We start from the raw sequence: 144179 nt of genomic DNA, 5'->3' as shown, positions 1-144179 counted from the left end.
CAGAACATCAGAATATAACAATAGGATCTTACCACTAGTGTGTATTAAATAAGAGTTAACTCTGTATTAAATAAGAGTTCACTCTAAGATGGGGGAGGAGATATATTACAACTCCTCACAATATAAATTGTAAAATTACTCCATATTCTTGCAAAATTTTATAACAATCTCATCAAATTTGGGTGGCCTGCCTTTCGTGGTATGGCTGATATGTAGACACAGTTGTATAGGTCAACGTAGGGATCAAAATGTCAACAGTCTTCTTGGCATCCCAGCCTCCCATGCTATTTTCACAGTGTGGGAATCCTTTCCATTATTCTCACTCTTTATCCACGTATGATGTTGTGGAAAGTTCAAAGAGCCATCAATTGTTACTCTAGGATAGAGGCTGCACTGCCGTTGCTTCTATTTAATGGGGCTTCTCTGTGTATCTGCTACATGGTCTTTTGATTTTGCCACTGCATTTACATGTGTTTTACTGTGGCAAGGAGTTTGATTTCACCAAGAGAAAACATATTGTAGTGGTTAAGGGCTGAACAGCTGGGATGCGAATCCCAAAAACTCCTGAATTTACTAAGTGTGTAATCTTGGGAAGCTCTTTGATTACTCTCTACCTTCATTTTATAACCTCCTAGGGGGTTAAAGAAGATTCATGGAGCTGATGTTTGTAAAGACTAGAATATTGGGCACCTGGGTGGCTCAGTTGGTTAAGCGACTGCCTTCGGCTCAGGTCATGATCCTGGAGTCCCGGGATCGAGTCCCGCATCGGGCTCCCTACTCGGCGGGGAGTCTGCTTTTCCCTCTCCCACTCCCCGTTTGTGTTCCCTCTCTCACTGTGTCTTTCTCTGTCAAATAAATAAATAAAATCTTTAAAAACAAAACAAAACAAAAGACTAGAATATTGACTGCCATAATAAGTTCTAGTTGAGGATTTGTGATTTTTATTTTGTGGTAAGACGTATAGAATGGAGAAGGTGGAAAGCATACTGGGAGAAGTGGCTATGAAGGTTGTACACGTCGCATCTTCCAGAAGGTCTCCCCATCATCGACCTCGTATGATGGTAAACTGGGAGTTGCCCATACATGACTCCTGGGTCCTATAGTCAGAGGACTTCATACTCAGAAGCTGCTTTCAAAAGTATTCTGGGTCGGGGCGCGTGGGTGGCTCAGTTGGTTGAGCGACTGCCTTCGGCTCAGGTCATGATCCTGGAGTCCCGGGATCGAGTCCCGCATCGGGCTCCCTGCTCGGCGGGGAGTCTGCTTCTCCCTCTGACCCTCCTTTCTCTCATGCTCTCTGTCTCTCATTCTCTCTCTCTCAAATAAATAAAATCTTAAAAAAAAAAAAGTATTCTGGGTCATTAATTACATATGGTCAGAAGGACAAAAATGGGGAAAAATTTTAAATGAGACTTGTAACAAAAATGATAAAAGAAAATACTTCTATTGTTGTGGAAAAACACAAGAGAGACTGTATAAATACAATCCATAGTGTTAGTTGTTCAAATCCCCCTATCCCCTGAGAATTAGAGAGAAAGGAAAAGAAAACCAAGTAGCTGTAATGTTGAAAGTTTTGTGGGAAAGGCATCAGTGTTTACCAATAGTTCATGTCCTTCTGAAACTCTGTACATGATTTACGTAAAAGATAGAGCATAAATTGCAGTTAGGTGAATTCAGATTGCACTAGGAATTTCTGCCAAGCAAAACAGTAAGGAAATGCCGTAACTCCTCAATGTCCTGGCTTCATTCCATTTGAATATATTGGAAAAGCAACAGATAGCTTTCACTCTTAGAAGATGACCACTTGGACATAAGTTGCCTTAATTGTTTAGAGTAGCAGTAGCTTTCATGAACTTGAATGTTCCATTTGAATTTTAGTTTAAATTACTGAAATTAGCAAATCTTAAATGTATTAAAATTTTTACTACTATTACTATAATGTTGGCAAAGTAACTGTGTTTCTTTCTCTTTTGGATACTACGAGTCACCATCCTATAAACAGGTTTTAATTAATCCCTTAGTGGCTTCTCTTTACCCTGGATTTCCTCCATCCTACTGGCCCCAAAGAAGAGCCTGAAATAAGGGCTTGTATGCAGGTAATTTTTGTTGGCTTGTGATTGGGGAAAGTGAAAGGAGAGAAGGAGTTAAAGCCAAGCCAGGAGACATTCTTGATACTGCTGTGAGCAACTGGGCTTGGGTCCTGATGGGTATGTCTGAGATGCTCTTTAGAATGTGCCTTGGACTTGTCCTCTCAGGGAATTATCCACGATATTGCCCACTGCAGTTAGGGAACATTAACCCACGGATGGACACCTGTTTCCATTTATCAAAGATGCCCCCCACCCCCCGCCCCGGGGCATTAGCTCTCCCATAAACCCAGGTTACTTAAGGGCAAAGGTGCAAGGCATGCATTGCAGCTGAGAGGAAGTCCTGCCAAGTTACAGGGGTGCAAAACTGTTGGCTGCGGCAGTGACTGGAGGAAAAGGTGACCCATGTGGGTTGGGGCTAGACACAAGAAGTGTCTAAGACAGCCCACTCTACAGGGAGGAAGCAGTAACACTATCATGATGCCTGAGTCGTTTCATTTCAATCTCCTGCTGATCAGATGTGCTTCCTACATATGGTGAGTGAAACCCCAGCCATGCTGTTCACACCACTTTCATACTTGAGAGGTTCTTCTTTAAAAGGATGGAAGATTCACATGTATGGACTCTTCCATTACCAGATAACTTAATGAATGTTGTTATATTGTTTTTTTTTACAATCGTACAGAAATTCCTCTGGGCTAGTTTTTGTTTACCCTTGTCTTAAAAAGTAGGAAACTGAGAGTCAATGAATTTCAGTAACTTCTTCAAAGTTCCTTTGTCACATTGCCCTGCAATGGTAGTATATACCCCCCCTTTTATTGTTGTTGTTGTCACACTAAAATCACCCCCTACACAGCAGTGTTTCAGAAAAAAGGTTATGTTACAATACCTCCTACAGAAGAAAAATACCATGGACTATAATAAAGGTATTGTAATGCTCTTGAGCGGCTCTCTGATTCTTATTCCCCTTGCCTTGGGCAATAGCTTGTCTTGTGCTTCAGCTTCACCCATCTATTCCTAACTACAGAGAAATATCCTAATCTTTTAGACTTAAACATTATAAGTCCACTTACTTTAATTCTCTTAAATATCTAGTCTCTTAATGATTTTTTATTGACTATCACTAGCTATAAGAAAAGAAAGCCTTTTCAAATATTCATCACAGAAAATATAACTTACAGAGCAACGTTTCAGGGGAAAGCCTGAATTTTTATGATTCTATGAAAGCCTGAAGATGAAATATAGTATATTGAATTATTTTTCGGCCAAATGTTTTCTCTCGTACGCTTCTCTATACAACTTTTTAGAAAAGGTGTATTCTCTATTTTTTCAGCTGAATATTTTATTTAAACCTTAAGTTAAGAGGAATATATACTTTCTTGTATATTGTAAAAAAAAATTGTATTGTATATTTTAAAAATTTCTTGTCATTGTAAAAATGGTTTATTACCTTACTTTTATTAAAAACAAAGGGCAATTATATTTTTAATTAATTATCTTATGTCCCCATGTTTGTTTTTTTTTAAGATTTTATTTATTTATTTGACAGAGAGAGACACAGCAAGAGAGGGAACACAAGCAGGGGGAGTGGGAGAGGGAGAAGCAGGCTTCCTGCTGAGTAGGGAGCTTGATGCAGGGCTCAATCCCAGGACCCCAAGATTATGACCTGACCCGAAGGCAGACACTTAACAACTGAGCCACCCAGGTGCCCCTCTTATGTCCCCATGTTTTCATGAACTCATTGCTTTTTTGGCTGTTTAGGTTACTTAAGAAGTCTAAAAAATTATATTTTAGTTTTTTTCTAAACAGGAAAAACAATACAAAACAAAAAAAATGGAAGCATTGCTGAAGACCAAAACAGAACAGTCTGTGAGAGTACATACCTGACAACCCAGCCTGTAAGAGATTATTTTAATAATTTTACCTCTTTATGTCTTTTTTTTTAAAGATTTTATTTATTTATTTGACAGAGAGGCACAGTGAGAGAGGGAACACAAGCAGGGGGAGTGGGCGAGGGAGAAACAGGCTTCCCCGTGGAGCAGGGAGCCTGATGCGGGGCTTGATCCCAGGACCGACCTGAGCTGAAGGCAGACACTTAACGACTGAGCCACCCAGGTGCCCTTTCTCTTTATGTCTTTTGTAATGAGGATTTCAGGTTGTCACACTCTCTGCTTATTTTAATTCTATGACTTGGTGCTGTATTTTGTCAAAAGACACTACATACATCACAGAAGTATGGCAGTGACTTGGACACCAAAATAATTAACATATAATTTCGCTGAAATAGGATTATACTGAGAATGCTATTTCTTGTTCTGCCAAGATTTTCTTCTTTTTAGCTCACTGGTATCTTGGGTTCTCTGAAATCAGAGCCCAAGGCATGAATTTGGGTGCCACTATTTTATTAGAGAGTGCAATCAAAGGGGAGTGAAGGTGAGGGGAAAGGACAGAAAGGCAAGGAAGGAGAGCAAAGGAGGATACGCTACCAGCTGTCCACTGCTTGGATTAGGGACAAATGTCGATCTATCAGAACTATTGGCAAAGAAATTATAGGGTGTTCTGTCTCTCAGGACAGTCTGTGGGGGGATGGGGATATTCCAGACTAAGTGTGTTCCTCCCAGGTTCATATGTCGAAACTGTACTCCCCAATGTGTTGGTATTAGGAGGTGGGGCCTTTAGGAGGTAATTAGATGAGGAATTAAGATTAGATGAGTTCATGGCGGGGGAGGGTCCCCATGATGGGATTAGTGCCCTTGGAAGAGTCAGGAGAGAGCTCTCTTCCCTCTCCAAGATCTGCCATGTGAGAAGTCAGCAATCTGCAACTAGGAAGAGAGGTCTCACCAGAACTCAACCACACTGGCATCCTGATGTTGGACTTCCAGCCTCCAGAACTGTGAAAAATATATTTCTGTTGTTTACAAGCCATCCAGTTTATGGTAATTCCGTTATGGCAGCCCAAATGGGAAAAGAGAGGGAGGAGGATATGGTCTGTGGGTTTCCACGTCCGATTGGTCAGATGTGCCTTCTAGGTGTTCCTTCTCTAGCAATTCTGGCAGAAGGAGGAAGGGGGAAATGTTCAGTGTCCATGGGGTAAGGTGCCATAGGGCTGCAGCCTAGTCAAGTTATTAGTCAATCACTGTGGCAAGGGCTGGACAATCACCCTCAGAGTTGGGCTCCACTGCAGAAGCTTAGAAGAAACAAGTGAGTAGAAGGCAGAGGAATCTGAGTGGGTCCAAGTTGTGCCCCAAAAGACCTCTGACTGGTCAGTAAATCATTTTACATGGCACTGTCTTATCTAAAACATACCAAATCCATTTGTTTAGTTTAGTGAAGTGTCCATTTCATGTAAGTCTAGTGATTATGCCTGAACTATAAATGACCCTAAATCTTTGTTGTTTTAAAAAAAAATTCACCCCTAAAAACAAATAAATAATTTAACCGCATCCCCCCCAAAATGTAACTTCACTCAAAGTCAACACATTGAAACTTTACCTACATGCCTTGTATACTTTGTAGACACAGTCTTTTGGAAAAGTCAGAAAGCAGTTTAAAGCATCTATAAAGATTAGTGAGTTAGAAATGAGTCTTGTTTTCTTAATGAATGTGACTGCCTGAAATGTAAAGTGTTAGGGATCTCAAATAACATTATTTAAAAGGCAAACAAACAAACAAAATCTTTGCGACAGATATCTGGGACAAATTTTGTTATTTGTAATACATAAAGAATTTCAATCAAAGTGGAAAAATGACTTAATGAAAAGAAAAGTAGATGAAGGCTATTAAGCACATCTAATAATACTAATAACTAACATTTATTGATCATTTAGTAAGTGTCCATTCATGTTCTAAGTATTTTATGTGTATTAAAGCTTTCGATCATCTCAACCCCATGATGTAGATACAATATTTTCTTCTCCCCCCATTAGGGGGGGAAAAGCAAAAACAAAAACACAAACCTCAGATGCAAAGAGACTAATAATTTGCTCAAAGTCACAGAATAAGTTGCTAGCAGAGCAGGGATTTGAATCTAGGACATCTGGCTCTCAAGTCGAAGTCTATAATCAATATGCTACACTGCCTATCTGCAATTTACCTTGTGGCAATTTACAAAAGAAGACACTAGGGATTGATAATTACCAAAAAGTGTTTTACCTTTATAAATGAGATAAAACAAGACAATGCTATTTCATTTTTATCAAACTGACATTTTTTTCATTACAGGGGCACATTATAATATATGTAATATATATGCAATTATATGTAATTAGATATGTAATAAAATATATATGTAAGATCCTTTAAAATAGTCATATTCTATCCACTATTTACTTTTATTAAATATGAATACAAAAATCATCAGAGATCAGGACAGACATTTATGTACCATAGTGATTTTCACAGCTTTATGGAAATATTTTGTAAACAACTTAAATGTCCAGAAACAGGAAAATGGTTAGATATGCTTTAAGAGAGCAAATTATGTCATCATTAAAAGCTAAGCTTTCAAAGAAAAGCTTAAGCAAGCTTGGCAAACTTAAGTAAATATAATATTAATTGAAACAAAATTGTATGCATAATATAAACCCCACTTAATTAAAAATGTGTATATGCTATTTGAATATTAATCCTTAGGACATTCTTTTACAGATTTTATTTTGTACTTTTGTATTATTTTTATTTTAAAATTATAGACATTACCAAACTGTTTAACTTAAAATATGTTATTGACCTAGTCTTTAGAAAATCTAATATTTTAAAAACAAACACAGAAAGGAAGTATTTAAATAATAAAATAAATAATATCCAGAGAAGCATAATCCAAAGGCTGATGTTACAATGGTATCTGATAACAAATTACTTTCTCTGTGGTAACTTTAAATAAATGGGCAGTTTAAAATATAGCTCACCAGAATGTGTACATGTAGATGAATATTGCTCTCTTTAGAGTGGCTCCTGGGAAAGAGTATACAATTAGTCCACCGCTATTGCATTTTTGTTTTAAAGATGAATTTTCTACAAAATTCCTTTGTTATAATGTGATCTCCTCAGTGAGGGCAAACTACTGTATCGGTCGGCCTATTCTCAAAGTACCTGGGGTAGGGTTAGACATTACTTATTAGCAATCATAATTGTAATTGTAATATACTTGTAATCATAATTCCAGTATTAGCATTAGTAATGGTAATACTACTACTATTAATAATAGCTATTGTAATATCAACAGTAATAGTAATATAAGTAAACATAGCAACAGTTCTAGGCTTTGACAGTATATTATGAAGATAAATGTCTCCTGACTTCCTTTCAAACATCCTGATTAGACATATTTAATACCAAGAAAAGTCCTCAGACTGACCGTATCTCAGAAAACCATTTTACGCCAGAACAAAGGAATATTGAGGGTAATTTGAAGGGTGGAAGCAGGGGCGTTAGCCTGTCCTTTGCTTCTATCACCCCTCACCCTCCTACCCGCTGATAATTTCCACATCAATTACATTCTGTTTTGTTTGGGTTTTCCCTGCCTTTTCCTCTTACTTTGGAGCAAACATATCTAGGTTCACATTCTGCTGCTGGTAATTATGATCTGCATGGCAATGGCCAATTTACTGATCATCCTGAGCGAGGGTTTCTCTTCTGCAAAATGGGCACGTCATGTTGACTACATGTTGTGAGGACTGCATGGATTAAATATAGAAGATGAGATACACACACATTCTGATTCATTTTTTCCTACTCTCTCCCTGCAACACTCCCACAAAGTCATTACTTTTAGAATGAAATCTATGCTCTGAACTCCAGGCTCATCTCTGTCCACTCCCTCCCTCCCTGATTCTCATAATCTATTCATAGAAAACCTTGCTCTTCCTCTCACTCATCACACCTCTTTATCCCTCTTTACCTCTGAAAATAGTCTTCCTTCTGCTTTCTGCTTCTCGAATTATTCCTCAATGTCATTTAAGATTCAGTTTAAGGGTAAATACATTTCTTCCTCTAGGTAGTAATGACCTTTCACCCAGTCCTGGACATTTCTCTTTCCTACCTGCTTATGTTGCTATACGCTCCTCATTATAGATACATATCACTTTGGGCATTGCAACTATTAATTCATGTTGTCTGACTCCTCTCACCAGAATGCATCTTCTTATTGGTGTCTCTGATAGAACAAAGTACTTGACAGACAGTAGACATTCAATCAATACTTGCTGACTGAATGAACAAGTAAATCTAGCTTAAGTTCAATGTGGAGTTTAATTAAATCCAAAGGGGGGATTGTCAACAAAAGGAAGATTAAAGAATATTTCTTTAAAAATCTCACTTCTGTGTTTGTATTATTGAGTGGACCCTCCTATTCATTATGCCACTAGGTCATCTGTCAATGCAGCATGAAAGTATTTTGCTGTTGTGTTGTCCTTGAACAGTCCACACTGGATTATCAATTGGGAAATAATTCCATGCACGAGAAAATGCTATGTTCCAGGCTCATCATTTACATTTTGCTTGCAGAAGCACAGCTGATCCAATATTAGGTTTGTTGAACACAATTGTGACATATTTGAATAATGCTAAACTAAGAGAAGTGTTCATTTCCATAGATAGTGTTCTGTGCTTATAATTGCTGATGACTTTTCAGAATCACAGGCAAACAGTCTCACAATTTATAGTTAGGAATGAAAGGAAAGCTGTCTATATTTAACCAAAATATTTAACCTACATGTCCAGTTACATGTTAATAGCCTTTCACAATGAATCACCTGAGTCTAATGCTTCTAAGTGATTGTTCTTCTTTTAAACTTTTTATTTATTTATTTATTTTATTCCCCAGTCCAGGTGCTGGCTTTGCTCACCTGAACTGTGGTAGAAATTTTCTGACTTGTCTCCATGTCCTTGATATCTTCTGTCTTTTCCAACCCTTCTCCACCTCTCCCCAAATATGCATCCATCCCCCATAGAATTTTTGTTTTGGCTCATTATGTTATATCCTACCTTCATCGGGTCACAAAGCCTATGATAATTTTTTTTTTTTTTACTCATCCTCTTCAATTTTTTTTTTTTTCTTATTCATCCTCTTCAATCCAAATTCAATAGAGTGGACAATCCCTTCCAAAATCCAAGCCCCAGCTTTACAGCTGCATTTCTGCTCATTCCTCTCATGTGACTCTCCCTCAGTCTCTGGATCTTTCCCAATTTCATCAGTGCTTTGTAATTTTGTTTATATTGTTCTGTTTCCTTTCTTTCTTTCTTTCTTTCTTTCTTTCTTTCTTTCTTTCTTTCTTTCTTTCTTTCTTTCTTTCTTTCTTTCCTTCTTTCTCTTTCTTTCTTTCTTCCTTCCTTTCTTCCTTCCTTCCTTTCTTTCTTCCTTCCTTTCTTTCTTTCTTTCTTTCTTTCTTTCTTTCTTTCTTTCTTTCTTTCTTTCTTTCTTTCTTTCTTTCTTTCTTTAAGATCTTACCCATTTTTTTGACAGAGAAAGACACAACGAGAATGGGAACACAAGCAGGGGCAGTGGGAGAGGGAGAAGCAGGCTTCCCGCTGAGCAGGGAGCCCTATGCTGGGCTTGATCCCAGGATCCTGGGATCATGACCTGAGCCAAAGGCAGATGCTTAATAACTGAGCCACCCAGACACCCCCTTTTTTTTCTTGATCTCAAGATTATGCTCTTGCTTCAGATTCTAATTCAAATGCAACTTTGTCTATAAGATGTTTTGATTTTCATCAAGTGGGATTAATTATTCCTTGTGTGTGTTTCTATTGTTTGAATCTCTGTTACATAATCTGTACATTATTTTGTATCTTCCACCAATCCAGGATTGTAAATTCTTGAAAAATAGGTTCCAGTTAGTGTTCATTTAAGTTCTCTAAAATGAAATTGATGTGAGTGTATTATGTGTGTATATATTATGTATATATGTTTTCAATAAATAAATATTTACTGGTTGGATAGAATTCTCTTCCCAAATGCTCAGAACACTATGTGTGCATCCCATCCTTCTGAAGTAACAAAAGTCTTCAAACTGGGGGTGTGGCATAACCTACTTCCAATATACTGGGACTTACTTTGTTCAAGTCCAACTCTAAAGGCATTTCTCAGTCTTTCTTTCATGACCTGTCCTGAAGCCTCTTCTCTCAAGTTTTACTCTTCTTTGTAAAACAATTTGATAAAATACTGTAAGTATTACATTCTGGATGCTGCTCTGAGGTGATATATCTGGTAGTATCTTTAACAGAGAGGATACTGGAAAACACCAAACACTCAGAAAAAAGAAAAAGAAGAGAAAATGGGATCACATGACATTTTTTCAGGCATTGTTCTGGGCATGTGGAAGAAGTCATTTAGACCAATAAGATTCAAATCACTCTTACTTTTTTTTTTTAAAGATTTTATTTATTTATTTGAGAGAGAGAGCACATGAGAGGGGGGAGGGTCAGAGGGAGAAGCAGACTCCCTGCCGAGCAGGGAGCCCGATGAGGGACTCGATCCAGGGACTCCGGGATCATGACCTGAGCCGAAGGCAGTCACTTAACCAACTGAGCCACCCAGGCGCCCCTCAAATCACTCTTACTTTTAATGTTCCCTTTCCTAACCTGTGGCTACTGGTTCTTTTTTTTTTTTTTTTTTTTTAGATTTTATTTAGTTATTTAAGAGAGAGACAGAGATAGCAACAGAGATAGTGAGAGAGAGCAGGAGTGGGGAGGAGAGGGAGAAGCAGGCTCCCCCACTGAGCAGAGAGCCTGCCGCAGGGCTTGGTCCCAGGACCCTGGGATCATAACCCAAGCCAGAGGCAGATGCTTAACCAACTGAGCCACCCAGTCGCCCCAACTACTGGTTTTTTAAAAAGGGTTTCCTGAAGGCATAACTACATAGATATTCATAGAGATAGAGCAAACTTTTAACATGTTTGAAAGTTGTAGAAACTGGGCTAGAATCCAGCTTTCCCTTAGTGTCATTATTCAAATATGGTTGGTAAATCTCAATACCAAGATGGGAAAGGTGGACAAATTTTCATCCTTGGAAAACTCAAGGTACATTTAGACTCTAAAAAACAATGTTATACCCAGAATATTAATATCAGAACACTATGTCAATATTAAGATCAATATGCCAATTTGTTTCAATGCACTCAAGAACTGTTTAACATGAGGGTAAAAAATTGGATAAAAGCACATCTAGTTGATGTAATAATTTGTTTTCTCAATCTATATGGTGCAAGAACCCTAGTTTCTCCCAATCAGTATTCACTGAAGAATTGTGTTGATGGAACCAAGGGATTTTAAGCAGTTGGGAGACCTCTGAAGAAATAAATAAATTTGATGAAAACACAGGTTTTTAAATATTTTTATGTTGTAAATTGTTCGTTTTAAAAGAACTGAACTCAATGTCTTTATAGAATCATAAGTGAACTTTGCTCTTTTGATTAATTTTTTTCTTTGTTTTTTAGTAAGAGAGAGAGTGCAAGCACATGAAAACAAGAGGGTGGGGCAGAAAGAGAGGGAGAGAGAGAAGCTTAAGTAGGCTCCATGCTCAGTGTGGAGCCCAACATGAGGCTAGATCTCACGACCCTGAGATCATGACCTGAGCTGAAATCAAGAGTCGGACGCTTAACTGACTGAGCCACCCAGGCACCCCTCTTTTGATTAAATTTTATTAAAATACTAGTGGAGGGGCGCCTGGGTGGCTCAGTTGGTTAAGCGACTGCCTTCGGCTCAGGTCATGATCCTGGAGTCCCGGGATCAAGTCCCGCATCGGGCTCCCTGCTCGGCAGGGAGTCTGCTTCTCCCTCTCCCACTCCCCGTTTGTGTTCCCTCTCTTGCTGTCTTTCTCTGTCAAATAAATAAATAAAATCTTAAAAAAAAATAAATAAATAAAAAATAAAATAAAATACTAGTGGATGCTAAAATATACTAATCCTGAAAGAAGATTGGATGGGAGAAAAATAATCAAATAAGCTACCAAGTCTACAGCTGCCAAGACAAGATGTTATTTATTATTCAATATAGTTGAAAATCCACCATCGTATCTATTTGGATGTTTCCTTCATTCATCCACCTCATTAAAGTAACTATCCTATAAATGACTGCTTTTTCTTATTTCTAATCTATTTTCATTTGTGTTGTTAATGTTTGGCTTCAGAATTGTTTGAATGTTTATACATGCTCATATGTGTGTTTAGGAAAGATGCATTTACTATTATCTTGGATATTTTCACTAGCTCTCTTTTAATCATATTGACTTATACAGTTTTATTTAAGAATATTTAAGCCTTTACACTGTTTTCTGAGAAATAAATAATTTATTTTTTTCTGATCTTGTGATTATTATTAATAACAAAAACCTAGGAAAATCAGTTATTTATACTTCAAAGATCCCTAAAGTTATCACATTTATTTTGTTTTACAAAACAAAAGAAAGCAAGTAAGCAAAACCTGGTTTAAATGAGTCGTTTCAGCATAAATGCTTCTTGACTCAGCTAAATAAAGTTTCTTTTAGCATCCCAAGTGATTCGTCCATTGTAAACCTCTAATTCTTTACAGAGGCTACAATGGATGGACAGTAAGGGCAGGCCATAATTTACAGAGTCTAGTAATGTGTTAGAGTCCTTAAATGACCGGTACTAGATTTTAGGTTTCTTCAACCAGAGTCACACAAAGTCAGGCTTTAACAGGCTGTTTAAAGTTTTCTTCCATATTAACCATCAAGAGTACAAGCCACTGCAATACTTAATGACCAGACCATTCTAAGGAAAGGAATAATATAGTCAATTCTAGTTGGTTAATAAATGAAAGTTTTTAATTCTGGGAATTTAATAATAAAATTTGCCAATAATATTTTGATTTTTTAACATACTGATTTCCATAACAATTGAAGAAAGTGTTCATTAATTAATTAGAGAAATTCTTCCATCAAGATATTTTATGGAAAGGTCTATGTGTAAATATTTGGTACAAAGAGTAAGTTTAAGTCTTTTTAAAATGACTCTACTCTCAAATAATTTTGTTTTCAAAGGTCACATCTCTTGAGTAATGACTAATTTTCTCCTGGTGATTAGTAATCACAATTATGTGCAATGGTGGTTCTTGGTGACTTTTTCTCCCACTGAATGAAACAACATATTTCAAAATTGGGACTCTGGGACATTTGGTTCTTCTAAATCACATTTTTTTTCCTCCAGTAAATAAAGTGGCCAATTTATGGGCTCATATATTGTTATATTTCCACATAGGGTTATATAAATTATTTTATAAGAAGAAATTGATAAAATGTTGAAAAATATCATTTGTTTATCAGTGTTTTCTTCAAATGTCTAAGTTTATTATAACTTGAAAAATTATTTTTCAATAATTTTGGCTATGTAAATATTAGAATGGAAATTACATTTTCATTTAATCCTTTGGACATCTGTATAAAACATCTGGACATTTGAGTCAATTTTTTTTTCTTGATCCAGCTTTGATCCAGCTGTTTAGTGTAATAAAGATATCATCTGTCAAGCACATCAAGTCTGCATTCTTATCACTTTCTGCACATCTGTTACTGACATGACGTTAGCCAACTTCTACGTAGGCAGAAGCCAGTTTCTGGGCCTGTTTTGAAATCTTGAGTTAGTTTGTAGTTAAGAAAGAGGTGCTAAACAAAACTTACTGAACAAGTAAATAATAATACGATTATAATGGATTGTTTTCCTGTGACGGCCCAGGCTATACGAAGTGTGATGTTGGTCATGTATTGTGTGCTGTTATCTCAGCTTTGTGAGCCATTAGCTCTTTAATACTGGAAAAGTCACCTAACTTTTTTTGGGGTCTTAGTTCCCAAATTTACAAAATGTAAGGGTAACACAATTCATTGTTTTTAAAATTGTGTTAAAAATAACATGAAATCTACCCTCTTAACAAATTTTAAGGATGCAGGATGCAGTATTGTTAACTATCAGCACGACGTATAGTGTCTTTAACTACAAACACAACTGTAAACACAGCGGAGCTCTAAAACGTTTTCATCTTGCGTAACTGAAACTTTATACGCATTGAAAAGCAACACTCTATTTCCCTCAGTTCATTTTTAAAGTCTCCTCTACATCTGAATTTCATTTCTGACAATTTCACATAAATGTTTAAACCAACATTATAATCCATAATGTTTACTTAGTAAATATACATATCATATATATATATATATGATACTGTTCAAAACAAATTAAGGAGCATAACCTTTCAGAGCTAGAGATTTCTTAAATTTCCAACAGCTGATTTTTATTTGAGCAAACATGGGGAAATGTGCAAATACAGGCAGAGATGTACAGTTATACCAATCAGGGGATGATGCCATTTCTAAAACTATAATGCATACAGCTTGCAGAGCTTGGGTGTCTGAACATTTTGCTTACAAAAATATTTTTTACTTAGAAGATTGGGGATGGAGATGATCATCCCATTCTTATTTAGTCTTGGTGGATAAAGCATGAGATTAGAATTTTAGGAAGGAAATTATAACATCAGATTTTTCTATATATGTAAGTAATTGCACTAAAGTGCACCTATAAAGATGTGAATAAATCAAGATAAAGAACTTATGATGAAGGTGAGGAACACCTTCAGGTACTCATTATTATTGTGGTAATAACTGGAGGAAAACTACACACACACACACACACACACACACACACACACCCTCAATTGGAACACAGCTGAGCATTCATTTTCTGCTTCTATAACCTTCCATAGCTTTCCTCTGCTATCTTGGGCTTCTTTGTGATGACTTTTGAGCAAAGCAGAATAGGCAAGAATAGTTGAAGTGAGAGACGGTATGGTGTAATGATTAGAACCATGTAGCCTGGTGCCCAGTAGTCAAGATTTCATTCTGACCTGTCCATTGTCTAGTGCTTAAAACAATACTCAGCTCCCAGTAAGTGATCCATAAATGTCTACTTTTTAGGATGGTGTTAGACACACACAGTAGAATGGAACAAATATTAGGAGAGAAAGGAAAAAGTATTTTGTTATAATGGGTACTGATCAAGAGAGAAAAGTCTACTGGCATGGCAGTCTTTGAATAATATGTGTTATCCACATGCTTTATAAATATGGGAGCTGAGGTACAGAAAATTTACATAATTTTCTATTATTAAATAGATATCTTAAATATCTAGCCTTACTTTTTATTAAAGGAGACTAATATAATAAAGGCTTGGGCTTTAAAACATGTTAAGGAAGGAAAATAGTTGGAACAACAAGGATGATAGGGAAGTTGGGGGAAAGGTCTACTTTGAAGTTTGAGGCTGTATCTTACTGCTCTACCGCATGAAAGGGGGTTGAATGCACAGAATTCTGGTCAAATAGGTTTCAATCCCTGGGGGAAAAAAAGATGGTAAATTAATGCAAGTTTTCAATACAATCCACATATTGCAAATAGGAGTTAGACAGCTGCTTGGATCTGAGCAGAGAAACCAAGGGAGGTGTTCAGTTCTTTAAGTATAGCTATGGTGGGGTTCATAAAGGGAAAGTACTACAACAGGGCTTCAGAATAGAGAACAATATCATCATCTAGTTCTATACATTGTTTTGAATCAAATGCTATTATATGGAGTTCTACTAATTCAAGAGGGGGAATGAGAGTTCTTAAGTATTTTCTATCTCAAAACCGCATTGTATATTGTATATTGCAGGCCCTTTCAGGGGAGATACTTGGGCAAACTGAAGAAGGATAACAGATGGTTATTCTTGTCCATCCAAGAGCTAACTAATTGGTGTCATTGTAGACTTTTTCTTGACCTGAGCGACCCTTCCTGTTCCCTCTCCCTACCGTAATCCAAACTTACCTCAACTTTTTCTTTTTTCTGTACCATTTCATTCAACAATCCTTTCCTAGTGATTGTTAAATTACAAAGAACAGGGGCACCTGGGTGGCTCAGTCGTTAAGCGTCTGCCTTCAGCTCAGGTCATGATCCCAGGGTCCTGGGATCGAGCCCCGCATCGGGCTCCCTGCTTGGTGGAGAGCCTGCTTCTCCCTCTCCCACTCTCCCTGCTTGTGTTCCCTCTCTTGCTGTCTCTCTCTCTGTCAAATAAATAAAATCTTTAAAAAAAAATTACAAAGAACAGAAATGCTCAAGAAGAGGGAGGTTCATTCTAGGCTGTTTCATACAATCTAAGTGGAGAAAGTATCGTCAGGTCTCATGAGAGATAGTACTGAGAATTTAAAAGCCATCACAATCAGAGGTAGCTCTATTAGTCAGCTTGGGCTCCAATGACAAATTACCATTGACTGGGTGGCTTAAATAAAGAAACATTTTATCCCTTACAGTTCTGGAGGCTAAGGAGTGTAAGATTGTCACCAGCAGATTCAGCATCTGGTGAGAGCTTTCTTCCTGGTTCATAGCTGGCTTTTTGCTGTGTCTTCACATGGTGGAAGGGGCAAGGGAGCTCTCTGGGGCTCCTTTTATAAGGGCACTAATGTCATTCACCGCATCCTCATGACCTAATCACCTCCAAAGGGCCCACTTCCAGATAACACCACAATGAAGTTTGGGGGGATATAAACATTTGGTCCATAGCAGCAGCCTCTCTATCTTTAACTTGGAGTCCATTTAGTCCCTTGTTGCTGCTTTCCTATAGCTTGGCATCATCTCATAATGCTGTCTTTGAGTCAGATTTTGAATCCATCTATGGATGAGTTAGCATGACTGAACTAAAAAGATGCTACTCTTCCCTGAATCTATATAAGCTTCCAGATTTACCACTCACAAATAGCACTAGAGGCTCTCTATTCAAAGTTGATGTGCTCAGTTAGACCACAAGCCTACCCCAGTGTCTTTAACCATTATAAAGATTGATCTCATAGTACGTGTGGTGGTAAGAATGAAGCCCTCAGGGTCAGGGGACAACTTGAACAGTTGAAGTCTAGCTTGAGTAGGAACCCTAAAAGAAATCTACCATATATTATCTCATCTATCTGCTGACCATCACTGAGATACTCAGTGGGCCAGGTACTGACTATTGGGTTCTCAAAGTGTTTTTGATTGAGTTCTATTTATTCTTGTACTCCTGGCACATCTCATAGTGTTTTTCCCATAGTAGATCCTCAAAATATAATGTTGACCTAATTTTCCATGGTGAGTCATTAAAGCAATTATAACACTCAGTGAGTTGTTTAGATGGAAAAGAACTTCCATATGATTTAAGGGGTCAATCTGTAGGTAGAGAAGCTGAAGATTATTTATAATATCACATTTGATGTAGCTTAGCCCAGACATCATGAATTTTCACTTAATCATCAGCACAAGTGGGAAGGCAGAAAGTGGCCAGGATTGGGAGTTTTCTGAGATGATAGTCAGGAAGGGTTTGGAGGGAGCTATGCAGAATTTTGAGAAATGTCGCCATCCTTATTCTCTTCTATAAGATGTGTAACACATGTATTAAAGACAGTGAATTAAAGGACACTCTTAATTTGTTTACACCAGCAATTTCCAATTTTTCTTGAACATACAATCTCTCTATCCCAAACTATCTCTCACCCTCCTAAGATGGTAGTTCTAAGCCATTAGTCAAAACCACATTGGCATATGGAGATCAGAAGAGCATAGAGCCAGAGAAATAAAGAGCTAGGTTAGGGACCAGGAGTTTATGGCTGTAAGAATTGAATAAGAGCATCAAAATAAGGAGCATGAGCACTCTAGGCCTTTGGTGGAATATTACAATTCTGGAAAGGCAGAAACTAATTCCCAGGGAGCTGTAGATGAAAACTGTAGGAACTCAGGGGCAAAAAGAACATTTTCTGACTTCTAGGCCAGCTAGGTGGTTTTCTTATTTATAGTTATCTGAGACTTCATTTGCTTCATATCTAGGACTAGATATACAGATGGACTAGATGTATATCCTCTTATTAAGAATGTATTATGGACAAAGTACTATATAAGGCACTTGGTGAAATACAAAAGCATTTTCTTACTGGTCATTTTGGGAGATCAGAGATATACTTTTGGGGAAAAAAAAAAAAACCCAGATGATTCATCTCAATGTATGGAAAGTGACAAATTAGAAGGGGAATATATAGGGGCATTGAGAGTTCAGAAAAGGGAGGGAAGACTCACTTTGGTCCACGACTGTCTGAGAATGATTTGCCAGAGGGTTGTATTTTATTTGGAATCCAAAGTCTAGATAAAATTTAGGTAATTGGAGAGGGAGGAGGAAGACATTTGAGGGCTGATGATAAATGTGAATAAAGGTGTGGATGTTAGACTCTGAAAGGGGTATTTGTGATGGGGATGATTGAAGTAAAAAATGTCCTACAGAGTAATAAAACAGAAGATGAGAAGGGAGGTAAAGGCCAGACTTCTGTAAGTAAAACCTTGATTCTATCCTATCCTGTAGAAATCAAGACTATTAAATATGTGTGAATACTAGAAATGTAATAGGGCAAAGATGGTGGATGCAGATCCATGTCTGGTAGTGTGCATCACAGATTACATAAAAGAGAAGTTGTAAATGGATAACTTTTAAAAATAAACAGCTCTCTGGGCCTCACCCTAGATTATCTAAATCAAAACCTTCAGATGAGGACAGCAGGAGAGAATTTGCTGGGATTCGCTTAACAATAGAGTAACAAAGTTACAAAATCCAGTGGAAAGATGGAGGAAACAAATTTGTGGCTTGATTAGCATTGAGTCTCCAGAATAAAACTAATGAACTAACATCACTGACTTAAATTTTTCATGAATTCTATTTATTTATGGTTGGTAGTAAATAAACTATGCAAAGTAATGTTCTGAGATTGCTCTTAGCTGAGTAGGGTATATTTTTACAATATGTCTAAAATTGGGAAAGGAGGATTATTTCATCTCAAGATTAAACAATATGAGTTATTTTTATTGCCATATTTTCTAGTTTTACTTTAAAAGAGGTAATATCATCATCCTTACATTGTTTGTTTTAATACTGTAATTTGAAAAGCAAAGCAGGGCCGCTGGGTGATTCCGGGGGTTAAGTGTCTAACTTCAGCTCAGGTCATGACCTTTGGGTTTTAGGATTGAGCCACTGCATGGAGCCTTTGCATAAGGCTCCCTGCTCAGTGGGGAGTGTGCTTGTCTCTCTCCCTCTTCCTCTGTCCCTCACCCCACTTGTGCATGCTCTCTCTCTTTCTCAAATAAATAAATAAAATCTTAAAAACAAACAAACAAACAAGAAGCAAAGCAACTTTTCTTTCTGCAACAAAAATCGTAGTATCACTCCTGCTGATAGGAGAAGCTATGTAAGGGGTATTAAGGCAAGAAATGTCTGAGAGTCCGAAGATCTTATTGGAGAATGATTCACAGCCTTTTTGTGGGAGATAAAAGATCATTGTGGGACGAGAACTGAAAGATTTTTAGGGAAATGGGAAATGTACATCGAATAAGTAATACTGAAACTTTATTTCATTAATTGTACTCATTTATTCCTCACCTTTTCCACACCTACCTACTACCACAAATGGCTTTTCAAATTTTTCCCAAAACTAGTTTTCAATAGTCTCAGAAGAATTGTTTAACTGATACGGTCTTTGTTTCCAAGCACAGCACTCAAAATTTCTCACAAAAGGTTGTACTGAATAATCAACCTCTAGAAAGGAGAAAAAAAATATGTTAGAAATGTTTCAGTCTCTATATGGACATTTTTGCTGTCATATAGAATTTTCAAGTAAACACGTTCAGTTCTCTAGGACTGCAATGGCAGTTAGGTCACCAACGACTCATTACTTCCACTGATACATTTCCACTGGATCTGCTCTTTTTATAAACATAGCTAGTGTAAGAGCTACTCATGATATATACCTTTTAAACCCTAAAATGGTCATCAGTGGGTGGAGAGTGGAGATGAATGAGTGGAGCACAAAGAATTTTTAAAGCAATAAAAATAATCTGCATCATACCGTAATGATGAAAGATACATGCCACTATATACTTGCCCAAACTCATAGAATGCACAATACCAAAAGTAAACCCTAATGTAAACTACCGTCTTTGGGTCATGATGTGTCAATGTAGGTTTATCAATTGTAACCAATGTGCCACTCTGGAGGATATTGATAATGGGGAAGGTATGCGTGTTTGGGGCAGAAGGTGTATGAGGAGTCTCTGTACTTTCTGCTCAATTTTGCTGTGAACCTCAAACTGCTCCAAACTGTTTCAACTGCTCTAAAAAATAAAAGGAAATTTGGGCGCCTGGGTGGCTCAGTCGTTAGGCGTCTGCCTTTGGCTCAGGTCATGATCCCAGGGTCCTGGGATCGAGCCGCACATCAGGCTCCCTCCTCCGCGGGAAGCCTGCTTCTCCCTCTCCCACTCCCGCTGCTTGTGTTCCTGCTCTCGCTATCTCTGTCTCTGTCAAATAAATAAATAAAATCTTAGGAAAAAAAAAAGGAAATTAAAATAAATAAATGGCCTATATACCCTAAACATGGACAATAGGATATCATATCTAAATATCTATCTTATTTAGAATAGCATTCAGCATATAAAATTTGGAGACATTGTGCTTTGGAGGAATCTTTGTTCATCCCAAGTACAAAAAAAAAAAAAAAATGCTGGAAAAAGCAATTTTCAATAGTGGAAACAGTTGCCTTTTGAATAAAAATGACCAATTGCTTGGGACATCTGGGCAAGTTACCTGTTCATATGATCAATCTATATATAAATACTGGGTGTGGAAGCATTGTTTATAAGGTTGGCAATAAACTATTAAAACATAGTAATGGGTAGCTTGACAACATTTTAATAATATGCCAAAATCTACTGCTCACTTATGGTTTGAATTTCATGTGGCAAATAAAGAATGTGGTCAAAAGAAGGACATGGGGGTGCCTGGGTGGCTCAGTTGGTTAAGCGACTGCCTTCAGCTCAGGTCATGATCCTGGAGTCCCAGGATCGAGTCCCGCATCGGGCTCCCTGCTTGGCAGGGAGTCTGCTTCTCCCTCTGACCCTCCTCCCTCTCATGCTCTCTGTCTCTCATTCTCTCTCTCTCAAATAAATAAATAAAATCTTTAAAAAAAAAAAAAAAAGAAGGACATGGAGATACATCGCTCCCAGCCTCTACCTTCACCATAAAAAAGTAATCTTGCATTATAGAATGGATAAATCTAGTTATGTTTCATGGTTCAAATATTGTTCTCTACTGCACAAGTCAGCCTGATAAGACAGCTGCAGAATAGAAACATTGGGTGCCAAAGGAAAGAAATTCTAGCTGTTGAAACAAAACTAAGTTCTGCAAATTGCTAGAAAAATCCTTGTGGGCTATAGAAATTTATGCAAGTTTCAAATCAGAAGATATTTTTCTTCACCTTCATGAACTCTCTTTTATTAAAAAGAATGAATATTTATTACAGTGCAGTATATATTTTTTTTAAATTTAGAGTTTTATTCGATGGTGAATTTATCTCAGTGATCTTTATTGTTTTAATTGAAGTATAGTTGACACACAATGTCACATAAGTTTCAGGTGTACCACAGTGATCTGACAATATCTGAGTACTCTTGATATTTGCTATGTAACTTAGAAACTTGTATTTATTTTTATTTTTTTATTATTATGTTCAGTTAGCCAACATAGCCATCATTAGTTTTTGATGTTGTGTTCAACAATTCATTCATTGCATATAACACCCAGTGGTCATCACAACACGTGCCCTCCTTAATACCTATCACCAGGTTACCCCATCCCCCCCCATGCACCTCCCTCCTGTAACCCTCAGTTTGTTTCCCAGAGTCCAAAGTCTCTCATGGTTTGTCTCCCTCTCTGATTTCTTCCCATTCAGGTTTCCCTCCCTCCCCTGTGGTCCTCCACATATGAGTGAAACCATATGACAATTGTCTTTCTCTGCTTGACCTATTTCACTTAGCATAATCCCTTCCAGTTCCATCCATGTCGATGCAAATGGTAGGTATTCATCCTTTCTGATGGCTGAGTAATATTCCATTGTATATATGAACCACATCTTCTTTATCCATTCATCTGTTGAAGTACATCTCTACTCCTTTCACAGCTTGGCTATTGTAGACATTGCTGCTATGAACATTGGGGTGCATGTGCCCCTTCTTTTCACTACATCTGTATCTTTGGGATAAAGACCTAGTAGTGCAATTGCTGGGTCATAGGGTAGCTCTATTTTTAATGTCTTGAGGAACCTCCACGCTATTTTCCAGAGTGGCGGTACCAACTTGCATTCCCACCAACAGTGTAGGAGGATTCCCCTTTCTCCACATCCTCGCCAACACTTGTTGTTTCCTGTCTTGTTATTTTTTGCCATTCTAACTGATGTAGTGTGGTATCTCATTGTAGTTTTGATTTGTATTTCCCTGATGGCTAGTGATGTTGAACATTTTTTCATGTGTCTGTTGGCCACTTGGATGTCTTCTTTGGAGAAGTGTCTGTTCATGTCTTCTGCCCATTTCTTGACTGGATTATTTGTTTCATCATATTTGGGTGTTCAGTTTGAGAAGTTCCTTATAGATCTTGGATATCAGCCCTTTATCTGATATGTCATTTGCAAAAATCTTCTCCCATTCCATGGGTTGCCTCTTAGTTTTGTTGACTGTTTCCTTTGCTGTGCACAAGCTTTTTATCTTGATGAAGTCCCAAAAGTCCATTTTTGCTTTTGTTTTCTTTGCCTTTAGAGATGTGTCTTGAAAGAAGTTGCTGTGGCTGATGTCAAAGAGGTTACTGCCTATGTTCTCCTCTAGGATTTTGATGGATTCTTCTCTCACATTGAGGTCTTTCATCCATTTTGAGTTTATCTTTGTGTATGGTGTAAGAGAATGGCCCAGTTTCATTTTTCTGCATGTGGCTGTCCAATTTTCCCAGCACCATTTATTGAAGAGAATGTCTTTTTTCCATTGGACATTCTTTCCTGATTTTTCAAAGATTAGTTGACCATAGAGTTGAGGGTCCATTTCTGGGGTCACTATTCTGTTCCATTGATCTCTGTGTCTGTTTTTTTGCCAATACCATGCTGTCTTGATCATCACAGCTTTGTAATATATCTTTAAGTCAGGCCTTGTGATGCCCCCCAGCTTTGGTTTTCTTTTTCAACATTCCCCTGGCAATTTAGGGTCTTTTCTGGTTCCATACAAATTTTAGGATTATTTGTTCCAGCTCTGTGAAAAATGTCAATGGTATTTTGATAGGGATTGAGTTGAAAGTGTAGATTGCTCTGGGCAACATAGACATTTTAACAATGTGTATTCTTCCAATCCATAAGCATGGAATGTTTTTCCATCTCTTTGTGTCTTCCTCAATTTCTTTCAATTTACTTACTTTCATAAGTAATCTGTAGTTTCTAGAGTATAGATCCTCTACCTCTTTGGTTAGGTTTATTCCTAAGTATATTATGGTTTTTGGTGCTATTGTAAATGAAATCGATTCCTTAATTTCTCTTTCTTCAGTCACATTGTTAGTGTATAGAAATGCAATTGGTTTCTGTGCATTGATTTTGTATCCTGCCATGTTGCTGAATTGCTGTATGAGTTCTAGTAATTTGAGGTTGTAGTCTTTTGGGTTTTCCACATAAAGTATCGTGTCATCTGTGAAGAGAGAGAGTTTGACTTCTTCTTTGCCAACGTGAATGCCTTTTATTTCTTTTTGTTGTCTGATTGTGGAGGCTAGGACTTCTATTTTTTTTTTTTTTTTTAGGATTTTATTTATTCATTTGAGAGAGAGAGAGAGAGAGACCAAGAGAGCACAAGCAGAGGGAGAGGCAGAGGGAGAAACAGACTCCCCACTGAGCTGGGAGCCCAATGTGGGGCTTGATCCCAGGACCCGGAGATCATGACCTGAGCCAAAGGCAACCGCTTACCCATCTGAACCACCCAGGTACCCCAAGTCTAAGATTTCTAGTACTATGTTGAACAATAATGGTGAAGGTTTTAAAACCAAAGGACCTCATTTTTAGCTCTGCATAATCTATCATAATGTATGTTTTGCCCTTTAAGGGATGTTTAGGATTGAGGTTTCTTCTTTCCTTTTTATGTATTTCTTCTGACCAGCACCCCTTAGATAGCTATCTCTCCTAAAAGCTTCACTGATGAGAAGACACACATTTCTTTCAACTTCTTTAAAATTCTTGGGTAAAATCTGGATAGATTTTTGAATCTAGAAAATGTATCTTATTCAGTACTGTTATATGAACGTGTTTTGCATAGGTATATGTATACATGAGTGTACATTTATGTATGTTTGTAAAACTAAAGCAAAAAGAAAATACTAAAGTACACCTTTAAAAAATTCTATTCTACTTTTCTATTCTCTTTAGTTTTTTTAAAAAAGGGCATGCTAGTTTTGACCCAGTGGATCTTTTGAGTCAATACTAAGTTTCAACCTTCAGTTTCAAGCTCTGCTCTGAGGTATACTGAGGGGAGAAATTAATTAGCTTAGGGTATTTTAGGCAAGATAGGTTAGACCCTTGCTATAGGAAAACTACCACCGCAACATATCAGATGCTTAACACCAGTAAGTTTTACTTCTCACTTGCATAAACTCTGCTGTAGGAAAGGAATGGTGTTTGGGTTCACACAGTCAGGCAGAGACCCAGACTTACCAAGGCTCCTCCCAAGAGTGGAGAGAGCTAATGGGTTGGCATCTCCTGTGACTTTTGTTTCTTTTGCCCACAGCTCACTAGAAAAAAAAAAAAGTAGCAAGAAATTTGGTGGAACACTACTGTCTTCATGACAGACAGTATGTTCTTCTTCAATTTAGCAGTTCTAAATTCTTTTCCAAATGATTGTATTGATGTACACTTTCATCAGAAGTTTATAATTAGATAAAAAAAAGAAGTTTATAATTATACTGGTTTCTTTATGTTGTTACACATAATTTGGCAGAATATTTAGTATCTAATAGGTGTGAAATCCTAACTCATTGTGATATTAATTTGTATTTACCTCATCACAAATGAATTTGCCTTTATAAATGTCTCTGGGCCAGTTCCTTTTCTTCTGCTGCTAAATACCTGCTCAAGACCTGCTATCTTTCTTTGCAGTCATTTTTAAATTTTCATATTGTTCTGTTAGGGTCATATTTTTATGATTCTTTGTATTTTTTTTTATGTGCTCTCAGTTGTAAGCTATGCACAACTCTAATCCCTTTTAACTTGTCTTTCATTTTTCATGGTAACTTTTATAGTGGAATCGATTAGTCTTTTACTTTATGGTATTCTTTCTGTGCCTTGTCTAAAAATGCCATGGTTCCCGGGTCTTAGACTGACTTTTGTATAATTTCCACTAAAAGCTTTTCTTTCCTGTATTTTATAGATAAGTCTTTTGTAAACTTGGAATTGGTTTTAATATATGATAGGAGGAAGGTATCCAATCATAATATGAATGTGGAATAGGTACAGATATAGATATGGATATCTATAAACGAGAGATATAAATGGATAGATGGATAGATAGATGATAGATAGATGATAGATAGATAGATAGATAGATAGATAGATAGATAGATAGATGATAGAAATATTTTTCCACATGTACAAACAATTGTCCAAACATCATTTGTTGAGAAGTTGCCCTTTTCTTGTGGTATAAACTGTTTTTCTGTCATAAATTAAAATATTCTCTTATGCAAGAGTTTATTTCTGGAATCTCTGTTCTATTTTTCATATTTCTATCCCAGCCCTTCTGTCTAGTAGATTAAGGTCCCCCGGTTTATGCTTCTTCAAAAGACAGGGCTATATTTGGCTTTGTTCTTTAATATAGATTTCTAATTATTTTCCAAAAACAATCCCTGCCAACTCTTGTGTTTTGTTTGGATGCAATTGATTCTATTGATTATAAGAGCAAATTTTTATTACATCAACAACCTAACTATCCATTTATTTAGGTTTCCTTTAGCATAATCCAATTAGTTTCTTTGTAAATGTAGTGTACATCTTTGATGCATTTTTTACCACTTTATATTCATGTTATTATTGATAAAACTTTAAAATTATGATAATACATTATTACTGATGTATGAAGATGTATTTGACTTTGATATACTAACTTCGTATCTACAAAATTTGATAAACTCATTAATTCTAATAATTTATGATTGTTTCTGTGGGTTTTGTACATATATAATCATATCTTCTAAGAAGAATAACAGATTATCTCTTCCTTTCCCATTTTATATTGTATTTCTTGTATATATTTTCTTTATTGCAGAATAAACAGTAAAGTTTTAAATGTTCCATGTGAGCAGAATATATGTCCTGAAGTTACTGGTACAGAGTTGTATATAATCCCCATCAGTCCAACATTTCATTTACTATTTGTTTTCTCTATATTTAATACATTTTACTCTAGCTTTAAATTACCAGAGAGTTAGGTTACATTATTCTATCAGATGGTAGATTTGTTTATCTTTTTACCTAGTTTTTCAGGTTGTATTGAACATGTTTCACTGCTATGTTATTAGGTGCATAAAATTTGAGAATTGCTACCTACTCTTAGTTAAATATTGTATTGTTATGTAGTAACCTTTTTTATTTAATATTTCTTTCTGCTTAAAAGTCATATCTTCTGATAGTCATATAACTATATTAGCTTTCTTTTTGTTAATACTTTTGTTAACATTCATTATGTATTTTCCAATATTCTAATTTCAACCTGTAATTTAAACCATGATCATAGAAATTTATTCAATTCCCTCATTAAGGTTGTCAATTGAGAATTGCAAAATAAAGTTTTAATTACATTTTAGATTTATAATATTGACAGGTATTAAAAAATAAAAAGAATGAACTTAATTGAGATTATGTGGTTTTAAATTTTTCCTTTTTTTGAATAAAATTAATATGTGAACAATAAAGATATAAGTTGACTAAAACATTTTGAGAGGGCAGGAGTGGCAAAATTTGAGACTCAATGAGTTTGAGTTGACATGTGGGCATAAAATAACTATAGCTTATAGGCAATACTATATATTTTCTAGAACTAGGGTTTCCAAAATGCCTTGATTGCCTGGAATGGTCAGCTTTATGGCTGTTGTCCCATCTTAATTATTAATAGTGCTCTTTTTTGCTCTTAAAAAATGTCCCTATTTAGAAGATAAATTATAAGAGCAACCTAATTGGAACCTTCAATGGACCTTCAACATAAATCTGAGGAAAATGGTCAAGCCATTTAATAACTATTACCTAAGGGTATACTATTAGCCAGACACTATGCTTCTTGCTAGAACAGAAATAATGAGGAAGACATGAGTCTTGCTCTTTAATCTCATTGATTATCATTGAATCCTCACAATGATAAGAGGTAGATGGAGGTATTTTCTGAGGTACCTAAGTTGAAAAGCTTGTCTTAGGCTCATGTCTCCTATGGTCATACGATTAACCTCTATGTTATTGCTTCAACAGGTAAGTTTTCTTTTCTTTTCTTTTTTTAAGATTTTTATTTATTTATTTGACAGAGAGAGACACAGTGAGAGAGGGAACAGAAGCAGAGGGAGTGAAGGAGGGAGAAGCAGGCTTCTTGCTGAGCAGGGAGCCCGATGCAGGGCCAACAGATAAGTTTTCTGTAGAATGAAATCAGTGAGGACCTGTGGTCTTTCCACTGAACAATAGTCTCATCTAGTCTCTTCTACAGAGTAATCTTGAAAGCAATCTTCCAATGTTTTTTAGTGTTATCTTAAAAAACCCTAGAATCACTCTATTGACAACCACATTAAAGACCTTTAACTTGGTTCAACTTGCTTTAAGAAGTAAACCAATTAGTTAAAGGTCTTCCTTTTTCTATTTCTCTGGATGATATAAATACAAAGCATGAGCTATTCTCTGGCCTCCATAAGAGTGTAATTCAAATGACAGGTAAATTTTGTGTCATAAGAGGGCTAAAACAGAATGATGATTATTAGTAGATTTTATCATTTTGTTAAGCACTTAAAACCATCTTGTGTTGTATATAACACTCTACTCTTAGTTACTTAATACACATAGATAATGAAACTATTTGGTATTCATAAAAATGTAGATAATATTTATTTTCTTATTGGGCACTCTATTAAAGTCAGGAAGAAGAAGCTGATAGTCAACCATGATTATAACTTGATTTTTAATTGTACCACAGTTATTTATTTATATTAAAGATGATTTGATTATTGTTTTCAATTCTTCACTTTTCTACCATCATTCTCTTTGCCATGTGACTTCACACTTCTTCTCACTAGTAGTGGTTTATATTTCTCTGCCCCGTCATGCTGGTTCCTGCCACGTGACTTGCTTTGGTCACTGGAATATGAGTAGAAATTACCATGGCGGTTCTAAATCTGGACTTACGGTGGCATTGCCCATTTATGCTTTCACCTCTTGCATTTCTGCCATTGCAATTAGAAGAACACACCCTGACTCACCCATTGATCTAAGGAGGTTTAGAAATACATGAAATACAGTTCAAGCCTACAGCTTAGTGCCAAGTTTAACCAAGTCCAGCTGCTTAATCAGCCAACTTCCAGCAGACCAACAGGCTCAAGAACATGAATAAATGATTGTTGCAAGCCATTAATTTAGAGTAATTTGTTACACAGCATTATTTTGGCAATAACTGGCTTATCTACATCCATTCAGGGAATGCTTTTAGAATGCTTGCATGTCATACACTGAGCTAGAAGGTGATAAAATAGGAGACAAGAGAACGGTGATATGGGATCTCATAAACTACAGTCTAGAGAGTGACGGAAACAAGTAGTAGATAATTGCAATATAATGTGGACAAATGTTTTGATCAGAGAATGGTGTCATCGGAGCATATGAGACTGGTGTCTCATTTATATACACGGGTTTGGTGTAAACTCTTGACAGGAAGTGCTGAATATGTTTGTCTTGCAAAACGTGTAGACGGAGGACTGACAGGTCCTCCCAGCAGAATTAACAGTTTGAGTGAACAGAGAGCACTGAATACTGAACAGCCAGAAGGTGAGAATGGCTTTGGTGAGTGTCAGTGGACGTGTGGAGGTGGAAACCGTTGAAGTATGTGAGATTTAGCCAACGCGGCACCTTGTTAACTGTGTGAAGGTGTTTGGACTTGCCTCACCAGGAGCTGGGGTAGTGGTGGTGGGAGGCGATTCTAGCTCTCCTTTCCTCCACCTTTTATTCTTCAGTTGTCTCTGCCATGAGAGGGTGAGTGCTTGTTGAAGTGCTCTTCCTGGAGCACCGGCTTAATGCATTCCATGTGTTACATAGTTTTACAAATGTATATTTGCCAGTTTCAGTTTCTGGGAGGCAAATGGAAATATGAACAAAACAAGTGGTTAGTCATGTTGAATACAAGTTTAGGAATACATTGTGGATTAATTTATTAGATCATCTTGCATGCATTTCTCTGCCAGCTCAGGATGGATTAAACGCTGGACTAGTTTCCTGGTGGTTTGTCTAGTCTAATTTAAAAATAATCAAATGAAGGGGCTTCAACTCTCCTGGGAAATTATTCCCCGCCTTAATGGATTTTGCTGCTAGGAAATGTTTTTCTGATAAACTGACCAGATTTTCCTTCCACAGTTTTATCTTATTACTTTTAGTTCATTTAAAACCATCTGAACTCTCTCTTTCCCTTTTAAATAGCCATGTAATCCCTTAATGTTAAGATCAGTTTTTTGTTGTTATTGTGCTTGTTTTTGTTTTACTTTCCAGACCCTAGTTTTTCATACATATTTGAACTTAGAACTTTTTTTTTTTCTGCAGACTTATTAGCTCATATATTTTAGGTCCATTTCACTCTGGGCTTTCTTTCTTCATCTGGGCTTTAAGCATTTATATTCTCCTTTTTATTATCATCTCCTCTGATGGTGTTTGCATCATGCCCCTGATGAGAGTAATTAGTGAGCAGTTTGTTCCCTTTTCACAGGCATCCATAATGATGTTATGTGAAATAGAGCTCTCACGATCTTCTCTGGGTCCTTGGGGAGACTTCCTCACAGCTATGCTCTCTGCCATTATCATGAGTTACTTTTTCCCTTTCTTCCAGTTTTCAAAATCTGTTCATAACAAAACATACAAACCAACTAAAAATGCTCAAAGGCGTGTTAGTGATGTGTTCAACAAAAGAGAACCAATTCGAATGGGGTCTCTCTTTAGACATTATAGAGACTTCGTTCTCCAGGATCTTTCAAAACAGACAAGAACAACATGACAACTTGCACACTGAGCAGAACCTTGGAGATGGGGTTTCGGCAGTTCTTGTTCATGGTAGAGGAAAGTTAGCAGAGACTTGACTTTCCCCGGTGCATGCGGTGTTATGTTAAGGGTTGAGGCAGGAGACTTTTGGGGAAGTGTTTTTACCTATGTCTGGCTATTCTTGATTTGGGAGGGGCATTTATTCTAGGATGAAAAACGTCATTGCTGTTTCCTTGGGACAGCATCATCAGCTATTCTTTGGTTCCAAAGATCATTGTCTGAATTAAATTCTTTGTGTGGTCTTGTTTGCAAAAGAGTGTTATAGGGGAAGGGTGAAGATGGTAGGGAGAGAAAAAGGGTGCAGAGTAGAAGGTCATTACACACACACACACACACACACAGATATGTAAGACACCCTCTAGAAATGTTACAGATGAGGAAAAATCTCTCATTCTGACTGAGGGAATTGTACTAAATAAAGTGTCTTCCATCCAAAAGAACATACACCCTGGGTGGAGGGTGCACTAAGAGCCACACACTCTTTTAAGGACCGGAGGTATCACCTTCTCTTATGTTTTAGCACAACCCCAGTGAGGGAAGGTCAAGTATTAACTCCGATTTTCAGATTGGGGAAAGGAGAATTAGAGAGTTTGACTGACTCATCAAAGGGCCCCTCTGAATAAATTTTGCAGCTGAATCCAAACTCAGCATTATCAGATAGCTGGACCAGATTTCAACCACTGTATATACTGTGCTTAAATAGGGTAATACATGTAAAATGTCACACCAGGCCCATAGCCAGAGCCTATTATACATTGACTACTACTACTAATATGAATAGATGGTGTGACTTCTTGTTTTAATTTTTTTAAAGTTTTTATTTGTTTTAAGTAATCTCTACAATCAATGTGAATCACAACGCCAAGATCAAAACCCCGAGATCAAAAACAACCCACTCCACTGACTAAGCCAGTCGGGTGCCCTGACTTCTCGTTTTTAACAAAACTTTGGGGTGTGCCTCAGGGGCTCATTCGGTTAAGCATCCAAATCTTGATTTAGGCTCAGCTCATGATCTCAGGATCCTAGGATCAAGCCCTGCCTTGGGCTCTGTGCACAGCACAGAATCTGCTTGTCTCTCTTCCTTCTCCCTCCCCCTCTGCCACTACCCTCACCCCACTTGAGCCCGCACTCTCTCTCTAAAATAAATAAATAAATAAATAGATAAACACAATTCTTAACCAAAATTCAGTTGTTGTTGTTTTTTTTTTTTAATAGCAGCTGTTCCCAAAATCCTAAGGGAAAACTCTTCTAGGAGACAACTACAGACTTGGAGATATAAAGGGAAAAAAAATCTGCACCAATAAGTAGATTTGTTAAACAAAGAAACTTAAAGTGACTTTGTAGTCTTCCTGTTTTGTCATTAATTAGCTTTGTGACCCCTCTGAGGTAATTCTTCCAGTTTCCATCATCTGTGTAAAATGAGGGAGCTGGATTCGTGATAAAATGAGAGGATGTATGGAAGCACCTGGAGGAAATAAAGCAGGAATATGACTGTTACTGTCACTACCTAGATTTCTCATCTGCAGTGGTCTGAATGGTGGCCCTGAAAAAGATATGTCCATGTCCTCATCTCCGGAACTTGTGAATGTTCCCTCATTTGGAAGAAGTTTTGCAGATGTAATTCATGTTAAGGCAATGAGGGAGATCGTCCTGGATTATCTGGATGGACCCTAAATCCAGTGACAAGTGTCCTTGCAAGAGACATCTAGAGAAGAAACACACATACAGAGAAGATGATATGAAGACAGGAGGTGAAAGGGAACCATATGGCCCCCAAGTCCAGGAAATCGGCAGCCAGAAGCTGAAGTTGGCTTGCCTAGATAGAGCCCCCAGGGGGACTGTGTCCCTGTGGACTTGTTGATTTTGGACTTCGGGTCTCTAGAACTGTGAAAGAATAAATACCTGTTGTTTTAAGCCAATTGGTTTGGACTAATTTGCTACAGTAGCCTCAGGAAACTAATAAATTCCTAAAATGGTATAATTTCAAACTATTTAATTTAACTGAGGTTTCTAGTTAACCCATCATATGACAAATCGGAATGCATGATTCTTAAATTCCTTTCTGAGAGTGATACTTAATAAAATGTGAGCCTTTTACCAGTGCGTTTTGGAAATGTACCCATTTTAGAAGGTAGGGACTTGAGGCGTTGAATGGGATGGCTCACGGTGAACTGGCAGTGTCCAGGGAAAAGTGCCTCTGTAGAAAATAGAACAGTCTTGATCATTAGCTTTTCTTCAGCAGGGAGAAAAAGGCTCTGTAGGCTGGAGATAATCAATCCATTTTCCACATTATACCTCTATAATTCAAGGTTAAAGGAATCTTTTTATGCCAAATGTTCTTCTTCTTCTTCTTCTTTTTTTTTTTTTTAGGTGAAAATACCCTCTATTTAAAGTGTATGTTTGAAAACCAGAAAATTTAGAGGATTGCTTTAAGTGGCAAATGTTAAGTTTTAAATAGCATGTTGCTACTTTCCTACACGTCTTAGAAACAAAATTATACATGTTATGTTTCCACTTTGGGATGTCTTTCTGTGAACTAGACAGTTTTTAGAAAGCTGACTAATTTATCAGTAGCATTTCATTGAATTGTTAAAAAATTTTGCCTGATCCACAGTATGTAGGATTGACACAAACTCATTGGCAAATATTATATTTAGGGATAATATTTTTTTTCACATTAAATGAAAACAAATGGAGTAAAAATTGCTTTCTCTGTTAATACAAATTAAAATTCTAAAGAACTAGAATGTTATTAAGGACTAATCCAATAGTTCAGTTATTTGATTCCTAGCCAAATTGTTTTTAAAACAGTTTTTGATGTGTGATATGAAAAGCAAAACGGGAACAAAACCAAACCAAAAGGCTGTTAAAAGGTATTTAACTGACTCAAGTGGCCAGGGAGTAGAGAATTCTAAACATAGGTCCCATCCACTACATTCTGTTTCTATCTAGACAAGATGTGAAACCTCGAAGATAAAATTTAACATACCGGTTACTTAAGAGTAAAATTAATTTTAATTGCCTACCTTCAAAATATGCTTTTAGAATGCCAAATATTAGTGCTTTAAAATGTACAAATAGCCATATTTATCACATAATCAACATCTACTTCTTTTGGACTCCACAAGTGATGGATGATAGAAATGCTTCCAGAGAATTATTTTGATCACTTGATGTTTCTGATCATTAATTTACTGACAGAAGCATGAGTCAATTTATTTGTTTACTTTACATATATGTCATTTTTGAACATTTACATGGACTAGACACTGCTCTAGAAGGGAAGAAGGTGACAAAAAACATACAATTTTTCAAGGATCTCTCATTGTAGCAGATGTGGTCCCTCATAAAGAGATAAGCAAATAATCATGAATCCAAGACAGATAAGTGACAGAAGTATGGCTGGATGGCAAGGAGGCCAGGAAGCACAGAGGTGGATGGGGTAGGGAAAGTAGCCTGGGGCAAGAGCAGAGCCTCTGGGCTAGGGAACAAGGGGAGAATTTATATTGATTGAATGACTGGAGAAACCAGTTGCTAGATACTGAAGTCTAAACATAAACAGTTAAGTCTCACCATAAGCCACCACGTTTTGCAATTTTATTTTCATTAAATCACTCCATTGCATCTAGAGCCAGCAACACAGAAAAACAGTGATCTTGATTCCAAGAATTAATGGGGGCTAAAAGTTAAGAGGGAGGAGGTTGAAGAAGACCACACACCGCCAATCTTTGACTGGAACTTGTTTCTTGCATTTATTGACTCCGTAGAGTAAACATTAGCTAATCAATTTCATCTTTCAATTATATTTGGTGAAAGCTTAGTATTTTTCTTCCCAGCCCTGTCATTGGCTTTCTGGAGTTAAATAACCACATGCTACGGAAACTGCTAACCGGCCAGTCAGAGAGAATGACTTCCAAATCCCATTCTAAGGGTCCCTTTGAAGCTGTGTGTTGACTCTTTTCAGTTTATTAAGGAAGTTTCAGCTATTTCCAGGAGAATTTGAGATCATATTATAGAAGGCACATAAACCTTAATTTGTCAGAAAATCGTTTTCTTTTTTTCCCCCAGAAGGGAAGAAACATAATAGGCAGAGACTAACCTGGTACAGGGAAATGAGGAAAGTGTAGAACAATTCATTTTTAATTAAGGTAAGTTTAAAGAGAAGTCATAAACAGATTAGGTTTGTGTCTCATCTGTAGATCCAAGAGTTCTTAAAGATTTTTAATGAAAGTCTAGTCATCTAAATTTCTTTCTTTCTTTCTTCTTCTTCTTCTTCTTCTTTTAATGCACTCAGTGACTGAAATATTCTATTATTAGTAGTACACTTTTGGTATGTGAATGCTGGTATAAGGCACAAAAAAAACACAATGGTTTCACCAAAATATGTTTAAAATATAAATAATAATATAAACTGATGTTTGGAAAGTAGTATGATTAAAACATATTTTTAAGACTAGGATCTCAACTAATTTGGTTTTGCGTATTAGTATTTAAAACATAATATGTACTTAAATGTTAGTTTGCTGTTATGCTCTCCTTTCATATTTAGCCCCTACCCCAACTACTGCATAGTGGGGACAAGGGAAATTTTCAGTTCAACTTATACATTTATTGTGCACCAACTGTATACCGGGCACCATTCTTGACACTGGGCATATAGTGGTGAACAAACTAGACTGAAATTGTTGCCCTCTTGAGCTTATTTTAAAGCCATCTATTGGGCTTTTAGACCTTTCCTATCTTTATCCTCTTTCCTGTAGCTGTCATTAAAACTCAAGCTACTATGTGCAGCTAACCTTTGTGTTTGTATTCAGGAAGGAGGCATGGACAATGAGTACTGGGTGGTGTGAACAGAATAACAACACTTCTAATATTTTGAAATAATCAATGAGTATCATATTTACATGCCACAGCTTTTAGTTGCATGCTTTAATAATTAAAATTATACACACACAAACACACACACATACACACAGATAGCCCCCTAGGTGAAAAATGTAAACATTCATGATTACTCTTTTGAATAAATTCTCTTTTGTTTCTTTCTTTGAGCTTTGGGGAATTTATTATATTAGGATGTATAGAGAAGCTATCAAACACATGTACTATAAAATGTTTTCAATAGCTTATAATTTGAACAAATGAAAGCCATTTCAACTAAAAATTCATACTATGAAATAATAATTATCAATGGCTATGTGTGAATAAAATTGAATGAGTGAAATTGGATGTACATAGTGGTATTTCTGTAAATAATTAACATTAATCCTTTGACAGTTACCTCAATTGTTTGGATCAAGATGATCAGTATGCTATGGATTTCCCTGTTAAATCTGTCAGCATTTCTTATTTTCATTTACACACTATGTATTAGTCAGCTTGGGCCACCATAGCAAAACACCACAGACTGGGTGGCTTAAACAACAGAATTGTATTTCTTTCAGTTCTGAATGCTGGAAGTCCAATATTAGGGCAGGTTTCATTCTGAGACCTTTTTTCTTGGCTTGTAGGTGCCTGGCATGCACTGTTGAGCTCATATGACCTTATTTTTGTGTATATGCAGGGAGGGGGAGAGAGCAAGCTCTTGAGTGTCTCTTATCTCATCATGAGGGTACTAGTCCCATCATGAGATCTCTACCTTCATGTGCATCTAAGTATTTTTACTTCCCAAAGTCTTTATCTTCAAATACTATCATATTGGGAGTTAGGGTTTCAAATATGAATTTTGGGCGGGACACAAATATTCAGCCCGTAATACACCAGATATTATCATAACAGCCTATAAATTTAAGACTAATATTCTAATAGAGGAGGTTGGGTCTTAAATATTTCATTAGATCTTGAGAATAATCAGTTATTGATGATACCACCAAAAGAATTTTCAGGAGTCTACCAGAGCACTTACAGCATCTCATTACAATATTGAGCAGGCCAATGCATGTGTCTATATCCCTTGCCTCTGTCTGGGCAGGCTGAGGACAGGCCTTTCTAGAGAATCTGCTGCCAAATCTCCCTTAATAAATGCATAATAGCCCCCACACACAGCTTTACAGGGCCCACTAGAAAGGGATTCAAGATGCATTCACTCTGTCAGTTCCCCTCTTTGGGGAACTATCACTTTTAATCGGGTGGGCTTCTAAGAGAGCCAGCTTAAAAAGAAAGATGCAAAGGAGTCCATGGAGCCTGCAGAGATACAGTTGGTGAGTAAATAGAGGGGATGTGTGATAGGCAGATTCTGAGTAGGCTTTCATTGATTTCTGTTTCCTGGTGTTTATGTCCCTGAGTGAATCTAGACCCAGAGATTTGTTTATAATGACTAGAATATAACAAGAGTGATGAGATGTTACTTTTGAAGTTAGGTTACAGTTAATCATGCATTCATATCCTAGTTTGTCAGATTTATTTCTAGCTCACATCTAGGTAAATAAGTTCAGCAGAGGGGTAACCATTCTTCAGCATGTAGGGAAGTTCTGTGTTTCTGCATCAGTGGGCACAGAAATGGTTAGACCACACCTATTGACATACAATCACGTGTACATGCACACACACACACATGCACACACACGTTATGGTGATAAAAAAGACAATTCTCAGAATATATAAGCAATCTGCCCACCACTACACATTCTAGGAGGAAGCGGGTAGAGGTAGACATTATACAGGCAACATCAGATGTGTGATTTGCGGGGTTTTCAATGAATAAGACCAATCAAAACTGATGCAAGCAAGAAAATAACAACTTATGGCTACTCTTTTTCTGCTAATAGCACCAGAAATGCAAGCATGATAGAGAGGATTATGTTTCAATATGAAAAGGAGAAAGCAGTAGTATTACTACCCCCTGGCACCCGGAAAGCTTACTCAACTCTCCTGTTGTTGCATTGGAGAAAAGTAATCATACTTTAAAAGAGCTGCTTACCTCAGCTCTTCTCCGATTCACAGCAGCCTGATCTGAAATTATGCAGGAGAAGCTAAATAAACCAACTTTGGTCTCTGTTGATATCTTCTCAAGTTTTTCTGTATTCTATGTACAACTTCCTAATTCAAGAAAGGGAAAGTTTATCAGTATGATATATGGATTTGGGGTTTCTCAATGAATAATTTGAAGAAGAAAAATTCACAAGCAAAACTCTTAATCTGGGTCTGCCTTCCTACTGTGTTTCCTTTTATTTTTTTTTAATTTCCTTCTTTCTTTGAGTAGAATTACAGTCCTATATTTTATTTCTATTTTTTACATGGAGGCTTTTACACATGGAACATAGAATGTCATGAAAAGACAATTTAATTTACCTAGCAAGTGCAGAAGATCATGTAGTAGGCATTGTCCAAGATGGAAAGATGTCTCGTCTCTCTGAGGGGCATTGCAGTCTAACCGGAGATAGAAGAAGGAACGTGTGCACAATAACAAGCGCTGTAACTGAGCACCAAAGCAGGGCTTGTGAGTCTTTATAGACAGTGGTGACTATTCCCAGCAATGGAGACCAGAAAAGTATGAATCTTTTATGTGCTGTAATTTGAGATGAGAAGAGGATTTACTATTTTAACAAGTCTGAACGAGAGGACCTTTTTTGTCAGAGAGAAGACTGTGACAGAAGAGTGTTTGGATAGTTAGTCAGTGGTAGATTAAGATCTTTTTTTTAAAATTTTTTTATTTTGTTGTGTTAATCACCATACATTACATCATTAGTTTTTGATGTAGTGTTCCATGATTCATTGTTTGTGTATAACACCCAGTGCTCCATGCGGTACGTGCTCTCTTTAATACCCATCATCAGGCTAAGATCAGTTTTTAAGGCAGATTCCAGCCTCAAAAGATCATGTGTATCCTAGGCAGTGGTAGAATCCATCTGGGAAGAAAGAGGATTTCAGAAAGATAAAAGTAGTTGCACTGTGAAGGATGGATTAAAGGGTGGAAAGTCAGAAATCCGTTAAGAAGCTATTGTGATATACCTTCCAAGAATTGATGAAAGAAAGAAAGGAAGAAAGAAGGAAAGAAGGAAAGAAAGAAAGAAAGAAAGAAAGAAAGAAAGAAAGAAAGAAAGAAAGAAAGAAAGAAAAAAGAAAGAAAGAAAGAAAAGAAAAAAGAAGAAAGAAAGAAAGAAAGAAAGAAAGAAAGAAAGAAAGAAAGAAAGAAAGAAAGAAAGAAAAAGAATTAGACTAATGCTATGAAAAGAGAAGTGGAGTGTGACTAGAATAATGGATTTGAGAGACAGTGAGGAAATAAAAAAACAGGACTGACTGAATGATGATGTGTCATATCTAAGTCATATCTAAGATGACTCAGGATTCTAGATTAATGGTGATATTCACAGCCAAGACAAAATATAGGAGGAAGTACAGATTTAAGGAGAAAACTTAGAAAAAAATTGAAATACCTATAGAATTTTCATGCAGAATTATTGCAGTGGACTGATTTCTTTTATGTCTCTGAAATTATGGACAGAAAAATATGGGCTAATACCGGTGTGGTGATCATTATCCTACCACCTGGAGACAGAGAGAGATGGCTGAACATATAGCCTTAAATAAGAATTGGAAAAGAAGGAAAAATCATCTGCTGTGTGACAGGTGTTTTAAATTAATTGGACACAAGAGTAGAGGGACTGAAGAACCAGAATAATAAAAAATAACGGAATTCAGAAAAAAAAAATAAATCTTTAAGAAAGAGCAGGCAATCAGTAATACAAAATGCAATGGAGGGAGCAAGGAGGAGTGTCACTGAGAAAATGCTATTAGATTTGATCAGGAGTGACTTTTTAAAATTTTTTTGAGTGTAGTTGGTGCACAATGTTCCGTTAGTTTCAGGTGTATAGCATAGTGATTCAGCAAGTTTATAGGTTATGCCACGCCCCCCACAAGTGTAGCTACCCTCCGTCACCATGCAACACTATCACAATACCATGGACTCTATCCCCTCTGCTGTGTCTTTTATCCCCTTGACTTTGATTCATTCCATGACTGGAAGGCTCTGACTTTCAGTACATGTTCCAGTGGGCAAGAGAGTACTGAGATAGATGAGGAAGGAGAATCCAATTACAAGGGCTCACAAAGAGCATTTATTTAAAGTGGAGGCAGGAGGATTGGCTTATTCACCAAGTTTGCAGGTGAAGTAAAAAAGACGGAAGGCTTAAATCTAATTAGAAGAGGGTTATGAACATGTGAGCATGTTCATAGGTAAAGAGTATAAATCAATCCAGCAGGGAGACGAACAGAATGGATAACTGATAGAACAACACATTGTTCTAGGCAGGAAAGTACTCAATAGAAATATGCAGACATTTGAACCTTGGCATTCCTAAAAGGGAGAGTTCTCCTCTGAGGAGGTTAGAGTGAAGGAGGAAAGGCAAAAATACAAAGACACTCTTAGGAGAGCAGGGAAGTAGAGAGACCACGTGCCAGGTGGTCTTGATCATTTCAGTGAAGTCAATGAGATCATCTGTTCTGTTAAAATTTATGATTCCAGGGAGGGTTGGGGACTTCAAGATGTTAAAGAAGGTTTGGATCGGTTGTTATAGCGAGTGAATAATATAGAATCCAAAGTGCAGTTTGAATCACTTGCCTTTCTAATGAAACCAGTAAATCGAGAGACTTATCCCCATCCCCCCAGCCATGCACTTCTGTACAGACAGGAGTGAAGGAAACGGGTAATGAGGATTTCATGGAGCTAGAATTAGGGGAAATGAGAGTGTACCCTGCAGGAAGCAGTGCAGTGCAAGAACCTTCTCAAACTTCTAATAAATTTTAATAAGAAATTGTAAACTGGGATGAAAGAAAAGTGGAATCAGATGGGCATGACGGATTACCACAGCATGGAGACATCAAAGGCCTAAGGATCCCAATAAAGACACAAATGAGACTCTGTGTGCATTGTGGAGGAACATGCGGTACTTAGGTTGCAGCCCTGCTCCCTGCTCAGAATCCCAAAACTCAAAAGAGAAACGGTTTAAGGGATGACACAATGGGGGTGTGGACATGACAATAAATGGGTGTACTGGTGTGGACATGGAGGTCATTGGAGTTCAATAGCTTTAAGACGTGTGAGGCCGCAGTGTGAGTGATGACAGCCAAAAGGAGAGAATGAGGTTGTGAACCAGGTGACTAAACCCCTGTGAGAGAAACTTCATCAGCGCTCACCATACCAAACAAAAATGGAGGAGGTTAGTGATTTAATGATCAAGTTAGCTATTTATTTCCATTTAGGTGGGGGCTATTTACTGGAGAATTATTAACCATGTGCTCTGTCAGTTTTGGGCTGTGTTCATGGGTTTCATACAAACTCAGGTATACTTAATGTGTTTTATGGAAACAGGATCACACATGGAAGCATAATGACTGCTAGTCCAATTTGGACTAGAGTTGTTTTCATACCTTGGGGCCTCACTTTTAATATTTTTTTTTTTAAGATTTTTTGTTTATTTATTTGAGAGAGAGAATGAGATAGAGAGAGAGAGCATGAGAAGGGGGAGGGTCAGAGGGAGAAGCAGACTCCCTGCCGAGCAGGGAGCCCGATGCGGGACTCGATCCCGGGACTCCAGGATCATGACCTGAGCCGAAGACAGTCGCTTAACCGACTGAGCCACCCAGGAGCCGGGGCCTCACTTTTAGATGAATGTTATACCATCAAACAAATCCAATATAGAGCCGACAAGATGGCAGAGAAAACTCAAAACCATTATTGTATTGGAGATATATTTTTCTAAGAAAGAAAAGAATCAAAGGGGCTACATTTCTTGAGTTTAGTCTTTTATGTATAAGAGAAATTAAATTTAGTAATTGTGATTCTGGAGGCTGGAACTAGTATAAATGGATGGAAGTTATTGAAAAGCAAATTTTGGCTTAATGAAAGTCATTTGAATTTCAGTCAGTTAATGACAGACCCTGGGTGGAAATTGCTTCTTCTTGAAGTAATGAGTCCACATTATGGAAAGTGATCTCAATAGACTAGACAACTCTTGCATATATTGAGGTCCACAGAAGAGCATAATTGATCTGGTCTGAAGCTTGTTAGAAATGCAGACTCTCAGGCCTCACCCAAACCTGCGTTTTAACACTATTCCTTTTAACAGCATCCCTAGGTGATTGCCTGTGTACATTAGAGCATTGGTCTAGAGGACTTTCCTGCACTGGGGAGACAGCTGGTCTATAGAAGCTAGAGTCCCTTCCTGTTCTAGGACTTTTGTCATATATTTTGATTCCAAAAGTAATTCTCGCCTTCCTTGACTTATCTCTATCTTTAAGAATTTCAAGCCCTATACAAAAAAGCTTACTGGACTCTGATTCTTCCAAGTGTAATTTGGTAAGATTATTTTTATATGGCATCACACCAAAGTTCTTGTACCTGGTAAGAACTTCAAAATGCTACTTTTTGAAAATAAAAATTCTTGGTGCCTCATGAAAGCTATAGCTGAAATTTTGTTTTGACAATACTCCGAAAACAATAAAAATATCTGAACACCCCTATGTCATTCTGCTTCTTTTCTGCTTATTCAGTGATTAGTCCTGGGGTGTCCTGTGGGTTTTTTCTTTACTGAGGATTCACTGTAACTGGCTAGTGAAATACTGCTTGGGATGAGTGATAGAAAAATTGTTATAATCTTGCTTGTGTCTTGCTCTTACTTTGGCCCCTCCATTTGGGAAACAATTTCAATGTGTCTTATTTTTATTACTGAGCTTTATCTACTGTTGTGGAATTTTCCTTCTCAGACAACTCAAGCCTTGTTTCACTTTTAAACACCTGCTAAAAGTAACAGACAGCGAATCATTTATCAACAGAGAGAATAAATTGATAAACTGTGGTAGTAATTATTTTTATTCTTATTCTTTGTTCAGAAAGCACATTCCTTGAGTTTTTTTCCTCTCTGAATGGAAAGAATTTTTAATTAGCATAAATATGATACAGCTCCCATAAAAATGAATAGGGCTTTGAGCTTACAAATCTCTTTCATGCCCTGATATTGTTTTGTGTGTGCACAATAACTAGACTTTACAAAAAATTTCTATGGTCAGCAATGGTACATCATAATTTACAATGTCTCCATTCTGAAGGAAGTTTTATTACTACTTAGAAAAGTAGCTGATTTATGGCAAGTGGCAACAAGCAAGAAATCACGGTTTTCATAGTGGAAAAAACAATAGTAGAGTTTATTGTAAAGTTTCTCTCCTTTTAAATTGGGGAAAAAATCGCTATTTGTGATGAATAATATGCTTGGCAACCTAACTGAAACCTTGTTATGTCAAATTATCTTTTGTTTAATGTCCATCACATTATGGACAAAAACAATTTTTAAAAATTGTTGAAGTGTGGTTCTCCTTGTTTCATAAATATTTAATAATATTTTTATATGTGAGGCCCAAATATGACAGCAAGGCTTTTGTGTATTTAAAACCCTCAAGCCCTGCTAATTTTTTTTTTTAATTTACCATTCACTTCCTTTGTCTTTTTCTTACTGTTCCCACTGACACATCTCTACATTTTTATATTTTTCTCTTTTAAAATAAGTCTATCCTCCACTTGAAACTATGAGAAAATGTCAACATAAAGCTCTCAAAGGTATGGAAAGATACTTTCCAATTTTTGAAAAAAAAAAAAAACAGTTTTAAAAACTTGCTGCTTTAACTGACTTTAATTTGTGCTCTTGACAATTTAAGACATTTTATTTGTTTATAAATTCTATTTTCTCTAGAGTGAAACATCTTTTTGTGATCTTTTCTTATTCAACTCTTAGGATTTGCAATAGGGCCCTCTTCTTCCACTAATCTGTTTTTCTAGATGTATTTCCCTTTCTTCCTGTTTTCTTCGGTTCTTTGCCCTCCTGTTTCCTGGGGCTGCTGACGCTCTATCCACCTGTTGGCTTACTTCACCTTGATGTCCTTCTTGACAGAATCCCCCTTTCCTTAAATGTCCCTCTTTCATAGCATATTTATCTTTCAAGACCTGTGTCCAATATATGTTATTTTCCTGTTTTAATGGTATTTCAGCTGGAGATTCTGTTTCCCTGTTCTCAGAGTTTATGATGCTCTTCTTCCCTAGAAAGCCCTCAAAACTTGAAGATTTGGCTGATTCTCTCCAACATTCCATGGCTATGTGTCTGTTCATTCACTCATCAATTCAAGACTTTCTTCTGTATTTATTAATGTATCCATTAAGGTATTTTATGAGTGTGAGAGGTTTGTGGAAGCCACTTTCTAGAAGAGAAGAAAAGCTCTTGTGCCATTAATCCCTGTAAAGTGTGATGAAAGTTATAGTAGGTGACACATGCGCAATCCTGCCCAGTGGCTCTGGCAAATGAAACACCATAGAAACATATTTATCTGCAATTGATAGACTGTGTCACATTATCATTTCAAGCCATGCACACAAAAAATATGTGCGGCTGGCCTATTAGTATTTTTCTCTTATTAGTAGTAGTGCTTTCCCTTTGTGAGAGAAGGACGTAAGAGGACGGAAACCACATCACAATGCAACATGGCAAAAGGACATTAAAATAAATACCAGGTATTCTTCACTTGTCCTGTCCTACTTGTATCTAATTCCCTCAGAGTTCTAGAAACACCAAGAATGAGAAAGTGGCTACGATCAAAGTAAAACAAAAAAAGAAAGTTTTGATTCGGCTTACTTAGCAAGGCTCCTCTCTCCCAAGAGATGAAAGATGGGAATGCCTCAATTCATGGCAGAATTGCCAAAAGCAAGTTATAATATTGACATGTCCCTCTATCATGCTAGGACTTATCAATTACTGCCCTAAAATAGAAGACTCTAAAATGCATTTGGTATTGTCAATAATGTAATTTTACCTCATTAACAGCTGCCACAATATCTTAACACTCTTGTGTTTTTCAACGACAAGGGGTATAGTCATAAAAACATTACCTTTTATTGAGTTCTGCTCTGTATCTCCAATCTTTCATTCCTGTCTCAATTTCATACCAACTCTGAAAAGTAGGCATTCTTGTCACCATTTCATAGCTAAGTAAGTGAAGAAATAGAAAGGTTATGAAATATACCCAAGGCTACATGGTTAGAAAGTGACAGACATGAATTAGGAAACCAGGAATGTCTAATTCCAATCACAAACATGGCTCTTCCCTGTACACCACACAGACTGTCATAAGAAAATATAACACTTAATGTCCGTGAGCCGCACGAGCTAATCCCATAGGAGAACTGGATCTCTAGATTTGGAACTACAGGTTAAGTTCAGTTTGTAAGTATAATGTAAGAGATTGGCACTTATGGAAGCTTTGTAAGAGCTTGAAAAATACTTCTTTGGTACGTTTTTCCAAAATTTCTTACTCAACAAAGTAAATGATATTTGATTTTTCCTAATCAAGCTCCTAAGGCTTGTCTATAAAAGAAGGTATTCCTATTGATCTGTTCTACAGGTCTATAATGCAGGAGGTGGCTAGGATCTAGTATGATCTTGTTTTCCTTTAGTTCCAGTATAGCCATGTTCCTTATCACAAGTTTAAACAAATTTGTTAATTTTTGCCTCTTGGGTGATTGGATTTCCACTGACAAAAGGTAGAATTCATGTTATGACTATAATATTGACTTACAATAACTTGAGCAGATATATCCTTTGTATTAGTTTATAGTGTACCTGTCAAGTTCATTTATTTTATTTCTAAGTGAAGGGTTCTTCTTGGTTGCATATCTGCCAAATTTTGAACTCTGTACTTAAATTAAAAAGGAGTAAAATTTTTTTAAAAAATGACTTGATTGTCATTCTCATCATTGGAAGGCATAAAAAAGTGTAGTGGGAATCACTTTGGTGTTATTCCAACCAGGAAAGTCAGAGGATTATAATAATGAAAAAAGTGAAAGTAAACAATAGGTAGTCAAGCCAAGAAGACAAGGTAAGAGTTATGGAACCCACAGTAACCAGGGAAATCGGGGAAAAAAATAGGTAAGTTAGCCAGAGTGGCCCATAAGTAGGACCCGAATTATGGATAAAGCTAAGCCCCCTCTGGAGATCTCCTATAAATTTCTTGTTTAGAAAATTTAGTCTCATGGTGAGAACAAGATGAGAATAAGTAGGGATAGGGATAGGGACTGCCTATGGAAATACAAAAACTATGTTCCAATGTCACAGATCCCAAACAGGGGCCTTTGGGATCTTATGGGAATATTTGTAATATAGTCAAAGTATATCACCATGGCCAGAGTTTTATTTTCCTACAGGAATATAAGTGAAATGCTAAATTATAAACAGATAGTTGATTGAATATAATGGTAAATAGGACAGAAAAGTGCCTGACCTTATTCTTTTAATATGATAAAACTGACAATGGATAAGTATATCATTACATAAACAAGACAATTTTAGATTGTTATGAGGGCTATAATGAAATAAATTGGAGGGGATATGATAGTCAATGGGGAGAGGAGATTTGCCATTTTAATTTGTTTTTCTCTATATCAGCCTTCTCTAAAGAAGCCATTTACCTAAGACCTAAAATATGAGAATGGGCCAACCCTATCACCAAGGAAGACCACCATGGTAGAGTAAAGATCCCAAACCCTCATCCATGTTGATGCGAAAGTTGGGTATTCATCTTTTCTGATGGCTGAGTAATATTCCATTGTATATATGGACCACATCTTCTTTATCCATTCATCTGTTGAAGGGCATCTCGGCTCTTTCCACAGTTTGGCTAATTGCAGACATTGCTGCTATGAACATTGGGGTGCATATGGCCCTTCTTTTCACTACATCTGTGTCTTTGGGGTAACTACCCAGTAGTGCAATTGCTGCGTCATGGGGTAACTCTATTTTTAATTTTTTGAGGAACCTCTACACTGTTTTCTAAAGTGGCTGTACCAACTTGTATTCCCACCAACAGTGTAAAAGGGTTCCCCTTTCTCCACAACCTCTCCAACATTTGTTGTTTCTTGCCTCATCCATTTTTGCCATTCTAACTGGTGTAAGGTGGTATCTCAGTGTGGTTTTAATTTGAATTTCCCTGATGGCTAATGATGATGCACATTTTTTCATGTGTCTGTTGGCCATTTGTATGTCTTCTTTGGAGAAGTGTCTGTTCACATCTTCTGCCCATTTTTTGACTTGATTATTTGTTTTTTGGGTGTTGAGTTTGAGAAGTTCCTTATAGATCTTGGATATCAGCCCTTTGTCTGTAGTGTCATTTGCAAAAATCTTCTCCCATTCCGTGGTTTGCCTCTTAGTTTTGTTGACTATTTCCTTTGCTGTGCAAAAGCTTTTTATCTTGATGAACTTCCAAAAGTTCATTTTCGCTTTTGTTTCCCTTGCTTTTGGGGACGTGTCTTGAAAGAAGTTGCTGTGGCCAATGTCAAAGAGGTTACTGCCTGTGTTCTCCTCCAGGATTTTGATGAATTCCTGTCTCACAGTGAGGTCTTTCATCCACTTTGAGTTTATCTTTGTGTATGGTGTTAGAGAATGGTCGAGTTTCATTCTTCTGTATATAGCTGTCCAATTTTCCCAGCACTATTTATTGAAGAGACTGTCTTTTTCCATTGCATATTTTTGTTGAAAATTATTTGACCATAGAGTTGAGGGTTCATATCTGGGCTCTCTATTCTGTTCCATTGGTCTGTATGTCTGTTTTTGTGCCAGTACCATGCTGTCTTGGTGATCACGGCTTTGTAACACAGCTTGAAATCGGGCAACATGATGCCCCCAGCTTTGTTTGGAGGAGATTATGCTAAGTGAAGTAAGTCAAGCAGAGAAAGTCAATTATCATATGGTTTCACTTATTTGTGGAACATAAGGAATAGCATGGAGGACATTAGGAGAAGGAAGGCAAAAATGAAGGGGGAGAGGAACCAGGAGAGACTATGGGCTCTGAGAAACAAACTGAAGGTTTTAGAGCGAAGGGGGTTGGAGGGATGGGTTATCCCCAGTGATGAGTATTAAGGAGGGCCTGTATTGCATGGAGCACTGGGTGTTATATGCAAACAATGAATCATGGAACACTTCATCTAAAACTAATGATGTAATGTATGGGGATTAACATAAGAATAAAAATAATAAATATAAAAAAAACCCTAAAAAAACCCAAAACAAATGATGTACTGTATGGTGACTAACATAACATAATAAAATAAAATAAAAACCCTTCATCCATAGGTGTTGATGCCAGATTGTCACTTTCAGAGTTTTAAGAGAACATTTCTGTCACTTCTAATGGTGAGTAGAAAAAAATATAATTTTATCCTCTTTCCTACCATCACAAACATCACCACCACCACCAATCACAACATGAATGAAGTAATAATCTTTAGTCTAGGCCAAAGAAAATTGACTGCCCAGAGTGTGACTAGGATGGGTGCACCAAAGTTGAAAAGCTACTAAAGTAGTTACTTTTTTCCCCCTATTTTAGAGCAAGTCACAAGGTTTCTAATAGTGATAACTATCTGTTATTTTGTCTGTGATTTATGTATGGCTTTTAGTTTGGTTCTATATAAAAATTTTTTGGTCTAAGTTAGTCTAAAGTTACTTGAAAGTAAACTTTTGAGTATCATTTTTAAAATATTAACTATAAAACACATATGATACATAGTCAAAAATTCTTGAACAGATAGGGCAAAGAAATACTCAAGGAAATGTTGGATTTTTTAAATAAAATTATCTGCAATTTGAGGAATATGAAGAGTGTTGAAAGGAAAAATTGCTAGGAATGTCCATTCATTATATTACTTGTCACTACTCATAGACTTGCAATCTGGTATTGGAAGAATTTTCTGAGAAATGAATAAGATATTTAAAATCCTGTATTAGTGAATTATTAACATTGAAAGGGAGATTAAAATCTTGGAATCTGATATTGATGACTTTATCATCTAAAGGAAAACTTATGCCAGGAGTATGATACTTCTTCATTAGGATTTTAGAACATATTTTTCCCTTCGAAATTTTCCTTTCTTTTTTTCTTCCTCTAGAAAATATGCTTCTAAAACACCTCTCGACTTTGCATTTAATGAACAGTTAAAGCTGCTTTATCTTGTCTCTCTGTCAGTCCAAAATTCAACTTGATTTATAACCTAATACCTTACCAAACATTAGAAATATTAAACCTATAGAGTAATGTGTCATATGTTCTTTATTAAATAAAGTTCCTTAGTTAGTGAACTGTTTGTCATATTTCATGGCACTTTACTGATATATTAAATTACTGGTGTGTTTCATCAGAAAGAACTCAGAATTCAGTCAATAGATTTGGTGTATAATCCCAGTTTGCTTGATTAATTTATCTAACTAAAGCAGGTTTTGAAATTCTTATGTAAAAATGAGGAGATTGCATTAGATGACTATGATCCATCTGACTTTTAAAGCCTCTGATTCTGAAATCATATGAGGATGATAAACAAAAATTCAGGGAATTTGCTTGGGTGTGGTTGAATAACATTAGATTTGGCATCTCCCTGCAGTACATCAGAGTGTTTTATTTTCATTAACATCTTTAATAGGGAAAACACAATTTATTTGTAAACATAAACATTACTAATAAATGATACTTTAAAAGTAATGGCATAAACACTGTAAAATTAGCAAAAGAACTTTAAATTAGGAGAAATAAAGTTGGTTATTCAAGAGAGATAAATAAAATCTTGTGCATCTAAAGAAATCCCAACCAGATAATAGAAAAAGTTTTGGAAAACATTATTGGATATAGGAACAAAGTAAAAAGAAGGAATCGGTCACTTATGAATCACAGTAAAATATTCTAGGACAAAGTTACTATAATTCTAGGCCACAGACACAGATACTGTATACACCTGCCAAATTTTATAGCCAATAACCTTTGTGATTCAGAGGCCTAGGGAGGCAAATTTAAGATATATAAACAGATAATAGGGGATTTTGACTTTTTAGGGTTATTATTGAAAAATTATCAGATAAATACATTTTTCCACCAACACATTATTGTAGCAGCTAACTATTAATGAGAGGTTGAAGCATGTGCCAAGAATTGCTGTAAGCATCTTACATGCATTCACTCATCCAATTCTGCAAAAATCTATATAAGGATTTTTGCTATTATTATTGACATTTTACAGATGAATAAATTGAAGTCATACAGCCAGGAAGTAGTGGAAGAGTTAAACCCAGTCTTACTCCAGAGCCCTTAATTGTTAAGCACTTTGTCTATGATTCTTTGTTGTGCTTATATTTTGTAATTATCATATATTAGTGAATAGAACCAGAGTTGGTCAGCTTTGAACACATTTTGCAAAGCAGGGCTTTATTAGAGCTGAACTTTAATGGACTGCTCAGGGAAATCACATTTCCATTGGATTTCATATGTAGGCTCCAAAACTCATTGACGGCAACATTGTTTCTTGTGAGTAGTCAAAAAGTTTGTGCTCTGTACTGGTATTTTCCATTTTTAATAGTGATGGAAATCTAGTTAATTTTTCAGTTGTATACAGACTATTATCTCACCCAATGTCTTACTATTATAGAAGTTCTGACATCACTAAATAAACAGTTAAAACTTATTGATCTTATATGTTATGTAGTATTATCTTTAGCTATGTTCTCTCATATTCACTGAGAAGTTCTTGGTCAATTTATTCCAAGCTTATTGGTTCATTTTTCAGCATGAAGTGATTTAAACTCATAACAATACCTACTGAAATAAACATTTTTAGTTCTGCATAGTATTAAATGTCTTACTTTTGCTTGTTTAAATTTTCATCATAACCCACAAGTATTATGACCATCACTTATTATCACATTCCCTGAACCAATAAACATCATTCTTCTATTTCTCAATAGTTAATTCCAGTCACAAATCAATTTTAGAATGTTAGTTGTGGAGGCTCCCTAAAACCCATTTGGCTCAAATTCTCATTTTCAGAGATACCGGACAGTAAAAATTACTTGCTCAGGTTATAATAATAATTATTCTTATTGTAAATATAATAATAATACTAAAATTATAAGAAAACTAATAGTTGCTTGATTTTTAAACTTACAGAGCACCTTTACATACATTATTTCATTGATCTTCTTGAAGCTTCTGTGACTAGGTAGAACAAGTGTGGCTATTATAAAACCATCAGTGGGAAAAGACAAGTGTACAGAAGTTAGGTGATTTTTCTCATGCTCATAAAAACTACAAATAGAAGACAGGGATTCAAATTCAAAACTTCTGTTCCTCTTATCTTACACTAGCACACTGCTTTCCTTTATAAAATAATTATAAATACTTGCATATTCTCAAGGTGATAAAGAACATATAATGAATACCCATGCATTCAATACCCAATTTAAGAAAGAAAACATGATTGAAACAATTGATGGACTCAACATATTCCTCTACAATTTATTTATTCATTTATCTTTCAGTGGATATTTTGGTCTTACAACAATGTTGTGACAGCATTAATGTCCCTATATTTTTATTTGAACATATACAGAAGGAGTAGAAGTCCTTAGAGTTTGCATATTTCCAATTTTGTTTGGTACACTGTGTTGCCCTTATCTGGTGTGCATAAGATATTGTTGTTCTTTGTTGTCAGCAACACTTTCTCTGTGTGTGTGTGTGTGTGTGTGTGTGTGTGTGTGTGAGAGAGAGAGAGAGACAGAGAGAGAGAGACAGAGAGAGAGAGCAAGAGGTGGGATTTTATTTTAATTTGGCCAATTTTATGCAGGGGGGGAGTAAAGTGATTTTTTTCTTATGGTGCTTTTTATTTACATATTTCTGATTACTGATGAAGCTTAACATATTTTCAAATAAACACACACACACACCCCTTTTTAATTTCTTTCTTTCTTAAGGAATTGCCTGTACATAATCTTCACCTCTTTTTTTTGATGGCATGTTTTTTTATCTTATTGATTAATGGGAGTTCTTTACAAATTTAGGATAAAAATTATTTGCATATTATGCTTTAATTATATTTTCCCCAGTGTTTGACTTTTATGTTCACTTACATATTGCCTTTTTTTAAGAGTTGAAATTTTTTTAATGTCTAATTTTTTTATCTTTCTTTTTCTTGTTTTTAGCTACTTAAACCTTGTTTGATTAACATTTCCCTTCCCTGAGACAACAGAGCTGTTCTCTTACACATTATTTTATAAGTTTTAAAGGTTTTATTCTTAATAGATTTTGTAGATATATGGGAATACAAGTGTATTCTGTTACCTTACTAATATCAGTTATTAATTCTAATAGTTTTTCTTATAAAAAAGTTTTAAAGTTTTGACATGTATTTTTACTTTTAATGAGCCTTGAAATGGATTTTTTTGTGTGTATCCTGTAGGTATGAATCCAATTTAGTTTATTACATGAATAAGTGTCCCAGCACCATTGACTGAATAGCATACCCTTTTCTACAGATTTGGTTTCCTTTATCACATAACTGATATGTTATATCACTACAAGGTGAGCTTATTCAACTTAATTTATTTCAATCAATGATATAACTGTATTTATTTCTACCTGCATATTTTGTGATTTCTATTTCTTTCTTTAAGTTTGTTTTAATGTTCCTCTTTTCTTTCTTTGTTACAAGTAAAACATGGTTTTTTAAATAGTTACTGAAAATTTAACATGTTTTCTTAACCAATCTAAAATAAATTAATATCTCCACCTTTCTTCAGAACAACCCCCCAATATGTAATGCTCTACACTTCATTAATTTCACAGTTTTTGCATTTGAATGATTATAAATATTACTACTCAGAGTGGTAGCAGAGTAACTGAAACCCGGGTGATAAGTGGCACTGTTGAAGCCAGAACCACCCCCCTACCCCCAAAAAACCCCACAAAATCCTGCTTTCCTGACTTCTTTTTGAAGCTCTTCATGAGTAAAATGTGACCGGATACGTTTGATGTAACATTCCTGTATTCGCCCTTCAAAGTAAAAAAAATGTCATTTCAAAGTGGAGGAATTTATTTTATATATGTATTTTAAAAGACTATAAGAGTACACCACACACAAAAATAGACACAAAATGGTTGAAAGACCTAAATGTGAGACAGGAGTCCATCAAAATCCTAAAGGAGAACAGGCAACAACCTCTTGGATCTCAGCTGCAGCAACTCCTTCCTAGAAACATTGCCAAAGGCAAGGGAAGCAAGGGCAAAAATGAACCATTGGGACTTCATCAAGATAAAAAGCTTTTGCACAGCAAAAGAAACAGTCAACAAAACCAAAAGACAATCGACAGAATGGGAGAAGATTTTTGCAAATAACATATCAGATAAAGGGCTAGTATCCAAAATCTATAAAGAACTTCTTAAACTCTGGGCACCTGGGTGGCTCAGTTGGTTAAGCGACTGCCTTCGGCTCAGGTCATGATCCTGGAGTCCCAGAATCGAGTCCCGCATCGGGCTCCCTGCTTGGCGGGGAGTCTGCTTCTCCCTCTCCCACTCCCCATTTGTGTTCCCTCTCTCGCTGTGTCTTTCTCTGTCAAATAAATAAATAAAATCTTTAAAAAAAATGTTTAAAAATATAAAAAAAAAGAACTTCTTAAACTCAACACACAAAGAACAAATGATCCAATCAAGAAATGGGCAGAAGACATGAAGAGACATTTTTCCAAAGAAGACATCCAAATGAACAACAGACACATGAAAAAGTGCTCAACATTGCTCGGCATCAGGGAAATCCAAATCAAAACCTCAATGAGATATCACCTCCCACCAGTCAGAATGGCTAAAATTAACAAGTCAGGAAATGACAGATGTTGGCAGGGATGCGGAGAACGGGAAACCCTCCTACACTGTTGGTGGGAACGCAAGCTGGTGCAGCCACTCTGGAAAACAGTATGGAGGTTCCTCAAAAAGTTGAAAATAGAGCTACCATACGATCCAGCAATGGCACTACTGGGTACTTACCCCAAAGATACAAATGTAGGGATCCGAAGGGGTACGTGCACCCTGATGTTTATAGCAGCAATGTCCACAACAGCCAAACTGTGGAAGGAGCCAAGATGTCCATCGACAGATGAATGGGTAAAGAAGATGTGATATATATATACAATGGAATATTATGCAGCCATCAAAAGGAATGAGATCTTGCCATTTGCAATGACATGGATGGAATGGAACTGGAGGGTGTTATGCTGAGTGAAATAAGTCGATCAGAGAAAGACATGTATCATATGACCTCACTGTTATGAGGAATTCTTAATCTCAGGAAACAAACTGAGGGTTGCTGGAGTGATGGGGGGTGGGAAGGATGGGGTGGCTGGGTGATAGACATTGGGGAGGGTATGTGCTATGGTGAGTGCTGTGAATTGTGCAAGACTGTTGAATCACAGATCTGTACCTCTGAAACAAATAATACAATATATGTTAAAAAAAAAAAAAGAAGAAGAAGATAACAGGAGGGGAAGAATAAAGGGGGGGAAATCGGAGGGGGAGACAAACCATGAGAGATGATGGACTGTGAAAAACAAACTGAGGGTTCTAGAGGGGAGGGGGGTGGGAGGATGGGTTAGCCTGGTGATGGGTATTAAAGAGGGCACGTACAGCATGGAGCACTGGGTGTTACATGCAAACAATGAATCATGGAACACTACATTAAAAACTAATGATGTAATGTAGGGTGATTAACATAACAATAAAAATTTTAAAAAAAAGTTTCAGCAAAAGAAAATTTGTGTAATTGTTTTATTTTACAACATCCTTGGAGAATCCTTGGATAAGCATGTTGGTTATGGCTAGGCTTCCTCACTGTTGTAGTAGCCCTCAAGTTAACATCTGGATCTCCATCCTGGATACAGAGAAAATTGGCTATCAGGAAAGACTTGGGAATATTGCCTTGTTTGTGCGCTACTATTCCTCTGAGCAAATATTCTCCCAAATCACCTATTTTAAGTAAAGGATTGTGATGTTCATCAAATCTCATGCTTTAATTTGTCTCCGTGTAAATTGTTGACCATCTTTAGAACTATAGTTAACACTCAGGAAGTCTATCAACAACCTCTAAAGGACTGAATTACATTAATAATTAAATATAGGTAAGTCTGTTAACTTTTCTATTGCAGTTTAAGGAAGTTACCACAAACACAGCAGCTTAAAAAAAACCCAAAAAACAATAAATTGCCTCATAGCTTTTGTAGTCCATAAAAATGGGTAGGCTCAACTGGGTCCTCTGCTCAGGGTCTTACAAGGCCAAACCCAACTTGCTGGCAGGGCTGTGTTCCTTCCTATAGGCTCTGCGGAAGAATCTGCTTCTGGGCTGGTTCAGGTTGATGGTCAAATTCAGTTCCTTGTGGTTGTAGGACTGAGGTCCCCCCTTCTTTGCTGGCTGTCAGCTGGGGACCAGCCTTCTAGAGGCTGCCAGTATTCTTTCTCGCACCTGGATAGTCAGCACCAGGGGTCTAATTCCTTTCATACTTTGAATCTCTCTGACTTTCCATCTTGGTATCATCATAAAAATATATTATTTTTATATTCTTGGATCACACTTTGAGAACTGCTTCTTTATATTAATGGCTCTTGGCTCTATGATTCTTCCATCATTTTTTCTTTTACCTCAATATTATTATACCTAATACAACTGATCCATATTAATGCATGTTGCTTGGCCTCATTTGTTTTTCACTTCTGTATCATTTTTTTTTAATGAATGAATATATAACAAAATAGTTATGTATTATTCTGTTGATAGTAATTTGTATCACTTATTTTTTTAGGTAATTTTTTTATTATAACAATACAGCTGAGAATGTATATATCTTTCCAGGAGTTTCTTCAGGGCACGATAGAGAAGAAAAAAAAATATCATGACTCAAACAGCATGAACTTATACAAATTTGAAAGATAATATCAAATGATTTTCCTTAGTGATGGTGCCAATTTGCATTCTCACCAGGAATGTATGTGAATTCCCATTGATCCACATCCTTGCCAATTTCAAAATTGCTCATTTTTTTGCATGGTTTTTAGTGATTATGTCCTCATCGCTTCTCAGCCTTTTGGCTAAGATCAAGTGTTTAGTGATTATGTCCTCTAAATTCTATGTTCAAAATATATTTCAGATCTAACCCAAGCAATTAGGTTCAGATCTAACCCAAGCAATCTTACTTGGATGATAATAGCATACACCGTCAACTAGTCTCAGCATTTTCACTCTCAATCTGTCCAGTCAGTTGTCCATTCAGCAGAAACAAAATGAAATAAAATTTGAATATCAATCAAGTCAGTTTCCTTCCTAAAATCCTCTCATGCTGTTTCAATGTCCTTGGGTTAAAATCTAAGGCCATTCTTTCTGTCGTCCAATATGACTGAGTCCCTGCCTTCCTTTCAAATCTCATCTCCTGTTTGTGAAATCCCTCTTTCAGTTCCACACACTCGACAAGCTCTCTCTTATCACAGGGTCTTTGCAAGACTGTTCTCTCTGCCTAGAAAACTCCTCTCTTTACTTTCTTTTTGCCCATCCTATCTTATCTTTCATATATATTAGCTTATATTTCACCTGTTCTGAAAATTTTCTTTGACCATGTTATTTACATTAGGTTCCACCTCAAAAGAAACCTTTGCTTTCATTTTTTTTTCTTCATAAGATCTAAACACGTTTTGGCTATTTATTATCTGTCCATTCACATTTTTTTCTCCACTAAACTGTAAGTCCCATTAAGGTGCTTAATTCACCATTTCGTTTCTTTTGCATTCCCAAACCTCAGTGCAACATAGGTGCACAAACTTCATCCATTATTTGAATAAACAAATACAACATATGTAGGTTTTGATAGTTACATCATTGTTAACAGATACTCTGGTTTAAATTGTTTACATTTAAATATGCTACATTTAAATATGGAAAGAGATAGGTGTCTTTACGTAAAGGAAGCAAAATAACTTCAGAATACAGTAAGTATGAGAGGGATTGCTCTGCAACTATGTGGATACACTGAAAGTCAACCTTAGGGAACTATGTCATGGATTTAATTGCTTAAATGCTAAAAGAGAAAGTCATCATAGAGCAGTTTCCCCAGCATGGATGTTCCTGGTTAGTAAAATAATCAGACTCCAGACTTCATATCAAAAAAGATTTTAAAAATCACATGCCCTCACTGCATACCACTACCTGCATGGCTGGAGTTATTTCAGAGGTCTTACTCTGCCAGACATTGTGCTAAGGGGTCCATGTGCATTATTTTATTTAATCCTCCTACCAATCCTATGAGTTAAACACTGTTATTATCCCTGTTTTATATGTGAGGAAGGCAAATCTTAGGAGGTTTAATAACCTGCCTAAAGCCACATGGCTAGAAATGATAGCAGTGGGGACTTGAACTTGGAGCTGTCTTAATCCAAAGTGAATGCTTCTAGACATTGTGCTTGTCTAGGGCCTTCTTTAATTTGCAATTTGGACTATTAAAATTATGTTATTATTTGAGAACTATGAAGCACTCAGTGTCTTTTAGCTCTCCTCCTACTTACTATCTTGATGATAGTATTTCTTATAATAGGAAACAGTAAAAGGACTAAAAAATGAAGACATATTGAACACATAAAATATGACTTAGAAGGGAGAAGGGGACAAAGAAAAACAACAAAATTAGATTTAAAAAACTCAGAAGGGTCCATAGACCATAGTTACTTTGGAAAAGAACAAATTGTTCTGAATAAGTTAATGCCTCTAATGTCATAACTAGAGCCTAGAAAAAATAATAATTGATGTCCATTGTAATATCCCAAATCATGAATAATAGGCAATTTGTAGTATATTTTTAAGAGTCCTATGCTACTCTTTAAAACCGAACTCTTAACTGTAGAGAACAAACTGAGGATCTCCAGAGGGGAGGTGGGGGGGGGGCTGGGGGAAACAGGTGATGAGGATTAAGGAGTGCACTTGTCCTGATGAGCACCGGGTGTTGCATGGAAGTGTTGAATCACTAATTTGTACACCTGAAACTAATATTCCACTGTGTCAACTAACTGGAATTTAAGTAAAAACTTTAGAAAATAAATAAAATTGAACATGTTTGTGAGTGGAAACAATAAGCTTGACTATTTGGAATTTAACTCTAACTGAAGCAATTTGTAGGGACTAATGACAAAAAGGAATAGGAGGCTGTGACAGGTAGAAGAGAAACCATGCTTATCATTCAGCACTGCTCTCTGTTCTAGAGTGTAAGCTAGACATGTATAGATTCCCATTAAGTACAAATGAACGAAAAATCAACATGCTGTTGCTTTAAGCAAACAGTTCTAGTCCACTGCTCAATCCCTAATTCTATGTTCCTACCATGGCTCAGTTTGCATCTTCTTCTCTTTTACAGCCTGAACTAATAATTCACTCCTGGCAGAGTCACATGTTTACAATTGCTGGAGCCTGTGCCTCCCTCTTACTGGCTGTCCATCTTCCTCTAATAAGGTTTATCTTGGCCATATTGGCTCTGAGAGGGTGGGGTTCACACGGAGTTTCTCTTTGCTTTTGATATTCTGTTTTCCCACAAATTTCTGTCTTGTTCTACGATTGTCCTAGCTGTGAAAAGGTATTTTTCTTCGAACCTGTAACCAGTAGAGCAAACATGCCAATGATGGAACATTCTATCAAAGTGCCAGGCTAGACATAATGTCCATCTTGGATACAGCCCTAGACAAGATGCAAACCATAGGCATGTGTTGAGCAATCCAGGAGTCTCCCTTCAGCAAGCCAGGAGCAGGGCTAAGTTTGTACCAACCAGCAGTGGCTTTTAGCAAAGCAGAGCAAAATTTGAACTGAGTTTCCTTACTCCTTCAATATGTACACTGGAAGATGTTGAAGAGCAGCTAGCAAAATGGCACCAGACTCTCCACTCCACTTTCCCATATATGTCCTCCCTCCTCCACCCCCAGAATAAAGACACCTTCCTATTTCCCTGGGCCAGACTGCCAGGTTTGGAGAGAGAATTCAACCAGATCGGCTTGCTTACTTAAATTTGTTTCATACTTCACAGGGATTAATGGATGTGTACATCAAATGGGGAAAAAAATCACAATTACAGTGTACCTTTTTTTTTTTTTAAGCTTTCATTTATTTATTTGAGAGAGAGCAGGAACAGGGGGTGGAGGGGTGGAGGGAGAGGGAGAGAGAGAATCTCAAGCAGACTCCCCACTGAGCATGAAGCCTGATGCAGGGCTTGTTCTCATGACCCTGGGATCACCACCTGAGCCAAAACCAAGAATCAGACACCCAACCAATTGAGCTTCCCAGGTACCCTTAGAGTGTACTTTTTTTTTTTTTTAAGTTGGAAAAGAAAACTAATATTCCTTTATAAAAATCCATCCGAAAGTCATTATTGGGCTATCTTATCTATTTTAGAGTCTAAAAAACAAAACAAAAGAAAAATAGTCAGCAAAGAAAAGAAAGAAGAAGAAAGGAAAGTAGGAAAGAAAGAAAGAAAAAAGTGGCCCCTAGAGTAATCAGTATTGTTCTGAGTCTTCCTTAAACAATAGTTTAGCCAGTTGTCAAAGACTATAGCCATTTTCTGGTAAAATATTCTGCATCTGGAATTAATCACATTTGCTCTCTATACCAGGTCAAGTGAAATGAAAAACTGTTCAAAGACTTTAAGAAAGGAAGTTTTTCTATCAGAAACCATGTGGTAGAAACATTGTATCATTTTGAGTCAGATGTACCTGAGTTTGCTTATTATTATATGATGTTGAGCAAATTAGTTAACCTTTCTGATGTTCATTTCCTTATCTGTAAAATGGAGATAGAACTTTTCATGAAGTTCATGAAAAAATAAGTTAGATAGCATCCATACATGCATAGGCACATTACACATGCTCAATAAATGTTTATTCTCGTCCTTAATCTCTTCTGTCCCCTCTGTGTGCACATATGTCTTTTGGGGGGTGATGCGTGAGCTATGTTCATTTCTTTCAACTTCTAGCTGAGCTCTGATCCCTTCTCTGTTTTTCTTTTCAATTTAAAGGAGACCAAGGACTCCCACTTGGTTCTCTTTTATATCATATATTTTAACGTTTTCTTGCACATTCTTGCTATCTGATTTTTATGCATATTCAATAATGATTGCTACCATGTTTTCTATATCCAGAAAGAAAATATGTAGCTGTGATAGTCCCAATGTGCCTACAGATCTGTAGGGGAGTGGACTGATTGCTTTATGATTGAGGGTCTGCAACAAGTTGCTTTTAATTTAACTTGTAGATTGTTAATGATTGAGCTAAGTGATGAAGAAAGATCAACTTTAACTACATAACTTAACTCTGCTACAAGTTTTTATAAACACATTTTAACAGTTTTGTTAGAATTGTTATCATATCATAAATGTACATATTCCTAAGAAATGTGTACTATTGGAAATAGAATTTTTACGAAAATATACCAAAACATGTTTACTCTGTGATATTGCCCCATTGGCACTCTGATAAAAACTAGGGTGAATGTTCGTTCACTTTATTTCAGAAGGATATTATCCATAATATCAGACCACATATAAAAAGTTAAATATAGGGCGCCTGGGTGGCTCAGTTGGTTAAGTGACTGCCTTCGGCTCAGGTCATGATCCTGGAGTCTCCGGATCGAGTCCCGCATCGGGCTCCCTGCTCGGCAGGGAGTCTGCTTCTCCCTCTGACCCTCCCCCCTCTCATATGCCCTCTCTCTCTCATAAATAAATAAAATCTTAAAAAAAAAAGTTAAATATACCTAAAACATAGCAATAATTTAATTATGTGGTTCCGTTTTAGTTTTAGAATTATTTTGAGTAATGATGTAATTCTAAGACCCAGGAAAGCTATGGGGATATATGTGAATAATTCAAGAGGAAAAAAGCCCAGTTGTATAAGACATCAGAACGAACAGGCTGCAAATAATTTCAGAGAAATGCATTGCAGTTTACTGTTTCCTTGCTGATGTAACTAATCATAATATGCTTTATAGGGCCATGTCTAGCTAAGACTATGTGTTCCTCATGCTTAGTTTTATATTTTTTCTAACTCCTATAAAATAAGAAGATTTATTCCTACTAGTTTAATAGTATGGCTCAACTCTACATACTTTAATACCTGTGGAAACGTAATTGTATTTTATAACATTTGGAAGGTGATGGAAAAAGCTCAATTTTCATTCTCATTTTATTTTCCATTTATTCACAATTAAAGATTATATCACATGACATAGTTACATCTCTCGGGAGGATATTTCAGATCCTGAAACACCCCTGGGCTGTCTCCATCAATCTTTATAAGAAATAATACCAATCTAGCAGAATTCTGTAAAAGACAGTGAATCCAGCAGTCAACTTTATAAAGTACTACAACGTCCTAAAAATACACGTTAAGCCAATTTTGAAACAAAATGGTCAGTGCTACCATTCTTATTTTATTTGTCTGGCCTGGGCCCAGACACTTCATATATAAGGTGTTATATATACCTCCAGTCACACTATGGTAAAAACTGTTGTAGGAGTTTCCTCGTCCGCCATTAAGGTGCTGTAGTGCATTATTGGAAAACATGTATTCTTGCTGTCACAGCTACTAACAATGGTAAAGAGAAATACTTTAACTTTCTTCTAAACTCTAATTATATGAGAAATTGCTTTCGAAATGCCTGACTAAAACATAGGTTTCTCCCCCTCTGTACCAAAATTATAAGTTTAATGATATCTATAAAGAACTGAGGTCTCCCCCAAATTGTAACTCTCTATGGGGGCAGAGGTTAACTAGATTTATTGTGGTCATCATTTTGCAATATATACAAATATGAAATCATTATGCTGTGCACCTGAAAATAATATAATGTTATATGTCAATTATGCCTCCATTAAAAAAAAGGATGGAGCTCAGCTGGTTTGGGTAACTAGATTTCTTTTTTTCTTTTTTTTTTTTTAAAAAGGAGAGAGAAATGAAATCCTTTTTTTTTTTTTTTTTTTTTAAGATTTTATTTATTTATTTGACACAGAGAGAGACAGCGAGAGAGGGAACACAAGCAGGGGGAGTGGAGAGGAAGAAGCAGTCCTCCCCGCGGAGCAGGGAGCCCGATGCGGGGCTCGATGCGGGGCTCGATGCGGGGCTCGATGCGGGGCTCGATCCCAGGACCCTGGGATCATGACCTGAGCTGAAGGCAGACACTTAATGACTGAGCCACCCAGGCGCCCCTGGGTAACTAGATTTCTGAAGTGGGTAACCTCTGACAAACATAGCATTGCCATGTTTTATCAACATACATAGATCCAGAGACAACCCCTCAAAATCTATTGTAAATAAAATTGAAATATTCAATGAGCCTTTGCATATTCCTTTTAAAATAAAAGCAAACTCAAAAAATAGCAGATCTCTGCTTTAAAAGGTTTACTGCTATATTTAGATTTTTCAATTTTACTTAGGTTACTTCTAGGTAACCAAAGATCCATGGACAATAGTATAGATAATTAAGATTTTTTTGTATGTAGCCCTTATTTGTTCATTTATTAATTTGAATCAAAGCAGAAAACCCAGGTTATCTTTTGAACTTAAGAACTAAAACCCGAGGGGCGCCTGGGTGGCTCAGTTGGTTAAGCGACTGCCTTCGGCTCAGGTCATGATCCTGGAGTCCCGGGATCGAGTCCCGCATCGGGCTCCCTGCTCGGCAGGGAGTCTGCTTCTCCCTCTGACCCTCCTCCCTCTCATGCTCTCTGTCTCTCATTCTCTCTCTCAAATAAATAAATAAAATCTTAAAAAAAAAAAAAAAAAAAAGAACTAAAACCCGAAATTGTGAAATATGAGGCTTGTTTAAACTTTTTTCTTTTATTTTCTGTTTTATTTCCCCCTTCCTTCCGTCCTTCCTTCCTTCCTTATCTTTTCCTTCTCTGTCTTCCTCTCTCATTCATTCAGTCATTTTAAAATCTAAAATGTCAGCAAGGGGTGCCTGGGTGGGGAGAGGAACCATGAGATACTATGGACTCTGAGAAACAAACTGAGGGTTCTAGAGGGGAGGGGGATGGGGGGATGGGTTAGCCTGGTGATGGGTATTAAAGAGGGCATGTACTGCATGGAGCACTGGGTGTTATATGCAAACAATGAATCATGGAACAGTACATCAAAAACTAATGATGTAATGTATGGTGATTAACATAACATAAAAAAAAAAAAGCAGGTGCCTTCTGCTCAGGTCATGATCCCAGGGTCTTGGGATAGAGCCCTGCAGCTGGCTCTCTGCTCAGCAATTCTCTGCAATTGAAAGCCATTTTTGGTTGGCACTTTATTTTCTTTTCTTTTAAAGATCTTATTTACTTATTTGATGACAGAGAGAGAGAGAGAGAGAGAGAGAGAGAACATGTAAGCAAGGGGAGCAGCAGAAGGAGAGAGAGAAGCAGGTTCTCTGTGGAGCAGGGACCCCAATGACCAGGGGCCCTGGGATCATGACCTAAGCAGAAAGCAGATGCTTAACCAACTGAGCCACCCAGGTGCCCCTTGGTTTACACTTTAAATGAACAAATACACATCTCTGACAACAACCAGAAATATTTGTTATAAAATCTTTACCTACAGAACAAAAATAGGAAAATATTCCCCTTTTGGAAGGATCTAAAACTAAACTTCTATTTAATCAGTAATGCCCTAGTCATTCTATATGAAGCTGTTGAGCAACAGTTTTTCCTATCTTGATATTCTCTTTTGTTTTCACCGATTAATCACTATTCCACCCTACAAGGAAAATAATTTTCTTAAGGTCTTGTTCAAATAACATATTGTACTCTATAGAATGCCAGCACTTAACTTGAAAGACTTTTGTGTCCAAAGAAAACAGTCAAAAAGAGGTGTTGGCATCACTTGAACTTAATGGAGTTTGTATATATTTTTTCTTCGACATGATGTTTTACAAATTCAGTCAATGTGAGAAGCTACATGCCATCTATTATCTATGCTATGTTCCAAGAAAATGTAAAGTATTCTTGAATCTGGTAAATTAATTTATTACTTTGGAAAGTATGTGTGTGTGTGTGTGTGTGTAGTTCTTTTCATATGTCACCAATTAATGAGCTATGAAAGTTTTTAGTTTGAAGCTAACTTTTTTGATTATTTTTAGTGAGTTGCTGAAATATTTCTTCAGAAAATTGAGATCCTTTAGCCTTCTGAACTCACTATAGCTGTGCTCTTCATGATTAATTTGCATACACTTGGCAAGTCTGTAGTCATTTCACTTATTGTTTAAGTTTCTAACAATTAAAACAACAACTATCTATGTTCTTCAGTTTTTATTACAGTCTTTATATTGTCCCCTTGACTTCCCACAATTGTATGATGAATATATTACTAAGATAATTATTAGTTTACATCTGAAGAACTTAAATTTCAGGTAAGTTAATTTTTCATGTTATGTAAATATTCACTAGAAGGAAAAACTTGAAAACTATTTCTCTCTATTCCTCACTTAGCATTTCTTCTGTATTTGGCCACAGCATGACCACCTCATAGAAGTCCACTACGTACATGCACTTCACTTTGTCTCCTCTTGTCTTTTTTTAATCTATTGTCTAATATTCATCCTTTATCGATGTAAATCTCCTCATGTAACTGTGCTGTTTAAAACCTGCCTTTGGGTTCTCATTACTCTCAAGATCAAGACCAAGGTAATTTATATGGTCCATAAGTTATTGCAGCATATTTCCTTTGCTTAGCAGACCAACCTCATTTCACTTTTCCCAGTCTCCTCTATATTTTTGTTACATTGGCTTTTATTCAAATTTTGGACTTCCCACCACAGGGATTCCCAACACTGTGGTCCTATTTTCTGGAACAATGTCTTCCTGACTTCTTTCAGATCTCCAGTTAATACTGCTTCCCTGAATCTCTGAAATGTCCTTCAAATTCCTAGAGTCTTCACATACAGAATAGGTGGCCTCCTGGACCCATGTAAACCACAACTAGGCTTATTGTTTCTATGAAGTACATTCTGAAGAGATGACATAATCTAATTGCATATTCACATTTGTTCACTTTGAGTTTGGGTCTATCTTCTAATTTCCCCTGCCTCCTACCAGTCTCTCTCTTGAAGAAATATAGTTGAATGCAGGCTACAGGGGATTCTTTAGCCATGTGCCCTTTGCAGGGTAGAGACTCTTCTGTAGAAGAGCAACTTACCCCTTTTCTTTATCTTGCCCCCTCCTTTTACTAAGTTGATATATCCTCCCTAGTAACTTGCATATTAAACACTTTAAAAAGTACTGGAACACTTGATACTCTGTCCTTAACAAACACTATAAGCTATCTGGTGAAATTTTTCCAGTCTGTAAACAGCACTTTGGCTACCTATTTCAAATGGCTATTGATACATGGAATGGATTTATACATGATTTTAAGCTCTGTAGTACAATCCCCTGTTTTGTTGAATCTCAGCACTGTTTTCTAGACTCAGCAGACATTGTGTTAGAGTTTCCAGATGAATTTCCAAAGTCTGTTGACTTTAACAATGAATCTTGCTAGTAGCTAGTTTCTGGAAAGAATATATGTATTTTTTTACCATAAAAATAAAGTGTATATCTGCTGTTTTCAGCTTGGCAGGCTCCATATACATTGTTCTCCATTTTGTGGTGACTACAAACTCAAATGTAGCCAAGTGAAAAATGAGCTCTGGCCAACTTGATCAGCTAAAATATAACTCCATTTACCAGATTGGATCTTTCAAAGGATTTCATCAAATTTTTGAACTGGCTTTTAATTATTCATTCAGTAGGAATTATGAATACTCAGTAAAGATCATTAGTAATGGAGATATAGGCCACAGATGAATGATGAGCAGCTAGAGTAGTGCTAGGTACAAATTTAGTGATCAATTAAAATGTGTTGCTTGAACTATACCAGATGATATGGAGGAATCCCACAAACATAATGCTGAGCTAAAAGAAGTTAGACACAGCACTGCTATTATATGATTTACACAAACTACAGAAACAAGCAAAACTAATCTATGTTGTTAGAATCTAGGACATCAGTTAACTACTGGGGAGAAGAAGTCTGATGGGAGTCATGGGGCAGGTGGAGGTGGCCTCTGATTGCTGAACTGCGGGCTGATTACAAGAATGGGTTTAGTCTGAAAATGCAAACAGCTGAAGACCTGCAATACGGATGTACCTTCTAATTTAATAAACACTGCAAAAATACTTGAGTGAAGTTGGGGTATTTTTTATAACTGTAATATCAATGAAGAAACATACATGAAACTTACATAAGGAAACAAATAAGTGTCTTTTCTATACAGTTACGAAATGCAATGAAATTTTACTTGTTGCTAATCCCCTAAAGCCAAATGTAAAAATGTACCATTAATTGACCTCCTGACATTTGACAAATGTTGATGATTTTGTGGCATAATAGTTTCTGGATAACAAGTGAATCCATTAACTACATTTCTATTTTCTACACTTTCTCTAAATATCTATAAGGACACATTTATTAACAGGCCTGGCTCTTTGGTTCCTTGATGTCCATAAATCATAAATAGGAAAATCTGACATCACCTCCTTGGGAAATCTTGTATATGCTTTTTTTGGCAAGAATTACATAGATACCAGAAAATTTTTTGTTTGTTTTTTTTAATAGCTCATCACCTCTCAGCATAAAATTACTGTAATTTCATTCATTTTTAACAAGTATATAACCATCTACATGATATAAAAAAGACTAGAGGGTAACAAACTTACTTGTTTAGCTTATGTTATGGGAGTTAATAACAAGGACACAGAAATAACTGTATGACCAACTATGTTGAAAACCTACACCATCAGGAATTTAGGAGGCTGGGATGTAGTCTAGAAACAGAAAAGTACTTCATAACCACAGGTGGATTGAAGTGGATTCTGTGGTAACTTCCCAGAGTCCCCATTCAGGATGGAGGTACCCACTCTGGGAGTACTGGGAGTATTGGCCTGATAACCAGTAGCTGATTTGCTCTTGGGAATTGAGCTCAGCTGAAGGGAACTGCTAGGCAGAATATCATACCCTCTCCTAGGGGGCTTTCCCAGTTACTTGTTGAAGTGGTGTAGAAGGTCCTGGCTCTTTGGCTTAGTGAGTGACCATGCTGAAGGACCAGCCATTCACCAGAGCTCCTCTGGAGATCATTGCAAATATATCAGTGTTCACCTTCACCTTCTGCCCCATGGACAGTATGTCCTTCACTCACCATAGTTGTTTCTGCAGCCACTCCCCAATACAATCCCTGCATGTGAATCTTTGTTTAAGAATCTGTTTCTGGGGTGCCTGAGTGGCTCAGTCAGTTAAGCTTCAGACTTGGTTTTGGCTCAGGTCATGATCTCAGGGTGGTGAGATCTGGCCCTGCATTGGGCTCTGCACTCAGCGGGGAGTCTGCCTCAGGATTCTTTCTCTCAGTTTCCCTCTGCCCCTCTCTCCACTCTCACATTCTAAATGAATGAATGACTAAATAAATAAATATCTTTGAAAATAATCTGTTTCCTGGGGATATAATCTAAGGCAATTAGTACCAGGAGTAGTCTGAAAAAGAAATTTTTAAAAGGAGATTTTAAAGCTGGGTCACTCTCCTGCCAGCTGGTTATGAAAATTTCATCAAGGGTGATATGTAGAGCATGGATAGATACTCAAAGCTCTAATGGTACAATTGTTAAAATACTAGGATTGTGAGCAAGGGTGGAATAATGGTGGAAGAGAATGAAGTGGCAGGGTAACACGTCCAGCTTTTGAGAAATGAAAGTAAAATAGTAAATATAAGGACTACAGAATTTGACAGTTGTTGGAGGAAATTGATGCGTTAAGAGGAAAACCATGGAAAGCTGACTGTGATTAACCTCCAATTAAAGACTAATTGTGAAAGCCAGAAGCCTTGTGGGTAGTTTATAAAATAGAGAATCAGTTGGCTGGTTGTTCAGTAGCCTGGAAAGAGAAAGATTGGAAGGTTAGGGAAAAGAAGATTTAAGAAAGACTCATATAAATGGACCTACAGGAGAGGGGAAGAATTGTGAAACCATTTTTGTTTGTTAATGCCTACCAGGGAATATCCTTTTTTTGCTTTAATTTCTAAGTCTTCTTTTGCTATCATTTCTTCTCTGTTTAGAGAACTTCTTTTACCCATTGTTTAGTGATAGTTTTCTAGCAAAAAGTCTTAGTTTTCCTTCATCTGAGAATAACTTCATTTCCCCTTCACTCCTGAAAGATAATTTTGCTGGATATAGAGTTTATGGTTGACAGTTCTTTTCTTTCAATTCTTGAAAAATGTTGTGTTCCTTCCTTCTGATCTCCATGGTTTGAGAAAATCACTATCATTCAAATTGGTGTTACCCTATAATTAATGGTCATTTCTCTTGGACTGCTTTCAAGATTTTTTCTTTGTCTTTAGTTTATAGAAGTTTAACTTTTAAGGGTCTTGACATGGAGTTTTTTTGGTTTATACCTTTGGTGTTTGCTCAGTTTTTTCGAATCCTAAGTTTACGTCTTTCACAGATCTGGGGAGTTTTCAGCCTTTTTAAAAATTTGAATACTTTTTGAGTTCCACTATCTTCTTCTAGAACTTTGCTGATACAAATATTAGCTATTTTGTTTTCCTTTCTGTTGTTCAGATGGAAGAAATCCTATTGACATGTTCTCAAGTTCTCTGGTTTCATCCTCTGTCATCTTTACTTTAATATTGAGCCCATTCAATGAGGAGGTTTTATTTTCTGGTTGTTGTGTTTTCCAGTTCCACAATTTCCATTCAGTTCTTTTTTTATAACTTCTATTTGTTTGCTTGAGATGTTTATCATTCATTCACTAAAATGTGCAAGTACGTGTTGAAGCATTTTAATGATGGTTGCATTCAAGCCAATGCCATATCATCTCAACATTTGATCCATCTCTGTGTTGGTGTCTGTTTAATGTTTCTTGCTCATTCAAGTTGGATTTTCCTAATTTTTGGTATGATGAGGGGTTTTCTCTTGCACCCTAAACATTTTAAATAATGAGACTTTAGGTGTTATTTAATCTGTTAAGGTGTAGTACAGGGGCTAGAGGATTTGTATGTTCAGTTTCCTGCTGGCCCATTGGTATGACACAAGCTAAAATAGAGAACAAACTCACATTACTTTGCTGCTGACAGGTGGGGTGTAAGCTCATCTTTCTTCTTGCTGAGCTCCACTGGAACCAGGGGAGGAGAATGGAGGATGTGTAGTACAAACTAGTCTTGCCTCTGCATACCTTGTTCTGTCTCACTGATGCTGGGCAGAGGTGGAGGTTTATCCCTCCCCGCCCCAGGCCTACTGGCACAAGATGGGGGTAAAGTGCTGTGCAGTGCTGCTTCACATAGCCTCATTCCAGGCTTTTTGCTGCTATATGGAGCTGGAGGTCCAACTCCCCACTCAGCTTTGTTGATATGGGGAGGGTAGGGCAAGGGGTAGAGGTGGAGGATATAAGGGGTTGACACTGAGTGCTAAACAGCCTGCTGCTGCACTATCATTAAATTTTCTTTTGAGTGGAGGTGGAGGCTGTTTTATTGCTGAATCCCAATGAGTCCACACCTGTGGGAGAAGCAGAGCAGTACTACCTGCTTCTACAAACAGGGGATTGAGCTCTGTGTCCTGTTTGGTTCCTCCTACATTACCCCAGTGGTTGAATCAGATTGCGGTTCACAAACTTCCACCAGCAGAGGCTTGGAAGATCAGCTCCCTATTCTGCCCTATTGACAACACCCAGCTGGGAAGCCCCACGTGTTTCTGCAGGGCTGGAAATAGAAGATTAGTTAGTTGTCTTCTGAGCTTTGCTGACGTCACTGGATGGGAAAATTGGAGTGCTGCTCCTGTTTCTGCAAACAGGAGAGTGGGACTCCACTCAGCTCCCCACTTAGCCCCACTGAAAATGTGGGTAGAAAGAGGGTATATTGCAGTTTTCCTGTTGGTGTTTGTTTGGAGTAGGGCAGAAATTACCGAAACAAATAGTTTGCTGCTATGAGGCCACCCTTGTCCTTTGGCTAAGGAACATAGGCTTTTCTTTGAGCTTTTTTGTTTGTTTGCTTTCGCCAGGTCTGTTGGCACTGCCATGTTAGAAGCTCCTGCAGCACACTGGGAGGTATGGGAGGCAATAGTAAAACCCAGAAAACAGAGTACTGTGGATTCCTCAAGTCCAATGTCCCTAGGCAATTCACCTACTTCTTTAATCTTTCAGACTCCTCCTTTATTTGGTTTAATCCCAAGATTTTAAATTGTAACAGGGAGAACCTTGAACATATGGGGTTATTCCATCTTGGCTGGAACCAAAACATTGACCTCTTGCCTCAAGGAGGAAGAACTCTGAAAGATTCACCTTGCTCCAGAAATCTTGCTGAGAATCTTTTGACTACATCATATTTTGATTCTTCCCTGTCTAACCGCATGTCTTTGACTCCTCCAAAGGAATGGTTCCTAAGAGCACTCCACTGTAAACTAAGTGCTCTTAAATCTGTATATCAAAGTCTGTTTTCCATAGAACCTAACTTGAGACCTTGATGTGTTACAGCTCAGCAGAAGGAGCTGCTCATCTGACCTTCTCCCTTCCCCAAATATGGTGTCCATTTTCTTTCAGTCTCTGCAGCCAATATTTCTAATGGGGCCATCACTTCTATTCTTTATATCTTTATTTCCTGATTTTTATTTAGTTATTGTTTCTGCTTATTTCTATTACTTGTTGTTGTTTAGCTTCTCCCACAAGCTCCTGGGAATCTCAGAATCTGGCATTTAAAATGTGAAAAACTGAATTGTTAAATTTAGTCATGTTCATCTAACAAAAAAGCTTGTTAGAACAAGCTTTTGTACTAATCTATCCTATAGAATTCTCGTCAGCCCAGAGTGTGTCAGTTCTAGATTAGATGCTCAGTTCATCTCTGGTCCAATCCCTATGACTGGCAGGGCCAAGAAAGGAGATACCCATCATCTTTTGCCAATTCCTTCAGCAGGATTCTGGGTTTGAAAACTTTTGGAAGGATACTGGGGGTATGTCCGATTTTCCCCCTCCTTCACTTTTCAATATTTGAATTCTGTGTTGGTCACTATTGCATTTGCTTTTCTTTTTTACTTGCATCTCTTTACTTCCCAGTAAATTAGCTAAAATATGCTAATTGAACCACCACTGTATCTGCAAATAATAATCAGAGACCTATGAGTCCTTCTGAAACTGAAGATTTACTTATAATTACGACTGTAACAGAAAAATGCCAAGTCCTGTAGCTTCTACCTAGTAAGCTCATTGAGGGTGGATTTTGCATGTGGCTCCAGTCTGCACACAGAATATACAAAACAAAAGAGCAAAAGGCAGTGAGAAAAGGAAATAGCTATCCAGTATCTTTGGCTATTGGATACTTAAATTAGCCCCATTCGTTTGTGAGAAAGGGATTTGTATTCCCCATCTAAGCAATGGACAAGAAGCCTTTTCCGAATTTCTAGATGTTTGACAATCTTAAGTTCACCATGATATACATTCTGATTTTTTTCCCCCTGTAATCTTTGATGTACTTCCTGTCTCCTGTGTCTTTTACCAACAGTTCTTTCTAACCTGTGTGTGTGTGTATGTGTGTGTGTATGTGGTTTTACTGGCTGAGGTCTGATACTATCTTCATATACTCAGATGCACAGTTACTACTGTGTTTCCTAGACAAAGTAAGACTATTACTATGATAAAATTAGCAAAACAATTAGACCAAAATTTTTCTAGAGCAAGTATTTCTAGAGCCCTATCTATTTATAGTCGATATAACAATCTGAAAGAAAGACTGCAACTTTGATAAATATATAATTTACACCCAAAACTAGATAACCTCAAAGGTCCCTTCCAATTTTGTGAATTCATTAATAATGCTGTTTAAGTATCATATTTCTCTCCTCACACGCCTTTTGTTTTGCTCTTTAAAATTGTAATTACTTGGGGCACCTGGGTGGCTCAATTGGTTAAGCAACTGCCTTCGGCTCAGGTCATGATCCTGGAGTCCCGGGATCGAGTCCTGCATTGGACTCCCTGCTCAGCGGGGAGTCTGCTTCTCCCTCTGATCCTCCCCCTCTCATGCTCTCTGTCTCCCATTCTCTCTCTCAGATAAATAAATAAATAAATAAATCTTTAAAAAATAAATAAATAAAATTGTACCTACCATAGCCAGGCTCCCTCCCGCTGCCACTTAGCATTTGACAAAATACAACATCCTTTCCTGATTAAAACTCTTCAGAGTATAGGGATAGAGGGAACATTACTCAAGTTCATAAAATCCATCTATGAAACACCCACAGTGAATATCATCCTCAGTGGGGAAAAGCTGAGAGCCTTTCTCTTAAGATCAGGAACACATCAAGGATGCCCACTCTCGTCACTATTGTTCAACATAGTACTAGAAGTCCTAGCAACAGCAATCAGACAACAAAAAGAAATAAAAGGTATTCAAACTGGCAAAGAAGTCAAACTCTCTCTTTTCGCAGATGACATGATACTTTATGTGGAAAACCCAAAAGATTCCACCCCCAAATTACTAGAACTCATACAGCAATTCAGTAATGTGGCAGGATACAAAATCAGTGCACAGAAATCAGTTGCTTTCTTAAACACTAACAACGCAACTGTAGAAAGAGAAATTAGAGAAACGATTCCATTTACAATAGTACCAAAAACCATAAGATACCTCGGAATAAACCTAACCAAAGAGGTAAAGGATCTATACTCTAAGAACTACAGAACACTCATGAAAGAAATTGAAGAAGACACAAAAAGATGGAAAAATATTCCATGCTCATGGATCAGAAGAATAAACATTGTTAAAATGTCTATGCTACCCAGAGCAATCTATACCTTCAATGCCATCCCGATCAAAATTCCAATGACATTTTTCAAAGTGCTGGAACAAACAATGCTAAAATTTGTATGGAATCAGAAAAGACCCCAAATCGCCAATGAAATGTTGAAAAAGAAAAACAAAGCTGGGGGCATCACGTTGCCTGATTTCAAGCTATATTACAAAGCTGTGATCACCAAGACAGCATGGTACTGGCACAAAAACAGACATATAGACCAATGGAACAGAATAGAGAGCCCAGATATGGACCCTCAACTCTATGGTCAAATAATCTTTGACAAAGCAGGAAAAAACATGCAATGGAAAAAAGACAGTCTCTTCAATAAATGGTGCAGGGAAAATTGGCCAGCCACATGCAGAAGAATGAAACTCGACCATTCTCTAACACCATACACAAAGATAAACTCAAAGTGGATGAAAGACCCCACTGTGAGACAGGAATCCATCAAAATCCTAGAGAAGAACATAGGCAGTAACCTCTTTGACATCGGCCACAGCAACTTCTCTCAAGACACATCTCCAAAAGCTAGTGAAACAAAAGCAAAAATGAACTTTTGGGACTTCATCAAGATAAAAAACTTCTGCACAGCAAAGGAAATGGTCAACAGAACAAAGAGGCAACCCACAGAATGGGAGAAGATATTTGCAAATGACACTACAGATAAAGGGTTGGTATCCAAGATCTATAAGGAACTTCTCAAACTCAACACCCAAAAAACAAATAATCAAGTCAAAAAATGGGCAGAAGACATGAAAAGACACTTCTCTGAAGAAGACATACAAATGGCTAACAGACACATGAAAAAATATTCATCATCATTAGACATCAGGGAAATTCAAATCAAAACCACATTGAGATACCACCTTACACCAGTTAGAATGGCAAAAATGGACAGGGAAAGAAACTCAAATGTTGGAGTGCTTGTGGAGAAAGGGGAACCCTCTTACACTGTTGGTGGGAATGCAAGTTGGTACAGCCACTTTGGAAAACAATGTGGAGGTTCCTCAAAAATTTAAAAATAGAGTTACCCTATGACCCAGCAATTGCACTCCTGGGTATTTACCCCAAAGACACGGATGTACTGAAAAGACGGGCCATATGCACCCCAATGTTCATAGCAGCAATGTCTGCAATAGCCAAACTGTGGAAAGAGCCAAGATGCCCTTCAACAGATGAATGGCTAAAGAAGATGTGGTCCATATATACAATGGAATATTACTCAGTCTTCAGAAAGGATGAATATCCAACATGGATGGGACTGGAGGAGATTATGCTAAGTGAAATGAGTCAAGCAGAAAGTCAATTATTATATGGTTTCACTTATTTGTGGAGCATAAGGAATAGCATGGAGGACATTAGGAGAAGGAAGGGAAAAATGAAGGGGGGGAAATCAGAGGGAGAGATGAACAATGAGAGACTATGGACTCTGAGAAACAAACAGGGTTTTAGAGTGGAGGTGGGAGGGGGGATTGGTTAGCCCAGTGATGGGTATTGAGGAGGGCACGTACTGCATGGAGCACTGGGTGTTATACAAAAACAATGGATCATGGATCACCACATCAAAAACTAATGATGTATTGTATGGTGACTAACAAAACATAATAAAATTAAAAAAAAAACAACAAGAAAAAACTGTAACTACTTGAGGTGCCTGGTGGCTCAGTCATTAAGCATCTGCTTTTGGTTCAGGTCATGATCCCAGGGTCCTAAGATTGAGCCCCACATTACATTGGGGCTCCCTGCTCAGCGGGAAGCCTGCTTCTCCCTCTCCCACTCCCCCTGCTTGTGTTCCCTCTCTCGCTGTGTCTCTCTCTGTCAAATAAATAAATGAAATCTTTAAAAAAATTTTTACCTATAATTCTAAGAAAAGAAATGTATCCAGAGAGAAGACTATATCAAAACCAAGCTCTAGTAAATGCTGAATTGATCAGTCTATAATCGTAATGCAAGATACGACTTCATAGTCTATTCAAAAAAATGCAAAGCTTTGTCTTAGAAACAGTTTGGCTTTAAGCACTGGCTTCCATGCATCAGATAGTGTAGAGAACAAAAAGCTGACTATGCCAAGAGAGTTTCAGCAGCGTGAGAAACTCAATACATTCTTCTTCCAGAAGTTGTAGGAAGAAATATATATTTTTTCCTCAGTAGATTTTTTTAAAATGAGAAAACCAAGACTTCTTAAATGAGTCATACCCCAATAACTATTTTCCTATGTAAGTTTTTAAACTAGACTTTGAACTTCAAGCTCATAAAAGTGAATTTCATATAACTCCTATCACTGGGTTGAGATGAGAGGGTCAAAGTAAAATGGTGATGTTTAGGAATAACATATCTTATAAGTTGGATTTTTGAAGTGTTGCTTTTGTTTTAAATTACTGCTATCTACATCAGACTCCTTTCACTCAATAGCATTCATTCGGGTTAGCACTTTGGCAAAAACAGCATGAACCTGAATTACTGTTGATGTCCACTTGGGACATTCACCAAAATTCAATATTTTAAAAGACAATGTTTCACATTTCAAATCTAACTGTACTATCAAGGTACTTCAGGTATGGATTAGTCAAACTCCAAAAGGCAAGACTGATCATGAGCTTTTCTGGAAATGACTTCAACTTTATATTCAGGAAGCTCTAATTGCATATTTTCGAAGTACCACTTATTAGATGTGTGATCATAATCAGGTTACTTAATTCTCAATAATGTTCTCTTCTCACCCTAAAATGGGATTATTTTGTCAGTAGGTATATAGCTCATATGTTTTAGTTCACTTTTCAACTCCATTTGTTTGGTAAAGGTAGCTGAAATCCAGTATCAAGAAAGTTTTTCTAAGTAAGTAGGAATCAAGTTGTTGGTGACTATCCATGACTATCCAGGGACTTGACAACACAAAAATCCAGATTTACTAATAATGTTCTATTTCAAAAACTTTGAATACAAAATAAAAATATATATTTATATAAAGCATAATGAGTAGATATGGACACAGGGAAGAGAGAAATATTTATTGAGTAGAGTGTTAGAATATAATACTGTTCAATGATGTCTGTTATCCTTTCTCTGTTACCCTTTCTCTGTAGAGCAACTACATTGCTATAGGCTCATATGATTATGACCAAGGGCAAGAGAAAGAAGTGAAGTGTGTCACTCTGGGGCTGCAGCAATGGTATCCCATGTGTAATTTTCCTGTCTACCACATCCTCCAAGATCTGACTGTGGAGGCCATTGTTCAGACGACAATGTTAAAAGGATAAAACAGTCTAGTCTATTGAGTCACTGCATGGTGGACAGAGTCAACCAAACCCTTGGTGGACTTCATAGACGTGAGCAATGAAATTACATTGTGTTAGCCATTGAAATTTGGGGTTATAACATGACCTGATCTATACTGATTACTATGGAAAAGGATCAAATGATAACTCACATTTACATCTATAAGTCTAAATGACATTTCTGAAGTATCAATTTGCTAATAGCAGAAAAGGGGAAAAAAAAAAAGCTGGAACTGTGAAATCTTCCATTGAATTTAATGTCAAATTAAATGATGTCATTATAATGCAATTTATATCTCCACTTTTACATAATAGTGGCAGAGGTCTGATGTTGTCCACTGCCCTCGCATGTAACTGAGTGGTAAGTCCTGTCAAGCTGAAGCCAAGATGGGGGCCATATTCACCTCATTAGGGAATTATTTGGTAGTAGGCAGTGGCCCCATTCAGATAAACATGAAGGACATTCCTGGAGATGACTAGGAATGATGTTCCTACTCTCATAATGAGTGGCAGGGAAAGAAACATCTCACTCATTCTGATAGACTTTGCCATGTTCAGAGAATGTTTCTAAAACTGATCATGAGTAAAGATAGATTAAGGAAAAAGCCAGCTCAGCAAGAAGAGTAGAGGAGGTCTTCTGAGGTCCAGCAATAAATTTTCTATATTGATAAGTTAGTTAACTTTTGGTGGAGCCCAAACCATCCTCATTGATACACCAAGCACCATATGGACAGTGATAGGAAAAATAATCTATTTAAAACTGGGATAATTTCACTTGTGCTTCCAAAACATTGAGATTTTTGTTTGACTCAGCAGTGGTAAAATGAACAACATTTTTTCTTTATTTTTTTTTGCCTCATCTTTTCCTGGACACATTAATGTGTAAAAAAATTTTCCCTCTCTACAGGTCTTCCATAGTAATTACCAAATAATTTCAAACTTCTGGAAGAGATTGGTTCAAAAATCTATTGCTTGTGTATATTTTTTTAATGACTAAACCATACTTAGCTCACCCCCAAGAAGCTCTAACTGGGTGCATAAAGCGTGATGTATATTGCTTTTATTCCCCATAGAAAGAACTGTACTCTATAAAAAGATGAAAGCCAGGTGGAAATAATTAATTTTGTTTTTACAAAGGCTCCCAAACTCCATATTAAACTGTTATATAATTACTGAATTGATTAATTAAAATGTGTCACATCCTCTATCTTGGTATGAAAAATTTTATGCATTATCTTTTGTTTGCAATAATTTCTTTCTAAGGTTGAAGGTTAATATCTAGTGTGATGCATAGTAGATGTTTTTCCTTAATTAAAAAAAAACAAGCTATGTAACTTAGATTATTAGTTCTGCTTCAACACTACATAAAATATAAGTCTTTGTCTTACAATGATTACACTTTTAACTCGATGATATAAATTTAAAACAAATCCAAGAATACCCATCATAAAACAAGCACAGAAATAAAGATAACTTCGTATAGGATTGAATTAGTTAGACTTGAGACCAGTGTATGTGTCTGATATTGATGTTAGACAGATATCACATACCATTAGGTTTTGCAATGATGTAGTCTTGGTCCTAAACAGGAAATGGCGCAAAGCCTCTCTACTCCAAATTTTCCCTATTTAACACTTTTTTTCTTAGGGATTTGAAATTTGAGCATGGGATGGGTACATGTGGATGAAGGCAAATTTCTGTCCTTCCTTCTATTTTTCTCCCACTCCGAAAATCTGCTGTGAATTACAAAGACCTTATTCTTTTCTCTCTTGTCTGACAGGAAATTCTTCTGTCATGTCTTTCTCCTTCTGGATGTTTTTAGCCTCTTCCCTGTGTCCATACTAAAAGAATGGCTATATGCCAAATTTTAGGAGGTAAAAGGAAAGCTAGATTAGTTTAACATTTTCAAAATATTGTCCTATTTATATAAGTAAAACAATGTTTTATATATTTTTTTCACTGAAGAAAAAGTTGTGAAAACAAATGAAAAAAGAAACTTAAAATTACTCAAATTCCCATCACTCTAAAATAATGAACTTAAAATTACTCAAATTCCCATCACTCTAAAATAATGACTGCTAACATTTGGGTGTATATTTTCCTAGCACTTTTCCTAATCATATTTATTTTAAAGGGATCATACTACAAACACTATTTTTTTTTTTACCTTCTTTGACTCATCTAACATTATGTTATGGACCACTTTCTATGTCAATGGAAAATAAATCTACATCAGTATTTCAATGGTTGTATAATATTCCATTTTTAAAATATCATAATTTGCTTAACCAGATTCCTATGTAATTTCTCTGTAATGAATGTTGGTACATGTTTGTCATTGTTGATGTATTTGGCTATTTTCTTTAGGGTGAGTTCTTGGGCTTGGAATTATGAGAGTTAAAGGAAGTACATATTTTGACAAGGTTTTTTCAACAAGATTATTATTATTTTTTTTTAATTGGGCAGTAAGCAACCAAAGCTCTAGGAAATGAACTTTGCCAAGTATAGATTAACAGATCACACTTTATCCCTAGGATGACTACTACAATCTAGGTACCTCTTGCCTTTGTAGATTTCTCTCCTTCAACTTCCGACAAATTATTTTTTTATTTTATTTTAATTTTTTAGAGAAGGGGGAGGGGCAGGGGAGAGGGAGAGAGAATCTTAAGCAGACTCCACACTGAATGTAGAGCCTGATGGGAGGCTTGATCTCACAATCCTGAGGTCATGACCTGAGCTGAAATTGAGAGTTGGCTGCTTAACTGACTGCACCACTCAGGTTTGGCTTGACAAATTTTCTTAAATGGATATTCTATGATCTGTGTGAAATATATCCCTTCTAACCAACACCACTGCTGGTTGATTACATAGAGTCCTTAACCAGTGACCAACTACCTAGTCAGGGGTGTTCAGTAGTCATTGCTGGAAAGTTGCACCCTCATCCCAACAAATAGGTTGCAGTAGTTTAGCACTGGATTAACATGGAAGGTGCCTAGACTACTCTTCAGGCACAGGCAGTGGTGTGCTGATAAACTTGACAATTTCTGTGGTGTAAACATTCCCACCATGGCCTATTTTAAGCTACCAAGTGACTTGAAAAATTTTTCAGTATTGAGCAGGCAACTTCACAAGCCATAGGAGACTGTTAAAGCCCACCACTGGCCTGAGCAGGGGTACTAAGAGTGGTCACAGGACTCTTTCCATAATCTGAGCTGTTTTGTTCCATGTCAGAGTCTTTAGTAGCTAAACACTGTCAAAACCATTACCACCTTTCTCTGTGCTTCTTTCTCTTTGTTTTCCTGACATATTTGGGGACAAAGAACCTATATAAACTTGCTTTTGGACATAAAGACTAGGACATCCTAACTAATAGCCAACTTTCCTTCCAGAGTTGGAACATTGTATAGCAAAAATCATAATAGTGGTATCACTTGGGGGCTCTTTTCTCCATTCTGCCACAGGAATTATTAACATCAATTCACTAAATCTTGGTGAAGAACAGAATCTGGCAGCAAACTCAGTATCTCTCTTGAGACACTTAACAACTATCCTACTTAGTATCTGGGTTAGTAGACAATATGGATTATTGTTATAAACAATGTGGCTTATGCGTCTTACTCCCAAATTGAGACATTGCTTATAAAAATACTTTGTAAACTGTAACGAGAACAGCACCATCAGTTTTTATTCGTTTCTGTAGTCTCAATTTTCTTTGATTTTTTTTTCCCTGTGAGAGTCTAAATTCCTGCTTTGTTCTCTCTAAAATTTGAGAGAGTGCTAAAAATCCTTTTTTTTTTTTTGTAAAGTCAATCACCCATCGGAGAGTGCTAAAATTACAACCACTACATTCCACTTTCACTTGGTTCCATAGACTGCATGTTTGCAGAAAGTAAGTTGAATCATTCATGTCCCTAAGTTTATAGCTATTAAATGATCATTGTAATAGCTATTGTTCACATGAGCTGAGAATTATAAAATTGTTGGATTTATTCAAACTCCATGTCCAAAATGTCTTCCAATCACTGCCTTTGTGCTTAATTAAATTCAGTTGTTTTTCAATTTTTTTGGCCCACTATACTAAAGTTGAGATTGAAATCTGTTTTTATTTTTATTTGATGCTGGGGGGGGGCAAGCTATCAGCATATGTCAAATCTAAAGCAAAATATATCCATCAATACACACATGTGATTTTGCAAGATGTCCCAAAATGTTCACATTCCTGAGGAGGAGAGAAAAGAGAATCTACAAAAATTACTTTTGCTACAAGAGGAATATATGCAAGTTGAAAGGATTTCACGATAACAAAAGCCTCACAAAAAAGGACTGGACTTGGTCCATGTTTTAGGAATTTGCAGATATAAAGAGTTAGTTATCTTCTACTTTGGCTCTGCAATGTGTAGTGTGAAAATATTTGCTGTCAGTAGAAAAAAAAAAAAGCTGGAATGCATAGATTTCACTGACAGGGAGAGACCAAGAAACCCTTCTCCTCTTTGTCTTTATAGTTCTGCCTTTTTCTCAATGTTTGTAATATGACAGAACCATTGGTTTTTATCCATCAATCTTTCCTCACCCCCACCACATTTGTTTGAATATCGCAAATAGTTTGTTCCCCCTGCATGTAGTTCACTATTAAGCCACACCGTGCCAGCTCTTCTTGCTTAGATTCAAAACACTAAGCAGTTTGATATTGCCTAGCTGATAGGCTACCTTTCTTATTCTTTCTTTTCCCCTGAAAATTTCATCAAGTTTTAGGAAAAAAGCATATGAGGTAATATAACACATATGCCAACAAGATATTAATTTCTAAAAAATGCATCCCAAACATTTGAGAGTGTTACAGGAACACTTTCTCGGTTAACTCCCCAAAGGGTGTAACAACAACTAAATGTGTCTGTAAAAAGTTGTTTGTAAAGCATGTATTACATTGTGTTCGGATGAATGTGGTTTCAGGAATGTTCTTTGAGCACATTATGCAAATACAAGTGTCTCAATCTCAGTATTTGTCATGAATATCCACTCCTCAAAAGAAAACATTTCAAACACTCAAAATTGTATCATTTAGGTAGTGACATAGTTGGAAATCTTAAAACCTTTATGTCAGCAGAAAAATACTTCAGCCCATTCCTTAGCTTTAATTAACACTGCTTTCTCCAACATTATTAATTCATGTTATGTGGACATTAAAACTTAAGCAAAACTTGTGTGCAGAAAGCGTGGATAAATCTTGACTCCATTAGAAAAAGCAATTTGATAAGCAGCTATGTGTCTAGTTGCTTCTTAAGTCTCTTGTATAGTACACATTTATGTAACTTTGAGATTTGGAATGGTTGTTGAAAATTTCCTGTGTTGTCCAGTGAGCAAAATATAGAGTAGTGATGGGGGTGGTGTGTGGGAAGAGGACTGGAATTGTCCCCTGATCTTTGCCCAGATGAGCCAGCAGGAGAGATCAATGCCCAGAATTGCTCCCTAGCAGAGTCTGGGGACAAATTATTTTCACATTAAGATCCTTGAATACCTAATCTAATTTGAAGTTCTCTATTTTACCCTCATAAAATCTTTAACTTGATGAGCACTACTTGTAGTAATATTGATAGTTTGTAAATATTTGTTTAATGATTGAGCCATTCGTGTTGAAACTGTAAGCTCCACCTGGCGACTGGTCAGTCACTGCCATGAACTGCCCTTGGTTTTTTTCTTTACCCCAAAATCTACCTCCATGTTAACCCATTCTTTTCTGCTACTTTGTTGTGGTTTCTAGGGAAGTTCACCCTAGAGAGACTGACTGCTATTTCTTCTCTTTTATCCACATCAAGGTTCCTGATCAGGCTCAAATTGGCTGCTTTAGAGGCATATTTGCAGTCCTGGTCCGAGAATCCATAGACTGCATTCTCATTATTGTTCTTGTTGATAATGAAGATTTTAAAATCATAGCAACATTCAGATAAATTTCACATAAACACTAACTAAAATTAGTATGCCTCATGGATTCTCATGTATATGAAAGATTTTTCCTCGTTGAAACAACTAAATTACAATCATTAATGTTCTCTATAGATAAAGCTAGAAATACTGCTTTTTCTAACATTTTATTATGAAAATGTACAAATATAGAAATAAGTTGAAAGAATTGTAGTGATTTCACATGTAACAATATACAACCTAGATTCTACAATTAACATTTTTAGTGCATTTGTTTCATCAGGTTATTCATGTATCCATTGTTGATATCTATCAAACCATCATATATTTTTGATGCACTGCCAAGTAAATGGAGACATCAGTATGCTTTACTCCTAAATACCTCAGCATTTAAATTAGTATTAATACTTTATTAATAATTTCTAGTTAATTTTCATGTGAAATTTTACAGAATTGTTATAAATGGTTTTTTTAATTTCTAAAAAATACTTTATTTATTCATTTGTCAGAGAGAGAGAGAGCAAGCACAAGCAGGGGGAGTGGCAGGCAGAGGCAGAAGCAGGATCCCTGCTGAGCAGAAGATCCCGATGCAGGACTTGATCCCAGGGCCCTGGGATCATGACCTGAACCGAAGGCAGATGCTTAACCGACTGAGCTACTCAAGCATCCCAATGGTTTTTAATTTTTTAATACATGACCTATAATCACTCATAGATGAATTCTATGATTTTTAGACTTTGCATATATTTGTTCATATTATCAAAACCACCCCCCAGTTTGACAGACCATTTGTGCTGATGCAAAAGTCATTTGCTTTAATGGGAGCTGAGAAGGTAATCTGGTTTCTAAGAAGTTTAACCACTGATTTATTACTGGAACTATAATGGGTTCCACAAAGATAATTATCTTCAATGTACCAAATTACAATGAAAACTACAAATAGCTATATAAATTTTACCTTATCATTGTTGTCTCTCGAATTCTTTATTCATTGATATTTTGTCCTAAAATACTTTAAATTACAAAATACATCCAGAAATCTATTTTTGATCACTATAATCTGAAAGCATATATGTATAAAGGTTAATTTGTTTCATTTTATTCCAAAAAGTATTTAAAGAGACATATTAGTATATTAATTTAATTAGGCAAGTATTTATTTTCATATATCTACCATGTGTACTAGACCTCAGGAGAGTTATAAAGATGAGGATGGCTAATCCTTGAAAAGTCAGATTAAGAAGTTTTTTGTCATATCAGTTGCCAATGGAAGAATTGTGAACATTTCTTAAGAAAAAAATTACGTAATTGGAGAAATGTTTTAGAAATAGGAGTTGGAAAAATGTTTGATTTAAAATGAATAATGAACAAAATGCTGAAGTTGGAGAAATCAGTTAATTTTTTTTGAAAGACATTAATGAACAGTTTTTATTATCCTGGAAACACTCAATTATTTCTGTTTATTACTTAAATTTCTACACAAAATGGCTAAATACATCTCTTCTTTCTTTTCCTCTTTAAAACAGGAATTGATTAGATTTCCTCTGGGCAAATTAAAAATATTTGATGACTTCTATAAATTTAAATATTTTTCTCCAAAGATATGGTGTGTGGACAATCCGAGCTAAATATAAAGAGGACTTTTCAACAACCGGAACCACATATTTTGAAATTAAAGAATATGGTAATTTGTGACAATTAAAAGTTTACCTGTAAAAAGTTAGTGTTTTTGTAGTTACGCTTTTCATTAGTGAACTCAATGCTGAATCACTCCCAGATGAAGATAAGGCAGCCTGGCTGGGAGGGTTAGAAGTACTGGTTGAGGAGGTTGGGGGAGGGGTCGTTGTTGGAATGCTTAGACTTTAGTTCCAGCATGCCCCTGTTACCCTTGAACAAACTCATCAACCTCTCTGGACTTGAGTTCCTCATCATAGAGCCAGAAGAGACCTAATGCCCCATGGAACTTGATGAGTTAAGGTCAAAAATTATGATTTTAGGAGAAAAATAGGCAAAGATGAGGTGAGCAGAACCCAATAAGACTAATGATTTACTCAAGTCATTACAACCAATTAGTGACAGTACAAGAACAACTGGATTTCCATCCCCCGTTCAGTACTATTTTCCTTCTGGTTCACAAATCCCTAATATATTTATCTGAAAATTTAAGATATTCTTATTTTGAAATCAATCATATTAATGGACTAATAATTAACATATAAATAGCTTATCTTTCCATTTCTTTTTCTTTTTTTTTTTTCTGGTCCCATTCTATTATTATTATTATTATTATTATTATTATTATTATTATTATTATATTATGTTAATCACCATACATCACATCATTAGTTTTTTTTTATTAAAGACTTTTATTTATTTATTTGACACAGAGAGACACAGCAAGAGAGGGAACACAAGCAGGGGGAGTGGGAGAGGGAGAAGCCAGCTTCCCACTGAGCAAGGAGCCCGACGCGGGGCCCGATCCCAAGACCCTGGGATCACGACCCGAGCCGAAGGCAGATGTTTAATGACTGAGCCACCCAGGTGCCCCACATCATTAGTTTTTGATGTAGTGTTCCATGATTCATTGTTTGCGTGTAACACCCAGTGCTCCACGCAGAACATGCCCTCTTTAATACCCGTTACCGGGCAAACACATCCTCCCACTCCCCTCCTCTCTAGAACCGTCAGTTTGTTTTTCAGAGTCCATCGTCTCTCATGGTTCATCTCCCACTCTGATCTACCCCCCCTTCATTCTTTCCCTCCTGCTATCTTCTTCTTCTTCTTTTTTTTTAACATATAATGTATTATTTATTTCAGAGGTACAGATCTGTGATTCAACAGTCTTGCACAATTCACAGCGCTCATCATAGCACATACCCTCCCCAATGTCTATCACCCAGCCACCCCATCCCTCCCACCCCCCACCACTCCAGCAACCCTCACTTTGTTTCCTGAGATTAAGAATTCCTCATATCAGTGAGGTCATATGATACATGTCTTTCTCTGATTGACTTATTTCACTCAGCATAACACCCTCCAGTTCCATTCCATCCACGTCATTGGAAATGGCAAGATCTCATTCCTTTTGATGGCTGCATAATATTCCATTGTATATATATACCACATCTTCTTTAGCCATTCATCTGTCGATGGACATCTTGGCTCCTTCCACAGTTTGGCTGTTGTGGACATTGCTGCTATAAACATCAGGGTGTACGTACCCCTTCGGATCCCTACGTTTGTATCTTTGGGGTAAATACCCAGTAGTGCAATTGCTGGGTCATAGGGTAGCTCTATTTTCAACTACCAGTTAATTTTTGAGTATACTCTGAGCATTGGTTTAAGTAATTTATATGTATTAATGTATTTATTCCTCCCAACAAGCATGTGATGTTGGCATGTGATTTTCATTAACATTTTACAAGTATAGGCACAGGTGCAGAGAAGTTAAGAGATTAACTAATATCACAAATACAGTTGAGACTAGGATAGGTTTAAGTCCGAGGAGTCGAGCTCCAGCCCATGTGCATTTAACTACAATTTTAAAATCATTCAAGGTTAAGGAAGCAGTGGGTGTGGAAAGGAAGGATCAATTGAGTAAAATAGAACTTTATCATTTTACCTACTGTCAATTGATGAGAAACAGGGGTTGAAGAAGTAAAAACTAGTATAATTTTTGAGCCTGGTACCTGAGAGATTCATCTTCTATATAAGTCAGAAGAAGAAAATAAGTTTTGATTTGGCAACTTGTAAAGTGTTCACAGAGCAATAAGTTAAAAACATTCAGAGGAGGCCGTTTTGGAGGATTTGAACCCTGAGAGGCTAGTGGCTGGAACAGGCATCAATCAGCATGTGTACAGAACATAGCCAAACACAATTTCCTCCACTTAACCAACAGGTTAGCCTATAACCAGATTAGCCAGTATTTGCACAGTGAGGTCAGAAGTGAGGGACTCACAGTGAAAGAAGTGTTTCTATGATTAGATTTCTCATTGCAGGGAGGTAAACTGATCAAAAGTTTTTAACATACTGAGTGATCCCAGGAAATTGGGGTAAGGTTTAGGCCTACCTCTATCTGGGACCATGCTATATTGCTACCTGCTCTGCATAATTGTTTTAATAAACTTCTATTTTTGCCTAAAAAATTTATAGCTGAATTGTGCTTCTGTGATTTTTGTCAATCACGTAGTAATTTGTTTATGAAAAACTAATAGGTGAAGAGGTTGCTAAAGTACAAATGTGTCCTAGAGGTGAAAACACAACTTTGACAAAAAAAGATAAATTACCTAAAAAGTATGAACTTCTGCAGAAGAGACTGTGTTTGGGAAGGGGAGTGGTTGGTAAGGGATAAGATCTTCCTCTTGCAGGCTCTCCCTCCATCTTAGAAATTGAGACCAGCTCCTAATATAATCAGAAACCAAACAAGTGAAACAAGTATTAGTAAGTAGAAAACGATGGGTAAAGTATTTAATGGATTTTTACAGCTGTGGTAAAGCATGTCCATATTAACTTAAGGATCCTGGTTGACCAGATGTTATATAAGACTTGCCCTGTAAAAAATATAGGGTTTGCTGCTTACAATTAGTCAGGAAAGATTTGTATGTTTATTAAAATAGTGGTCAATTAAGCTTTCCAGAAAAGTAAAGACATCTGAGTTTAGGAAGAGGTAGTAGGGTAAGAAGTCTTATCTCAAGTAGGTGATATACTGCAATACACAATATGGTACATATTAAGCATTTAATGAAGATTAGTTGTCTAAACAACCAAACAAATGAATAAATGAAGGAATGAGGAAATGATGAGTGGATGGTTGCAGTGGTTAGATGATAGAGTAGAGGAATAGGTTAGTAAAAAGGAATTTGACCAAGTAAGCATGTAAGTACAATGCAAACTGCAAACCTTAAATATAAGAAAAATAAAACTGGAAAAATATAGGATTGATCTTATTCAAGTTTAGTAACAGATTTTCAGTGTAATGCTTCTTCAGTTTAATCATTTCAACATGTTAAATTAATGGAAGTGCATTAAGAAATAATTGGTCATAGCTCTAAGATCCCATTTATTCTTCCCTAATTATTTCTCAGAGGACCTAAAATAATTGTACTTCAATTTCAACTAATACCTCTCTTGGAAATGCCTAACTAATGCCTCTCTTGGCAATGCTTGGTAAATATAATCAACTATTTATCCTGGTTTAAAAAATATTTTTTATAGACATAATACATGTTGATTGTAGAAAATATATTTACTTTATAAAGCCATACTTCAGAAAGAGGAAGCTAAAGCAAGATAAAGCCAAAGTTGAAATATTTGTGTTGTTAAAATCTTTTCCAATATTCCAACTTCAGTGAACTAGCCAAACACAATTAACTTTGGTTTGAGGGTTTGCTCTCTATTAGCAATAAGATCCTTATGTTCATGCAAAAGTATTACACCAGTATTATGTGTTTTAGTCCATTCCAGCCACTATAACAAACTACCATGAGCTGGGTGGCTTATAAACAACAGATATTTATTTCTCACAGTTCTGGAAACTGGAAAGTCCAAGATCAAGGCACTGGCAGATTCCATGTCTGGTTAGGACCCACTTCCTGGTTCACAAACAGTATCTTTTCATTTTTGCTGTGTCCTCACATGGCAGAAGCAGGCGAGGGAGATTTCTGGGATCTATTTTATAAGGGCACTAATCCCACTTATGAAGGCTCTGACTTCATGACCTTATCACCCCACAGAGTTCCCATGTTCAAGTAGCATCACATTAGGGATTAGGTTTCAACATATGAATTTTGGGGGACACACAGTCTGTAGCATTGTATCAGACAGTGTTGTAGAGTGTCATCCTTTTATTTTTATGTGTATTCCTGATTGAAAAACAAAACAATCCTGATGTTCTCTTTTAAAAGAAGAAAGTGAACTAGATTGTTAGGTTGTAGTGGTAATAAGACTGATCTGACAAAGGAAAGAAAGACTTCTTTTGAAATATCACATGACACAGTTTCACTTACTATTAATTCAATTTAGCAAATGTTGATTATTAGCTATAAGCTTGGCACTCAGTGAGCTAACTAAAATGAATCCCATTTTTATCTACTGACTCATATAAATTCCAATCTTTGTGAAATATATCAGTTGTAATTTGATGTGGTTACTGTTTACCTTCAGGATAATTGTAACCTGTATCCTGAGATAATTCCTTAAAAACAAAAATAAAGAATATCTTATGTGTTCCACATTGATGAGTAAGATTTTACCAGTAGAGCATAATTATCTATCTATTCTGATTATGACAGTTTACTATAGAGTGGCATTTTCTTCTTTCCAGAGAGAAAGCATCCTGATGATAAAGACCCCCTGGATGTACCTTTTTATTTCTTTCTTAGTAGCTGATCTGAAATGGAGAAAACTTTATTAACTACGATAGTACTGGAAACCTAGTAACCAAAGTCAAACCAAAGTATAGACTGAGTGGGGGCGGGGTGGGTGGGGGAAGCCATGCCCAGCCCAATGACCTTAATACATTACATATTAGAAAAAGACACAGTCTACCAAATTAAAAAAAAAAAAATCTAAGTCCTTAGAGAAATTGAAACCCACAGAAAACATAAACCAAAGTGTTTTATATTAAGGATTCCGTCTTTGATTAAATATATCTAATAATGTTTATGCAGTGGCTTGTAAATGCATGCTCAAAGCCCATAAAATAAACGTTAGAGGACAACATTCCATGCTACTAAGTTGTCTTTATTGAAAGATGCATCAAATAGTGATGTCAAATACTCAAGTGCCGATAATATTCTTTCAAGCAGCTGACCTACTTTTTTTAGGACAAGGCTCCAGTTTTCCCAAATGCTTGTCATTTAGGTTTTAAGAATAAAAAATATAGTCACTTCTGTTTTTTGTTCTAGTTAGAAACAGAACTTATATCAGATTTTTTAAAAGATATATGTATTTACTTAGAGCAAGTGCGAAGAGGGGCAGAGGGAGAGGAAAGGGAGAATCCCAAGCGGACACACTGCTGAGTGCAGAGCCCAATGGGCTTGATCCCATGACTCATGAAATCATGACCTGAGCTGAAACCGAGAGTTGGACATTTAACCGACTGAGCCACCAGGTGCCCCTCACAGTACTTTTGTTTGTTTGTTTTCTTTTTCCTCACCTGCAATTATAAAATAATGGTGTGGAAAGCAAATGGTGTGGTGGAAAGCTTTTATAAAATAATGGGGTGATGGAAAGTCAAACATCAAATTTATGGGGAGAAGTTTAGAAATGATTTGTTACATTTTAACTAAACATGACACAATGACATTAGAATAATGCAATAACTGGTTGAAAATGAAAAAAAAATAAATGTTAACATTTACTTTCTTTAAAAAAGTTTTTTTTCTTTCATACATGATGTTAGAAAGTTTGATCAAGAACAGTTACATGGACATCACGGAGAAAGATCTAAGACATAGGTAACTATACTTTCTCTGGAAGGTGTCTACCTTGAGGACAATATAAACGAGGTGTTTTAAAGAGGTTGATTCCTGGGGCACCTGGGTGGCTCAGTTGGTTAAGCGTCTGACTCTTGATTTCAACTCAGGTCATGATCTCAGAGTCCTGGGGTTTGAGCCCCACATTGGTCTCTATGCTCAGGTTGGAGTCCGCTTGAGATTCTCTTCCTCTGAGCCTCCTTCTGCTCTCTTGCTCTCTCTCTGTCTCCCTCTCTGTCAAATAAATAAAACTTTAAAAAAAATCAGAGCTGATTCCCATATTGAAGTCAGTACCATCATATGAATGTTATATATTTAAAGTTGAACTTCCCTATTGATGTTTACATAATAATTGCTCTATTTTATAAAACTCTCTACTCTTAGGAAGACCAGAAAGAAATGCCCTCCAGCAATGGATAAAACATTTTTCTCTACTATTGCTATGCTTTTCAAATTTGAAAATTCATCTGTTTATGAAAGTCACTCTATGTATACTTAACCTTATCCCCACCAAAATCTGTACCTTTCACATTTGGTAGAAAAATAGTTGAAAGAGAACTTCATGGCTCTGTGGGTGTGTATGTGGGTAATATATAACCACAATTTTTAATTACGTGGTTTCTGGCAATGTTTTTAGACGTCATGTTTTTTAGCTGCTGCAATATTTACTGGAGCCAAGTTATATGAAATTAAATAGTGATTTCTAGGAAGTCAGCTATGCTCACCACTATACCACCAATGCAGATAATAGTGATTTCTAGGAAAAAACATCCCAGGAATGAAAGTATATAAATGTAATGGACACCAATAAGTAAAGTAAACGTGGAGGGAAGTCTAGGGTAGCCTTGAAAGTTAAATCTTTTGAATATTCAAGTGGAGGCAAAGAGTAATGGGAATGAGAACCAAGACACACAATAATAAATACATAAAAATTTTGGAAATAGTAAGGACAAAGGAGGAAAAAAGAAAGGAATCCAATTTAATGGGACTGCCACTATTAACACCAGGTACAAACAAACTTTACTTTCAAGTGTCTGAAATGTCTCAACATTTGCTAATGTTGCATGCCGATTATATGTCTGAAAATGTTGTCAGATCTTTTCCTTGATCTGAATTTACCAAGTGCTCAATATCAAAGGGGGGCATATTAGCAATTATTCCACCTGCCTGCTAGAATAAATAAATATAGCCTTGGTAAATGTTCACAATGTACTTTTAGATTTTATTCTGAAAGTATTTATCTAGTAGTTTACGTTGAGTTGGAAAGAACTCCACAAATGGGCCTGGAATGTGGTTCTGTCCCAGATAGTAACTGCATGACCAAGTTGAGTCTTAGGATGATGCTTATTCTTACAGATTGAGTCCCTAAAAGAAAATTCTTGTTCTATTGTTGGGATTTCTAAAAGAATTCAGCTTGACAGCAATATTTCATTATTCTTGTTTAACTTGAAAGCCAGAAAACTTAGAACTGAGGATATGATTCTTTTAAAAGGATAATTGGAAATTAAATATTAAATGCATTTAAGATTTTCTGCTTATTTCTGAAGTGGTTGACATGGTGAGGTCGTTTGGAATCCTATTTAATGGAACTCTAATGGAATATTAGGAAAATAGTACTGTCCTGCCTTCACATTGCCCTTACATTAGTAACGAATTTAACACTGACCTTAAACATAGTTCTTGAAATGGCAACTATTAAACAGGAAACATGTTTTTTCTTTCATAGTGGCAATATTTTGTTTCCTAATAATCATTTCCTAATAAATGATATTTATTACACTCACATGATGAAATTAAGACCTATGCTTGAGGGGCACCTGGGTGGCTCAGTTGGTTAAGCTGAGCGGGAGAGAAAGAGAGAGAGAGGTTTCATCTAACTTCTAAACAGAATTTTGAAAAATACAGTTAATGACAGTGAATGGTTCTCATAAGTTATGATGGTGTGCTCTCTCTTTTCTCAGATGACATGATAATTTATGTGGAAAACCCAAAAGATTCCACCCCCAAATTACTAGAACTCACACACTAATTCAGTAATGTGGCAGGATACAAAGTCAATGCACAGAAATCAGTTGCTTTCTTATACACTAACAATGCATCCGTAGAAAGAGAAATTAGAGAAATGATTCCATTTACAATGTTACCAAAAACCAGAAGATACCTTGGAATAAACCTAACCAAAGAAGTAAAGGATCTATACTCTAGGAACTACAGAACACTCATGAAAGAAATTGAAGAAGACACGAAAAGATGGAAAAATATTCCATGCTCATGGATTGGAAGAGTAAACATTGTTAAAATGTCTATGCTACCCAGAGCAATCTATACCTTCATTACCATCCCAATCAAAATTCCAATGACATTTTTCAAAGTGCTGGAACAAACAATGCTAAAATTTGTGTGGAATCATAAAAGACCCTGAATCACCAAGGAAATATTGAAAAAGAAAAACAAAGCTGGGGGCATCACGTTGCCCGATTTCAAGCTATATTACAAAGCAGTGATCACCAAGACAGCATGGTACTGGCACAAAAACAGACATATAGACCAATGGAACAGAATAGAGAGCCCAGATATGGACCCTCAACTCTATGGTCAAATAATCTTTGACAAAGCAGGAAAAAACATGCAATGGAAAAAAGACAGTCTCTTCAATAAATGGTGCAGGGAAAATTGGCCAGCCACATGCAGAAGAATGAAACTCAACCATTCTCTAACACCATACACAAAGATAAACTCAAAGTGGATGAAAGACCCCACTGTGAGACAGGAATCCATCAAAATCCTAGAGGAGAACATAGGCAGTAACCTCTTTGACATCGGCCACAGCAACTTCTTTCAAGATACATCTCCAAAGACTAGTGAAACAAAAGCAAAAATGAACTTTTGGGACTTCATCAAGATAAAAAGCTTCTGCACAGCAAAGGAAACAGTCAACAGAACAAAGAGGCAACCCACAGAATGGGAGAAGATATTTGCAAATGACACTACAGATAGAGGGCTGGTATCCAAGATCTGTAAGGAACTTCTCAAACTCAACACCCAAAAAACAAATAATCAAGTCAAAAAATGGGCAGAAGACATGAAAAGACACTTCTCCAAAGAAGACATCCAAGTGGCCAACAGACACATGAAAAAATGTTCATCATCATTAGCCATCAGGGAAATTCAAATCAAAACCACACTGAGATACCACTTTACACCAGTTAGAATGGCAAAAATTGACAAGGCAAGAAACAACAAATGTTGGAGAGGCTGTGGAGAAAGGGGAACCCTTTTACACTGTTGGTGGGAATGCAAGTTGGTATAGCCACTTTAGAAAACAATGTGGAGGTTCCTCAAAAAATTAGAAACAGAGCTACTCCATGACCCAGCAATTGCACTCCTGTGTATTTACCCCAAAGACACAGATGTAGTGAAAAGAAGGACCATATGCACCCCAATGTTCATAGCAGCAATGTCTGCAATAGCCAAACTGTGGAAAGAGCCGAGATGCCCTTCAACAGATGAATGGATAAAGAAGATGTGGTTCATATATACAATGGAATATTACTCAGTCTTCAGAAAGGATGAATACCCAACTTTTACATCAACATGGATGGGACTGGAGGAAATTCTGTGAAGTGAAATAAGTCAAGCAGAGAAAGTCAATTATCATATGGTTTCACTTATTTGTGGAACATAAGGAATAGCATGGAGGACATTAGGAGAAGGAAGGGAAAAATGAAGGGGTGGAAATCAGAGGGAGAGATGAACTATGAGAGACTATGGACTCTGAGAAACAAACCGAGGGTTTTAGAGGGGAGGGTGTGGGGGGATTGGTTAGCCCAGTGATGGGTATTAAGAAGGGCATGTATTGCATGGAGCACTGGGTGTTATACGATAACAATGAATCGTGGATCACTACAACAAAAACTAATGATGCATTGTATGGTGACTAACATAATATAATGAATAAAGTTAACAAAATAAAATAAATAAAAAAGTTATGATGGTGTGAGATATGTGGTTATGATAATACTATAGAGTATTATGTAAAGAACACTTTCATTTTATTTATTTATTTATTTGAAAGAGAGAGAGAGACAGAGACAGAACATGAGAATGGGGTAGGAGGCAGAGGGAATGGGAGAAGACCCCCCCCTGCTGAGCAGGAAATTTGACCTGTGCTCCATCCCAGGACCCTGATATCATGACTGGAGCCAAAGGCAGATGCTTAACCAACTGAGCCACCCAGGTGCCCTAGAACATTTTCATTTTTATTCAACAAATAATTGAACACCTGTCATAGGCTTGGTTATGACAAAAGTTTTTCTGGCCTCCAGGGTCATAAAGTCAAATAGGGAATAAAGGCATTGGATTAGTGTATTGTATTTTTGAGACAGATTAAATTTATTCTGTAAACTAGTGGAAGATGGAAAAAGGTAAATCTAGTGATAATTAAGGAAAAGCAGGTTTTATGAAGCTAATCTATGTTACAAACAGATTTGTTCAGAAATGAATCCTGCAGCCCTGCAATTACACTGAAATCCTTCCTGACTGGAATATTCAAAGGAACCTTCCTGATTTCCTTTTGGCGGAAACGAGATTTCTGAGTTGAAAAGTAAATGCTTTCCTGATATGTAAGATTCTTTCCAACCATACAATAGCATGATTATGTAATTATTGAAGGAATTTGTCATTAGAATCATTTTTATACTGTAAATGTATGATTTCAAACTATTTGAATGCCATTAAATATACATAGCATCAATTCATCATTTGATTTAGAAAGGACTTATTCTACAATATTATTTCAGCATCAAGAATTGGAGCACATGTCATTAATAATAACTGTTAATAAACCATTTATTTTCTCTACGGCACTTTCACCTTGTTTCCATCCATTGGACTATTTTCCTCCCCTAAACAAAGACCTTATTAATTTTATATCAATCCCAAGATTAGCCAAGTGAGTGAGAGGAATAAAAAAGTACTGTCCTCTTTTATACCAATGAGAAATATGATGGGGAAGAGGAATTTAATTTTCTACTTCTTTCCAAAGTAAAGTAAAAATTCTAAATGTCACCTTAATGCTTTATTTAAATATTGTTTAGACTCAGAATTTGATAACTGATACATTCATGTAAATTCAACCATGAGTCCTTAAATCAAACGTATACCCTAGTTTACATCAATTTCTATTTATCTGTTAGACTGACACCCATGGAAATGGCCCATCTATAAAGGGAATCTTCTGTTGCTATACTACATCAGATTTTCCTTATTAAAAAAAGGATTTCTGCTTCCTCTTCTTTGTATAAAACTAGGTATATACATTGTTGGCCAGTCTGAGAATACTATCCTAATCTAATATCCTTTCTTTCAAATTTTTATGTTTTGAGACTATGTGAGTCTAGTAAATAGAGCTAATGGAACATAATGAGCATTTAAAAGTTATACTGTTTACATAATTGTAATAGTCTGTTTATATGAATAGAAAAGAATGTGGCTAGCTGCCTACACACAGCTGGAAATGCAAACATGACTCAATTAGACAGCAAGTGTTCTGTTTTAGAACCGATGAAACAGATTGAGTGTATACCATGGGGATTTAATGCAGAACATTAACACTAGTGGTTAAAACACAGGCATCACAGACATCATAGATAACAACATCAATTTTTTATAATTGTTTGATTTCTGTTCATGTTAATACAATCCAAAGCAGTTTCAAAATTCATTTCTTGAATAACGCGTCATTCCTGTGCTGGAATTATCCTTGTTTGAGGAAGACCACTATTATCCATATTTTCTACCCAGATACTCACCAAAGGAAATGTATTCTTTATGATAAACCTAATCCTGGCCAGAAAAGAAAATTGCTATATGAAATGCTGAACAATATTTTTGTATATCAAATATTTTCAAGCTTTTTAAAGTAAATTTTTATTAATATCTTTTTGGCCAGTTAAAGGCCCAGATATGACAAGTTTGCTTATTAAGTGATGTTTTCCAATTTGTTCTTACTGTAGATAAGTCTAAATGTTCACCAAAATCTGGTCTCTTTGTTCACACCATAAAGTTGTAGCTGGAAGGTAGTTGCCAAACCAATTATTACATTTGCTACCTCTATACCACCCCCTTATACTATGTGTAGTAACTGTACTAGTCATTGTACTAGTTGTACTAGTCATTAGCCAAGTGAATGAAAGGAAAAGTAGTGTGTGCCACTTTGGGACCAAGGCTTTCACAAAGTGGGTGTGCCTTCCTCATGGTTTGACCCCTTCTGCTTGCTGGTTGTTGAAGACTGTGAGGCACTACAGGATGGTGGAACAGCAGAATAAAAGGAGTCCAGGGCAAGAATGTCACCATGGATGAAAAAAAGTCCCTTAACCCAAACAACTTGCTTGAGATTGAAATATGAACGAGGTATAAACTTCCATTAAGTTGAGCCCCTAAATCTTTAGATCTATTTTTGCAGCAGTTATCCTCTAAAAATATCCTGTCTTAACCAATGAGGCTTTTCTTTTTCTCCCCCCTTCCCTTCCCCCTCCCCCCCCTCCCCCCCGTGAGATGGTTTCCCTTCCTTCTTGCTCTTCCAATGCAGGGAAGAAAGATCATTGATGTTTGCCTGCAGCTGCAGAAGCAATACCTAGAGCTAGCTTCATGCTCAGAAAAGGACACTGTACTTCCTCCTCATGGTTTCTGGGATTCTGTATGTTCAGAGTTACAACTATAGAAGTGATCCCTAAAAGTATAGTCTTTTTTTTTCTCCATTTTTTATAGAAAATGTTAAATGATCAGTTCAGTGTTTTCTAGATTGCAATTTCCATAACAGCAGGATCGGTGTGTTACTTGTCAACTGCTGAGAAGCTATCGTGCCTATCACTTTGCAAGTGTTTAATAAATCTTTGATGAATCAAAGAAGCACATCTTTTACAATAGACTAAAAAAGTGGTGTTCATTTTGTCTGACCCAGGAGCAAATTTACGACTCTTAGGTCCTTAGCCAATATCTAGGTTTTGCATTTCTTCCCAACTAGAATGTTTCTCCACTGGCTTCATGACAGAACATTCCCAGCTGTTTCAGTGCTGCATAGCAAAACTCTGACAGCTTTTAGAGCAAGAGTCAATATTAGTTAATAATCCATCTGCAGTTGCAACTATTTCATTTCATCACACTGACAGCATATATTCCTCCTGCTCCTATTTCCTTTGGGACTGGTGTTGCTGAACATCAGTATTTGCAGCGAGGCTCCAAGCTGTGACTATAAATCCCTTTGAGTTATTCACTATTCATTTCCACTCAGCATGCTCTAATTAGCTCATAATAAATGCTCCCCAAATACTGTGCATCTTACATTTTTCATCAGAATTTGGTAGGAAGGAAGGACCACTATCCCTTCTGTTAACAAGCCATCTTTGGGCATCTTTCTGCATCAGACACATTTGATGCATCTTAGTTTATATCTATCATTCGGCTCCATCAATGACCCAAGTTCTATCCTTCATTCTATAGCGGGATATATTCGGAAGTGATGACACTTCCATACAGGGAAGCCTGTGCACACTGCGCAAGGATTCTTGAGGTCTTCTGGTGTGAGAGCATGTGTACCTGTGCATATAATAATGTGCAAACTATTTTCACATATTGTATTCTGAAGAACATCCTGATCTCTGAATAAACCCTCTTGTTTTTTTTTTTTTAAGATTTTTATTTATTTATTTATTTGAGAGAGAGGATGAGAGGAGAGAGAGAGCACATGAGAGGGGGGAGGGTCAGAGGGAGAAGCAGACTCCCCGCCGAGCAGGGAGTGCAATGCGGGACTCGATCCAGGGACTCCAGGATCATGACCTGAGCTGAAGGCAGTTGCTTAACCAACTGAGCCACCCAGGCGCCCAAACCCTCTTGTTTTTGATGTTTTCATTTGCATTCTGGATTTGTTTGAAGAAATTCTAGCAATTGTTTATTTGTGTTGTGGAAAGAACTCTACTTCTACTGTAGTTGAAATAGTATATACATGAAGAATATGTATGCTTTTTAGTTTTATGTGGCATGTGGTGTGTGTGTGTGTGTTTGTATGTGTGGGTGTATGTGTGTTTGGTACTTTTGTGTTGCTGTACTTTTTAAACAAATTATGGTATGATCAGGAAATCTTAGAATTAGAAGAAACTTGCTGTCCAAATAATTCAACCACTCATTGTCAGAGATTCTTGCACCGATGTTTAAAAAAAATAAACATATTTGGCAGATGAAAGGCACTATCACTAGGCTTTCTTTTCTGTCATTGTTAAATAGAACGTCTGCTTTGCCTTGTTCCTCTATGATCATTGTCATACTGGCACTTCTGCTTAAGAAAAAATAGTAAAAAAAAAAAATGTCAGAATTTATATAAAGCATTTGGAATAGTTTTCCAATTTGAAATGAAGTTTTGGAGTTGTGTTCACAGAATTCTAGAAATTTGTGTAACCAAGTTTGAGGCTATTGTTCAAGGACACATATATGTAGCAGCAGTATTCCTGACAATACATCCCTGGATCTCGGAGTTCTAGGTCCTAAGTTTTAGAAGGCGTTACAGAACATATTAACATAGCTGTGAAAGCTTTATGAGATCATTTTAAAAACATTTCGGGTTTTCTCAAATGTAGAAATCCAGAGGCTTTGTATTTAACCTTTCTTTTTCTTTTTTAGATTAAGATGACACAGATTAGATCATTAATTTTTCTTTCCACTAATAATTTTGGTAAACCCTTGATTTAGGATATCATAATATAGGAAGAATAAAGGCAAAGTATTTCTCAGGTGGTAGCAGCCTGATCTCAGCCAGCTAAAGCTCTAACTTCGTTGAATTGTGACAACAAATGTTGTGATTGATTAAGCTTATTTTGAAGTCCTTTATATAGGGTCTATTTCATATATGTCAAATTTTATGCTAAAAACAAAAATTCTCAGTGGCAGAACTTTATGTCAAATTGTACAACAGAGGTTGTAAAAATAACAAAAAAGAAGTTGAATGTCAAATCCTAAATGCACATCTATTATAGTCAGTCAGAAGGATATTAAAATTTAAAGGATCATAAAACAAACAAAAAATGATTTTAGGTCTTCCAAAATAAGCGAAATGGCAGTATTTCACTCCTGCTTCTCTTAATCCCTAAGGTTATGCTAGGGGTATGATAAGTGATAGAAGCTTGGTCTTAAAAGATGATCTGATTTGAATCATTTGAGAGGCTTAAGACATGAGATTTCAGGGGATGAGAAACATCCTGGACAAAGGCTAAAATGGGGGTAAATCATGGCACTCGAGGTGTGCTCCAAGGAGATAATCTAGAACAATGAGAATCAAGACTAGAATGACAGCAGAATGCAAAGGAAAGAAACCCTTGAATCCAGAACACTGACAGGGCTTAAAGCTAGTTACTGACAGGAGACATGAACAATGATGAATCAAAGATGACAAGAAATTAACTTGGAAATTGAAAAATGAGTGCATCCCAAAGATTACATGGAATTTGATAAGATAGGGGTTTAAACTTTAAGAAAGCAAACTAGAACAAGTTGGATAATTCTGTGTCTAGCCAACTGTTATCTCTGATGAAATGTGAAGATAAAGGAGAATTGCTCATCTCTCAATGTCAAAGTAAAATAAACACATTTGCTTCAAAATTACAAAAAACAACACTATTTTCAACATGTTATTGAAGGAGTCTTGACATTTTTTGGCAACTTGGGTGGATTTGTCAGTCTTAACTGTAGAGAATATCCTATGGTAAGTATGATTAGAATTCTAATGATTACCCTTGCAAATCAAGTAAAAGCAAGTTTTGAGTATTATATTTTTACATAGCATGAATCTAAAATTTAAATTCTGCATAATCATACTTCACAAATATACTTCTTGTTTATGTGACTAAATCTGGGAACAAAGAGATTAGAGGGTAAAAAATAAACAATAATTCTTATCTAGTCAGTTCTTTCTGCTAGTAGATATTTAAAAAACAAACAAAATCAAGGAAACAAACACTTAATTGGCTGAGTTTGAGAGGTCTGCTTCCTCCATTTCTCATGTACTTTCAACTCAGTATTCACTTATGTAAAAAAAGAAAATATGGGGGAAAAGAAAATTACTAGGTGCTGTTGTGCCTAAGAGATGATGTTTAACACAGTGACGAAAAGAAAATATGTACTTGAACAGAAATTTTACGATTTAGGTCAATTATACACTTGGGAAGAACAAATCCTGTTGAATATGGAGTATGTTGAAATGCTCATGTTATTTTTCACATGTTTTGGGTCTTTTTTATTTTTTCTTTTTAAAGAGGTTTTTCCCATTATTTAAAAACCCAATGGGATTGTAATGGAACTGGGAAATGTAATCCATATGTTTTGGAACCTATTACAATTAAGTCATCAAATTACCTTTGAAAATATTTTGACCATTTAAAATACAAGGTCTTTTTATAACTGTATATACACCCACACAAGAAAATAATGCTAAACTCAAAGAATTAGTTTCTGGTTAAATATTTCACTTCCAAATACTTATTTTCACTTTAATGTTGAATGGCATATTAATCAAATACATGATATTATGATAGTAGTATGTATTAAATAATTTTATTACTAATGTGTCATTAATAATAACATTAAATCACCAAGAACAATGTACTATTAAGTAAGCAAAAACTTGTTCAGTGTTCATGTATTTATCACCAATTCATTATCTAAACATGTAAATATTCTTGCAAATAAATTTGCCCAAGGGCAAAATATTTTCAAGTGTACTCAGATCTGTTCTGCTGATGTCCTTGGAAAAAATAATCTTTTTTAGGTAAACAACAGAGTTTAACGTTTGGTGTTTTTGTTTATCTATTGGATAAACCCTTCATTCTACCACATTTGACCTTGAAGTGTAATATTCTCTACTTTCATGAAAATATGTCCTAGAAAAGTTGATTTTTCTTTTTCATTGAATATCTATTCTCATATCCATGATTTGTCTCTGGCATTAAACAGGCTATTCAGAAAAAAAAATTATATATATATATATAATCATGTTGTTGGAAGAATCCCCTACTTTGTAATTTGTATTCATCATGGATATTGCTGGATCTGGGTTATCATTTCTCCTTTGCAGATGAGGTCAGTTAAGCTTCATTCACTGAGTGAGTCATACCATGGGTTGGGTCTTTCTAGGGACTCCTCTTCCTTTGCTTGAATACACCTGTGGGTATTGAAACTGTTTTTCACTTTTCTTAAAAGAGCTTTTCCTTTTCTTAGCTAAGATTGAAAGAATTTTAACAAATATTTCTGACATTAGAGAGTATTTATTCAAGGAACTCTAAATTTGAATGCTGCAGTAATTTACAAATTGAAAGAGTATAGCAGCATTTGTTTTTCCTAAAGAAGCACATTGAGCTACCACAGCAGTAGGGAATCTTTGAGCATTTATAAAAATATAAATTGCAGGGTACTGCTAAAGAAACATTATTTAAACATAGTGTTTATTCATTTGTACAAAAACATTGGTAAAAATTTTTGTTATAAATATACCTCGAATTTGAAATAGTTTTTAATTCCCATGAAACCTACATTTTTTACAATTCTTGTATATTAGAAGCAGAAAATGTAGATGGGTGTCACATACGATTTCTAAACTACTCTGTTATGTTAGGTTATGGTTTTCCTTGTGGGGGGCAAGGGCATCACTGTAACAACTACTGTGTGAGTGTGTAATCACACATGTATTGCTACTGGTGTGTGGGGATAGCATGATCTGTTTGTAGAAACATAGAAGACAGCCATATGGTTTAGATTCTGGAATGTGTTTTATGAAATCATTTGCAGCCCTACCCTGAACTTCCACAGAGAAAAATCACACAGATGGGAGAGACTTATGGGCATTGTCGTTTAAAAGCCCTTTACGGGGGAACAAACAAAAGGGCTGATAAAGTAATAAAGCAGAAATCTCCTACCCTTACAGTTGTGAATACTGTATCCTGGAAGGAGGAAGATACGCCTGGGGTCAGACAGATGGAATTGCAGTGTTTCCACTTGGACAAATTATTCCACTTTTCTGACTCTTTCTCCATTTTTAAAAGAGAAATCAGATTATTGAACTTTTATATGCATTTGTATAAAAATACTTAGAAAATCGTAGCATGCAATAATTGGTTGTGTATGTTTTAATCTCCCTTCCAATCACACGACCGGATATGAAATGTCACTTTAAGTCATTATGATTTTTTTAAACGGTCAATTAAAATCAAAGTGAAATAAAGGTTGTATGCAAAATTTATAGAAGCAATAGTCATCATAGTAATAAAAGCAATTATGTATTATGTTGTACAAGAGGCAAGAAGACACACAGCTTTGCGCATACACAGGTAATATTAGAGCCATATAGTTCAGTATAGAAATGAACTTATCTTGTAAAAACATATGAGCAGAGATGTACCAAAGAGCACACAATCTGCTGGCTGACAATGTTGCACCTGCTCTGAGGCAGGGCATAATTGATTAAGCACACCAGGAGAAGGAATGTGAAAGGAAGCTTGACTCCATAAGGCTCTTCATCTATGAGAACTGGGGGACAGAGAAACTTAGTAGAATGTGTGTCAAAGGTTAGCTTCCTAGAGGAGGAAGATGCCTTATTAGAAAGAGGAACTTCAGGAGTTAGAATCAGTCTTTTTTTTCCTGCTGAAAACCTCAGCTCCACTGAGCCACCTCTTCAGTCTACCAAAGGAGAGTAGGAACTGAGCCTCCAGGGGCCATCAGCAGTGTCTCTCCTCATCTGATTTCAGGGTAGGGGGAAAAAAAAAAAAGAAGAAAGCAAGCAACCTTAATCGGGAGCCTACAATGAGCTGAAGGCTCGTAAATAATATTCCCTCCTAACTCAAAGAACCCTGTGACAAATAATGAAATATACAAAGAGAGTAAGTAAATCATCCAGATTGCGCAACTATAAAAGGCTGGATTCAAACTAAATTTTACTGGCTCTGAAACTATGACCTTAACACCTTCTAGCTCCTCAACAATTTATAAGTTTTAAAGTTCCAATTTAAAGAGAAACAAAAAATATGACTCTTTCTGTGGAAGGCGAACCAATAATAACTTACTTAGAAAGGAAAGCCTAAGTATAACCATTTGATAAATTGAAGGCAGTCATGGTAACTAGTAGTTGAAAGCTAACTAGGAACAAGGCATTGTGCTAATTACCCTAAATGCATTGAGAACCAGGAATTCATGCTAAAGGCTAAAGCTGAAAGTCTTTTTGGAGAAAAGCTGGGGAGGCCCCAAGAAGCTGAAAAAACAGAAAATGTAAGGACCAACCTTGTCCCAACCTTCAAGTGTCCAATAGAAAGAGGGACCCCAGAATTCTCTAGGCTCACTGTGAGATCTCTACCTTCCCTACCTTCTAATGTTTCTGATCTACAACCATGTAGGCCTGAGGCCTTCAAGATTCACATGTCCTCTTTCAGCCCACCCGACCCTTCTCTATCTTCTAACATTTTCCCCACTCTGCCACCATAATCTCTTGATCATTGTGACACTGTGTAATTGGTGTCTCTGCTTCTCTTCTTTCTCCCTATGATGTCTTTATGATTTAGTAACTTGGTCAGACTAAAACTGTATTTCCAAGAATTCTCCTTCTAGTATGCTTCTGGATAAGATGGGTGGGGAGAGGTTGTCTCATGTAGGGGGTGGAGGATTGGAAGGAAGCAGCCAGCATTGTGGCATTAGCACAGCTCTTCCCAGTTATTCAATCAAACACCAATCTTGGTGCTGCTTTGAGTGATTTTTGCGGATTAATTAAAGTCCATAATCAACTGATTTGAAATTAGAGAGGTTATCCTTGGGGCATCTAATTTAATCATTTGAAAAGTCTTTAAAAGAGAATTTAGGCTTTCTGTGGGGGATAAAAAGATTTTACTTTGTGGATAGCAAGTTCCAGCTCATGTTTTCTAGGACTTTATTGTAGTCTTCCTTTCCTAACTGCCTATGGACAATAAGCTTTGGCCTGTACCCACGGGCAGTAAACCACTTATGGTCTTTTCTTCTTGTGCCTGCCTTGATAACTTCACAATTGGTTAGTCAGTCCCACAATGTGTAAATCGATTCCTTCTAAGAAATTCCTTAATGTATGATACTGACTCTTGACTGAGAAACCCTCCTTAGGTGATTCTTAACCCAGCAACCAGAATGATCTGAGAACCCAATTTAGAACATACCACTCTCCTGCTCAAGCCTTCTAACAATAGTTCCATCTTATTCAGATTAAAAGCCCAAATCCTGACATTCTCTAATATAATTCTCCATGATTTTGTCCCTCATTGCTTCTGTGACTTATTTTCCTACCACTTTTTTTTTCTTACTCCTTCTTCTCCAGGCACACTGGCCTCAATGCTCTTTCTTGAACATTGGGTTCACTCCCATTTCAGGACCTCTGCAACTCATTATCTGCAGGGCTTATTCCACCTTTTTCTTTACATCTTTACTCAAATATCTACTTGTCACTCTCCATTTGAAATTGAAATCCTAATTTCTGACATACCTTATCCCTATTCCTGTTTTATTTTAATCCATAAAATTTATCATTATGCAACATGTTTTCATATTTATTTCCTTATTATCGGTGCCCCTTTTATCGGTTTGTGTTCTCCAGAGAAATAAAACCAATAAGATGTATGCATATCTATCCTTCTACTCCTCTATCTAAAGAGAGTTATTTAAGGAATTGGCTCATGTGATTATGAAGGCTGGCAAGTCCAAAATCTGCAAAGCTGACCAGTAGACTGGAAGTCAAGGGAATAGTTGATACCGCAGTTCAAGTCCGAAGGCCATCTGCTGACAGAATTCCTTTTTGCTAGGGAGAGCTTAGTTTTTATTCTATGAAGACCTTCAACTGATTGGATGAAATATTTTCACTCAAATTCCACTGATTTAAATGCTAATTGCATCCAAAAAATATCTGAGCAACTTGTTTGTGTTTTTGTTTTTAAAGAAAAAAATCTTGAAAGAAGATTGGGGGGTTGGGGCAGGGAACCTTATTTATAGAGGAATAAAGATAAGAATTACATCATCATTATTGACATTTTATTAATAACAAAATAGAGGCTCCAGGAAATTACATATTTTTTGGATCATATCATTAGTGCTATTCAAGCAAATATGTTTTAGGAATTGGATTATAAGGGCAGAGGGAAGCTCTCTCTGTCAAAAATGTTTTTCTTTCTTGCCATATTGACTTCAGCAATGAATCTGTAGTAGGAGAAATACACATTTATCTTCAGAATAAATAGCCTACAAGGTATTTTTGCCATTCCTATTCTTTAAAATGTTCAAATATTTGAAATGGACCGTTGTATAAACCAGCTCTTCCCCATTGCTTTTAAGATTAAAGTTAACGTTGGGCGCCTGGGTGGCTCAGTTGGTTAAGCGACTGCCTTCAGCTCAGGTCATGATCCTGGACTCCCTGGATCGAGTCCAGCATCAGGCTCCCTGCTCGGCAGGGAGTCTGCTTCTCTCTCTGACCCTAACCCCTCTCATGTGCTCTCTCTCATTCTCTCTCTCTCAAATAAATAAATAAAATCTTTTTTTAAAAAAAAGATCAAAGTTAATGTAGTTCTCTGTGACTTGATTTCTTCACTTGTAAAATGGGAGGAAGTATCATTATCTTATAGGGTTGTCAGAATTATGAAGTGCTTGGACCAGTGACTGGTGCAGAGTGAGGAGCTGAAACTTCTTATCTCTTCTACTCTTTTTTTTTTTTTAATTTAATTTATTTATATATATAGAGAAAGAGCATGGTTCACATGAGCCTGGGAGGAGCAGAAGGGAAGGAGCAGAGGGGCATGGAGAAGGACAAGCAGACTCCTCCCTGAGCATGGAGACCTATGTGGGGCTCAATCTCAAGACTCTGAGATCAACACCCTGAGATCATGACCTGAGCCTGAACTAAGAGTCAGACGCTCAACTGACTGAGCCACCCAGGAGTACCTATTGTGACTCTTCCTGTTATTATTATGTTTCCAGTCATCACTACTTTCCCTGGTATCCTTGGATTTCCTCTAGATCAAAAATTAGGGAGCAACTGACATTTTATGCTCACAGAAAAAAAACCCAAACGAACAAAAAAAACACCTGAAAAGTCAATGTAAAATAACACTGAAGATTCAACTTATTTGTGATTTCATGAATTTCTTTAAGAGAAAGGAGTAATGTCACTCTTTTTTGCAAGGCAGATTATCCCAGTGTTATGCCATTTATCACGCTTTTGCTCTTTATTTGAGCATATTTTTTATACTTACCAAATCTGAGTGAACTCAAATTTAAACATATTTTTACCTTGTTTTCTGCTGCTGCCAGTTTCAACTCCTGCTGAAAGATTCACAAGCACTTGTTTTTGAATGCTAAAATCCACGTTTCTCTCAGAAAAGATTTTAACTTCTGTCCCTTCCCACTTTTTTCAAAATCCTTTTTACTTATTCCTCTCTCCATTTTAAGCAGTTTTTCCCAGCTACTGAGATTCAGGCAACATTGTTAGGTGTGCCTTTGTGAGCTACAATGATGGCTGCCTCCTGTGTGGTAGCAGATATTACTGGAAGTACATCACCTACATTAACTACAGCAGTCCTCATAAGGACTCCAAAGTGGGTACTATCACACCTACCATATGCAGATGGGGAACCTGAGTCTGTGAAGGGAATGCCTATTCCAAGGTCACAGAGCTAACAAATGCTGACCAGCTCAATACAACAGCACCTTGTAGAGCCCAGGTTCCCTGTCCAGTTGCTCATTACTTTCAATGGCAGATGTACATTTACCCACAGTGTAGGCTATCAAAATTTTATTTGAAAAATAATGCAACTACTTAACGTTTAAGAGATCTCTGTTCTCGTGACAGTTTATATTTATCAAAGCAAGTAATTCAGATAGTAATCCAAACTGAAATTTTCTACATAATATTTGATATTAAATGATTATAATATTTAGTATGCCTTATTTAAAAGTATATTAAATGTGATAACAATTATATAGTCAGGTAGATTATTATTTAACATTAAATCATCTATTCATTTTGGTTTAAACTGTGTTTACAGTAAACCCTCATTTAGAGTTCGTCATCATTTATAGGCAAGGTGAAACTGTTTTCGTTCAATGATATCAGAAATACATATTGCTAAGAGGCTGATTATTTTTCTTGTCCTTCACATGGTATCGTAGGTTATAATGATTTTAGCATAGTCGGGGCTAGCCATTTGGAATCATAATGATTTGTTCCAAAGGGCTTAAAACATTCTCTGGTTTCTGCGAATTTCAGAAAAACATTTATAATAATTACACCTGGAACTAGAGTTTGGATGTTTTTTCATTCTTCTACTTATTCCACAAAGATGAAAATTGAAATAAAATGAAAACTTTCATTGTATTAATTTCATCTCATGTTAATGTTACAGGAATTTGAACATGAGTGTTGCCTAGACATTGCTATTTTTGGAATGAGGCCACAAATATAGCGATGCCATTTAAATTTTTCTGAAGGCAGTCAAATATGTAGTATACCTAGATTTAAAAGTTACTTCATTCCAAATTTCCAGCTATAAAATAAGTCATGGGAATGTAATGTACAACATGGTGACTATAGTTAATATTATATTGCATATTTAAATGTTACTAAAAGAATAGATCTTAAAAGTTCTCATCACAAAAAATTTTTTTGTAACTATATATGGTGATGAATGTTAACTAGACTTGTTGTGGTGATCATTTTATAATATATGCAAATATTGAATCATTACATTGTATACCTGAATCTAATATGTTGTATGTCAATTATAACTGAATTAAAAAGAAGTTATTTTATTCCAATTTGTTGAATTGATTTTGTATATAGACCTCTATTTCTTATGATACAGGATTTTGGGGGGAAAATACAAATCCAAAAATTTGCAAAAGGAAGTTCAGAGTTGAAAGGAATATGGAAAGATATGTTACTTTTTATAAAATACATATATGTTGTCATTACATAAATGTTTCTCTAAGATCAATGAGGAGTGACGGGGGTTTAGAAATGGAAAACAAGTCAACCCCTTACAAAGAATGTGGCTAAATTTTCACTGAAGCAAATGAAAACAGTTCTCTCATTCATTCCTTGATGTCTAGTCATCAGCCAAACAGCCCAATTCATAAATGGATCTCACAGAAGGCAAACCCAAAGTATCTAAAGGAAATTCATTTTAATGAATTCAAAACCACATGTGTATTAGACTGTTTAATGTAACAATTAAAGTCCAGAATGTTATGTTTTGATCATCATACAGCCTTGGTTCTTAAGTCTTGCATAGAGAAAGAAACGAAATGTTCAGCAATTTCATGTTTGACTGATTTTAAATTGCACAGAAAATAGTCAATGCAAGTGACTTAGTGGAAGTATATTTTTCACAAAATATAAAGAGTGTGCCTATTCATAGAGCATAATCATTATAGATACACATGTATACTTGTAGTAGCGACACGTGTCTATTCTGATTTTAATTTTAACATCATTCTAAAAATCAGAGTAGGATGTGACAAACTTCCTATTGCAAATGAAAGTCACTGATAGTTAAAAAGCAAACTGGAACCAAATGGATCACCATATTTGCAATAGGAACAGTGTAACTTAAAATCACTTGGGCTACAGATGAGAAATCTCAATCAAAAGCTTCCAGAAGTTGAGAAAAATTTTCAAACTTTGCATATTTTTGGTGGAAATTCAATGAGTGGGGCTTTCATTAGTTTTTTTTTTAACTTTTTATTTTTTTATTATGTTATGTTTATTATGTTGTTATTTTTTATTATGTTAACTTTTTATTTTTTATGTTATATTTTATTATGTTCATTCATTTTGAAAAAGAGATTAACAAAGAATGAGAATTTCCTTGAACAGTTGATGGTTGAAGATGGAGAGATTTATACCAGGGCACCAGCCCAAATCTGTGTTTCTAGAATAGGTTCTTTGCCCACCCTCTGTGGGAGGGACCTACTTACATTGTGTGGCTAGAGGAATGATGAGCATGCCAAATGACCTTTTCCCAGTTAACTACAGTGTTTCTGAACTTTTCTGAAATAGACATCACTTCGCTTGAGAGACTGGTATCTGGAAGCTAAAAAATCAAGGTTTAGTTCATAGAGTTTATTCAATTAAATCACCTACTATATAGCTCTAAGCAAGATTGGGGAAACTGGTAAGTCAGAATTAAGTAAAGTTTGATGGAAAAGGGATAAAGAAAATATAGTAAGAGGCTATTCAATCACAAGTTGGTCAATAAAGACTTTTTTTTTTTTTTTTAGATTTTATTTATTTTTTTGACAGAGAGAGACATAGTGAGAGCAGGAACACAAGCAGGGGGAGTGGGAGAGGGAGAAGCAGGCTTCCCGCAGAACAGGGAGCCCAATGTGGGACTCGATCCCAGGACCCTGGGATCATGACCTGAGCCGAAGGCCGACGCTTAACGACTGAGCCACCCAGGCGCCCCAATAAAGACTTCTTAAAGGCAAGCTATTTTTATTTCTTGTATCATTAAGTCTTAAAGATTATCTGTAGGAGTGCCTGGGTGTCTCAGTCCATTAAGCATCTGCCTTTGGCTCAGGTCATGATCTCAGGATCCTTGGAACAAGCCCAACATTGGGCTCATGCTTAACCAGAAGTTGGCTTGTCCCTCTCCCTCTGCTCTTCCCCCTGCACTCTTTCTCTTTCTCTCTCAAATAAATAAAATCTTGGACACAAAAAGATTATCTGTAAAAAGGCCTACTGGATTCAAAAAAGAAGAAGGAGAAGGAGAAGAAGAAGAGGAAGAAGAAGAGGAAGAAAAGAAAATAGAAGATATGTGACCAAAATGTCATATCTGAGGTTAAGACCTCATCTGTTTTATATGGAGGACAAACTAGAATTGGTACCATCTCATAAATGAAATGAATAGATATTGGCTTATATCTTATATACTATATACTCATCTGGAAATTAAAATTCCAAATTTAATTTTTATCCTATTTTTTCAATTGTGAAACACGTTAATACTGCAGAGAATATATATGTAAAATATATTTTAAAGAATATTAGTAAAGTAAATATCCATGCAACTACTACCCCGATTAAAAAAAAAAAAAAAAAAGAATATTACCTGTGGTTTAAAAGCCCTGTAAAAAAAGTCTTTTCAAATTGCCTCCAACTTCTATTTGAAATTCAAGAGAATCCTAGTGTATTAATAAGGGTTCTCCAGAGAAATACATATGTTAAATACATAAGATATATATGTATATATCTTAAATACATAAAAATATTTTACTATAGTAATTATATAATCAATCTTATTTGTAAATAAGAATATTTATTTCTTGAATATTATTTTAAGGAATTGGCACACATGACTGTCATAACTGGCAAGTCCAAAATCTGCAAGGCAGGCTCAAAGCCTGGACACCCAGAGAATTGATACTACAGTCCCTTAGGGAATCATGGTCTTTTCTGTTAAGGCCTTAAGGGAATTAATGAGGCCGAACCCTGTGATGGAAGGTAATCTACTTCACTTAAAGTTTACTGATTTAAATGTGAATCATCTCTAAAAATTACCTCTAGGGCAACATCCAGAGGTATTCAACCAAACAGTGGGGTACCATGGCTTAGTCAAACTGACACATAAAATTAACCATTACATTCTGCAAAAATCTCAAGAATGTCAATTTAGATGTTTATTTCCAAGTGAAAAGAGATATATGGAGTACACTCTGCTACTCTAGACATCACATTTTAACTATGCTTTTTTTTTTTTAAAGATTTTATTTATTTATTTATTTGAGAGAGAGAGAGAAACAGCATGAGAGGGGAGAGGGTCAGAGGGAGAAGCAGGCTCCCCGCTGAGCCGGGAGCCCGATGTGGGACTCGATCCCAGGACTCCGGGACCATGACCTGAGCCGAAGGCACTCACTTAACCAACTGAGCCACCCAGGCGCCCTTAACTATGCTTTTTTTTAAATTTGGGGAGACCATAGTTTCATGTCCAACTGGCTAATAGGATGTTAGTAAATTAAACCGGTAAATAATGACTATCTATCAAACATTTACTTTTAAAAATTGGAAAGATCTTATTTTCAGTGTCAAATTAGGGCAGAAAAATATCTAAAATGCATAGTTATAGTTATTAGTTATCTAACATAAGACTTACCTTTAACAAAAGATGTATTGTAGCTTTTATTTTCTGCTACCAATCCCACAAATGTGAAATGTACCTGAATGTCAAAGTATGCACTTTCACCTGAAACTGACAACCTACCTCTTTGTCCCATAACAAACTTTATCCGTGTTGTACTTATTCACACATCCTACTCAATTTCCTTATCACTGACTAATTCATCTTATTCCTATTTGAATTTACCTCTATCACGTCACAAAAAAACTCTTGCTAACACTAGAGAGAGACTCAATGGACATGTTCTAGTTCTCAGCTTATGAAACACCCCAGAAGTATTCAGTACCTTTGGCTTTGCTCCCTGTCTTGGAGAGATCCACTTGCAGGTGTCAGGCAAAGCCAGGCATCCAGGGCTGAAGCTCAACCTTGAAGTAAATATTAGAGATGTGATAGTGTCAGTTATTCTTGAATAGGTGGTAACCGAAGCTGTATTTATGGATGAAATCATCTAAGAAGTATGGAGTGTGAAGAAAGAAGGCTTAGGACAAAGCCTTGAGTAAGTAATGTCAACACTTAATGCCTGAGAAGTCAAGAAAATAAGTAGAAAACCAACAGAGTGTGGCATTGCAGAAGGGAGAAAGTGTTTCAAAAAACGTGGTTGTTCAACATTGAAGAAAACTGATGAAATGTCAAGAAAGATGAAATCTTCAATATTTGCAATGGGAGGACATTTGGGAAACTCAGAGAGGAAGAAGACAAACTGGAGTGAATTGAGGACAATCTACATTTGTCAATTTCTTCATACTGCATAAAAGATGACTGACTTGCTATTCCTGTTTTTTTTTCAATGTGACCCCATTCTATATCTATTCTTTTCTGTATCTTACTTTGACTTTCAAAATTTGCTCTGTAATGAAGATGACTATCCTCTTATTTAATTCACTCAATTCACCACTCTATTAATTCATCCAAAGCTATTTAGTGAGTTCTAACTCTATGTTAGTATTGTTCAAACACTGAAAATTCAGCAGTAAGTAAAATAAGGATGAGGTCTTTGCCACAATTCATTTCACCAAATTGTCACTGTACAGATTGTTTTAGCAGATTTGCTGAGGGAATAAGCAACCATAAAATCTCAGTGGCTGCAAAAGAAAGCAACATTTATTTCTTGTTTAAGCTACACATAGGCTAAGATCACTGACAACCTTACATATTTTTCCATTCCAGGACCCAGACAGAAGACAGAAACAAATGGGCTGGCAAAATTTATTAGTGCATCTTAAAGATTCTTCTCCAATGTATTATATACCATGTCCATTCATATTCCATTGGCCAAAGCACATTGCATGGCCAGGTTCAGTGTCAACGGAGCAGGGAATAAATTGTCTTTCCATAATGAGCCACTTGAACTCCAGGGCAATAAGCAGCAGTGAATAATTTCCTTACAGGAAAGGAAGGATGAAAAACTCTCTGCAATAAAACAATCTAGCACAAATAGTTGCTCCTATATTTTATCTATAAATTCATCCTATAAATATCTAAGAAAAGTTGACTCAGGCTTTAAAGTATCAACAGCAATGCTGTCTTACCACCAGTGATTCTCAGAAGTGACTTGAGGATGGCCATCACCATCAGAACTTTGTTTTATAATTTTATTTAACAGAATTATTTTTATCCTTTCTTAAGAACACTATGAATTATTTTAAAGATTTATTTATTTATTTTAGATAGGGGAGGAGGGGCAAAGGGAGAAGGAGAGAGTGAATCTCAAGCAGACTCCCTGCTGAGTGTGGAGCCCAACAGGGGGCTCGATCCCACTACCCTGAGATCATGACCTGAGCCAAAATCAAGAGTTGGACGCTCAACCCACTGAGCCACCCAGGCACCCCAACAATACTATGAATTATTGATGTACTTTATATTCTTATTTATACCAGGAAATTCTTTATTAGGAAAAAAGTTATACTTTTTGTATAGCATACAAAATAAATCCATTTGTTAATTCATTAAAGATATTTATTGATTTCATACAATATGCTACAGTAACAACTGCAAACATACAAACACTGCAAATTGTCAAAAATAGAAAATGCTGTATCTTTGGGCTCTTTCTCACTCCTACCTTCTACACCCAGACTAACACTGGGTCCCACGCTCCTTCCAAAAGTTATTTTGAATCTGGCGTATGTGGTACAAATCTGATTATAAAAGACCCTGCAACCACAACCTAATCTTGCCCTTTAAATAGCATTTTCAAGGAAAAATTCAGACTCATTAACAATATAGAGTACCTGCAGGCTCTGGGCTTTCCTCCCTCACCTTGCTTATTCCCTAGGACTTATGTTCTCTCCCAACCTACGGCCATTCTGGCCTCCTTTCAGTTTTGGGTTCTGTGCAATTTGATGTCTTCTCTTTTCTACCTAGAAGGCGCCCCTCATCCATTCATCCTTCTTTGGAAAGGATTTTCCTGGCCTTTCAATGGAAATAGGATTCCTGTTTCATTTGCTTACATCACACTGTCTTTTTCCTTTATAGCCATACAACAATCTGTAACTACATACATTTGTGGCACTATTATTTTTTAAAGATTTTATTTATTTATTTGAGAGAGAGAGAATGCATAAGCAGGGGGAGGGGCAAAGGGAGAAGCAAGCTCCCCGCTGAGCAGGAAGCCCAATGTGGGGCCTGATGGATCCCAGGACCCTGAGATCATGACCTGAGCCGAAGTCAGACCCTTAACCAACTGAGCCACTCAAGCATCCCTGTTATTATTTCTTTTTAATCCTTCTCTACCTTCTAGACTTGGGTAGTGAAGTGTGAGCTTGTGTACTGGAGCCAGTGAAAAACTCTTTGTTGTTAGTTTGGGGCAAGATAAGTATAAGCATTGAGAGTAAACATTTCAAAGTGTTGCAGCAATTTCATTTCACCAGGCCATCCTGGTTTGCAATCAGTGGTGTCGTTTCTGACCATGATATAAAACAGTTAGGGTGTTTTGAGTCCCATATGATACAAGCTTCATGTTAGCCGTAAGAAGTAGGACCATATTGTAACATCTAACATTTGAAGGTTAATTTGCCCACTGTAACCCTAATGGATGTAAAATTTGAGAAAATGTAAACTTTTATATGTATTTTTATGATTTGTTATTTTTAGAATAATTGATGTCTTTACTGACACCTGCTTTTCAAATTATAGTGTAACATTATTAGTTATCGTAGGAAATACAATTAGCAGTGTTTATTTCTATTCCTAATTTACATAAGCAGAAACAAGTCACATTGGGCTTGATTAGAGCAGATATAACTTTGTGAATGCTGCAGCTGATGTTGGGCCAATGGTGGTGATGGAAGTCATTCTAAAGAGCTGAAAACCAAGAGCTCATACTCCTTTAACTCACAAGTGTAATTCCTAGTATATTGAGATCAGTTTTTGAACCATAATTAATGGTAATTTGCTAAAACCACAGTGTATTATTTGTGGAGATATATTGGATAATTAAGGGATGAAACCATCAAAACTTCACTGGTGTTTACATAAAACATATAAATAAATACGTTTAAAACCAAGAGTTCTTCGTAAAAAAGACTAATGAGTTAAAAAGCTGACAGAAACAGATGTCCAACACTGCACATATAAATATTGGTGCTATGTGGGCTTCTTGTAAAATAGCACTCTGGGTTGCTGAGACTAAATAAAACACACAATTGCTGACACACCAGTGAAGTATGGTAGTAAAGATATTTGCCTGAAAAAAAATATTTGCTTGGAAGAATCTGTGGTATGAGGTCAATCAAATACCACTTTCCAATGATACTGTGTATTCAGGAAGTAGGTGATGATATAGAAGACCAACCCACAGGATAATTAAAGCTAAGCAGAGTGTTTTTAGTTGCAACTAGACTAATGCACTGATACCGCTAACACAACAATTCTTTTATTTTTATTTACTTTTTAAGTTTTTTTAAAAGATTTTATTTATTTATTTTACAGAGACAGACACAGCAAGAGAGGGAACACAAGCAGGGGGAGTGGGAGAGGGAGAAGCAGGCCTCCCGCCGAGCAGGGAGCCCGATGTGGGACTCGATCCCAGGACCCCGGGATCATGACCTGAGCCGAAGGCAGACGCTTAACGACTGAGCCACCCAGGCGCCCCACACAACAATTCTTTCAGCTATAGCTTTTTTAACATAAGTTGAGAAGTGGAATTTTTTTTCTTCATTGTTGATTTAAAACGACTAGATCTGAACTGTATAAAACCATATAAGGTTAGCCAATGTGATTTGGAGATTAAGCTTTGTGTAGGAGTATGGATAGCACAACATCTATGGCTGAAAACTTTCTGGAGTTACTCAGCTATGGAGCTCGCATCAAAAATACAATCAACGCACTACTTTGCTGATCCAAAAAACTATTGCTCTGTAGAAAATGTCAGCTTAAATCAACAGAGTGCTTGATAGCATACTAACATTTGTAAATTAAGTAACTGCTAAAACACTGAATTTGAGATTATTTTGCTTACCCAACAATAACATGGAAGCTGACCATAAACTCACATTATTGCATGAAGAGGCATGATGCTGTGAAGAAAAATTTTGTTGAAAACATTTAAATTACTGAAAAAAAACCTCAGTATTTCAGTAAGATAAGAAACAAGTTTGGTTCCAACTTTTTAAAGATGTTCAGTGATAGGATTCCCTGTTGATATGATACTTTGTATATATTTAATGATATTAGCCCTTCTAAGCGTGGTAGGAAAGAAGTGAGTTTTTTCAATGGTAGGTAAAATTGGAAGGCAAAAATCAAACTTAGAAGCTTTCAAAAGACTAGTTTTTACTGATTTTATGAATTTATCTTAAAAATTATCAGTGAAATAGTTATTAATATTACTATTTCATACTTGCAAAGAGTTATCCCCACAAAATTTATTAGAAGGTTTGATGGTTTTTGTGTGTCAGCTTGACTGGGCTAGGGGATGCCCAGATAGCTGGTAAAACATTATTTATGGGTGTGCCTGTGAGGATGCTTCTGAAGGAGATCAACATTTGAATCTGTGGACTGGGTAAAAAGGTAGCCCTCACCATTGTGGGTGGGCATCACTTGATCCATTGAGGGCCTGAACAGAACAAAAGGCGGGGAGAGGGTGAATTGACTCTCTTTGGTTGAGCTGAAATATCCATCTTCTCCTGCCTTTGGATATCAGCATTCCTAGTTCTTGGGCCTTAGGACTTGGACTGGGACTTACGCCTTAATTCCCTTGTCTCTTAGCCCTTAGGGCTGGCTAGAACACGACCACGTTTCCCGGGCCTCCATCTTGCTGGTGGCAGACTGTGGGACTTCTTGGCCTCCATAATCATGTCACCAATCCCTCATAAAAAACCTGCATATGTCTATACATATCCTATTTGTTCTGTTTCTCTGGAGAACTCTGGCTAATACACATTTTGGTACCGAGAGTGATTTTAAAGATTAATTTACTTATTTCAGAGAGAGAGAGAGAGAGTGCATGAGTGAGGGGAGAGCCAGATCGAGTGGGGGAGGGGAAGCAGACTTCCCACTGAGTGCAGAACCCAACAACTTGGGGCTCAATCCCATAACTCTGAGATCACAACGTGAGCAGAAACCAAGAGTTGAACGTTTAAGTGACTGGGCCCCCCAGGGCCCCCTTAGGGGAGCAGAATATTAAGGATGAGTTTTCTGAATTCCTTCTGGTGTTTCTGGAATTGCTTCTCTTATCTGATTAGATCTAAAGATGCTAATAGTTCTATTTCCAGCAGTTAAGACAGCACTTATTTCATACATGGTATGAACAATTTATATAGAGATAAAATATCTGCAGTGGATACTCCTAATCAACTTCTCATAAAAAGCAAGGACCTAAGTTACTCTGTATATGACACTTTCAGACATTTTTTTGAAAACTTAAGGAATATGACACTGGTTGGTTGCTCTTAATATTGCTGGACAAAGTGGTGAAAGAAAAACATGAGCTCAGAGATTTGAATTCCCAGCTGAAGTGCTGCATAAATGACCTAAGAGCTACCATGTGTGCCCTGAAGGGGACACCTTAATCTCCTGTAGCTGCAGAGCCTAAAATAATGAAAATGAAATACAACCTCATCCTGTGATTGGCTGAATACAAATTGAAATCCCTGGCCATTCAGGGTGTCTACCGTTAAAGTGAGGGCAGTGATCGGGATAGAATGGGATTCTATAAATTGGGAAGGGGACTTGTGGGAAGACCCTGATGAAGCTGGGAATGCTGAGCCCCTAAATTCTGATGAGTCTTCTTTGCCAGTGGAATTGGTCTGCCTACCTTCTGTGTCAGGGCATCATCACCATCTTCGTAGTCTGAAGTTATTAACCCTGCCTTGCTTGAGGAAACAGCAATGGCATCCCTGAGGCGGCTGTCATGAAAAGATAACAATGCTGATTCTCCTCAGGACCCACCCCACCACTCTTCTTCATTTCAAAATCTCTAACTAGACTCAAGTCCCAAGAGGCCTCTAAAGATGAAGTAAAATGTATGATCCATGAGGAGGTGTGTTGCACGTCAAAAGAATTGCTTTTTTAAACTTGTGTGGGAATGAATACCAAGAATGAGGGATAATAGGGAAAGAACGTAAATTTGTATCAGTGTATCATTATGAGACCATAAGCAGAGATTCTACTTTGAATGCTATAGCTTGAGGGATTAAAAAACATCTGATGGTTTGTTTATTAGGTTGGCTGAAACAAAAGATGGCCCACCTTGAGTGAACTGGAAATGCCCAACCTGCCATGGTTTACCATACAGGAAGGGATTAAAAGGTTTAGGGAGATTGGAATGTTAGAGTGGATTTATCATTTAAGACTTACCCACACTGGGAGGGTCAGAAGATCTACCTTTTCCTAATCTTTTGAGAAATACATTTGTGAGAGGAGCCCACGCATCCTTGAAAAGCTCTGTATCCATTGTACCCTATAGGCCAGAACTTACCGTGGGAACTGCTGCTACTCAATTGGAAAAAACTAAATGCATTGGGAATAATTAGGTCCAGGGGTGATGGGAAGGCCAAGTGACAGGACTCTACCACCAAAGGTCAGGTGGGTGTAGTTACCATTATATACAGCAGAGTCAAAGCAACAATCTGACTCATGTAGATTTATGGCATTGGCTAGTTCATCATGGTGTTCCCAGAAGTGAAATAGATAGGAAGTCTATTAAATTCTTACTTGATTTGTATAAACAGAAAAGTTGTAGGTCAAGTGAATTTGAATCATAAAAATAGGGTCATAGCCTCTCAGTCAATTCCCAGAGTTGAGCCAGTTTACAAACCTAGAGCCTTTTGAATGAAGAGCAGGTCAGGTCCCTTTAAGGAAGAAGGATCCCTATATAATACTGAAAATTTTACTATTCTTCCAGACTTTCCTCAAAAGATCTGTGGCCTTTTACCAGGGTACCTGCACACTGAGGGGAAAAAAAAATCATTAATATTTTTGGACTACTGGCTCTAAACTGACACTAATTTCAGGAGACCAAGAATGTTGCTATGACCCACTAGTGAGAGTAGGAGCTTATGGAGATCAGATGATCAATGAAGTTTTACTCAGGTCCTTCTCACAGTGGGTTCACTGGATCCCCAAATCCATCCTGTGGTTCTTTCCCTAGTTCCAGCATGCCTAATTGAAATAGACATATGTTGACCTTAAAAAAAAAACCCGTCAGTTATTTCACCAGCAAAAACGTGTTTATTTAGAAATAGAAGAAAACCACAATTCGAGACAAGCAAGCTATGGAAAAACCATAGGCGAATCTGGAGAGCAAAGGAGAGGAATACTCTTCTCTAGTGCAAAGTGGGGAGTTGGGAGGGGCTGCTATGGACAAAAATCCATTGGAATAAACTGGGATTTTGATGTGTAGTGGTTTTTCCTTGGCTGAGCTGTGACAGTTGTTCATTGGCTGGGCTGTTGCTGGGTGAGAAGAAAACCTTTCCTCCTCCTGCTGGAGTACAAAGTATAGGCTTAATCCTATCTGCAAGGTGTCATTTCTCGATTCTGTAATTGAGCACTGGTGGTAGGGCATGAGACCTCCCCCTTCTGGCATCCTAGCTCCATTTTAATGATGTTTCTTTTTATTAATTTTTACACCTACTTAACAATTGGCACAATCCCCACATTTGTTCCCTGACATGTGCAGTGAGGGCTATTATGTAGAAAAGCCATGTGGAAGCCATTAGAACTGCCTCTAGCCTGACAAGGTCTTCAAACATGATGGAAGTATAAATTGATAAAACAAAAAACTGAAGATGGATTTTGAAAACACACCATCACTTGCTTCATTTTTGGGTACAAGTTAAAAACAAATAAGGTGAGCTTGCTGAAATTACTTTAAAGACCCCAGTTCCATTCCTAGCAATACATGAATGTGAGATTGGTTTCTGTACAATGAGTGTTATTAAAACAAAATCTAGAGCTAGTGTATAGTCACCATGTCATGCATTTTTTTTTTAAAGATTTATTTATTTGAGAGAGCGAGAAAGTCCATGAGAGGGGGGAGGGTTAGAGGGAGAAGCAGGCTCCTCGCCGAGCAGGGAGGCCGATGTGGGACTCGATCCAGGGACTCCAGGATCATGACCTGAGCCGAAGGCAGTCGCTCAACCAACTGAGCCATCCAGGCACCCCATGTCATGCATTTTTGTCAGTAGAACCTAGATTAGACAGAAACTGTTTGTATTTATCACATCAGAAGCCTTTAAATACTTAGAGTATTTTCAAAATGTGTATACAAGTGTTAATTATATGAAATCACATTTCGGTTTTGTTGGGATTATAGAAAGACAAGTATTGTATCAATTCTCTATATTAATAGCTTATAAATATTCTTTCAGCAAGTAATACTAGTTTTTAAATTATTTTTTATTTATAAATTATGTTCTGGTTATGTTCAGAAAAATGGAAAGATATTCCTGATTCTAAAAATAAAGGGGTTTGCATTTTGTGTATCTTTTCTTTCAATTCAGTTTGTCTAGTAAGTAATTTTTTTGTTTTTTTGACAATAGATTAAAAACACTGGTTCTTCACTATAAATATTACTTTTAATTGTTTTTTAATTGTGAAATATAGAGTCACAAGAAATTACAAAGGTAGTGTAAAGAAGTGCCATGTACCTTTCACCATGTTTCTCCCAAAAATTATATCCTAAATAACTATAATAAAATGTCAAAACCAGGAAACTGATATTAATATAATATGTATACTTAGTCTTATCATTTTATAACTTAGATTAGATTGACATAATCACCACCACAATCAAAATACCATCAAAATCTGCCTAGTGCTACCTCTTTATAATCACACTCATCGTCTTCTACCTCCGATAGCCCTTGGAAACAAAAATGTGTTCTGTTTCTATAATTTTGTCATTTCAAGGATGTGATATTAATGAAATCATACAGTATATGATATTTTGACCCCACCCCCCTCCAAATAATGTCCTTGGGATCCATTTAATTAGGATTTAGAAATCCAACATATCTTTTGGAAGGGACACAATTTAGCCCATAATGATGATTATGGCTAATATTGGTCTGCAATTTTCTCTTTTCTTTCTCTTCTTTCTCCTCTCTCCTCTCTCCTCACTCCTCTCTTCTCCTCTCCTCTTCTCTCTTCTTCTTTCTTTCAAGGTTTTTTTTCAGTTTTTGATACTAGTAATAGGCTGGTCTCATAAAATGAGTTAAATGTTATCCCTCCTGCTCTGTTTTTTGAAAAAGAGTGTATAACTTTGATTTTATTTCTTCATGGTTAGTTTTACTGGTTGATTCTATCTATCTCAGCTTTTTTCTTTATGGTAACAAATTCAATTTCCTTAATTTAGACTATTTATATTTTCTGTCTTTTTGTTAATTTTGATAAATTGTATTTTTAAAAAATGTCTCTGTTCTATGTTGTCAACTTTGTTGGCATATAGTTCTTAATAGTGTTCTCTCATTATTCATAATTCTTTATCTGTAGGCTCTAACTCCTTTTATGTTACTGCTACTGTTAAAACTTAACATTTTTTCTAGTCATGCTCACAGACATTCCTCCTAAGAACTTCATCGTTGATTCTTTTACCATATTTGCTAGGAGTGCTAGATGGATGCTGGAAAACAGGGGCCAAAATAGATGGACTCTGCCTTCCTAGAACTATAGTCTAGTGGAGAATATGGCTATTTAACAACAGTTTAGAATCAAGTATGTTTGGTATAATAAGAGGTCCATGTGCTTCAAGAAAGCCTTCATAAATCTGAAGGGTAAATAGGATTTAGTGAGCAAAGAAAGAGGCACTTTTCAGCCAAAGAGAAAACTAAAGGATAATTCTGGAAGCAAGAGATCCTATGTAAGGTATTGTCCAAGAAGTTAAATAAAAATATAAAAAATACAGTATTTCCAGATGTAGATTACAAAAGGGGAAGGGAGTAATAAGAAATGATACTGGGTAAATATGCATGGCCAAATGATAGAGTGCCTGTAAGTCCTAATGAGATCTGACATTTTCCTAAATAGAATGGGAAACCATTGAAAGATTTTAAGGAGAAGAGAATAATGATCAGATTTGCATTTTTGAAGTCATTCAGGCTTCCATGTATAGGATGTGTTGGCAAAGAGCAAGGTTGGAAGCAGAGAGGTGAGTTAAAGAGTCTGTCCCAATCATCTATACAAAAGATAATGGGTAGTTTGACCAGGAGGTTACAGTGGAGTTGTAGAAGAGTAGATGGATATTCTATCAGAATTGATTTGACCTCATGATTAATGGCAGTTAACAAGTAGGAAAGGCAATGCAGTAATGGCTGACACCTATATTTCTGGATTAGATCATTAAATAGATATGGTTGACATATACTGGATGAGAAGGAGAAGGAGAAATGACATTCTAAGGAGAGTGCTATTTGGGGTAACAAGATACATTTGAGGGTGCTCTTGACTCCTAAGCAGAGAAACGTAGTATTGTCAGCCTATCTGAACTCTGTTAAGATTGAAGTAGGTAACCTGACACTCGAGCCAATATGCAACATTTAGCTTTACAGGTACAAGCAAAGTGAAGTGACTATTTAGGGTTTTGCCAGACTTGTTGGAATGGAAGAATTTAAAGAGATTGCATACTGCTACAAACGTTAATTGAAAGATTGGATCATGAAAATCTAAGCTTGGTAAGATGTAAAATAAAAAGAAGGAACAGCTGGGTAAAGATGAAGTAGAAAGAGTCAATGGAATTTAAGTTCAAGGGAGGTTGAGAAAGACTTCCAGTGGGGGTAGATTAAACAGAGACTTGAAACAAAATTATAGTTAAAAAGGGGTGTATATGTCTGAAACTTCTGCCACAATCCTAGGCCACTGATAGGATTTTGAACTAAGAGAGGAAGAGGCAAAGGTAGAGGAAGCAGAGTGAGTCTTGGGGGATATCAATGCTCTTAGAATTTCCTCCAATGCCTTTGTGATTGGGCTCAAGTGTCATCTTCTCTGAGATGGTGGATCCTTTCATGTCTGGTCTATAACTTATTCTTCTCCCTCAGCAAACACCCACTAAGCATACAGCACTGTACCAGAACAAGGGTTATAGAACTAAATCTTGTAACAATAAATGAGTGAAAGTAGTATGTTGGTGATCTGTCCCAAAATCAGACTATAAAATTACTCAATAACAAGCACGGGGCAAATATTTCCAAAATGATATCATACCCAGCAACTCATAGAGCCTCGATGATTAGCTCATGGCCAGAAAAATTCCAAATCTTTTGACCCCTTGCTGTCTTCTTGACTTGCTTATTAAATCCCACAGATACAGTCATTAGGGATGGATTTTTCCACAATGGTGTGATTACAAGTCAGAAAGAGATTCCCTTACAGAAACAGCTTTATACAGAAAACCTTAGAATTACTCACTAGGTAGAATTAGTGTAAACATGGGACAATTCTAAACAGTAATGTGAAATAAACCTTGTATTTGTAGGGAATAGAAGGACAGCCTCTTTTTGGGAACTAGCTTCGAAGGGTAAGCAATACCGTCTACTTAACAAAACATCTTTTTGAAAAACAGCTTTGAAAGTATCATGTAAACTGATTTTTTAATGGTTTTGGGCAACATATTTACATTTTAAACTTTTGAGTTTGCATTTTCCTCTTTTTATGCTGAATCTGTCAAACTGATTGGAATTTATAATTTATGGCTGTGCAGCAATCCAATATTCTTTATCCTCAAGTGATCCTATTCTCATGAAAGTTTGTTACATTGATGAGTGTCATTTTACAAGTCAAAATTATATTTCAGAATCATGATATGATATTCCTCAGTGTATTCTATGTGTGATCTCCCTACACATTTTTTCTGAAAGATTTTCAATAGTAAAAAATTTTAAAAATGCTGAAGAATTAATGAAATATCCTTAAGATACCTCCCATAATACTTCTTTGAGCAATTTATTTTCAGCTTTAAATATTAATCTTCCTAAATTAATTTCACTAAACTTTATTGATTTCAAACTATTTACCTGATATAATGTTAAGATTTAATAAAAATATTAATAACAGTCTCTAAATTTAAGTGCTCCTGAAAAGCCTTAGAGTAAAAACAAACATCTAAACAGACAATTTAATTTGAAGCTTAGGGCACATTTTTTGGTGAATATTTATCAGTCAAAGGTCTGGTTTGGTTAAAGACGTACAAGCATATACATGACCACACTGATCATCATCCAGCTGTGCTTTATTTGAGTAAACTAGAATGCTTTAAAAAACTCTGTTTTGGACAAAAGTAATATTCCATTTACTTGCCTTACACACAACAGCTTCTCTATAATTACAACTTTTCTAGGCCATAATTTGTTTTTTAAACCTTCCAGGGTTAAGTCAAAATGTGGATTCAAAGTTTTAATGGTGATTTAAAAGCACAGAATCCAAATATTTACCAGAAGTATAAAACTACACCTGTCCATTTCATCTTGAAAGCATTCACATTATTTCTAGCTCCAAAGTGCTTATTCATGAGAAAATTAGCCTTGTTATTCACCGAGAAATTGATTTTTTAAAAAAATGTTTTATTTATTTATTTATTTATTTATTTATTTATTTATTTATTTATTTATTTATTTATGAGAGAGAGAGAGCTAGAGCGCAAGGCTGGGGAGGGGCAGAGTGAGGGAGAGAGAGAGAGAATCTCAAGCAGACTCTGCTTAGCAAGAGCTCCATGTGGGGCTGGATCCCAGGATCCTGAGATCACAACCTGAACCAAAACTAAGAGTTGGACACTTAAACGACTGAGCCACCCAGGTGCCCCATTCACTGAGAAATTGATTTTATATGTTACTGTCATTTGTCCAAATCAACCTATTTATATGCAAGAGAAAGTGGATGTTTTATAGTGAAGCATTTGCCTGTTCTAAGCAAACTGTTTTTCATATTTGTATTTTTTAGATCTTGTTAAAGAAGAAAATCCAGCATCTTGTTTTTCATTGGCCATTTTGTGCCCTACAAAGCATTGACTTGCCTACACTTCCAGGCTGTGCAATTTGGTTTCTCTGGACAGTCAGTAGAACCAGATAGTCCTCGGGTCCAGTCTGGACATTGTGAAGGCAGCAGTCTGTCCATCTCAGCCAACACAGAGCTTGAGGGTTGCCCCATTTTCTAGTGTTGGTAAAGCAGTGGCAGTAGTATGGGCTAGGGAAGTCATGAATTATAATTATGCCTTTTTGAAAGGAAACAGTCAAGGGCCTGAGTCTGAGAAAGGGTGAGCGAATAAGCTGGTGGGACTGACAGGACCTTGCTTGGTGCAAAAACCAGTCTACCACACTACCATTTTTCACTGTTTTTGTTTTTTTGTTTTTAATCTCGATCTCTCTCCTCACATATAATTAGTGATTTTTGTTCTTCAGCTGCTTGCACTGAGACTACAGATAAGAAATCTTTTCAAACATTACCTTCTGTCTCATAATACTGGTTATATTTATCAGGGTAGCCTAATTGCTGTAAAATATAATTGCCCACATCTCAGCAGAGAGTAGAATTTATCTTTACTCCATCAAGTTCAATGCAGATATTCAACCCTCAGTAGGGTTCTTCCCGGGAGTGATTCGGGGTGGTCAAGGGTCCATCTATCTTTCATTGTTGCCAAATATTTCAAAGTCTTCTGCAGTCTTGAGGGTCTCTGGTGATGCCCTGAGCCTAGAATTCAAACAAAGGAATAAGGTGCTTTAATGAAACGACTTACATTATTTTCACCCACATTCTATCAACCAGAACTACTCATACTCTTTCCTCTCCTACCACTCTGGAATATAAAACAGATTTTGTGGGTAGTTACCAGTCTCTGCCAAATTGTTAGGTCAAGAGGGAAAGTAATGGGTACATAACCTCAAGAGAAGATACTGGCAAAAAGACATTTGATGTTCCTATGTTACTGCCACAATATTGTGCTGTCTACACATTGGGGTGTATTAAGATTGAAGATATATAATAATCTTGTGCAAAGCTTTAACTTCTTCATTTTGGGGAGGGTTGTATTTGTTAGTCACTGTAAACTGATATTCTGTGACTTTAAATTCAATACACAGAACTATGTTGTCAGGCAAACAGTAACAGTGAGAAATGCATTAAATTCCTCATCTCAGCCCATTCCCCCAAAGGCATATTAGTCTAGTTGGGTTTCCTTAATAGTAACCAAACTGGCAAACATCCAACTAACATTTTGTAAGCTGAGAAAATATTTTATCTATAAAAGAAAAATAAAAAAATACTAAAAACTGAGAGTAATAAAATAATTTTTTAATGGAAAACATGATGCTTTACTATTTATAGTTAGTACTTAGCACATGATAAACATTCAATAAATGTTGTGAATCAGTATATGCTAAATAGTACATTTCTAGCTAGCTATAAATGAGTTTTGCTACTATGATCTGAATATTAATAGAACACTTTTCTATAGAATGGAAATAATTTGTGAGGTTCCTGCTTGCCCTGGGGATCTAAATGTTCAAAGGCAAATAATGTGTTATTTGCTTAACTCTGATGTCAATTACTGTGTTTTCAAATGGGCAATCACCAACTGCTATTTATATTCATATTCATATAATTTTATGGCAAACACTTGTAGCAGATAGCATTTTCTCAAATGGCATATCCTTTTCAATGAGGCCTTAATATTCCTTTTATTGTACGTGATCATATGGTGGGTATGTGCCTTGTCCACTCTTCACAATGCAATTGTATAGACCTCTGTGACTTCTTCAACCAATAGAATATGACTGAAATCATGTCATGATATTCCCAAAGTTTGATTACAAAGATATTCTGCCTTTGCACCTTGTTCTCTTGGGATATTTGCTCTCAGTCACCATGCTGGGAAGAAATCCAAATGAGTCTTAACATTAATCAGACAAGAAGATGATACTCCCAGTAGCCCAGCAGGGATCTTAACCAACGAACACTGTCAGCCACTAGATGTGAGTAAAGACACTCAAGATGATTCCAGCCTCCAGTTAGAAAGTTCTCAGGTGGAGTCCTAGATATTGTGGAGCTGAGACAAGTCACTCTGAACCCCAGAGTCTATCATACCAGTAAAATTGTGTGTGTGTGTGTGTGTGTGTAACACAACTAGGTTTGAAATGATTTGTTATGTAGCAATAGTAACTGGAACATCCTTCATTCAAACATAATTTTACATCACAACTCCCCATTAAGCTTTTTGTTAGTTTTTCCCCAACTTTAACTGTATGTAATAGTGTTGCCTGAATACTTCATCTTCAAGTGCTCTATTTGACTTGACTTCCACCAACCACATAGCACAGAAACATTCTTCTCTGAAGATTATACACATATATTTCTATTCAGTATTTAGTATGACTTTCATATTTTTCTAAATATTTTTGACTTTACCATTATTACAGGATTCTATTATGCAAAGCACTAATAGCATTATGTAAGTGTAAGGGTTATCAGTAATTTTTTTTTAACCAGTGGATCCCCCATGCATAACAAAGGATTGATGCATAGTAAATGGTCGGTAAATACTGCATGAGAAAAATGCATACACAAACACTTTTGATTTGTTTTAGAAACAATTTAGAAATTTAGATAGAATGCTGTAAACACAAAAGTGTATAATGCTTGACTTTTTATTTCTAAATGCAAACTTGTTATTTAGTTTGTGTTCTTACAGAATTATTTATTTGACCACTTAAATACCTGATGGAATTGAATGAAATTGTGTCACTCTCTTATACTTTAAAAATTGTAGCTATTAATTTGTCAAAAAATGTTTTCATCATTTCAATAATAATGATGATACTAGTAACAACAGCAGCTAGTATTTCTCATGTGTTTACTATGTGCCAGAACTTGTCCTAAGTTCTGCTTGGGTTATTGAATTATTTTTTAAGTTAGGTTTATTGAAATGTAATTTACTCACAGTCAAACTGACCCCTTTAAGTTATACAGTTCTATGAATTCTGACAAATTCAAGCAGTCAGGAAATCATCACCACGGTCAAGAGAACAGTTCCGTCACCCCCCAAAATTCTATCATGCCACTTTGTGGTCAGTCGTTTCTCCATATCCAACCTTTAGCAACCATTTTCTATCCACATAGTTTTCCCTTTTCCAGAATTTCATATAAATGGAAACATAATTTTTGTGGCCATTCGTAGTTTATTTCAATTAGCATGATACATTTGCAGTTCATCAGTGCTGCCACACTGCTTTTGGTATTCTATTGTAAACCATCATTTGTATACCTTTTCCCAGCTGATGGACATTTGGATTTAGTTTTGGGTGGTTATGGAATAAAACTCTTAAACATCTGTGTATAAGTATTTACACAAACATATGTTTTCATTTCTCTTTCAGATCTACTTAGAAGGGGGATTACTGGGCTGTGTGGTGAATGGATGTTTTTTGTAAGAAACTACCAAACTATTTCCCAAAGTAGCTGTATCATTTTACATTACTACAAGCATTGGGTGAGAGTTCTAACTGGTCCATATCCTCACCATAACACGATACTCATAGTTTGACTTTAAGGCCATTTGAAAGGGTGCTTAGTGAAATGTCACTGTGGTTTTAACCACATTTCCCTAATAAATAATGATATTAAGTATTGATAGATGTGTGATGTTGATAGTGTTCTTTTCTAATATTTTGTCCATTTTTGGAGTATTTTGTAGTTATTAATCATGAAAGTTTTCATAAATTCTTGATACCAGTTCTTTATTATATATGTTTTGAAATATTTTTTCCCAATCTGTGGCTTGTGCTTTGATTTTCCTAACTGTCTTTCAAAGAGCAGAAGTCTTCAATTTTTATTTTGTTTTTCATTTTGACAGAGCCACCCAGGCACCCCTATAATTTTTCTTTTATAATTCATGTTGTGAATGTCAAATTTAGGCCTAACCCAAGATTGTGTGTGTGTGTGTTAAGAAGATTCCTTGTAGATGTTTTATAGTTTCTGTATATGGCACAAGATGTGGTTCAAGGTTTATTTTTGCATAGAGATGCACAATTTTTGCCAGACCATCTGAGAAATCATGTTAATTCACTTCATCTACATCATTTTAGATTTTATAATCCTGAAATATAACAGTTTAAATTAAAACCCAGAGGTAAAACTAACATGAAAACTACATTGATTTGATTGATTAAAACCTCCTTTAGAATAAAACTATTTCTGAAATCACTATTTGTCTATTGAATATAAGGTAAATACTTGATTGTGCAAATCAACCACAATTTTTTCAACAAAGTATGCTCTTGAGAAATATTTTCCTTAAAATGTGACAAATAACTAATGAATAGATATAGTTAATTTCAAAATAATATTTCAAAAAATCTATACTTAATACATTTTAAGAAACCATTGGAATCATTAAAATTAGAATTGGTTCATATAACATCCTTGTTATCACATCAGTAGCTTGGGGAAAAAAGGAAGAATTGTTCTGTTTCCTGTTGGTGATTTCTAGGCAATAGTCATGAAAAATAGATTCTGGAAATTTTCATTCTTAGGGACTAGAAAGTATTTTTGAAGTGGTATGTGTAGGTATGTATGTTTCCATGTATGTGTTTTATTTTTAATAGGCAAATACATGATTATCTTCATAATTGGAAATATTTTTCAAACAATATTGCTAAAAATTCTTCTGTTTTACACATTCCAAGAAGTCCATCTGTAAAGATCAAGTTTAGTATAAAGGTATGATAAATAAATGTACATGTGTTTCTTATTTCTCTATCAATATTCCTCTCAGTTTATTCTGCTACTATTTAGCTCATGCTTTATATCAGACTACGTTTTTAGCAAGTCAATATGTTTTTTTTTTCTATATTTCAATACTAGGTGATTTTAAGAGTAATGTCACCACTTTATTAAAGTGTGTGTATTATTGCATGTATTTTTTTAAAGAACTAGATATTTTTCTTCTTGTGTCCTTGAGCCAAATCTATTGGAATTGCTTAGTAAGAAGACATTAGAGGAATAGTAGAATTTTTAGTACTAGCACAATCTAAGTTTTCACGCTCTCTGAAGAGAACCTGGCTTCTTCTAAAGTAACTGGACAGGTGAAATTGTAAAGTCATGTCACCGAAGATACATGGGAAATTTTTACTCAATTTCCAAACTCATATTAATATCCTAGATAGACAGACACAGATATACAAATAGATAATCTCTGTTCCATTTTATTTGTGTCTTTAGTATTTCTGCATTTATAGGCCCTAAAGTATAGTGACCCTGACAAGAGAGTTTCATTCTTATCATGTGTAACAGTCCACAGATAAACAGGTGGTCTGTAAACCAAGAGTACTAATCAAAGTCCTTAAAGTGCAGAAAGGGGGAGAAAACAAAACAAAATACACCCTTGACCTCAAATGCTGTTTCCAACAAATGTATTCAATGATTAAAAACAAAAATGCTGTACCTTAAGAAGACCATCCCATTGTTCTACCAGAGGAAAACTTCTGGCGTATCATATAATGCAGTATGTGGTAAGACCAATTAATTCCAAGGTTGTATTTCCACTCCCTTATCTCAATTGTGCAAAATGGATCTCTTTATACAGTGAGATTCCATGCAGAATCCTGTGTTGATGGGGCAAACATTTTGTAAGCCTTTTGTTAGTGTATCTGGTGGAGGTCCTACAGTCACCTAGAACAACAATACCTAGAATGTATGCCAATTATAGTCAAGATAAATCATATCCCTTCCAAAATTTGAAGAAGTCCAAGGATAACAACTTGCCATTAAATGACCAGTTAACTTGAAATATAGCACCATGTCAAGGACTCAATGATTCTTCCCTATAGCTACAAGATTCGACGTTTGACTAGAGAGGTAGCTAGATAAGCCTTATTTGAGTAAGATTCCATGGTGTTGAGCCCATGCATCACTCCATCTCTGACGCTACAGCTATTCTGTTCTTTTTTTTTTTTTTTTTTAAGATTTTATTTACTTATTCGACAGAGAGAGAGACACACAGTGAGAGAGGGAACACAAGCAGGGGGAGTGGGAGAGGGAGAAGCAGGCTTCCCGCGGAGCAGGGAGCCTGATGCGGGGCTCGATCCCAGGACCCTGGGATCATGACCTGAGCCGAAGGCAGACGCTTAATGACTGAGCCACCCAGGCACCCCAGCTATTCTGTTCTTAAGTCTATCCTGTTCTGAAGGGATGGCTGATCACAGATACTGGCTGATGTCAATGGGTTACTACTAAATCTACATTATTTAATGCCTCTTTTTTGGTGACTGCTCTCTTATGAGCATTAAAATATCATACAAACGCCTATGTTTATGCACATGCCTCTGCTCCCAACCACTTTGTCCCAGATTTTTCAATATTTTTCCTTTAAGGCTTCTATCAAACCAACGAATCCATTAGCTATTGCCTACATATCTATATATATGCTTATCATGAATGTTTTCTAGTTCCATAAAAAGTAGATGACAGGGTACCCCATCAAAAGATCTGACTGGTAGGTGAATTTACAATCACCAGTATCTTTCTGGGCCATCTCTGAGTGGGGTTGTTGTAAAACAACAGTCAATTTTAAGCTTGAACCTACTTACTAAGCTAAGGACTCTGGAAAGAAAGCTCATCCCTTTTCCTTCTGTCAGATGGTCCATAAGAGGTCTCTTCTATGGCCATAAGTACAAGCCAAAGGAGAGAGGCTGGGTCAACAAAAAAGTATGACATGGTGGTCTAGGCCACCTACTGTGTAGCTTATTTTTGTCTTCTGTGACTGATTCCAAACATATTGCAACCTTTTTATTTATTTATTTATTTTTATTATTTTTTTTAAAGATTTTATTTATTTGCGAGAGAGAGAATGAGAGACAGAGAGTATGAGAGGGAGGAGGGTCAGAGGCAGAAGAAGACTCCCTGCTGAGCAGGGAGCCCGATGTGGGACTCGATCCCGGGACTCCAGGATCATGACCTGAGCCAAAGGCAGTCGCTTAACCAACTGAGCCACCCAGGCGCCCGCAACCTTTTTAAAATGCACTGCTTCTAGGTCTTCCTGATCTTGTGGTTTTATGACTATAATAGATACACAATGCAAGATGAGCAGTTGTGGTCACATGGTCACTTGATGTCCCATGGTCAGGTCCTTGGTCTCTACAAGAGTCCAGTTACATACGGGGAGCTGCTTTTTGAGTCTGCAGATTCAGAAGATGTGGTTTTGATCCAGTATCCAGGGTTCTTTGTTGTAATTCTAAGACTAGAGCTTGTCCCAAAACTGCCCACTAAAGATTCTTCTAATGTATAAAATCTACTACCTATGACTCAAGTGTCAGAACTGGTTCCATCACAATCTGGACTTGATGGTGATCAATTTCCTTCTCTGGGTCCCCTCCAAAGCTGAAAGCTTTGCAAGCTACTCAGGAACTGGGTTGGACTTATTTTCCTAAGTGTAGGATATGTTACTTTCAAAGACCAAAGAGGCTTACCAGGCACTGTTTGTTTTTTTTTTTTAATTGTGGGAGATAAAAAATGCAATAATCCATTATTTTGATGGGTATACCCCAGTATACCCCAGATCACTGGTCCCTTAAACCTTCACTGACATGGTGGGTAGGTTATACCTTCCACTCTCTGGAGTACAGGCATCTTATCAAGGCTTTCAATAAACTTACCACTTCTTGCTTATCTAATCTGACTTATATGATGTCACCAATATAGTGGATCAATGTGATGTTCTGTGGAATGTGCCGACAAGTATAAGTACTTTCAGATTTAATTATGATACAGGGCAGGGTTGTAAACTAAGCCCTAGAAGAAAAACTAAATATATATTGTAGCCCATCCCATATGAATAAAATTGCATCTTATTCTACTTTTTAGGAATAAAAAAAATACATTCACTATACTTCATGGGTACAATATATCTGAGACCATGTGAATCTGCTCTGGCCAAGAAAATATATCTGGCAGAGCAGCTGCAATGGAGACTGTTACCACTTTGAATTTACAATAGTATCCTCGTTCACAAGGATGTTTCCAGATTTTACAGAGGACAATTTGATGATATGGATGTATTGAAAAAATTTTCAGTAATATTTGTTCTTCCTAAGATGTAATATTGTTTTTTTTTTATTTAATCTCTTGGCCAGACAGGTATTATAGGGCAGTTTTAAAAGTTTCCACCTGAGTGTCCTCACTATGCTAGATTTTAATATTGTAGTTTTGCCAACTGTCAACATGATCATTTCCATTATAGGAATACCCTTGGGTGAGTCCATTTACCAACGGATCCACTCTGAGTCACTACTGGACCTAGACTTTATTATTCTCCTTGTATAGGGGGGATGTAATAGAATATTTGACAAAATCCTCTATAGACTTTTTCTTAAAGGGCCAAATAGCTAATACTTTAGGATTTGAGGACCACACAGGTTCTCCCTCAGCTACTCAACACTGCTGTTATAGCACAAAAATGACCATAGATAAAATATAAATAAATTAATATGGCCATGATCCTGTTGCAAGGGGTTTAGCTAGACTTCAAGTGGGAAGAGTGTGGCCTTTCTGCAGAATTCTATTGTGTCTAATCTGGAGATTCAAGGTTTTCTAGGCCTTGCCCTCATATCCCCATATCAAGTTGCAGAATTTTACTTTTTTGAATAAGGACCCTGACAGGGCTTCATAGAATTGCTGATCTTGAGAATTCAACCTTCACTAGAGCCCTACTTACATTAATTATAATTTTATAATCAAGTTATGGGCCTGATACTCAGCTTTTTCTGCCTTATGGTAATAGGAGATGAGAATCTTTTTATGTGCTGCTGGGATGCCCTCTGAATTCCACACTGAGGCTGCCTTTGTTGATTAATCACCTTCAGCCCTTCACTGCAGTTTTCCTAAAATGTTTCGAGCCCCCAGCAAAAGCCAGCTGATTCCACTATCCCTGTAATTATTACCTCCTATCATCTCTCAAATGCCTGAGATCTTGCACTCACCAGTGCATTCCTTCCCGTTCGCCAAGGAAGGTTTGGCAGCTACAGCATCTTTACCTCCTAGGGGTTATTATACTCCACCTACCAACCAGGTGGCCAATGACATAGCTCTAACATTCCCATTTAAACTCTGTTCTCTAAGCCTACTCTTGGCACCAGAGCTTGTCTTTTTCATGTTATAGGAACTCAATGTAAAGATGGGGATTCATGTGCCCTTGGTTTACTGTGGCATGCTCTTAGGAATATACTCAGAAGGAAGTGGAGAGAGTGGGATTAGGAAGAGTGGACCAGTGATACAACAGGAGCTTCAGCTGGTCCCTGCAGAGCTTCAGGCCTTGGGATGACCCTTCATAGATGTTCTTAATTGAGGCAAAGGGACCAGGCCTTCGTACCCCTTCACTGACTAGTCTTTGCATGTGTGCTTTCTCTGGGATGAGGAAGAACAAGGCCTCTCTGCTTAGCTGAAGGCAATTCCTGGAGCAGGCCTCGACTTTGGGTTGTTGACACACAAAGCTCCAGGCATGTGGAGATTAAGCATCTCAGTTTTAAAAGGGAAATATGTGAGCCACACCAGAGCATCAAATACCACATCATTTGCTGTGCCTCGTGCTCCCTAACAGGAGCCGAAAACTGATACACAGAACAAACTTGTTGGGCCCTAAAGGAGAGCTGGAAACATAAGCCGATATTTGAAAAAAACACCCAAGAATGTTGCCTCCTTGCTTCCTGCTCTACATCTTCCCTTTTCTTCTTCCCTGTCTTCACCTACTTTAGAAATTCTTTACTTTGCATTAGACACTGTGCTGGTCCTCAGTTATCTTTGTGGATATAGGAATGAAGTAGCTAGATTCAACTTACATTGATTCTCAGAAGGATATCCTGTAACAGTTCTGGGCCTGCATCCCAAAAAAGCCAGAAGACTATAGAGTAGATATATTTTGCAAATCTCAGAAGTGTTTTCTTATGAATCAGTTATCTATTGATCCAATAAGGCTGAACAATAAAACTCATGGGAAGCATTGATTGTTGCTCATGAATCTTGGGTCAATTGGGAATTTCTGGTCTTAGCTGTACTCAGGCACCTGAAGTTAGCTATGAGTTAGGGAAACAGCTCTGCTACTCTTGGCTGGACTGTATCGTGTGCTCAGAGGTTAGCTGGCTATCAACTGGTCTAGGATGGCATTGGTTAGGACAATTCTCTTATTCTCTAGCATGCTAGCCTAGATTTTTTGCACGGCATAAGAGGGGTTTCAAAAGAGTGAGCAGAATTATATACAGGGCCTCTTGAGGCCTCAATTTGAAATGGACACAGCATTGCATCAGCTGGGTTCTTGGACAGAACAAGTCACAAAGCAGCAAATTTTCAAAAGCTGGATGAATAGACTCTACCACTTAATGGGAGGAATTTTGAAAACATTGCAAGGGATATGAATACCAGGTGGAGAATAATTGAGGAAATTTTTACAATTAACCTATTATAAAATAGAGCTAAGTTTTCCACTGGGCTTTTTTTTCGTATACATTCCATAGCTTGTTCAATCTCTAAAGTTATGGATTCCCCAAATAAAAGCTTTACTAATAGTTAGGGTCTTGGAATTTATTTGCCACATGTCTAAACCAAAACAAAGTTAAAATACTCAATATTGTTAAAAAATATATGTAATTAATCCTTGCAAGTCTGAACAATCTTGCCAAAGTAAAAAAAAAAACAAAAACACTTTTTTTCATTTCCCTCATTAATTCCATTTGAGTACTGACCACCAAAATAAATATTGGCACAACCGTAGGACTTTCAGCTCTTTCAAAATGGAACTAGAAGTAGCAGGAATAGAATCAAGGGGGTGTAGGGTCAGCACGTGCTGTGTGCTTGTAATGCTGTTCTGCCTAGTGTCCCTGCTGATTTATACTTGTCACTTACTAAGGGCTCAGCTCAGCTGTACCATGGCGCCAACTTTTTTGTTGTTGTTGTTATTAGCTTTATATGAAGGTGATTTGTGTGGTGTAGAAAAAAATGAATTGTGGGAACTTAAAAATTCAGGGTAATCTTGGTGTAATTTTGGAAACTAAAATGAAGAACACAGCAGGAAAGATTTGGGTTCTTCACTTCTAAGTTTGATAAGGTACTCTAAACAAAAAGATACCCAATGTGATTGCAAAATAATGTGTGTGTGTGTGTGTGTGTGTATGCGTGGGCAGCGTATAAATTATTTTCCTTCTACACGGATGTCATTAGGTAGTCTGAGATCATCCCTTGCCAGAAGGCTGAATATGGTAATCAGCCACTATTTGTAACATTTGCATCTTATTCTTCAATATATTTAATACATTTCAGTACTCTTAAATAGCAGATCATTTTTTTGACATTAACATCTTTATAGTCTGTAGATTTATCTGTCGACTGGCAGCTGTTTAACACTCTTGGAATTCCAATTTATGAAAATCAATGTAAAGAACAAATCCTGATTGTCCTAAAATTTTCAATCTATGCTAGAATAGGAAATATCTGATAAAAGGTGACAGTTTAATGGTCTAGGTTTCATTTTAGAAGTCAGCATCCAAGAGCCTTCTGCTTATGACACAATAGCTTCACTATTATTAGTGTTTGTTGTTTTTGTGCATTTATGTAGATGGGGATGATAGAGTTTAGAGACTGCAGTGTCTCCATGTGCTTTCTGCTGGAACTATTTCTTATCAGTGTGATGGGCGATTGTGAAGACATGTTTGAGGAAGAAAACACAGGGGAGCCACTTAAATATCTTATTTTTCAGGATTAGCATATATTATGGAATATCTTTAAATAATCCAGTATCTTCAAGGGTTATCATTTGAGTGGTGATACTAAGCATTGACTTGGGGTCAATTGATTATGGGAATAACAAAAACTATTTTGTATAGCAATATATGTAGCAGTTGGAATAATTATTAACTGATGATGGGTACATAGAGTTGTAGAGTTCAGAGTTTACCATAAAATATTCCAATAGGAAAGATTTCCCATGATCTGTGATGTTATCCAAGTTCATAACTAATGGTAATACCTTTTTTCATTGGATAGCATTTTTTTCTGTTTCACATTTTCATCTTTATAACCTGACTTGATTCACATAACAATCCAGTGAGATAGTTAAAGGTAGTTTTCCTCATTTTTTACATGTGAGGAAACTGAGGATACTCTCTATAACTGAAATTCATGAACTACTAAGCATATTAGATTAGCAAAAGAAAAGGGCAATATGCTATTCCATTCATAGGGATACAAAAAATAAACAAGATATTTTTAAGTAATGGCAGGCAATACGATAGAGCAACATAATTTAAAAACAGTCACTGGGGTTTCTTCAAACTGTGTGAATAGAGAAGGTTATAATGAGGGAGTCCTATCTAAACTAAAACTTTAATGTCAAGATGGAACCAATGATATGGGGATCAGGAAAGAATACAGCTAGTGCAAAAACCCTTAGATAGAAGCCAACTTGGTAAGCTTGCAAAACTAGAAAGCCAATGTGGTTGTAGTGAGCAAATTATAACTGGTATAGTCTGTAATCAGAGAGTTAGGCAGGGGCCAGATCTTGTAAGACTGTGGCCATTGTAAAAGATGTAAATTTTATTGTAAATGAAATAGAAAATTATGGGAAGGTTTTAGGCAAGAGAATACCATACATTTGAATGTGAATTTTTGGAAGATCATGCTGTTTGCTTCTGGGCAAATGGATTTGAGAGCAGGAGTCCAGTAAGGGTCTATGGTGGTTGTCCATGAACGCAGTATAGAGGCTTAGACTTGGTATTGCAATGACAGCAGTGAGTAGCAGCGACATCACATATATTTAGTAAAAGTGCCTGAAGATTTGCCTGTAAATGAATAGGGAGAATGAAGGAAAATGAGGAATGGAAAATGGCTCCTAAGATTTTGGGTAAATTACTGGGCAGATGATGATACCATTGATCACATTAGGGGTAAGTTGATGAGGACTTGATATGGCAAAGTTTACCTACTTGTTAGAATTAAGTCCAAATGTCACATAAATTGGTGATGTATCCTTCTGGAGCTCAGACAAGAGGAGCAGGTTGTTATTAATGTGGGTCACATTGGTAGACAATATTTAAAGGCAATAGATTAGATCCAGAGAGAGAAGGTAAAACAGATCAGGGAGACCAGGGCCCTGGAGCACATCAGCACTTAGAGTTTTAGCAGAAATACTTTTAGAGATAAAATTATTATTTCTGCAATGTTTTCACCTTTTACTCATGACTGTAACCCTAGTGATTTATGGTATAGTTATTTCACCTAGTCCATATGTATATAATCCAAACTATGAGCTTTTAAATACTTTTTATTAGATCTTTGTTCTTACTTTTCAGCTTTAACTTCTCTATATATAGTTTTTCATGACAAAAAATCCCTTCTTGGCCATGAATGGCATAAATAGTGGAATTTGTAAGATGGTGCTTGGCACCAAAATTTTTTTTCTTCATGACAATATTTACTGACTCTACATTTTTTTTTCTCCATAGAAAACACACACACATGCACACACACGCACACATACACACACACACACCCAGGTATGGACTCACAATATGATAACATATGCCTTTTCTGGTGGCCTAGTGAGACACAAGTGTTAGATAAGATGGAATAACTTCCTGTGAAGCATAAAGACAATTATTATTACCAGAATGCTTAGGTTTAAAATAGATCTTATTTCAAATTGCTCCACTGTGTATAGTAAAAAATACATTTTTTTTTCAGGTTTAGAAAACTCTACTCTCAAAGCAAACTCTCACACACACAGAACAACAACAATAAGAACAACTACACATGGACACAACACAAACTCCTCATAAAATGAAAAAGGAGGGGGTACTAAACTGTTGACCAAAGGGGTGCAGGAGTTAATGTACTACACGTGCCTGAAATTATTCTTGTTAATTAGTGTGTGAAGACAACCAATCAGTGGATTATGCTTGACCTAAAATTGGGAAAAGTAGCTCTTTTGTGAAGAATAAAGTCCTTGGGGCACTTTATTGCCAAACTAAGAAGAATTCCAAATGGTATGTAGGGCATATTTGCATTGAAAAGCTTTAATTGGAGTTCCTTTTAAAGTTCAAGGGGCATATAAAATGGCAAAAAAATGGGGAAGTATGTGTCAAAAATTATCAAAGTCAATGCAATTTCTTTATTATTAGCCTAGGATCTGAATTCAGAATCTTTGGGATCCATATTAAGCCCCTTAAGTAACTTTTTAAATTTGATTTATTTATTTATTTATTTTTCTTAAATATTTTATTTATTTATTTGACAGAGAGAGACACAGCGAGAGAGGGAACACAAGCAGGGGGGAGTGGGAGAGGGAGAAGCAGGCTTCCCACAGACCAGGGAGCCTGATGCGGGGCTCGATCCCAGGACCCTGGGGATCTTGACCTGAGCAGAAGGCAGACGCTTAACGACTGAGCCATCCAGGCGCCCCAGTACCTGTTTTTAAAATGGTGGATAACATATTTCAAGTTGATGCAACTGTCTTATAGATCTATTCTATTAAGAAAATCTTTTTCCCCCCTTTTCTTGCTTACACATCTAGTTCTTTTTTTTTTTTTTTAAGATTTTATTTATTTATTTGACAGAGAGAGACACACAGCAAGAGAGGGAACACAAGCAGGGGGAGCAGGAGAGGGAGAAGCAGGCTTCCCACCAAGCAGGGAGCCCGATACAGGGCTAGATCCCAGGACCCTGGGATCATGACCTGAGCTGAAGGCAGACACTTAAGGACTGAGCCACCCAGGCGCCCCACCTACACATCTAGATCTTAAGCTTTCTTTCCTTGTGTTCTGAAAAAACGACTCACTAATTCAGCCCAGTGCAGGCTGTGAGGCAATGTAATTTGGGGGTGGAGATACAATGGCATTTATTGCCGTTGGACAGGACTTTACACTATAGTGATGTCACTAATGGCCATGTTTCAGGTCTTCAATTTATTGTGGAAAGGCTAGACAGGAGCCCAGGGTGGGACCTCTTCTTGCCTCAATGTGAACTTCTAACAAATTCTATGAACTCTTCAAATTGTGAAGGACACAAATACAATCAAGTTTATTTGTTTCTCCTAGGAATGTGGCACAAAATTCTGAGGTTGATTTGAAGTCACACAAGGTAAATTTTCAGAATGTTTATTTCTTTTCCTGTTTTCTTAAGCACTTGCTATATAGTAAAACTGCCTCCTAGGAACAGAATGTTCTCCGCAGCTGAAGAACTGATCTAGCTAAGCAAATACCCAGGTCATCAATTATCATTTTTAAGTGTCTCAGAAAACATTCTTTGAGGTAATCCTTCCTCAAATCCTGTTTGAAACTGGATTTATATCCTGGGGAAGTGGGCAAACATCTTGAGGAATTAAACAGATGAAAGAAAAATGGAATGTTGTCACGCATAAAGTTGTTATCTTTAAAGGAATGCCTAAGAGAAATACCTCTACAAAATGCTGGTACATCCAGATGGAGGATTATTAAACTAAGTGATTCCTAACTCATGGCAGGAAAGATGGTGAGGATTTGTGAACAGTACATTTAAATGAGGAAGGGAGCTGAAACAGCCCAGAGAATTCAGACATGTGCTCTTTGTTCTGATCTATCCCATCTTTCCATTTCTCTTTACCCAAAATTTGCCCAGACTCTTTCATCATAAGGACTGTTTAATACTAATTTCAAATCCTATTAAGCAACTCAACAGTCATTCAGTGTTTTTAAAATTAAGAATAAACATGATTATAAATTAAATACAAATTACTTCCAGTGTTATAGATAACATATTATCAATAATAATAGTAATATAGTCACGCCCTTTCAAACTGGCATTGACAGGGAAAGGAGCTTACCCAACACTGAACTCACAGTCCCAGAGAGTATAACACAGGGGATGTTTTAGATCCATGCATCCCTTAGCTGACCTTAAATCTTGCGAGGAAACTTCGAAATTCCCCCTTTCTTTCTTTCTTCATGGCTTCATTCCTTAATTTCTTCCTTCTTTCCTTCACTATTCCAGAACAATTGTAAAATTTTGGATATGAAATGATTACTAGATAATTTTATAAGATTTTTGTTCATTTATTTGGGAGGGAGTAATACAATTGTGGTTATGTAGAAGAATGTCATTCTTAGGAGATGCACGCTAAAGGTCTTAGAGATATAGTATAATGATGTTTGCAATAGATTTTCAAATAACTTCAAAAATGTATACACATACACACATATAGAGCAGATTGTTCAAATTTTAACACATTTCAAATCTAGGTGAGGAGTACATGGGTGTATGTTGTAAGTTTCTATTCTTCTGAATGTTTACATTTATTATTATTATTATTATTATTATTATTATTATTATTATTATTATTGGAGTTGGGGGGAAAAAAACTGTGGTGGTCAAGTTTTTGTCAGTGTGGCTAGGCTACAGTACCCAGTTACTGAATCAAACACTAAACTAGGGGTTCCTATGAAGATGTTTTGTAGATGTGATTTATGTCTACAATCTATTTACTTTAAGAAAGCTATCCTGGATAATCGTGGTGGGTTTGATTTAATCAATTGAAATTATTAATAGCAGAACTGAGCTTTCCCTGAAGAAGATATTCTGCTTGTAACTGAAGCTTCAGTTCCTACCCTGAAGTTCTGGCCTGTTCTTCCTAAAGGCCTGCCTTCTAACTTTGGACTTGACTAGCCAGACTCCAAAATCAACCAAGCCAATTATTTTCAATAAGTCCATTAACATATAGCTTCTACTGGTTCTGGTCCTCTGGCTGAACCTTGACTAGTACAGACCCTTTCCTCCAGGATCTTAAGATATAACTGTGGAGACATGTAAGTTTAAAAAAAAATGGAATACAGAAGGTAAGTGCTATATTAGAGATTACCAGGGATTTCTATGACAAACCACATGAAGGACACTTAGTTCAGACAGGGGGCAATTTCAGAGAAGACTGTGTAACTTTCTCGGAAGAGATGCGTATTTCAAGATCTGAAAACCATGCCAAAAGTGATTAAAAAAAAAGTAAAGAAAGTTATTTTCAACTGTATTTAAAACTAAGTTCATCAACATAAGGAAGTTAGTTGTAGGCATTAGATACAAAGATTAGACACATTATTTGAGGAGGGTTGCATGACTTCATTGAATACCATTTTTCAATGGAATTTTCCAAGAGTCAATTAAAAGGTGTGAGTTATGGGTAGGAAGTTGTGTCAGCATTTTTTTTGGGGGGGGGGGATTATACCTTCTGATTTACAAGGTTCTGTGAATGGATTTACTGTTCAATTAAAGGTAAATAGAGAGGATACTTAAAGCTTGCATTCCCTATGTAGATGGCATGACTATTTGTCAAATAAAGTGGGTTTTTTTTTCATATTTTCAGCACAAATTCACAGATTTGTGACCGTATGACAGCTTCTCTCTTAATCCAATGTACTAATTTACTCTTCATTTTTACAGATTGTAGATTTACAAGTAGAAAATAAATTGCCTAAAATCTAAAGATACAATCATTGACAAAGATTAATTTATATTCCCAAGATTTCTCAGTTTATTCCAAAATAGCCAAAATAGCAGGACTGGAATGGCCACATGAAGGTATAGCTAGTACTGATGGAAGCAGGGAGCCCTAAGTAGACTTGATCTCAGGACTTGCCATCATGACCTGAGCCCAAAGCAGACACTTAACTGACTGAGCCATCCAGGCACCCCTAAATAAATCTTTTGACGTTACTAATTTTTGTCAATCTGATTCATTTTCTCTTAACATCCTTTCCTTTCGTGCCCATGTAAATTTCAATACATGGTCTTCTACTTCTTGTTTTAAAACAGCTTTTACTGTGAATATAAATTCTTTTCCCAAAAATGTTTTTTTGTAATGAGAACTTACAAGATCCATTTAATCAAAATTTTAATCACAGCAGCTTTAGTTTGCTTTAATGATACAAACAAAAGCAGTGTTTATGAAGGAAGCCTAAACATTAGATGTTTTCTAGCCTAAGAACAAAATGAAAATCGAGAGAACAACTTATTGGCAAAAAGGTTGTTTTGTCTAACCTATATGCAAAATAACCCACAACTGTGTTTTTATTCACCCATTGTTTTCAATCACTGGAAGATTTCATGGGAACCTAAAGCAAAACAATTGCTAAACTATATATTTAGAAAGATCAACCCTACATGAATATGGAATGCCAAGAGAAAGAAGCACGGGTTTAGCAACACCTTCTATAAACTGAACAATTTCTAAAGGGAAGGCAATGCAGACAAGTATTAAATGAGAAAGACAACCAAAGCAGGAGGACAGATTTAACAATCTGAGCTCAATTCCCTAGAGCAAGAGACATCTCAAATTGATTTTGGAAATTTGCTCAAGCTTAGAGGCTAGCTAAATCCATCCTGCTTTTCAAATTTCAGATGCTTAGAAAAGGCATTTTCAAGACAATACATAGAAACTGCAAGAGAGAGAAATAGACTAACATACCACCAAACTTGAGGGTAATTGATTTAATAATCTGTGCTTTTAGATGGATAATAACTGTGAGGACAAATTTGGGGGGGCCTAAAAAAACTTGAAAAAATTCTTTTTCACAAAAACCATGATGCATGAACTATTGATTTTCTTGGACTGCCACAACAATAACAACAATAAATAATATTTATGGTTCAAGGGAAAATCCTTTTCCTTGTTTCCTGCTTAGGTTTCAAAATGAAAGCTAAACCATGATGCTTATTTTTTTTAAAGAGCTTATGAAAATCCAACACATATTTAGTTTTTGAAAGCATTATAAAGAACGAGTGATTCCAAACACTCTGTGCCCTGTCATTTTCTTCCCCCAAGGTTGGTCAGAGAAGCACATTCAAGGAGCTGCAGATCATCACTTTATCTATAAACACTTGTCCCATGGGTATGAGGCAAAAGGATAATTATTGAAGTCGGGAATAGCCTGTGTCCCCACCCTTGTGATTAACTCAAACAAGAAGGGATGTGGCAACAGCAGATCCTGGAAAACTCAAACTTGAGATAGAAACCGTGTTCTTGTTTTTCTCAACAGATTATGAAAAAACAGTGCCAAATGATCCTGCAATTTGGTAAGGAAGACCAGGAAAGCAGAGCAGGAGAGAACAGCAAACAGGAGAAAAACCTTCATTTCTCAATTTTTTTTTTGTAATTTAGAATATTGTTAGAATGTCGAAAATGAATTTTTGTTAAGGTGCTTACTTGATTAATATTCTTGTCTGCCTTTTTTAATGCTTATTTTTTTCTAGAAAAATATTTAAAGTTTACTATATGTTCATAAATAAATCAAATAAACTTAAGTAATAATTTTAATGAATTATCTAAAATGTAGCAGAGTAGGTAGTTACAAATATCTAGAGAGACTGAAATTAAAAGCGGTTTCTTTAGAACAATAATAATATTAACTTGAGATTATGAAAATGAATATGTGAATTGAGGAGAGACTTTCATGCTTAAATTTGATATTTATGTAATGCCTCACAGTAATAAAAAGTAAACTTTTGCCATTTTCATTACTAGTATTATATTTTTGATAGAAAACAACTAATTTTCTGTGCTCTGTATTTCTTTCATTAAGATATGAGAATGGAAATGAATATATACATATATGTGTATGTAGATAAGTATCTATTTTCATCTATTATTACTTACATAAACATATAACTTTTATCACTGAAACAGTGAATTGAAGAGTGGAAATAAATCCTTAAAGTCATAACAACTTAAAAATATAGTGCTTTATATGTTACAAAATGTTTCCCTATACAGTTATGCAAAATCTAACATCAATTGCGTAAGATTTAACAGATGAGAAACTAAGGTTTAGAGAAGTCAAATAACTTGATCAAGGTGAATGTAGCTAATAAGGCAAATGAACCTTAAATTATGTTGCCTTCCTTTGGGTCCACTGCTCTTGATATCATGATTCCTTCCAGGCATTCAATCTAGCTTACTAAGCTAACAGGTTAGCCTTTGCTCATTACTTCCAGTAACAGAATGACCACTGACTCAAACATACTTCCCATTTTCATTCTGAACAGCTTAAGTAGGAGTGATTTCTTTCTTACACTGAAGTGCTGGTTTTGGTTCTGTCCTCTGGAGTTGCTCAAAATAAGTCTAAACCATTTTACCACATGCAATCTGTTCATTTATTTTGCAACAGTTGATAAAAGTCAAGGTGGGGGCAATAATGTGTTATACTATGAAATTGACAGAGGAAATGGATAAATTGAGGGAGAGTAGAACAAAGTGACCTTTTAGAGCTATTTGGGCATGATTTGAAACTACAGATCAAGGAGGTCAAAAGAAAGTATGGGAGATAGGAATATAAAATTCATACCTAGAAGATATTCAGTAATTTCTTCAACTTCCTGAACCTTCAATATCAGCCAAGTGTTAGGAACTGGGAGGAGAAAAGACATAAAAATAAATAGCATATGATCTGAATCCAAAGGGAGAAGGATGTGGAACATGAAGTTGTGAGATTAAATAGCTTGACCAGGTTACCCAGGCAGTGAAGTTTAGACCCAGGATTAAAAAAGTATTTCTCAGTTCCATAAGAAAGTGAGCTGAGAGTTTCAAGCAGAAAGAATTATTCTCTGATGTCAAATATCATCAATGAGTAGTTAGATAACATGCACTTGGGGCCATATTTAGTAAATTTTTAAAAGGTTGTAGTTAGGAATTAATATTCCTATATATACAAAATGAAAGACATAAACCACATACTGTGATTTTTAATGAATCTGGAAGTGAGAAAAAGAGTTGGGGTAGAATTGTATAGGAAATGTTATCAAGGAGAGCCAGCTATCTCTATGTGTTTGTGCGTCAGAAGAAGTCTTATGGACTTCCCATCCTTAGGGCAGGGTTCCTCAACATCAGCACCATTGACTTCTTGGCCATGATAATTCGTTGTTGTAAGACTGGCTGTCCTGTGCATTTTAAGAGGTTCGGCA

At 36.4% G+C, this 144179-nt stretch overlaps 1 long non-coding RNA gene and 1 pseudogene across 1 annotated transcript; one reads left to right on the top strand and one right to left on the bottom strand.

Annotated features, from left to right (window-relative positions):
* The first annotated feature begins 44311 nt into the window (after positions 1-44311).
* On the top strand, positions 44312-142387 carry LOC123863249 (uncharacterized). Its single transcript, XR_006795488.3, has 4 exons — positions 44312-44444; positions 47346-47405; positions 138296-138338; positions 142259-142387. It is a non-coding gene; the product is annotated as an uncharacterized LOC123863249 (long non-coding RNA).
* LOC123834906 (small nucleolar RNA U3) lies at positions 95137-95336 on the bottom strand (annotated as a pseudogene).
* Positions 142388-144179: the final 1792 nt, after the last annotated feature.

This window comes from Mirounga angustirostris, unplaced genomic scaffold (genome assembly GCF_029215605.1).
Source record: "Mirounga angustirostris isolate CCGP_5_RB_7025 unplaced genomic scaffold, mMirAng1.0.hap1 SCAF_1, whole genome shotgun sequence".
Taxonomy (NCBI): domain Eukaryota; kingdom Metazoa; phylum Chordata; class Mammalia; order Carnivora; family Phocidae; genus Mirounga; species Mirounga angustirostris.
This window is presented reverse-complemented; position numbering and strand designations above follow the sequence as displayed.